Raw genomic sequence first — 122,406 nt, 5'->3', positions numbered from 1 at the left:
TGCTACTTCCTTCTCTCTTCACACCACTGTGAATGAGATTTGGCAAACTCAGAATAATATACATCTGATGAATTGGATTCCAAACTGCAAAATATTATGCCATAATGAATCAATCAGTCCTTAATAAAGGGCCACATAAACCTCCTTTTTGTTTCTGCTGACACAGAGTAACATTTTTACCCATTTGAAATACAAAAACACTTTGGCATCATTTGGGGCTTTAACAACTGTTTTAGCATTTGTACAACCTGATCAGATTAATTCCCCAATAGTTTGGAAATTATGTGACAATTTTTCCTATGAAGCTGTGACTGACCAGGTAATTTGTTGATTTTCCAGAGAAATTGAGCATCTCTGTCTTATTTGAATATGGCTGTTTCTGGATGAAACCACAGTTAAAATAGAATCAAACAGTGAAAATATACTAAAATTTTCCAGCCAAAACATGGGATTGGATTTGTTATGGTTCCTTTAAAATAAAAGTAAAAATATCAATACTATAATACAATATAATAAATAGCCACAATATTGTAGGCCATTTTATGGGATTCAATACCTTGGCAGATCACTACTACTACTACTACTAATAATAATAATAATAATAATAATAAACCCAAGTCAGCTTACTCTTTAAATGGGACCACATCTTCATGCAGTGTCCAAATATGGATTTATGTGTTTCATTGTGCCAGTCACCGATAGTGTATTTTTTGGTTATTACTGCTGTTCCGAATGGTATGTACTATACTGAAACTACAACCCAGTTCAGATGGTTTAGCTTTGGCAGTTTAGATCAGTGTGGTGGTCCATGTGGGCCAGTGCCAATTTATGAGCCATTGGCTGCAGGTTTCCAGGAATGATAGAAACAGTTATAGCCAATGCTCACAGATATGATACCAGTCTCTCTCTGTGTGTGTGTGTGTGTGTGTGTGTGTGTGTGTGTGTGTGTGTGTATGCTAGTTTCACATACCAGACAGGAATGAGGAACATTGGCCTAGGCTGTCCCTGGTGTCTGCAGCAGGAATCAGTTCAATGGAATAGGGATAGTAAGGGGGATTGTTACAAGATTCCCTGTGATGGGTGGAGTAGGTTTGCTTCCCTGTTTGGCTGCTCAATATCTTTCCAGTCCATCCCTTATGTTTAGCCCAATACCTGTCAAATGTTTGCACAACCTAGTTTCCCATATCAGATAGGAATGAGGAACATTGGCCTAGACTGTTCCTGGTGTCTCCAGCAGCAATCAGTTCAGTGGAATAGGGATAGTAAGGGGGATTGTTACAAGATTCCCTGTGATGGGAAGAGTAAGTTTGCTTCCCTCTTGGCTGCTCTATATCTTTTCAGTTCGTCCCTTATGTTTAGCCCGATACCTGTCAAATGTTAGCACAACCTCTCACTATCTTTTAAAATCTGAAACACAAATTTGCAAACAATGAGAGTGAACTGAAGAAAGAAATGTCTGGGAGCAACTAGGTCATGGAGCTGTCATGTGGCATTACTAGAGGCAATGCTGGAAAAATCCCAGGTTGCTCAGGAAAAAGGAGGGCAAAAAAGGGGGGAGGGGGGAGAAGCATCAGTAATAAGGAACAGGGCAGTATGCAATACCAGTTGATTTTATTTGCATATAGGCAAACCTTTCCCCTAAACACCACTTTTGATCCCCATGTGCTGATCTGTCCCATTTATGTACACAAACTCCGCTGTTTGGTTTGCATTTTTTTTAAGCAGTGACGACTCTCAGATATTGGGCCCATACAGACAGACCAAAATAAAGCTTTGGAGGTATGCTGTTTAAATGATGCATGTGTCCTAAGAGGCCAGAAGCCATGCCAAAGCCACGCTTCCAATCCTAAGTACTGGAGCGCAGCTTTCATACAGCTTCTGGCCTCTTAAGATGTGTGCGTCATTTAAACAGCATACCTTCAAAGTGACCCAAAGCAGCTTTATTTTGGCCTGTCTGTATGAGGCCTAAGTTTGCTCTAGGGAGTTAAGATGGTTCTTGTTCATTATGTACTGGAATGGGATATTTGCACACTGACATTGCTGTGAAGATAGGTAACCTCTTCCTGTTTGAAGTTCTTCCTATCTCCATCCCAAACTGGGGCATCATTGTGTGCTTGCTACCTGTGGCTCACTGCTAAGAGGAACAAGCAAAATGTCAGTCATGGTTTTCACTTAGGGCTGAAGGTGTGCAAGATATGCCAGGACTACCAGACCTGTCCCTCTGCTGACAAGGGAAACTTAAACCCGATGCCATCCAAACCACACAGAGAAATAGTGCAAATCCATTGTTTTCTGAAGATGGTCCGTTGCCAAGCACAAGAACCTGTGAAGAACAAAAAAGGGATGGCAAAATGCATACAAACTGATACATGTTGGTAACATTTACTGGGGAAGTGGGGAGAAATGGGAACCCCACCTTCAATTTGTTTAAATTAACAGAGGTCAGTGAAAGCCAAATATAAAATTGACATACTGGTATATGATCTGGAACTGCTTGTACAAGGACACCACAAGTGGATTAATTCAGCATAAGTTGGAATCATCTGACTATGATAAACTTGATGTCTAGAGCTGAATGTGAAGTGACACTAAAGTTTTCCATATGGTGTTAGATCTGTTGTAGAGCAGGGGTTAGGTGCAATGCGTGTATCCAGATGGGGCTTTTATCCTAACACCGCCCTGCTTCATTCACCAAATTTTATATACGTGCCATTGTCCTCCATTTATAACCTTCCTTTGTTTTTAACATCATTTCTACCATCTTTCTCTCTGGCACAGAAAATCTGTTAAAGAGAAAAATACAGAATAGTAACATAGTGCTTTACAGTTGCTAGTGGGAGGATTCCTTCATCTAGAGATACCCAGAATCAGACTAGGACCAGGGAGACCTAGATCCATATCTCCATGAAGACATGGATGATCTTGGGTCCATCACTCTCTTTCCACCCAATCAGCCTCACAGGAATGTTGTGAGGATAATGGGAAAGGGGGTGCTTTATGTGCTACTTTGAACACCTTGGATGAAAAGTGAGATAAAAATGTTAAGACAATTGCACTTATGAGGGGTTAAGTTTTGTTATATGAACTAAGCCCAATGGCATTGCCCACTGAAATCATGCAATGCTTCTGAGGATTTTATGCATGTTTGCATTTTTTTTTGTTTCTGCTTAAAGTCACTGCTTTGTAGAATGTGTCAGGAATAGATTTTAAAATATAATGGCTTAAATACATCATAAATAGGAGCAAGCATTATGAGTAGGTTGCTTAGAGACTCAAAATACAGGCTTTCTTGCTAATGGCAGCTCTGCAGGAAACTACATTGACAGCTTCCTTTTTCTTTAGTTCTTTCAGAGACAACAGTTGCTGTTCTCACATTTTCCCTAGATACAGCTTTGTAATGACATAAAAATCATTTGGCGTACGTATATCTGTTGAATGCTGTAACCAAAGACCTTGCCCACTATTAAACAATGAATTACAAATTGCAAAGAACCCCAAACCTTCCCACATTCATATCACCAATATTTCTTTACAAAACTTCATTCTGTTTCATGAAGAATGTGAACATGAACCTTTCCCACAAAAAAGCATAGAACCATACACAGGTGCCAATGGAATGAAGGCTTGCTGAACTGAAACGTAGTTGGATGTCTGAAGTAAAAAATAAAATAAAATAAAAATAAAATGGCACCTTTCCCCTTCTAAATATTGACTTGAGGCACAATTCAGTACTATGTTCTCTTGCACAAGTCACTGAGGGTATTGTACTGCATTGTGTGGTCAAAGGATCAGTTCTGTATTGTTATTGTTATTATGTGCCTTCAAACTCTGATTTATGCGGACCTTATCATAATATTTTCTTGGTAAGATTAATTTGGAGGTTTGCCATTGCTTTCATCTTAGGGTGAGACAGTATGACTTGCTGGCTGCATGGGCATTTAAACCCCAGCCTCCTAGTTCAATACTCAAACCACTACAACCCACTGGATCACCTATCAATTCTGCATGCACTTGTTAATGCTATCCAAAAGCTGACAACCAGGACATCCCCTCACCTTGTCAGATTATTTAATTTTGAGCAGAATGGTTGTTCATCTAAGGCCTGCCTTGTGGATGTGTGAATTGAATTATTAGCTGAATAACTGAGATCTTGCGGGAAGGGTGCACAGTCTTTTCAATCCTATGCAGCTATTTTTGCCACAAGAAAAATCACCTTCTTGTCATAGGCATTGTGCATACATGAAAGAGGGCTTTGGCAGAGGAAGAACAGAACTCTAGTATTCCTGAAATAAAATTTGTTACAGGAAAGCATAAGATGAGAACACTATCTGTTTCTTTGGAGCATAATTTTAATGAATTCTCTACTTAACCCTGTGATTGCCTGTGAAGGACTCTCTTTCATTAGCAGTAAATTAAACTGAACAAGTGGGAAACAGGGCTCTAAGATCTTTCTATGTGAAATCATACTGCTTCCAGCTCATCTGCATGAGCAACATAGTGGCAAATACTGAAAGGCAAAAGCTTGTAATGACAGCCCGCTGCAGCAATGCGCTCCGGGTGAGTCCAAAATTCAGGCAGCTGTGTTGATTCCATTTTATAGAATGCATATCTAATAGATCAACACAACTGCATAAATGTTGGACTGTCCTTGAAGGCATGCCTGGGAAGATTGTTGTGATACACCTCTTCTCTCAAAGAACATTACACAGGATTGTTGTTGTCGTCGTGTGCCTTCAAGTCATTTCTGACTTATGGCAACCCTAAGGCAACCCTTTCTTGGTAAGTTTCTTCAGAGGGAGTTTGCCATTGCCATCCTGTGAGACTGAGAGAGTGTGACGTGCCCAAGGTCACCCAGTGGGTTTACATGGCTGAGCCGGGATTTGAACCCTGGTCTCTAGAGTCATAGTCCAATACTCAAATCACTTTACCATGCTGGCTCTCAATACTGCTTTTATTGCAATTGCCTGGGAAGATTGCCAGAGCTCTATTCCCCAGTGTTTCTATTCTACCAACACCACCAACGTTTATTCCACTTACACTGAGGCCCAAACTAGACATAACATCACATGTACCTTTTGTAATCTCATATGTACATTTAAAAGATTGCAAATAGCATCAGAGGAGGGTTGAAGGCTATAATTAATAAGATCAGAATAGGCATGGAAAGGACATGTACCTCTTTCCTCCCTGGCTGCAAACAAAATGGATTTTGCAGGGTGGGGAAAGGGGAGAGGAAGGAATAAAGAAAAATCTCAATTGGTGGCAAATGCTTCTTTTCTCAAGGGCTACAAAATTTTCTGCTCCAGTGACTAGTTGGTTGGTTTCTCTGGTGTGCTGTTAATTCTTCTCAGATGACATTTCAATCTGGTTGTGTTTTTAATTGAATTTCGACTCAATGTTAAGTCATTTTCAAGCTTTTGGGAAAGCAGCCTCAAATGATTTAAATAAATGAAAATAATGACTTGTTACAAGGAGAGAAAATAATTGTGCTTTTTTTCCATTTTAAAGCATTTTTTAAAGCCACAAAATTTTGAACTGTTTTTCCGAAGACTGCATGCTTTCATTCTGAAAGAAAGATTGAGCAAGGGAAGGTTGTGAGTATATGCTTGAACATGTGAAAATGTCAGACAATACCTAGTGAAACCTCAGAAGACAGAGGAGCCGACCGGCAAAATTGCTCCTCATCTTGTGAAGGAATGTCATCAGGCCCCAGGGGTCTGTTAGACTATTAGAATAAATTGTACAAAATAGTATAATTTGCAATGTAAATCCATTTATACATTTTGCAAAAAACCAACTTCTCTTATTTCAGAATATGGGTTTGCTGTACATTTTAGTTTTGATAGTTACTTTTGGCCAGTGTTGATATTTCCATAATTCATAAGATTCAGTGAGAGTAGACTCAAAAGGGCACCGGTAAAAGTTACTAGGATGGAAGGGTAATAAAATTGTGATTTGCATAACGTGGCTCTGGTTTAGATGCTTTGCCTTCTAATGCTCTGCCTTCTTTTATTCAAAAGGAAAGGAAAGGATAGGAAAAGGAGAAAAGAACTCTCAGCCCATTTGTTTTAGGAAGCCAATTAAGGTTCCAGTGTCAGCATCATGGAGGAATTTATGTATGTAAATGTTATAAATATAACATGCATATTGTGACCTAACCCTCATAGAGGAGTGGAGAAAACTGTCTCATTGGAGAACACAGAGCCCTGGCTCTAACAGTAGTTCTGCCATCCTGAGCACTTTCATCCCTATTTCTAAATGACACAGAAGGAACTTGCATCATCATTGCTATCAAAATGCAACTCTCATGCTAAGTTCTTCTCTTCATTCCTACCAGTGTCTTCTCAGTGGCAGGTCTGGTTGGCCCTCTCCCAAGTGGTGTACCTAGGGCTGATGTCACCCGGTGTGGTTACTAATGGTGTCATGCACACCCCACTGATCTCCTCCCAAACCATGTTTTTTGTACTAATGTTACTCATTTCCTGGTTGAGGCAAAAATCAAGGTCTCTACCCAGATCCCTCCCGGGGGTGGTGGACCTATTAGAATGGTCCACCCTCGAAGGCTGATGGAACCCAAAAGGTTCCAGGAAGCCCTAGAGGGATACATGGTTGGAAGTGACGGTGACTCTGTTGATGCCCTGACTGGTATCTGGAATACCGGTCTCTCAAGGGCTATACACAGTATCGCTCCCAAGCGCCCTCTCAGACCCGCTTCCAAACGTAAGCCCTGGTATACGGAAGATCTCCGGGCAAGGAAGCGGGAACTGCGACGGCTAGAGTACCGTTGGCGGAAACACCTTCGCTTAGACGACAAGACTCTCCTAGACCAACTGTTAGTGGACTACGGAGAGGCGATACGAGCAGCTAAGAATTCGTTCTATGCTGCTCGTGTCGCGTCCGCGGAGTCGCGTCCAGCAGAGTTGTTCAGGGTAGTCAGGAAGCTAACTCAGCTCCCTCCTGCCCCGAACCAGATCCTTGAACCTTCTAAGGCCTGCTGTGACCAATTTAACAACTTCTTCGCGGATAAAACTTCTCGGATAAGCGAAGGTCTTGACGCCGACATTCAAGCAGAACCTAGGGTAGAGGCATCCAGAGCCTCCGTGGACTTTGTTAAACTGGATCGGTTTGAGTTGGTAAGTACCGATGATGTGGACAAGATCCTCGGAAGTGTTCGGAAAACGACCTGCTCTCTCGATCCCTGTCCCTCATGGCTAGCAGCCCAGGGGGGACCGGCAGTGACTTCACTGTTACGCCGGATCATTAATACATCCTTGAGGGAAGGGCAATTTCCATCTGATCTCAAATTGGCCACTGTAAAACCTTTATTAAAAAAGCCCTCCCTCGACCCCCTGGTACATAATAATTATCGGCCAGTCTCGCTGCTGCCATTTCTGGGGAAGGTGATCGAGAGGGCGGTTGCAATCCAGCTTCAGGCGGTCTTGGATGAAACGGATTATCTGGACCCATTTCAAACTGGCTTTCGGGCGGGTTACGGGGTTGAGACGGCCATGGTCACCTTGGTCGATGACCTCCGTCTGGGCATTGACAGGGGAAGCGTGTCCCTGTTGGTGCTCTTGGACATCTCAGCGGCTTTCGATACCATAGACCATGGTATCCTTCTGGGGCGCCTGGCAGAGGTGGGAATCGGGGGCACTGCGCTCCAGTGGTTCCGGTCCTACCTCTCCGGGAGGTCCCAGATGGTGCAGCTGGGAGACGTGTGCTCCGATGAGAGGGACCTTAAAACTGGGGTCCCTCAAGGAGCCATTCTGTCTCCCATGCTATTTAACATTTACATGAAACCGCTGGGAGAGATCATCTGGAGACATGGGGCGCGGGGTTATCAGTACGCTGATGACACCCAAATAATTTTCTCTATGTCTCCGACTGATGCAGTGACCGAGGATGGCGTCTCTCCTCTCGTGGCCTGTCTGGAGTCAGTAATGGGCTGGATGAGGGAAAACCGACTCAAGCTGAATCCAGAGAAAACGGAGGTACTTGTGATAGGTTCCCCTGGTCCAGGAATGGCGGTGGTTCCACCTGTCCTGAACGGGGTCACGCTCCCTGTGAAGGACTCCGTGCGCAGTCTGGGGGTGCTTCTTGACTCGTCCCTTCACCTGACTGCTCAGGTGAATGCGACGGTCAAGAGCACCTGTCATCAGCTTCGGCTTATTCGCCAGCTGCGCCCATACCTGGCCCAGAGGGACCTTGAAACTGTGGTACATGCTCTGGTAACCTCGAGACTGGATTTCTGCAATGCACTCTACATGGGGCAACCCTTATACCAAACCCGGAAGCTACAAATGGTACAAAACATGGCAGCCAGGCTGGTCACTGGTACTTCCAGGGCCAGCCACATTACACCGGTGCTAAAAGATCTGCATTGGCTGCCGATTCGCTTCCGGGCACAATATAAGGTGTTGGTGATGACCTATAAAGCCCTAAATGGCTTGGGCCCAGGATACCTGAAGGACCGCCTCTCCCCATACATTCCGTCCCGCACCCTCAGAACATCTGGGCAGCAACTACTTAGGGTTCCCGGGGCCAGGCTTGTCTCCACTACCAGGAAGACATTTTCCATCGCCGCCCCGGCCCTTTGGAACACGCTGCCCATAGAGCTCCGCTCAGCCACCTCCCTGGCCCAATTTAAAAAGGATCTGAAGACCTTCCTTTTTGGCAATGCATTCCCCGATTAAGATGTCCCACGGACCTCCTTCCTCTTCACTGGCAAGAGGACTGGCTAACTCGGGGCTTTTCTGTTTTTTATTGTAATGTTTTGATGGTTTAATGTAATGTTTTTAAAGTGTTGTAAACCGCCCTGATCTGAGGAAGGGCGGTATATAAATAAAAATTTTATTATTATTTATTATTATTATTAATCATAATTCCTGTATATCACTGAATGCAATGGTATTAGCTGTGACATAAACAACCAGCAAAATTAAAATTATACCTTGAAATTACCATATCATACACCCAGCCAAAACGCATTTCCATATACATTAGTACAAATACAGATGTTTGAGGAGCAGTGGTGTCACCTCTCTTAGGGTGTCACCTGGTGCAGTTTGCAACCCCGCAACCATCTAGTGATGTCACTGCCTCTCTCTGCTTTCGTTCCACCAGTAGACATTTTTATACAGGCAGGCTTTTGAATTTTAATTTTAACTATGGATCAATGTATGAAGTACCAGTGAGGTGTAACAGTTTGAGCACTGAGCTAGGACATACTGAGACACTAGGGTTCAAATCCCAGCTCAGCCATGGAAACCCACAGGGTGACCTTGTACAAGTCATACTCTTTTAGGAGTTTATCACACGGGAAGAATTTCTTTTAATTTCGAATGAAAAGAAAGTGAGGCCAGAAAGTATTCACGTGAATTCGCTAGTTCAGAGAATTTATGTGAATTCAAATTGCATTTGAACTGACTTCCCATTGCCCGAAAATAGCTTGCCATTGCCCGAAATTGCGTGTGATCACCTCTCACGCAATAACGTGAAACCCCATGATTGCATTTGCACTGATCATATTTTTAAAACAATATTGTTATTTAATTTCCTTTTAATTTTTGTAAACTAATTTTTAAACTTAATCTTTCCACCACAGGAATCTACCGGTTTATCCTTAGGGTGCTATGGGGTGCTTTTTGTTTGTTTGTTTGTTTTAAGTAGTGTAAAACATTAAAATGAAACATGAGATTTGGGACATATAGGAAAGGATAGAGGGCAGAGAATGGAAATAAGGAAATTATGAAGTATTGTATACACCCATTTTGATCATCATAATCCAAGTGACAACCAAATGTACAGATACCATGGACCATAAAAAGGCAAATAAATGGATCTAAGAACAAACCCAAATTCTCAAACCAAACTAACACTATTGTTCTTTGGACATATGATGAGACTGCATGACTCACTGGAAAAAATGAAAGAGCTGGGAAAAGATGAAGGCATGAAGAATTGTAGAATCATAGAGCTGGAAAAGACCACAAGGATCATCCAGTCCAACCTCCCCCCCCCCAAGGGAAGACAGGGGGGTAGGCTTAACCAAGAAAGTCACAGCTCTAAAGTGAGTTGGAAGACACCACAAGGGCCATCCAGTCCAACCCCCTGCCATGCAGGAACTCTCAATCAAAGCATCCCCAACAGATGGCCATCCAGCCTCTGTTTAAAGACCTCTAAGGAAGGAGACTCCACTACACTCTGAAGGAGTTTGTTCCACTGTCGGACAGCCCTTACTGTCAGGAAGTTCCTCCTAATGTTGAGGTGGAATCTTTTTTCCTGCAGTTTGCATTCATTGTTCCGGGTCCTATTCTCTGGAGCAGCAGAAAACAAGCTTGTTCCCTCCTCAATATGACATCCCTTCAAATATTTAAACAGGGCTATCATATCACTTCTTAACCTTCTCTTCTACAGACTAGACATCCCCAGTTCCCTAAGTCGTTTCTCATAGGGCATGGTTTCCAGACCCTTCCCTATTTTAGTCGCCCTCCTTTGGACATGCTCATGTCATGAGCAGTAACCATTATCCTGACTACAAAACACAGGAATGATTCCTTCCTCCTCTCCTTTCTACTGTTGCCTCTCCAACATGAATGCCATGAAAACTCCCATCACCTAACTTCAGTTAGGGAAAAGTAGTTCCCAGTAACATTAATGGAAGTGGGGTAATATTCAGCCAGTTGCCCTCTGTGTGATAGCAGACTTCTGGTGTGACATTGGATTGTGACACTTACAGGTGGTTTAGTTTATTATTACTTTTTTAAAAAAACCTTTGTAGCGAGGGAATTTTGTATTTTCTAAAATGTCAAATCAAGAAATAATCTGAGTGAACCGTGGAATGATAATTCAGATTGGTTCTTTAAAAACCTGGTCTGCATGTCTAGGAACTAATATGCAGAGCAATCGGGTCAGCTTTTCCTTGACGTCACTCCACATGTTACATTTTCCAACAGAATGATTAATCTCTGCATCAAAAAGGGCATCCGTTTTGTAATGTTTGAATGGCAGTATGATTGCATTTTCTGCCAAGTCGTTGCACTGCCTGCCAGTTACAAGGACTGAGGGTGCATGCCACTTCTCTTCTCTTCCTTAAGAGGCTTGAAGGCAGCACTGACCAGGGACAGGCAGGCAGAGGAGCTGGTACAAATTACCAGGACCCAGGGGCAAGGGGCCTGACCATGCTGCATGTGTTTTTGTCTTTCTAAGGAGTATAGTTATTTGGTATTAATGATATTTTTTAAAATGCGAAATCTCGTGTAAAGATTTTTTTTAAACTGTCTGCTAAGGATTCAGAACTGCTGTTGAGCAGGCCAAGAAAGGAAGTTGCAACTCCGTTGTTCTGGAAGCTACCAAGTGAACTAGCCTGTGGAAGCAGAAGAAGAAAAACCTTCCCCAGTCCAGTACCACTGGGAATGCTGTGAGCATGCCTATAGGAGGGGCCCCAGGTTGCAGGGGACTAGAAACTGTTCCCATCCTGCAGGAAATTAGGGAGGCAAGGGAGCGGGAGAAACTATTCTTCAGATTTCTCCCCTTTCAGCGCAACCAGGATGGTTCAAAGTTTACAGAGCGACCTGGATGTCTGACTAGCCCATAACCACCCATTGATATCTAGCAAAGACCTGGGAGCAAGGAACCCCAAAACCCAAACACCCTATTGGCAGCATATTGTCAAGGCCTTAGTTCAGGCTTAACTCTTGGGCTACCTGATCATGACATTCTTGGACTCATACCCCAATGACCTTCACAGCCTTTTTACTACATCTCTACAAAAGACAAGGAAGGTAACATTATTTTCCCTTTTCTGGCTGTTCCTCCATTGCACTCACAGACAAGCATGGATCATTAAAGGAATTAAGTTTCTTTGCTGTTTTCATTCTCAAGATTTATTTCATCAGTTGTTCAACTTAGGAGTGATGTAGGTGTATGTGCCTTCAAGTCACTTGTCAACTTACGGTGACCCCATTCATTTTATAGGGTTTTCTTAGGCAAGATACTCATTTGATAAAGTTTATATCTCTGCCATGAAAAACAATTACTACTGTACTTCCAAGCAACCTGTCTCTGAGCTTACAGGCTTCCATCTCCCCTGATCCAGGCCTCGGAGGTAGAGAAGAACTATTGGCCCTCATCCCCTTCCCCGTCTCCTTTTGTGTCATGTCTTTTTTAGATTGTAAGCCTTAGGGCAGGGAACCGTCCAATTAAAAAGATTGTATGTACAGCGCTGTGTAAATTTACAGCGCTTTATAAATAAAGGTTATTAATAATAATAATAATAATAATAATAATAATAATAATAATAATAACAGCCTAAGCTTCTATAGAAAGTACAAAATATTTTGAACAACAATAGAAATGTCATGGAACTAGATGGATTTTGAGTACATATTAATTCAGAGTACCTCAGGGGTGATTTTGAGTTTGACATAGAGCCAGCCCTAAACATTTTCTGTGCTTAAAATAGAAAATACAACAATCTCTCACCACTATATTTTTTAAATGTAAGAATAAACTAAACAGCACCTTCTTCAAAGTGCCACAGTGCTGTATCATATATGAAGAGTATGATCACAGTTTGTTATCCCACAGAGGGCAACTAGCTGAATAGTACCCCACTTCCGTTAATGCCAATGGGAACTTGTTTTCCATTGATGTTAGGTAATATTTCATGAGACTCATGAAGGGGAGGCCACAGTAAAAAGGGGTGGGAAAGGCATCTTTCCTGTGTTTTGTAGTTTGGATGATGGGTGGCTATTCGTGACATATTTACATCATGTGTATCTAGGCCTATACTTTCCCATTGGCATCTGCTGTGCTAATAATTGAACCAAAAGAGAATTCCTATGTTTAATCTCACAGTGTATCTGGTGGCAGTTACTATAAAAGTTCTGCATTTCAAGCATTTCAACACACTCTGCAATACCTATTAGCTAAATTGGCACAGACACACACACAGCATTTCATGGATTTAATCTCTAGAGTAGGGGTGTCCCTCCAGATATTTTGATACCCTACCACATGTATCATCCTTTACTACTGACTCTGCTAGCTAAGGCTGATGGGAGTGGCAGTCCAGTAACATATGGAAGACTGCACATTTCTCATCCCAGCAGTAAAGATTCAGTTAAAAGACTGAAACTTCAGGAAGGGTAGCCTTAAAAATTAAGAGGAATTCCCCCAAACCTCTCTCAAAGTTTCAAGAGTAGCAATTTAACAGGGATGGGGACTAGTACATAAGCATCATGAGCATATCTCTGATAAACAAGAAAATATGGAGCACATGAATTAACTGACCATTTATAGAAGGAATGGGAATCACAACCCCCTCAAGATGTTGGACTGCATCTCCCACCATTGCTTGCCACTGGTCATGTTGGCTAGGGATTCTGAGACTTGCAATCCAACACCTGGAGGGTCAATGATGTGCACGGCTGGCTTGCAGCAAGGGTAAGGAAAGTGCACCCCATAGACCACACGGTTTTGTGCATGGCCTCAAAAATCAAAACAAGAAGTACACCTCTGGTTACTTCCAGTTCTGAAAATGTATTGTACTTTTTAAGGACAATTTTTGCTTCTTTTTGGGCCTAGTGTGGCCAGGAGTGCGTCTTGAGGGCAGAAAATTGGACTCTGGACTCTGTAAAGTTATCCATCCCTGATTGGCAGCTTTTAATGATAGCTCATACTTCAGAATCTGAGAGGATGTAGGCTTAGCCCTGTTTCCACTCTATAAGTCTAAGTTTTCTCGTTTCAATATACAGCACGAGTCTTGCTGTTTGAAAGCAAACAGGTGGCAATAAAACAAAAAACTATCTGCATGCCTAGATAAATGTTTGTATCCTCTCCTCTCAAGCCATGTATTTCTACAGTTACAACCTTCCTGCTGCCCAGTTCTAACACAATCAATACCTGACCCACTGATAACTTTTTCTTTCTGTACTTTAGTAGTGATTCCAGCAGAACCTGTTGTTAACACCTCTGTTCCTAGAAGATCGCCAAGCCAGAGTCTTTTATAGATGTGCTGCAGTGTCTGACCTCCCCCTTCCCATTACTTAGCTTTTGGTATTTTGTTTCCCAAGAGTTAAAGTGCTCATACATATGGAAGAAAAATAAATGAACTTTAGCTAATTTGTTTTTCCATTGCCAGTAGGCATTGCTGGAAAAGCCTATCAAAGAGATTAAAGTGATAGGGTTTGGAAGGACAGTGTAAATGTTTGTACCCTGTAAAGAAACAAGCCACATTCCTCCAGCTTATGAGGAGATTAAGGTAACTGTAAATGGCTGCTTACCTAGGAGTAAGAATCATTGAATTCAGTAAGATTTATTTTGGGGAGAAATTCAAAGGTCTCCACTACACACACACACACACACACACACACACACACACACACAGAACTACACACAAACAAAATAAATGAAAGCAATTATTACAAAGAGCATTTAGAATTTTAATTGATTTTTTATTGTTTCTAATAGGTAAGATTGAAGCATGTGTTGAATTCCTGCACTGAGATCAGCTTCAGTGCTCTGTCTGTGTGAAGCTGGTTAAAACACCTTTGCATTTTCCAGCACAGGGAATGGATACTTTCTCTAGAAAGAAATATACAGGATCCCTGGCTACAGCAACTCTCACATAAACTTGCCATCCAGATTGTGCCAGGAGGTGGGCATCATGTGGCTCTCTTGGTGTTGTGAGATTGTATCTCCCACTATACCTTATCGTTGGCTATACTAGCTAGGGTTGCCTCAAGTCCAACAGTACCATGGAAGGCTCATAGTTCCCACTCTGTGGTTGTGAATGATGTGACTCATCACAGGATATTTCAGTTTTGTTTTGTGATGCTGCCTTATCCACATCTTTAACAGGGAGATCCAGCTACAAGGCCATAGTGAGTCACAAAACTCACTTGCTGGCCTTGGGCCAGTCATACTCTTCCAGCCTGACCCACAAAACAAGAGAAGATATTAATTTAGAGCTAACTATAGGAAAGGTGAGCTATAAATCTAACTAAGGATGGCTGGAATTTATTATTACAGTTCCGGTCCATAACCTGGAATTGTACATCCATTATATATTTTCTGTGCATTCACGATTGTGGCACTATTGCCACAATTATAAAAATCCCCAATCCTGTTTTACAAGGTGGCAGTGCCTGCAAGCAACACAGCCCTATTCTTCTGTTGATCAAGGCACAGCATATTGGCATTGCCATCCTTCCTTCTGCCAGCAATCTCAGGCATTTGGTGGCATTGTGGCAAGGCCCCTGCTTCTGACTGTCACACTGAAGATTGCTGGAGGGAGTGGGGTGGAAACATTCATATGGTGTGCCCAGATCTACAGGAGAACAGACCTTTACTGTTCACAGTGGCTGCTGCCAGGTAAAGCAATATTGGCAGCGTTGGGCTAGGAAATGCTATGTAGGTCTGGGATCTTGGTCATTGTCTCTATTATGCAGTTAAGAATATCATGGAAGGACAGCAAACAGAGTCTTTTTCTCTTGTGTATGTAATACTGGGAGACCAAACAACAAGTCCTTTTACCATATGATTGACTGCATGTTTTCTCATACATTTGTGCCTGTGGTGAAATTTACGCCACTCCCAGGAATATTTTATCACTTGTGTTGGCTTGCAAACTTGGCATCATTCAATCTGTGGCAGTTAGTGGCTCCCATGTTAGTAGGGCAGTGAATCCATTCCAGTTTTTGTCCAGGCTTTAAAGGTTCTCTTCAACCTGACCTAAATATTTTCAGCACCGTGGACAACTTCTTTAAATCTAGTCAATGCAACAGGGATTGAAAGCAGACAAAATAAACAGGACTGGACTGGAGCGCAGCTTTGGCACACATTCTAGCCTCTTAATATACATGCATCATATAAACAGCATACCTCCAAAATGACCCCAAGCAGCTTTATTTTGGCCTGTCTGTTCAGGCCCTATATTTCCCAAGTGGCTGTAGGACAATATTCTGACAAGCTATATAATACATAACAATATACAATATAATACACAACAATACGACAAAATCATAAACAACAATAGACTGAATAATTATATAAAAAAGATGAAAGGATGACCTATTCATTCAAGGAAGAACCCTTTGATGATGAAACTACAATTTTAGAAAGTGAAATGGAAGCTGCACTCAGAGCACTTGGGAAACATACATCACCAGGAACAGATAGCATATCAACAGAGCTGCTTCAAGCTAGAAAGATAGAATCTACTATAGTTCTAACTCTGTCAATCTTTCAACAATTATAGAAAACAAACAATGGTCCACAAATGAACAACAATATATATTCCAGTCCCTCCAAAAGGGAACACCAGGGATTGCAGTAAGCACAGAACCATTGCATTAATTTCCTATGCAAGCAAAGTGATGCTCAAAATTTTACATCAAAGACTTTTACCATATATAAAGTGAGAAATGACAGATATCCAAGCTGGGTTCAGGAAAGTAAAAGGCAGGAGAGATCCTTTTGCAAACATATATTGCATAATGGAGCGCAGCAAAGAATTTCAGAAGAAAATCAACTAGCATTTCATAAATTATAGCAAAACCTTTGATTGTGTAGATCATGAACAAAAATATGGATTACTCTTAAAGAAATTGGTGTGCTACTTGTACAAGAGGCTACTGGCAGCCCAGAATATAGAGAAATGAAATGGTTTCTAATTGGCAAGGGAATCAGGCAAGACTGCATTTTATCACTCTATTTGTTTAACTTGTACACTGAACATATCATACATAAAGGAGGATCAGGCTCTGAGGAAGGAGGTGCGAAAACTAGAGAAAGGAACATCAACAATTTTACTTTTACATATTACATCATACTACTAGCAGAAAATAGCAAAAACTTGGAATGATTATTGAAGAAAGTCAAGAAAGAAAGTGCAAAGACAGGTTTACAGCGGGACATTAAGAAAACAAAAATAATGACCACAGATGATTTATATAACTTTAGATTAGATTATGAAGACACTGACATAGTTCAAGGTTTTTCATACCTTGGCTCAGTCATTAATCAGAATGGAAACTGCAATAAAAAAAATCAGAAGACTCATGTTGCTGCCACACTGCAGAATTAATGCAGTTTGATACCACTTTAACTGTCATGACACCATCCTATGCAATCCTGGGGTTTGTAGTTTGCTGCGACATCACAGCTCTCTGACAGAGAAGGCTAAATATCTCACAAGACTACAAATCCCAGAATACCATAGCAGTTCCATTGGCATCAAACTGCATTAATTCTGCGGTGTAGATGCAGCCTAGCAGTTGGAATGGCAGCTATGAAAGAACTTGACGAGATCTTGAAGTGTAAAGATATAGAACTGAAGTTAGGATCATCCATGCCATCATATTTCCAGTTTCTACTTTGTATGTATGCTTGTGAAAGCTGTACAGTGAAGAAAGATGCTATGTAGAAAATTCATTTGAAAAGAGGTGCTGGAGAAGAGGTCTGAGGATCCTGTGGACTGCTAAAAAAACAAATAAATGGATCAAAGAGCAAATCAAGTCTGAACTCTCCCTAGAAGACAAGATAATTAAACTAGGGGGCGAAACAGACCGGCAGCTTCAGCCGGCTTCGAGGCAGAGTGGAGGCGTGCGGCATGGCCTTCAGATGATGCATGCCCTGATGACGCCCCCAAGCCGACATCACACCGCCCATCCGACCAGATGGCGGGCAGCATTGCAGTGCTCCGGTGATATGGTATTTACATGCTGCATGCCACAGGAGCACCAAAGAGCCATCTCCACAGCAGAAAAGGCACCCTTTTTCTGGTGCAAAAAGGAGCGGCATTTTGTTGCTTCTTTTTGCACCAGAAAAAAGCCAGATCAGGCCACCATGTGCAGTTGCCATGGCCCTAATCTGGCTCTCAAAAGAGCAGCATCAAGCCACTCCTATACAGCCATCTGTTTCAGCCCTAAGACTGTTGTACTTTGGCCATATCATGAGAAGACATGTCTCAATAGAAAAGACAACCATGCTTGATAAGAAAGAAGGCAGTAGGAAAAGAAGACTATATTACAGATGGACTCAATTAAGGATGCCATGGCCCTGAGTCTGCAAGATTTGGGAAATATGTTCTGCTTGGGCCATTTACCCTTAGCAAACTCCAGTACTTTAGATCTTTTAAAAAAAACAAACAGCTGAGGAGGACAGCAGCTATTGACACTTATGTCCTCCAAGTTCACTCAGGGACTCTACAGACCACCCTTTTTGTGCTGGATTGAGGCTGCAGCAACCACATGCCGGGCCCTGATCTGGCCTTTCCAGGGCGCAAAAAGAAGCCGCAAAAAGCGGCTCCTTTTCCCGCGTTGCCATGGCTTGGCGGGGTTCCTTCAGTGCTGTGTCATATGGATGCAGTGCCAGAGAAGCACCATGACACCAAGTGCCATGTCAAGCGGCATGCAGTATCATGGCACCCTAGGGGTGGAGTTGGGGTGTGCATCACCTGGACGTGATGCCCCAACTCCGTCTCCAGGCCAGCCTTAATGGCTGGTCTGAAGAGGGCCTCAGTCTTTAAAAAGTTATATTTCTGTGCTCTAGTTTGAGTTGTACAAAGCCTTGTGCAGATTACTGCTACCACCAGCGAAATTGCCTGTTTTACCTTTATCTTCTTCTTCTACTAGCTCCTGCCCAGAAATGTACTCTGCTGTAGACAAATGGATATACACTTTACCGACACATGTACCTTGTGATAACAGCAGAGTTCCATATGCTCAGCTGCAATAGTCAATATTTGCCAAGGCATTTGTTTTATTTTAGTATTTGTTGATCACCTCGCAGCTTGGGAGGGCTCCCAAGATGATTTACATGGAAAAGAGAGATAAAAACAACACGATTAAGAGGTATGTACAACCGCTACTGCCACCCACTTTGTAAAATGTTTAAAGTATATGTACTAGTAGCTCCATAAAATTTACCATCAATTTACAAAGAATAAAAAATAAAAATAGTCTGTCTGCTCAATCATGTCTGTTAACCATGAATGGCTAACTGAATGGCTAACTGGAACAAAATAAATAAGTCGATCAGACTGTGCCCAGTTTCTCTAGCTAGTTCCCTGGAGGAGAATCTGACTCACCACAGCTGACCAAGCAAGTGTTTTATTGTTACAAAGCTGTCTTAAAGGAGTTGCAACTGGCAATATGCAAGAATGGGAGACAGAGAGAAGGGCCTACTCATCAACTATGTTCACACTAGTCAGTGTTATTAACACTACCAGAATTTACATCATAATATAGAATAGTCTGACAGCTGCCAATGCTACAATATGTATGAATTATAACAGGATTACCATGTAGAACACGGAATAAAACCATAACATTGGTAGGAGACAGAGGAGGGTTCCATTGGGATCTCCCCATCTGAGCAATAGAATATTAGTGACTCTGGGACTAAAGACCATACCCTAAAGGCACCTCATCCATTTTCTTTGTTTCTTCTGAGCTTGCTTTGGTTTGAGGTATTGCAGCTGTTATATTTTCTGCCTTCTGACCTATATCAGCAGGGACAATAGTTTGATAGCAGCAGACATGTTTATAGGTTTGCTCTTTCTAATGTTCACTTCGTGTACTTGGCACAGAAGCGTGTTTTCACATTCTGTTTTATAGTACCATAGGCAACAGTAATGAACATGAAATATGAATTATGAGTCCAGTAAGTTCAGATAAAATATGGTGAACTGGAAGGAGAGAACCAAGGGACCATCAAAACTAGCCATGCACCCGGAGAGAGGGTCCTAGCACACCAGCACAGAGTGAACAGAAGTACTAGAAAGAATTAATGCCTTAAGATACACAGCAATGTGTGCCTGTAAACCTTCTATTTGACACATAGAGTAATGTCCACACATTAAGTTTGTGTTTTGATGAATCTCAGAAACTCAACTGGGAGAAGAAAGGGTGTCACAAATCTCTTTTCTGCTTCTTTCCAGGCATAGTTTCTTGACCAATTCATATCCCTTCTTGAACGTACAATGTCTTCTGAAACAACCCAGAGGTGATTTCTGTTGATGAATCATGCCTTTGCAATTCTTTGCAACTGGAAATCATGCGTTAGAATTTAATTATCTAACTCAGATTAATTTTAACAACCATTTAAAAAGTCGTTACTTTTTACTATGACATTCCACGTTATTCTGTTATTTTTGGAGACAATTGGCAAGTGTTTCTATTTCTGGACATTTTAAAATATTTTTAAAAATAAAAATACGATGTGGTAACATTTAATGCAATAAATTAATTTCACAGCTTTCATGTAATGCTAACTAATTAATTTTCAGTTTAACACTAATATGTTTGGACTAACGTTAATGCTTGCAGGTGGTGCATTTGACGCAGTTTCGGCAAACACTAAAATATTAGGATACCTATTACAACACAAGTCTGCAGTTCCAACTCTGGTCTGCAGAGAATTTCCAGAAAAGAAAGAAATAGTTGTAGCCAATGGACACAAATATGGTGCCAGTTCTTGGCACGCTTTCTGGTTCTCCACACCAGGTAATCTGAGAAGCGTTGGCCTGTTACAGACTGCCAAAATAAAGCTGCTTCGGGTCTCTTTGGAGGTATGCTATTTAAATGATGCATGGGTCCTAAGAGTCCGGAGGTCGCGCCAAAGCCACACTCCATTCCTAAGCACTGGAGGGCAGCTTTGGTGCAGCTTCCAGATTCTTAGGGTGCATGCATCATTTAAACAGCATACCTCCAAAGAGACCCGAAGCAGCTTTATTTTGGCAGTCTGTAACAGGCCATTGTTTTACAAGAAACTCTAAGGCTTCTTCAGTTCAGCAGCCAGTTCCTGTTCTTTAATAGATTAAAAACCATGGAGGTAGTTCCTAAGTAAGAAACCATCTAGGTTCCAGGACAATTATTTTTGTGTTCCAATACAAATGCCTTCTTTCCAGATAATTTTCCAAACTTCATAGTTGAACCACAACTTTATTAGGAACAATCAATGTGTCATAGAATTATGAGCAAGATTTTGGAAATTCTGGAAATCACAAGGCAGGGTTATATATTCCTATATTTAATTTATATCTCGCTTTCTCCCATATGGGACCTAAAGTGAGTAAAAACTAAAAAGGATAAGTGGCTTGAAGTTGTAGTCATAGGACTCTTTCTTAAGTTAGACACTGCCAAGTGCCTCAAGTCTGGCTATCCCTAAGATCTTGGGCAGTGGCTGTTTTTGGAAACACAAAAGTACAGCGGTTAGTCCTTTTCTAGCTTTAAGAGAAACACACAAATCCCTTGTTAGGCAGAAAACTGATTAATTCACGCCTTGCTTAATTTTTTGCTCTCCTCCCCAGACCTGTTTTTGCATAACATCCAGCCTAATAAAGAGTCCTGAATAACTTGAAAACTTTCCCACTATTTTATGACATTTTGCTTGATCTTAAAAGGTACTTTACTTAAATATTAAGACTCCCAGAACAGTATCCTACTACTGCTCCATTGTGGATGTTTTCAGCATGTTATTATACCTATTCTTTAACAGCAATGATTCAAGCTCAGCTTGGAAAATATATTGCTCAACTGTGAATTTTTATTCACCCCCCCCCCACACACACACACACAATAGGCAAACTCACAGATTTTTGCTGTCTAAAGGACAATCGCAAGTACAGGAAAGTACTCTCCACATGTACACTATATTATGCATAACCTCACCAACATTACTGGAAGACAGAAAGCTCCCTTGCAAGGGAGAAAGTTGCTAGTCTAACCACCTTATTCCTGATGTGCTTCTTTTCGGGGTGGGAAATTGCTTGTGGTTTTGTATAGTGTTGAATCTTACAGTTCTTCCAGTGACAAAATTAAGAGTAGAGCTCAAATACATGGAAGACCATAATGGGTCAGAAACCTACATTCTGAGGAATAGATGATGAAGGTGGACCTCTTTAGAATGGGGTGGATTATGGGGAGAAACAGTAGCTTTCAGTGTCTAAAAGGCTGTCAGAAATTGACAACACTGATCATAGACTTCCATTTCCTTCTAGGAGCTCAAGACAGTGGACATGCTACCCACCCCTACTCCAGTGTTAATCCCCATAACATCCCTGTATGGTAGGGTAGGCTGCAAATTCAACTGGTTAAAGGTCAGCTCAGTAAGCTTTATGACAGTGAAAGTATTTCAGTCCAAGTGTTCATAATCCATTTTCATGGTTCATCCATCATACGATCTTGCTTCTTGAACTGGATAATCAGATTATGCATATTACAAAGAAATAGACTACAGCCCACCACCAAAATAATTTTGCCCGTTTTCTTCTGTTACTGTAAGATAGTGGTACACACAACAATAACCATGAAATATAGGTGACACACCACAGTTGTTTTCACATGGAGCCCTTAGAAGTGTTTTGAAGGGAACAGGATGGGCATCAAGGCAATCAAGATATGATATTGCATATTTTAAACATCTGCTTATGTGATGCTGTAAATTATTACACTCCATGTGATTTTTAAATAGGCTAAGAACTAGTAATTAATAAAGGTAATATTTTCAGAACAAATATGAAATTGTCATTAGTATTTAAATGTATACACTACCATTCTATATTACACATTTGTTTCAAGGAGATATGCAAACAAAATTGCTCAGGGGTAGCAAATCAGGGACAGCCGATATCTTAAAAGCCAGAGAGCATCCTCCTCAGCCAGCTTGGTGCTCTTTAGATGTGTTACACCAGCAGTTCTCAACCTGTGGGTCACAACTCCTTTGGTGGTTGAACGATCCTTTCACAGGGATCGCCTAAGACCATCGGAAAACAAATATTTCTGATGGTCTTAGGAACCGAGACACTGCAATTTTATGGATGGGGGTCACCACAACATGAAGAACTGTATTAAAGGATCGCAGCATTAGGAAGGTTGAGAACCACTGTGTTACATTATAATAATAATAAATAATAATAAAATCTTTATTTATAGCCCGCCTTTCCACAGATCAAAGCGGGTTACAATATGCAAACTACATAGTTGCACAAGCACTACAATATCATAATAACATAATAAAACATCAGTAAACACATTAAAACACATTAAAAGTACAATTAATAACATCCAGTCTAGCTCAAGATGCAAAGCTGTAGAGGGAGAGGAGGAGTACAACTGGGACATTAGGGGAAAGCCTGCTGAAAAAGGAAGGTTTTTAACCCTTTCCTGAATAGGTCAAGGGAGGTGGCCGAGCGGAGCTCGCCTGGAAGTGAGTTCCAGAGCTGAGGGGCCGAGATGGAAAAGGCCCTCTGTGTTGTTATAGAATGTTTTGCATCTGGAACTCGCAACAGTTGCTTCCCGGCCGACCTAAGTGTGCGGGGCGGATTATATGGAGAGAAGCGGTCTGCCAAGTACCCTGGGCCCAAGCCATTTAGGGCTTTATAGGTAATAACCAACACCTTGTATTGCGCCCGGAAGCGAATAGGCAGCCAGTGTAGATCTTTAAGCACAGGTGTTATGTGACTGGCCCTGGAGGATCCAGTGACCAGTCTTGCTGCCATGTTCTGAACCAATTGTAGCTTCCGAGAGTGGTACAAGGGTTGCCCCATGTAGAGCGCATTACAGAAATCCAAGTGAGAGGTTACCAGAGCATGTACCACCGTTTCAAGGTCCCCCCCGGCCCAGGTAGGGTCGCAGCTGGCGTATCAGCTGAAGCTGATAACAGGTGCTCCTGACTGTCGCATCCACCTGAGATGTAAGGTGGAGCGACAAGTCCAGGAGCACCCCCAGACTGCGAACTGAGTCCTTCAAGGGGAGCATGACCCCGTTCAGGACAGGTGGACAAACATCCATCCCCGGGCCGGGGGAGCCTATCACGAGCACCTCCGTTTTCTCTGGATTCAGGCTGAATCTGTTTTCCCTCATCCAGCCCATTACCGACTCCAGACAGGCGTCTAGAGGAGAGATGCCATCCCTGGTCACTGCATCAGTCGGAGACACAGAGAAACATATTTGGGTGTCATCAGCGTACTGATAACACCGTGCCCCGTGTCTCCGGATGATCTCTCCCAGCGGTTTCATGTAAATGTTGAATAGCTGCTCTCATTTCTGGCAATGGACCATGCTGCTTCAAGCAGATGGAATTGTAGTCCAAAAGAGCTAGAGGGTAACATGCTGTGGAAAGCAGCCCCAGAATGTTCCAAAGATCTGGCATAGACAAATATATAATAAAGCTGGTACAGCAGAACAGTCAGAGCATCTCACTTACTGTACATATCTGCTTAAGGACTGCACTTCATACATATATGTACATCTATCCAATACATGAAAAAAGAGACGGAGAAGGGCAGAGGGAGATCATTAAAATGTGAGTTCTTTCTTTCTTGCAACTTAAAAAACAAGAGCATCAGGTGGATGCGACGGTCAGGAGCACCTGGCGATGCACAATACAGTGGGCCCTTGGTAGCCCCTGGGGTTTGGTTCCTAGACCCTATATGGATACCAAAATCCGTGGAAGTCTTATTATATACACTGTGGTAGTAAAATGGCATCCTGTATATAAAATGGCAAAATCAAGGTTTGCTTTTTGGATTTTATATATATGTATGTATGTATGTATGTATGTATATCTCTCTCTTTGAGCCATAGATGGTTGAATCCATGGATAAAAAAAAATCCATGGATATAATTATTAAACAATGGCTAATTCTCCAATGCAAGAGACCTGTGTCCATCTCACCATGCCTTTATTAGAGCTACTGAATCCCAGCAGCAAGAGGGCGTTTTGCTTTGGTAGAAGAAATCTGCCTAGATATCCTCCCAGGTTTTAAAATAGACAAGGATGCACCCCAGATTTACAATCTGGCTAATCACAGCAAATTTTGAATTAATCCTAAAAATATCTACATGGTGCACAGTTGTGGAGCAAAACATTTATAAAGCTAAAGTCCAGCCTCATGATTGAAGACATGTTTCATTAACGCTTACAAATAGCTGGGGAACTTGAGAAAGAATAGCGCAATGTTTATGGTCTGTATGATCACGGTAGTTGAGGGACAGTTTATGTCCTTATGTAGATGTGGCTACCAAAATCTCTACAAGTCCTAGCATACCAGAGACTTGGGTATTAAAGCCACTCAGGCAGAACATCAGTCTGGCACTTTAATATTTCTTTCAGTTAAAGAGGGCATCAGTTTCTTCATATCTCTTTTCCTGAAATTATGTTTTACTGCCATGACTGGAGCAGAAGGCAGCAGAGGTGACATGAGGTTATTTCCCACTTCTAGATATTACAGCTGTCACAATGCCAAGTTTGAAGAAATACACTTTGGATGATTTAAAATCCTAATACTGTAATAGTCCTACCTGTATATAATTAGGAGCAAGAGCTATTAAACCACCTTGACAGATGCACATCTATGCATGCATACACAGAGCCAGTTAGCAGGGCAGCCAACACTGATCAAGAACAGGGTCCTAATAGGCAAGGAGGAGACACTCAGGGAGGCTACAACCCAATTATCATGAGAAAAAATAATAGGCCACATTGTAGTTCTAAGCTGGTGACCCTTTGGACTACCATTCTCACAGTCCTTTACTCTTGATCATGCTGGGTGAAGCTGATGGGGACTGAAAGCTAAAAACTAATGATATTTCCTGACTCCTAATTTAAGCTATATGACAGCAGAAATAACACCACTTTCTGTTATCAACATCCACATATGCACACATCATTGTAATGGGAATATAACTCAAGGAGAAGGAAAAGGCATGCTCAAAACAGGCACTCAAAGAGATATAACAGGCAGCCTCCTCTGGAGATGGGTAATCCTGCTCATCCTGAGGAACAGGATTGACTGAATGATCCACTACCATCTCAGTGAAGACTAGTGGGAAAGTGGTAAGGGCAGTGGTTCATGCAGAGATGCAACAGGCAGCTTTCTCTGTGGGTGGATACTTTGGCTTCAGCCTAGTCTATTACAATTAGTGAATTCATGTAGTGTTTTAGAGCATCTGAGACCACAGTAGCTGGGAATTATTGACCCTACTGTATTTTCTGGCATATGACTACTTTTTAACCCAAGAAAATCTTCTCAAAAGTCAGGGGTCCTCTTATACGCCGGGGTCCAAGCTATCTTAGGGACCGCCTCCTCCTGTACAATCCTCCCCGCGCTCTCCGGTCCTCTGGGAGGAACTTACTACAGCCTCTAAAATCTAGGCTTGCGGCGACCTCCCAGAGGGCATTCTCTGCTGTCGCCCCCAAACTCTGGAACGACCTGCCAGATGAGATCCGTCAGATAACATCATTAGACAGCTTTAAAAAAGCGGTCAAGACGGATCTCTTCCGGCAGGCCTTTCCAGATTAACCATCCCAGCCCAGGTTCCCAGGTTCCCTGATTCCCTCATTCCTCCCGTGGCCCCATCTTAGTGATGGTTGAGGATCAACAGAGGGATATCAGGGTTTTTAGTTGTAATTGCTGTTTTTATGTTTGATATTGTGTTTTTAATATGTTATACTATTTAATACTGTCTTAAGGGGGGGAGGGATAAAGGGTTTTTAATTCTCATATTTTATATTTTACTGTTGTTAACCGCCCGGATTGGTTTGCCAGAGGGCGGTATACAAATAAATATTATTATTATTATTATTATTATTATTATTATTATTATTATTAGGGCAGGTGCTGAAACTTCCGAGCTGGACTGGGGAATCTGCAGTTGCCGCATATGGTGGAGGGAGCTCAAAAACGGCCACAGCCGCATCCCTGCCATATGTGGCAACCGTATGAAAGCAGCAAGGGCAACGCTGTACAAGTACAGTAGAAGAAAATCCACTCACTAGGATTCATGGAAAGAAGTGACTTAACGCGGTCCCGATGACGAAGTGAGGGGGCGCCTCACCGGGAAGATGTAAATGAAGGGTGGAGCAAGCTGCAGGCATCCGATTCCGGGATGCCCGGGGTATGGAAATAAGAGCTGTGTTTGCACTACTGCTCTGATAGTCTTGGAGACAGGGAGGGCTGGGCAGGCAGGGAGAGCTGACCAAGCCAAGCAGGCTTTGTATACAACAAGTTTTCCTGCTAAGTACCTGCATGTCATAAGCATTTCAATTAAAATTATCATATTGAAATCAAATCTGATGTTTTCTAATTTTTATTTGGTGTGTGTTGGAAGAGGGGTGGTCTTATACGGCGAGTATATCCCAAACTCTATATTTTAACTGGAAAAGTTGGGGTCGTCTTATATGGCCAGTCATCTTATGCGCCGGAAAATGCAGTATTTTGATATGTGTGAGATATTTATAGCAGGGATAGCAAACCCTTAGCCCATGTGGCTTCAATTCTGTCCCACAACCCTGAGAAGAGAGGAGGGATTTATAATCCCTTTTCCCATGTTGCAGTGGGCTTCTAAAAGAAAAAATAATTGGAACCTTTAATAGTTGAATTGGGGGGCTTTGCTGAGGAGGGAAAAGTTAACCCTTTCCTCCCTAGTGCTGTGACTGTCCATGTCTCCCCAGCCCCAAATGCCTATCATCTGCTGGAAACAGGCTTCCACTCTCACCATTATATGAATAAATGTGCACATGCATGAGTATATGAAAATGTGTATGAATGAAACAGGACAAGGCGATGACATCAGAGGCCACATACCAGCCATGAGGTGGCCTTGCCCACTGCAGACATGCAGTTCCCAAATCTTTACGCAGAACCAGTTCATTCCCCAGGCTAATAAAGTCTGCCAAGCCCCAATCTATAGGAATCAGCAGAGCTTTGAGGAATTAATTCCATTTCTAAAATAAATCTAACATTAGGCTTAGGGTTATATAACCTCAATGTAACCAACGAGAAACCACTCATGGAGAGGCTGTGAAACAAATCAGGTTTGTGTCATATGAGGTCTTCTTTCCCTTCATTCACCATTTCCCTTTGTCTGTGATTGCAGTGTTATTATTTATTTTGCAAACTGTTCCCTGCCTGCCTCATATTAATAAGCCTCCTGGTTTTGATGTGCCATATGCTCACTTCCGCGTTTAGAGAAACAAACCCATCGAATGTTCTCCTGAATATCTTTGACATGCAATAATAGACCTAGGAATGCTTAAACCATTGGTGTTTGCCTTTTCTATGAAATGTTATTAGCTTTGAATAGCACAAAGAAGCAGAAGCCAAGGACACCATCTGGTGCTTTTGAAAAAGTGACAAAGTAGGAAAATAATAAGAGAGACAGTGTGCAAAATGGTAGTTTGCTTTGGTTTAAACTCCTTGTTTGCCAAGAGTTGGAGCCACTATTACAGGGATCTTGGCTTCAAAGCTTGTATGCAACTGTTGCAGCTATTCATCCACATTGGTCAAGAGTTTATTGTAGCACAAGCTTCTGTGGCTCAGTTTTGTCAGAAGTATGTATGAAGTGTTATTTTCAATTGACGGGCTGGGCATGAGTGCACACCACGTGTATGGGCAGACATGGATCTGTCTCTCACATTCACACATACGGATTTATATGTACTTTGAGTGCCAACAGAAATGGAAACAGAGAGGCTAAAAGGTATTTTTTTTCTTTACACATATTCTCATTCACATATATCTCTGAACATCTGTGCATGCATTCAAGTAAGAATATTAATTTATAGATTGGCGCAAGTGGCATCAAGTCCCCAGAGCAAGTACTACAATAATCTATCATTCCTTATGCTGCCATGGTACTCTCTGTTATATGTTGCTGCAACAAATTAGTACAAGTGCATCTATGGAATTTACCTAAGGCTGCAATTCTAAAGACCCAGGCAGCTCCAACAAATGTTTGTCTGTTTAGGATCGGAACACAGAAGTTTCATTCCTATTTAATTGTCTGATAAATGTATATCCTGCTTTTCTTCCAATGAGCTACGGGTGAAATACACGGCTCTCCTCCTCCATTATATTTTCAAAATATCTCTGTGAGGTAAGTCAGGATAGAGAATATGAGCCCAATGTTACTCAGTGAGTGTAAAGTCGAAGGGTTTCGTTCTCTGAAGATGCCAGCCACAGATGCTGGCGAAACGTCAGAAAGAAACTCTGCTAGAACATGGCCACATAGCTTTAAAAATCCACCAAACAAATTACTCAGTGAGGTTTGTGGCTCATGCATCTTTGAAGTGCCAGCCCAACGTTCTGGGCTTATTTGGTTCTGTGTGCGGTGGCCATTCTGCCAGACCCAGAATGGACAGACAGACAGAAATCTGGCAGATGAAGCAAGTTTTAGCAAAGAAGTGAGGGAAAGCACTTTGCCTGCTTTCGAAGGGAAACCAGTTAAACTTGTAAAAAGAGAGAAGAGAAAAAGAATGTGGCAAGCCTATTGGAAACGGAGCATTAAGGTTAATATTAATACCTCTGCAGTTCCTGGCCTACCTTTCTGGTGCTTTTATCCATGAACCACAATGTGGGCTTAGTTTGCTAACTTCAACTTTGAACCACAAGAGCTTATTATTACATCAAACTCCCATCTTCTTGTCTTGCTTGCAGTTTGCTGCGGCAGCCTTCTTCCTGCTCTTTTGACCTTTCTTTTTAAATTGGCAGGAGATGGAAGCATGTTGTGAAGAGTATCTTTGTTCCTCTACCTATTTGTCTTTAGCAAAGTAGCGCTCTAGTTATTCTGCTTTGTGGGAAGGGTGAAAGTGTTCAGAGATCTGGAAAGAGCATGAGAACAATGGGGAATCTCTCATTCTCCTCTTGCCTTTTACTGCAGAAGGGCTCAGTTTCAGTCCTCAAGATCTCTCATTATATTATCTAACAGGGCTAGAAAAACCTTTGCCTGATGCTCTGGAAAGCTCCCGATAGTCAGAGAAACATGTGATCTGTTTAAATTAGCATTAGGGGTTCAGATGTGATTTTTGCCACTGAAAAGGACCGAGCAGCTCCTATCCTGAAGGCAAAAGTCAGTGCAATTTTGTATATTTAAAACAGTGTGCACAATTGTTTTGTTTATTCCCCAAAGAATCAAGTATGGCCCTAATATACCTGATAATACAAAAAGAATGGTATTTGAAACCAAATAAGAACAGCTTTATTTCTGCACCATTCTTTTTGAATCACCCTGTAATTTCAGACAGGGACCTGCTTGAAGAACACATTGTCTAGCTGCAGAATCTGCAGTGTTTAACCCAAGTGAAATCCAGCTTTAAGAACAATTTGATGTGCAACAGATTCATGCATTGAAAGCTTCATCCTAATAATTTCTCTCCAACAACAGCACAGAGGGGTTGTGGGGTTTCATAGAATCATAGAGCTGGAAGGGGCTACAAGAGGTATGTAGTCTAACCTCCCTGCCATGAAAATATATTCAACTAAAGCACTCCCAAAAGATGGTCATCTAACAAAACTTCAAGGAAAAAGAGCCCACCAGACACTCAGGCAGTGTATTCCACTGTTGAATGGCTCTTACAGTCAAATGTTTAGCTGGAATCTCTTTTCTTGTAATTTGAATCCATTGGTTTGTGTTCTGGTCTCTGGAGCAACAGAAAGCAGATTTGCTCCATCTTGTACTTAACATCACTTCAGGTATTTAAAGATAGCTATCCTATCACTTCTTAAATCTTCTCTTCTCCAAGCTAAAAATATCCAGCTCCCTAAGCCATTCCTCCCTGGGTTTTGTTTCCAAAACTTTTACCTCCAGGCTAAGGTTTCCAGACCATTTAACTCTTGTAAGACAAAAATAGTGTTTTGATGTTTTATTAGTATTACAAGACAGATATCTGTATATCTATATCTATACCTAGCAAACTTCCCAGAATTGTCTTGAGAATTCAAGATAGCTTGTATAATATTCTGTACTTGGATACAGAATATAAAACATGTATGTGGCATATCTATTGTGATGGGAATACATTTGTATTATTTTCTGCCTGTCCTTTACAAAACATGTTTCTTCACTTATTGAGACATACACACGCTTGATAACCATGATGCTTTGTAATATTTTTGCCAAGATCAAATTTACTTCCCTGTCCCCTGATCTGAAAATACTCAGCAGAAGATTTGTCTTCTTAATGAGGAAGGAGTGAAATTCCAAATACTGATACATTCAGAGTGTCTTGCTTCCTCAATGGAAAAAAAATGGCCAAAGTTACTCATTCAAACCTCAACTTTCAGAATCCCCTGCTGGTATGACTAATAATCATGTCAATGGATTCTGGAGTTATAACTATTCCATGTCTGGCCATTCTTTCACACATTTCCCACAGACTCGGATTAGATAGGTATACACATAAATATTCCCTCCTATACAACTGGCATGGGGTTTACTGAACTAAATAATTAATTTGGGATGTTCCCTTTGGCATATCATGATCACTCAGACCTATTTCAATTAAATTAATACACATTTGAACAGTAACATTTTCCATTAAAATACTCTGCATTTTAATTTCCTTCTCCTCTATGACCATCATATTGACTAAAGAGAATAAGGGATTTCATCAGTGCTCTTGTTGATGAGCAACTCAGAGTTTAACATATTCTTTGAGAAGCATCTCCAGTTTATGACTCAGCAGAACGTTGCCCTTCACCTTCACCTTGCCAACCAGGAAAGCCTTCTGTGGTTTCATCTTGCCCAGAGCGAGCTCCATGAAATCGTGGTCAGAGAGAATGAACACGGTGTTGGCAGGCTTGCGAGAAGCTCCTTGGTAGACCTCACCAGAACCTGTCTTCAGATCCAAAGTCCACTGTGCCACTATCGTCTCTCCACACATGATGTCCCACTGAAAGACCGCATTCACCTTTTTGACAAGTTGACTGCCAACCTCCTTGATGCGGCGACCAAGTTCTTCAAATATCAGGTCACTCTGGAGTCCAGTGGCTTTTGTGGAAGGGTTTTTAGAAGCTGACATGAGAGTCACATACAAATCTGAGACAGCAGTTTCCTCGGGTGTGTTGATCTTTGTCTGAAGACATGCTTTCTTTTTTTCTTTCCACACCTTCATCTGTAGACTTTTGAAGAATTACTTAATGTTATTAGACAGCAGAGGATGGTTGTACTTTCCAGATGTATCCCACTGTGGATGCAATAGCTCAGTATGTTACCACACCTCCTTGGATGTCTGGCTTAGTGTTTTGGGTTTGACAGAGTGGGTTTACATTACTAAAATCATTGTTGGGTGGACACATTGTGAAATCAGATGTGACAGCCAGTCAGCATCAAGTTTTAATTTGCATGCTGTGTGCTCATTGGTGAATATACTCTATTGTAGTGTTGAAGATTTCTTACATTTAGAAAGGATGCATCACACTTTACATTTACTTAAGAAATCAGAAAGACTATGCATGGATGATCCTGACTTTGGTATTCAGTGGTACATTTTTATGCTTGAGAATCGTATCCTGTTCCTTCATAGCTGCCCTTCCAAGTGTTTGACTACAGTCTTCATTTTGATTAACGACTGAGTCAAAGCACAGAAAATCTTTTAACAATTTCAATGTCTTTATCACCCACTTTAAAATTATATAAATTATATATGGCCATTATTTTTGTTTTCTTAGTATTTAGTGCTCACTGTACTTGGATGTGAAAGCTGGACAGTGAAGAAAGCTGACATGGAAAAAACTCATTTGAAATGCAACGCTGGACAACAATTCCATGGACTGCTAAAATGTTAAATATATGCTGGCTAAGTGCTGTAATAAATTAATTAATACATTCAAAATGACAAATAAATGGGTCGAAGAGCAAATCAAGCCTGAACTTTCATTAGAAGCCAAAATTACTAAACTGAGGCTGTTGTACTTTGGGCACATCATGAGATAACATGATTAACTGGAAAACGTTATTCTGTTTGGTAAAGTTGAAAGCAGTAGGAAAAATGGAGGAGCCCAAGATGGATAGACTCCATCTTGTCTACAGGATTAAAATACTGTTCATTCCAGCTGAATAGAATGTGATCTGGCTATGCACAATTCATAAGGGTTTAGGCTTTTTGCACTCCCCCCCCATTCCTTACACTCAGTAGGAAAAGACTTGCATTTTTTTACCAGAGTATCCACAGAAATCTGCCGAAATGCACGTTATCGTGTGTGAGGCTTCACATGGAGTCAGATGACTGCACATTTTCAGCAGAGGTAGCATGGATAGGTGTAAATAGATGAAAATTTGCACTGGAAAGTGAAGACAATTAACCATCAATGTGAATGTGCAAATATCTGCAGAAATTTGCATAGTACACTGACGTGGAGACTGGCCCTCAGTCAAGGAAACTATGGCACTGAGTTTCCAAGAACTAAGCAGAGATGGATTAACAGGGTCTCCTGAAGGTCTTTCATTCATAGGGTTGCCATAAGCTGAAGCCAGCATGATGGCACATGACTGCCAAATGGCTTTGCTAATTTCCAGTGAAATAGTTGTTGCCTTTCCATTATAAAACTATAGATGAGCAAATCCCTCCCATGGCTAAACCCCCTCCAGAAGTAATCTAGAGCAAATGGATGTTAGTTCCCAGATGTCTGGAAGTTTTATGCAGATTTGCTCTAGAGCGCCTGGTGTGTGATGCTGACAGCATTGCTATGTGCTGAACCCAACAGGGCTTGATTCCTACTGTGACATTCACACAGTGAAAGGGGGCCTCTGCATCTCTGTATAAAGTATATACTTCATGAAGGCATGGGCAGGAGAGCTGCATTTACACTGATGAATGTTGTAATAAGGCAGGAGTGGTATTCTGCAGCCCAGGGAGCATCCCATGTAGCCCTAGGGATTCCCCAAGTCTTGATCCCAATGATCAGCTCGAAAAAAAGGGGCAAAATTTGTAAATTTTGTGCAAAACAATTATTGTGGGGGGGGGAGACATGGCTTTACATATAAACATTGTTTCAAGTAAAATATCACCCCCAAAAGTAAACGAAGTCACTTCCAGTTTAGAAAAGGGCAGCAATGCAGCTCAGAGAGTAATGAAGACTCCCAAAAGGTCCCTTGATGCTCATGCCTGCAATTGCTGCATGGTGCTGGGCATTATGGTGATGATTTATGCCACTGAAATCTGGACCAACATTCGAGCCAGTCTGGAGTCCAGTCCTTCCACTGAGGTTAGGAATTTGCTGCCATTTCTAAATACTACCCTAGAAACTGCTGACAGTAATGTAAACAGCATGTTGGCAAATCTCAAAGCCTATTTAAAAGCGGCTTCAAAAGCAGCTTGCAGTAGTGTTGAGGGACTACATTTCTGGAAAAAAAAGTCTCATGACTCAACTGCTTTTATGAATTTTAGTCAGTACTTTATATTACTTGCAGACAACAGCAATAAAAAGAGGGAATGGACTCCAAGATTTTCTTAAAGTGATCACCCATTTAATGTGTATGTTGTAGGAATGGGCAATTGTTGATGGCCTCAATACTCTAAAGGCATCAGATTCCGTTTGATCTTGGAAGCTAAGCAGGGTCAGCTCTGGTTAATACTTGGATAGGAGAGCGCCAAGGAGTATCAGGTGCTGTAGGCTCTCTGGTCCCCTAAAATCTAAAGTGGAATGCATCTAATTTAAACAGAGTGGCTAAGATCCTGCACTGCAGCTGTGTACCTCCACAACCAACATTGCACTTTGATAATACTGTTGATTGCCTCGTGAACTGCAACATTATGCTACCAAGTGCACAACTGAATGTGTCACTGGATGCACAACCAATTTAATGCACCCACAGGATGTGCAGATGAATGAGCAAACAAGACATCTAATGGCACCATAGGCATATCTCTTCTACAAACTTGAACTGAAAGCAGATGTTCTTCAACAGACAAAAATGTCCAAATGCTTCTCAAATGAAAGTTATGCATGGATAAGACACCAACGGGATTCCTGTGTGGATTAAAAGAAACACAACATCTTAGAAGCCATGTCCCATGTCTCGTAGCTGATTAAATACTTACCATGCACAACAACCTATCTGGCTATAATGAAATCTTAAATGGTGTTTTTCCTAAAATACTGGAAATCACAAGATACAAACTGTGGTAGAAAAACAAAGGACAGACTTGCCCTTTGAGCAATGCCAAATTGCACATTTGGCAAAACCCACAACATACAAATGCATCTGTCAAGTTGTGGAAATTTGACTAGACAAGGCTGAAATTCTTTGGTTTTCCACAAGTTTTTTGCAGCCTGCTACTTCTGTTCTCTTTACACAACATCTGCTTGGTAGGACCAGATGGCCTTTGCTGGCTGTGGCAGAAATGTCACCAGCACAGAATGCAAGAGGAGTGTCTGTTACTAAATCTCAAGGCCAAACAACACTTTACCAGGAATGGGCAACTGTGGCCCTTCCGACATTATTGGTCTGGAATCCACACAACTGGCCATGCTGGCTAGGACTAGCAGAAGTTGCAGTCCAACATCTGGAGGGCCACAGTTGCCCACACAGAATGCTTCACACACTGAGTATGTGGCTCCAGTCCTTTTCAAAGAGAAAAATATGTTTGCAGAGGAAGTAGACTGGAAGCAGAGAAGTGACTGGTGGGAAAAGTGCTTGCTCTAAATCTATTCCTGCTGCAGCTTTCCTCCTGGAAGGAACTCTAATTCAGGACAGCTGAAGAGAAGGGTAGGCACTGTGAAACAGCTACACACTGAGTGTGTAGTCTGTACTTGGCCAGCAGCAACCAGCACAACATGACTGACTGTATATCCCTCATGAAAGAAATGTGGCCAAGATCATCCCTTGGAAGCCTAACAGGGACAGGTGACAGAGGTGCCTTCCTGACAGTTAATGTTAATGTGACCAGATATTTGTTCTGAGCAAGTCCAGTGAGTTTCTTGATAAAGAAATTGACAGTAGACACAAGAGAGATTCTGGTGGCAAACTTTATTAGTAAAGTTTCCCCCCTTTTTTTTTTGAAAAAGTTTAAAATACACATACAAACACACACTTTTCACAAAATAGGTACATGGCAGATCAGTGAAACCCACTATGTATGGATTCCTCCTCTCCCCAACCCAGGAATTGTTTTTCACAAACTGAACAGTCTGACACAAAAATACACGCACAGCACACAAGCAGTGCACACATATTTTGTAGTGTTATGAGAAAAAACAAAATCATACTGATGGGATCAAAATATAAGGTTACTCTTTAATGCTAAAGTGAAAATCTAAGGGGAAAATATTTATTAAAATGGATCAGATGATCCATTACAGTAGTGCTGCTTATAATCTCCATAGAAAAACCACCATTCTTCATTCAGCAATGGTGGTCCTCTTCTTACATTATACTAGTAGTGTGAGAACTGCTGCATCAGTTTCTTCCTGGATCACCAAGGTAACACAAGAACCCTGTGCCATATGGGAGAAGTCCACAACACCATTTATCCCCAAATCAGCGTTGTTTATTTTGAGAGTGGGCAGGGAACAGTACAAAAGGGGTACAACTTCCATGTGGCCCAGGTCTTCTTTTATTTCTTGGTGGTGTAGAAAACAGAAACACTGCAATTTCTATTTCGCTAGAATAATATCAGAAAAAGGACTGGCTGCATGAAACCAGGCAAAGAACTGATTCTACTGTAATGTCTACGGTGTGGATGGCCCTAAATACCACAGACACAAATACATAGTGCGGGTATTCCCTGTCACACCAGTAATATCTCTTTCTAGAAAATGGGGATTGACAAATTTTTGGTGGGGGGGTGGGGAGTATGTAGCTGCCAGAATGTATCCCATCCACTCCCAGTGGAAAGTGGGTCTTACTTTGACCTTCATGCTGAGTATGGAGACATCCCAATTGCCTCCAAAGCACAGCACAAGATTATGGTCAATCCTTTTCCCAAAACATGCAGTACAATTTAATGAGTCCATCTTCCCTCTGGAAAAATGACATGGGGAAGATAGCTGGGGTTCACACTTACAGTTACGCTGTGCTTTCATGGTGCAGGGCATTGTTCTAACCCATTCCCCAGCTTCCCTCCCTCACAATCTGCTAGCAGATTAATCATTCTTACTGGGGCGAGGGGAGAGGAGGGAGACGTTCCATGGTGAGAGCATTTGTAAACTCTGCAAAGAACATCCAGGCAGGGTAGATGATGGGATTCCACCCCACATATATGCGGCCTAACCACACATGTGGTAGCCACTGTTAATCACAAAATAAATTAACCAAATAAATAACAACAAAAAAGTAATCTACCATCTCCATTTTTAAGCATATTAGCAATGGAAAGAGATAACATTCCTTTGGTTGTTTTCAAATACAGCAAGATGCAGATCTTAACTTCTTATTTCTTTGTTCCAAGTCTCTTTTTGACTCATTTTTTTCATATAGGAATTGAGTGTCATCCACTAATGAGTAAAGAAGGTCGCCAGCAGCTTTTTATGCAGGATTTCTGTCAAAATAGTGAGCAAGGGAAGAACCATTATATGACACAGCTCACATCTCCCCAACATACCAAATCATTTGAAACTAGCATTGGTTTTAATGATTGCCTTAATCTACCTTAAAGGAACAACAGTAGAACTGCTTCATTTTTAAATGTGGGTTTAACCTCTGTAAACCTTTTGAAATTATCTTCCCATGTTCTTCTTCTACAATTAGCCTCACATGTACCTCTTCCACAATTAGCCAATTGACAGCTTGGAGCACAATTTTTCTGAAAACACGTTACATTCTGACACTCAGAAGGATACAGGTATTTCTTCCCCAAACAGCTTCCACAACAATGAGCATGCACTGTTCTTGAATATGTCTGATAGCTGCTCATGTGCCTTTCCCATGCACACCTGGGTCCCCGACTGCCTTTTGCTTAATCAGTCAGGGGTCAGAGATGGAACTGCATTCCCTGGCAATCAAAATTCTTTCCAGATTCCCTTATGACAATCAGCTTTACTGTTGGGCTGTAGGCAAGACACTTTTGCTGCTTTCCAGTCCCCTTCTCCAGGATACTGGTGCCTGATTGTTGGTAGAAGGAAAGACCCCTCCCATCCAAAAAGCATAGGGCATGGGATGCTTCCAAGTTTATGGCTTAATTTATCAAGGCATATTCCAGCCCACTCCTTGAAAACAAACTAGCATGTCCTCCCCAACATTTTGGGAACCAAAAATTTAGAGAACAAGTATGAACTGTGTACCATCTATATCAGCTGGTCTCAACCTCCCTAATGCCATGACTCACAGGTTGAGAACCACTGCACTAGAGCATTATAGATTATGGCGCCAACCCAGGGTCTTAGGCGACCCATGTGAAAGGGTTGTTCGACCCCCAAAAGGGTTGAGAACCACTGATCTATATTCTTTCACCCATGCCATTATTGGCACACAACCAAACTACCACTGATCTCCACTGGAAGCCACTGGACAATAATTTCCAAAAACAGATTCGCCTATTTGCATTTTCAACCATCATTTCTAATGTGTGTCAGTTAGTTGAGGAGACCTGGAGAGAGAGACAAAGGGTCTCATTAAAGATCAGATAAGGATTCTGACAGGAGAGGAAGTTCAGTGAAGCCAATCCAGAGCAGACTCTGATTCAGTGGGAATAAGCAAGTCTGATTGGTTAGTATAGTTAGATCACTCTCAGTAGAAATGAACAAAAGTGAGAGATTAGAGTACAGAGAATCAAAAGCCTGTATTGTTTTTGTGTAACCACATTAAACCTGAAATAACCTTTATAAGACACTTTATTTTTTTATGTTATTTAATAAAATTACTGTTTGCTTTTTTACGGTAGCTGTCTCTGTCTGAGTGATTTCTATTAACTATAAACCAAGACAAGCATGCAACCTAAGATACTGAACTGGTTTGTGGAAGACGCTTGGGACTCTAGCCCTTATACAATTCAGAATAGTATTAATGGGGGAAAAGCAGGGCAAATGCCAGTGACTGGGACCTTCTGTGGATAAGAGGCAAAGGTAACCGGCACTGTGAGTGGAATGTACCTGAATCCCTGCAGGAGCCATCAGGGAACTATGAACATAAGCCAATTCAATGCAAAGTCTCAACCATCAAGACAAGGCGGAAGACAATGCCCACTCCCCTTTAGAAGCCTCTTGAAAGGAAACAAAAAGGTAATCTGGCTTTCAAAAATCCCTAGTTCTTTCCAAAGAGAATTTAAAAGCCCTACACGCATCCAACCTGTGCCACTCTTTTTCCTATGCTGCTCAAGAATCTGGACAAAAGGGAAAACAATCTCCTGTGACTGAGGAAAGATTGAATTCACCTTAGAAATAAAAGAAGGATTCAACCAAAGAACTACTGAATCCTTATGAAAAATATACCATTTTTAATGCACTGATAGGACCCTCAATTCAGAGACCCTGTAGGCAGACATTATAGCAACTAAAAACAAAACTTTAAAACCACCAATCTCAAAGACTCAAAAGGAGCCTTCAACAAGGCCCATAACACTGATCTCTGAGATAATTTTTACAAGATGATGTATTGGAAGTATATGGCATAAGAGAAACTGTCTAGAATGTGTAAGGATGTTTCTAATGTATGCTGGAAATGTGAGGAGGATATAAAAGCTGGAAGTCATGAACATATGCAAAATAATGAAGATTGTTTGTCTTTATGTATTCACCTCAAGAAAGTGTATCAAAAAAGAATAGCAGAGGACCAAGATCAGAACCCCGAGGGACCCAACAAATAAAGTAAAGGAAATTATTTCCCCAGTGGAAATGAACAAAAAATCTGACAGGAAAGGGAGAAACAGTTAAGAAGAAGAATATAAATCTAAGGCACAAAGCAAGAGATGATGATCAAGGAAGGGAGGGATAGACAGAGAAAGAAAGAAAGAAAGAAAGAAAGAAAGAAAGAAAGGACGGACGGACGGACCGAGAGAGGTGGGGAGGGGTAGGGAGGGAGTTTGAGATTATGATAGATAACATGAATATCAGGCATTATGTACATAATAGAAGCTTGTCAAACACAAAAGAACTGAGTGGGAACTGCCACTGAAATGTTATTTTTTTCCCAGCTGCCAAATAATCGCTGCAGCCCTTTTTCTGCTCAATATATTTCTTTTCCAGCATTCACTTTTAAAAGTTGGGCCCAAGCCCACCCCCTGCTTATAAAAACCAGCCAGGAGAAACAGAGTTTTTGCTGGTTTCTTTTTATGCCTCAGACCTGTGGCTGCTCAGTTCCTGCACTGAAAAGAGAGAGAGAGAGAAAAAAAAACACCAAGCACCAACCTTGGATACAGAGTCCCCAAACAGCTACCACCTTAGTTTGAACTTTCCCTTTTTGGGGAAGGTTGCTGAGTGAGAAGTAGCCATTCTACTCCAGGCACACCTGGATCCTATCAGCTTTCTGGACCGCTGCCAGTTTGGCTTACAGCCCAGGCATGGCACAAAAAATTGCTTGTGGCTTTGGTTGACCATCTCCACCTAGAGACAGACTGGGATAAGTACAGCCCAAATGATGCTGTTAAAGCTTTCTATGTCCTCTGAAACCACAATACACAATGCCTTTGTAATTTGACTGTTCTGCTCTATCCTGATGCTCCTCCTTCGCCTCTTTCACAGTCAAGTGTACTCACTTCAGTCCTGAGTGACACATTCCTGTTATTCTAATCTCAAATAAAGAATGGCCAAAGGAGTAACAGAAGTTCTCTTCTGATAGAACTGCTGACATTTCAGCTTCTTCCCGTGCAACCAGGTCACACAAAGGAGGTCTATGGTGTGTTTCGCCACGATTGTTTCTAATTCAAAAAGTGTGAAAATTGGCATAAGAAGTAGCCACAGCATAGCTTTCACCTAGGCACTCCACAGATTATTACAGTGCTCTCCAAGCATGGGAAAAACTGTGCAACATTTGCTTGCAAACCATGATAATTACATGAAAGAGGCCTACATGATATTCAAAACTTATGCTGCATCAATGGCTCCATTAGCTATCTTTTATTCTTTGCTTACTTTTATTAACATAGGGTTGTCTTTGTTAAGAAAAATATCTCTCCATTGTCAAGCTAACAGACTGAATTTAAAAGTGGCTCTCTAGTGGCTCCTTTAACTTTATTAAAGTTTTCTGTGTTAAAGACTTCAAACAACCTACAGCAGTCCATTAATTCAGTCCATTAATTCTGCTTCTCAACAATAGGTATTCAGAACATGACGGATCTATGGATTTACTTAGCTATCAATGACAAAAGAGAGATACTTATAATACCACCACACGTTAGCCTGCTTCATTGCTTTTTAAAGTCATCTAAGCCGGTGAGTATCAGTATATCCTGTGGCTACAAAATTTATAAACCAATTATAACTTCTGTTAATTATTTTATTTTGTTTATCTTAAATCTTAGGCTGAAAGAATTACTGAACTGGCACTACAGTGAATGGCCCACCCAATCACAACTCCACTTTGAATCCATGACTATACAAGGAGAAGCTGGATTTATGTAGAGGTATTAGTGGTATTTATAAATGTCATCAAATTCACCTCTGTGCCTCTTAAAAACCACTTTAATTAACACTTTAAGAAGGGCATGTATGCATTCCAGCATGGTATTCTTTATTTTGGCCTCTGAATACTGAGCATTTTCCTTTCAATATTTTCAGCAACCTTCTTTTCTTTCCTACATTACTAAATGAGCACCTTCTTTCTCTCAGCCCCCTTTCTTTCAAAGTTTAGAGTCTCACTAATGATGACTTAAAATAAATTCTCTGGAGGCATTATATTACCACTGCCCAGCATGTTAGGTTTAAATGCCTCTCTGTCGGGAGGCAAGAAAGCCAAAGCAATTTTCAGAATGAAAGCATAGAAAGCAGCTTGACTGAATGGCTTCCCTACAGAATTTTATGAAACCATCACTGAACTCAGTCAGGGAAATGGTGCAAAATGTTCAGTGAATCATTTCAAGAGGGCAGCCTCACCCTGACACAATCAAAAATAGTCTCAGGCCATGCAGAAAATTCAGAATTTCTGAAGGGGCTGTCAAAGTGCTCCATCATGTGGCCAAATCAATGTTCTAGCCACAAAATTGTTCATTTCTTCCCAAGGTTAAAAAGAAATGGATTCAGCAATATAACAGGGCAATTAACTGACAGCTACAGTTCACAAACATTCTAACACATACACACACACACACAGGTCAAGAGCTATGTGGTCAATTTTGCAAATGTAAATAAGCCTTTGGACCTCATGCTATTTATACTCAAGGGGGAAAAGATGAACATTTTTATAATTACATTTAATATATTTCATATATGCTGTGGCTTAGTTCAGACAATCTCACCAAATAAGAAATGGGAAACTACCTTAAAGGTCATGTGTTGTATCTTTTCTTTCATATGTGGCTTCCCCATTACGTCACCAAGCGCTGTGATAGCTGACTAACAAATTATGGCAGGGATTGGGAAGTTATCACTACTTCCCATCCATCATTACATCTGCCTCTTTTCGCACTGGATTGGGGCCAGGGCAACCTCACCAGCAGCCCTGTGGCCGCAATCCGGCATTTTTCCAGACCAAAGAGAAGCAGCAAAATGGCCTGGAAAAGGGGTACCCTTGTGCCTTAGGCACCAACAGTGCCCCAGCGCTAAAGAGGACAAAGGGATGGCCGTCACGACCCCTTTCTCCTCTGCATCGTTGGCGTGGCCATTTGGTTGCCACACCAATGATGCATGGACCCAGAAGGAGCTCCGCCGTTTGGATGTGGCGCGTGCATGACGTCATCATTAAGTGCACCGTGAGGATGGTGCAACATAACAATGGTGCCCCCCAAACGTACTAGGGTTAGGGAGTGTGTGGTTGGTGTGTGCTCCCTAATTGTCGAGAGCATGCCGCTTTATGGCGGTGTGTACCGGCCCTGAGTAAATTGCTAGATTAGCAATTACAGGGTAAGAGCAAGACTATCACTCATCTCAGCAGTGGCCTAGCTCTAAGTGATTCACTAATACACTAAGGGGGCGTTCACACTCATTTGAGGATGTGGATCACTGCACTGATGCATAACTGGGTTTGTTGTTCCCAGTTTGTTTTGTGTCTGCAAATCTCTTTGAGTCATTTTAATCCTTGCGTATTCACACATGCCACCTTTTCGGGTTAAAATGGAGCTGCCTTCCTTCAAAGGGATGATACAGAGCAATCTGAATCGATTCAAAACCTTATTCACATTGCCAACAATGCAGATCCTTCAGGAAAAGTTGGGCAAAAATACAACAGTATCAAATATCCTGGACTAAGTGGTTTTTTGTTAGCCCCCTCCCCCCCCCCAAAAAAAAAAAGTGTAAAGAACGCATTCGGAACATGTGTGAAGAACAAGGATTCAACCTGGATTTATCCCGGATTATTTTCATAGTATGAATGGGGCCTAATTCACCTCTTGCCCTCCCTGGTTTAGACAAGAGTCAATCAGTGTGTGGATATGCATTTTAATGACAGGTAAAGCACACAAGGCACTACAAATCTCATTTCACCCTGTACTAAAGCATGACAAGATTGGGTCCTAATTGTGGGCTGGAAAGTAGAGTTCATACCTGAACTGGCTTTTCATTAGCTAAGGTTCCCTTTCTGAAGAGACATCTCCCTCAGCTCCACTACTTGCACTGGGGTCATTTTTACTTCTAGGAACATTCCTTTCTCTGCTGGATTCAGATGGCACCTTCATCCTGGTCTTCTCTTTCCTTTGTTGCTGTTTCTCAAGTTTTGCCAACTGTTGCAAAGAAGAAGAAAAACAAGGAGAGTTCCATAAATATACACAATAGACAGAGACAACATAGCAACACTGATGGTATTTCGGGCACTACATAAAACATCAAGCCATTATAAAGCTCACTGGCTATTATATTGATAATGTCTATGCTTCTTAGGAAGCTTGTGTACAAATTTTGTGCTAAGAATCATATGCAGCTACCAAATTTGGCATTGTATTACAGTAAATTACAGATAGTTTTATGCTCATTTTAAGGAAAATGTTTTAGGACTGCCTGCAGCATTAGGCAAAAAAACCAGTACTGTAATAATAATATGAAGGCATAGTAATATGAGCAAGAGGTTAAGCACTTTTAAGCCCTATTGGATGCACTGGAAATAATTTAAGCCTATGCTTAATGGTGCTATTGCAATAAGTGGGACTGAAGAATACAAAGCTTAGATGGACTGTGTTTAAACACTGCAGTAGGCAATAGTAAAGGAGATACAGGTTTGTATGACAGTCTAAATATTAACACTATCACATTCTTTAGGTCAGGGTTGTCTGGTTTAAAGAAGGTTAATTTAAACCAAATGACATTTTAACTGCAGTTCCCAGAATTCCCTAACATTGAGCCAGGGCAGTTAAAGTGGTCTCAAACTGGATTATTTCTGCAGTGAGTTTTGGACCTGGGAAATATTATTACTATTTTCCAACCCTCTTACTGGAACAACAATGGTTGTTTCAATGTACACATTTTAACTTGAACAGTTTATTGGTAGTTGTTCATTGTTACAACAGTATTCAGGGTCAGTTGCTTATTTTTAATCACTTTATCATAGTGCAAGAAATGCCATTCACAAACAAATCCTTCAGTTAACTTAAGTTCAACCATAACAACTCTGAGAATACTTTGTATGTTTTATTGTGCATAGTCTACATATATTTAGATTTAATAAGAATAACAAGCAGTAAAGATTAGTGTTTTAGTGAAAGATGTTACATCATATCAAAGCCTAACAACTCTGCATTGTCAATGCTAGAAAGCATTAAAACATGGTTGATCAAGCTTTGTAATAGGGATCATCACATAGGTACAATAATGTTTCACAGCATTGATATAATAAGCAGAATTTAATTTTTTAATTAAAACTATAAAGCAAAAAAGAAGTTTAAACTAAAACAACAACAAAAAGCCCAGTTTAAACAAATGAACAAACAAAACAACTAGGTTTTTCTTCCTACCCCTGCTTTAGTTCCAAAATATTGTTTAACAGTTCTGGACCCCCTAACAAAAACAGAAAATCACCCCATTGGATTGAATGGTGGTGTGCACCCCATTTTGTCCCCCTCCGTTTGTTGCCCGCAAACGGGTGAGGGACACGGATTTGAAGTCCGTGAAAATGGAGGGGCAATGGTATTTTATCTTCTTAGTCAAAGTATTAAGAGCAAAGGTTTTAAGTAAATTACATGAACAGATCAAGCGTGATCTCTCCCTGAAAGCTGGATGACTAAAATGAAGCTGTTGTACTTTGGCCACATCATGAGAAGGCATGAATCGTTGGAAAAGACAAAAATGCTAGGGAAAGTAGAGGGCAGCGTAAAGAAAGGAAGACTGCAGACCAGATGGATATAATCAGGGATGTCACAGGGACGTAGCCGGGGGGGGGGGGGGCTTCTTGGGGTCCGGACCCCCCCTTCCATTAGAAAAATGAATGGTGTGTGCTGCTGCGCCGCCGCACCCAAGCCCCATTATAATGGTGGCACTTAGTCTGGAACCCCCCTCCTAAAATCCTAGCTACGTCCCTGGATGTCACAAGCATAAATTTGCAGGACCTGAGGAGAGCAGTAGAAGACAGGGATCTTGGGGGGGGGGGGGGTCTCATCCACGTGGTCACCAGAGTCAAGAGTAGTTAACGACAACAAAAAACTTTATATTCAACCTTTTCAATGAGCGTTACATAGCATCCCCTCTTAATTTTTCAAATGACTTCCTTTTACCATCAAATGCTGCAACACCAGGTAAAAGTTACAGAAGAACAAATGGCATTTGCATTGAGAGCAATGTAAGGAAGCAGGAATGCTTTCCTTCTCTCCCCAGCTGCAAAACAGTGAATAAGGCCCAGGTGTAAATCACTGTGAAAAACTTTAGCAGAGGCAAAGCAAAAACTATGTTGTGTTTAAGGACCTAGGCTGATTTTAGTCACTAAACTACTTAACAGATGTTCAAGACAACAGGTTGGGTACTATACCATCTTAATTATACTGTGAACAAAAATATCACACAGAATTAAGAGGGAAACAAACACGTAAGCCCTAGAGGAAAGATCCACAACCTGAACCGCTTGACCACACATTGCGAGGCATGCTAAACTGGAAGTATCCTACCTAATTTCCCCTGAAATCCATCTGATAAGTTGGGCTGCAGGGCCAGGAGTGAGGAAAATGCCCTAGCATCTGAGATTTTTTTGCATCTGCTAGTGGCAGGAAAGCAGTAATCCGAGCGAAGATCACAGGGAAGGGGTGAGAGGGAACTTCAAATCCATGCAAACACACCTCAGTAATAATCCCTAGTTTCACTGTGCAGTGCAGTGTGAATGTGTCTATCTGTGTACATACGTTGCAAAGGTTGTACAGCTTTAATCAGAAGAACATGAAAAAAGCAAAAATGACCATCACACTCCAGGAGCCAGCATATATAGCAATATCAAAACTATGAATCATCAGAAGTAAGGATCTGAAGCCTGAAGGGAGTCTGAAAGGTGCCAGGTAACAAATACAGGGACCTAAGAAAATCAGAAACCTCTTTCTTTTCAGAGTCTACCTTGCACTTGGATGTTTGAAAATGCCCCCATATAAAGCCATCTCAATTTGTGTGATAGGCAGCTGACATTCCTAAATACTCCTGCCATGTCAAGAAAGGAAAAGTGATTGATGCTCACTTAAATGGTTTACTTTAATCAGCATCCTCCTGTAATCAGTAATGTAAATCCCACCTCAAAATACAAGCAATTAGCAATGCACACATAATTAAAACATTGCTTCTGCTACACATTTAGCTATGCAAAAATTTGCAGTGTTTCAAAAGCAACTGGTTTTTTAGCAGTTCTGCGATTCCCATTGCTTCTTCACATTAGAATGTCCATATCCAAAATATGGATCTAAAATAGCACAACTGATTTCCTTATGGACAATAAGAACAAATGGGACCCATATAAGACTAACATTACAGAATGGACATTAAAAATTAAAATTAATATTCTGTTTCTAGTAGGACTATTAACAGAGTATAGTACATTTATAGTACATGCAGTCCTTCTGGAACAGCTAACCCTCCTACCAATGTTAGCCCTGTAAATTCAGTCTTGATAACAATTTTGTGGTGGCTTCAGTTCACACTCCTTCAGTAAGAACCTAATATATTGACCCTTTCTTTTTGAACTGGTGTGTATTTCAGGAAAAAGCAAAATGCATGTTTCCAAGGCATGGGAAAAGTGACTATAAGAACCGCTTTGAAGTAAGACAGCACGGTGAGATTTGAAAAAGAATATTTAAAGAGACTTATTAAATTTTTAACAATGTCATAGGGAATGGCTCTGTCATTTATGTACATGATTCCCACACCAACAGTCACTAAGGTAGGTCCTGTCATAAAGAATATAAACTGGACAAGAATGTTCAGTGACAGCAAAATGCTTGTTAATAGTGATTTAAAGGTAGACTGCTGTTAGAATCCTGTTAGTATTCTACCAGATAGTGTTTGTAGTGTAGTATAGTAGTTGGGGGATGATGGGGCTTTAGCTGCAGTAGAGGAGTAGATAGTGATGGTAGTGCATAGCAGGGCCAGGTGTCTTATCTAGTGGCCTTGAAGGCCTGGCTCTTCGAGCGCTCAGAGCTAGGAATGTGCTTTCACTTCTGTGGGAACCAGGAGGGTTTCGCTTGGCGGGTTTCTGCTTGGGAGGGGGTTTGGCTTTTGGGAATTCTGTTCCTTTGTCTTTGGGAGGGTGTGGTCAGTCTCAGCTAAGAAGCTGAGTGAGGCACATGTCTGATTCTGGATCTATCAATAAAGTGCTGTTGATTGTATCAATCAAGCTGACTGGTTGATTGTCTGGGATTCTGGGTGCTAACTCTGACAACTGCCCCCCTCCCCCACTGCAAATCACTCCATCTAATTTCTTTGCTGCAAGACATGGAGTGCTTTTGCACCACTGTTGGGTACAGGAAGGAGAGAATGGTTATTATAGTCAAAATATCTATAGTCGTAGTTTTTATTCTGCATGTAAAGGCTTTGCACCTAATGCCTGGAGTGGCATAAAATGAAAACAGATAAGCAGCTTAGTCTCAAGCCATGACTTTAGTTCTAAGCTGTGGTTAGTACAAACCAAGGTTTGGCAAGATGTATGTATTTTGAAAACTATGATTTACTATAACTAGAAAGAGCCTCCAAACTAGAAATTAGTTTGGAGTGATAAATGTAGTATGCCTGACCTGAATGACACATCTCACCATGTGGAACATTAAACAAGAAGTGAAGCAAACAGCTGGCATCTAACAGAGGAAAAGGTAAAAGAGGGAGTGCATAAACCCGGGGAATATTCTTAATTTTCCAAAGCAAAGTTTAGAATAGTGGTGAAGAAGGTACAGCATGATATGGAACCTCCCAATTTCCCTTCCCATTTTGGGATAAAAATTTCAGCCTCCAAATGGCTAACAGCACCCCTGAGAGGCAATCTCTCAGGGTCTTGCTGGTCATTTTGCTACACTGAAGAACCTTTGTACACTCCTTCACCTTTTGAGATCTGGACAAGGCTTCTTCCAAACAGAAAATTACTTGCTTTTCTGTTTAGAAAAAAATCTTCATTTAGGCAGGGAGCCAGTGCTAAACATTCCCAGAATACAGCAAAACAACTAAGTGCAGACTTTGTAGATACCGTTTGCCACTGAGGGGCATCATTTGACATTTCCAAATTTTGAGTTAAGTAAAAATTGGGGTATTAGTACTCTTAAGGTCCCTTAAGGGAAAATATGATCCCCCAACCACTGGCAGTTGTCTCCCTCTAGTTTTGGTCCATGATATTTGCTACCAGAGGTGAACCAGCAGGTGGTATTTCTCCTGCATGTTACTAAGGGGTTTTCATCTGTTGCATTGTTCACTTAAACTGGGTTAAGCTTAATAAGCTGTGGTTGTTTGCTTCCAACTGTATTTTGGTAAGCAACCACCTCTGCTATACAAATAGCCTAGCCCCAACCCCTTTGCTGACCAAGATTGAAAACCATATTACATGTCCAATGTCACAGAATCATAGAATCGCAGAGTTGGAAGAGACCGCAAGGGCCATCCAGTCCAACCCCCTGCCATGCAGGAATTTTTTGTCTTGCTTGCATACATGCTGTCTATTTCCTCAGAGCTACTGCCTCAGCTTCATCACTTTCCTTAGTGATCTGTTTCTAGTATGCTCTTTTGGACAAGATGGTGTTGTAATGTTATTCGCCAAATTTAGAAGGGCAACTATCATATAACCTCCTTGCAGTTATTTTGACAGTAGATAATCAATTATTTTTGTTAAAGCCATATATTTAGTGTATTCCTAAATCTTTCCAGGAACACGACTCAAAGTTTTATCCTTAACATTTGTATGTACTCATGCATGTATATGATATGCTTGAATATAATGTTTATATGATATGCTGGAATATAAATGTTTCTAACTGGATGTAAGGTAATTTTTGTAACCATTTTATTATTTTATGCTGGCTGCATGCTGTAATAAATTCATTCATTGGTGTAACAGAATCTGAGCAGGTCTAGGAGGCTGCCACTTGCTCTACTCAGCTACTGTCTGAGCAAAGTGACTCCCTTTGACCCATGATAGAGCCAGCACAACAGGCATTTGATGCCATTTCCCCTGGCACAGTCCAGGGAGAAGGACGAACAGGCATGCCCATTCTTCCTCCTCCTCCTGCTATTTCCCAGCCTCCAGATGTCTTGAGATAGCTGGATGCCGGACAAAGGTGCTGTGGAGAAGGAGCCACAGACATGCATCTCTGGCTCCTCCTTCCAGCCTTTTCCCGGCCTTCAGCTGTCTCCGGAGGAAGAGAGCTGGGGGCAGAGAGAGGTCCAGGAAGAGGAGGACCGAGTGCATGCCCGCTCCTCCTCCTCCCCACTTACCTTTCCTTAATGGACCATACACCTTATATTTAAACACTTTTATCTTTTTTGACTGTATTTTATTCTTTTAATAAACAATCTATTTTAATATTGTAATAATTTAATTCTATTTTAATGTATCACTTCTATATGCTTTTAATTGTACTATTCTTTTATTACTGTGAGCCGCTTTTGGTCCCAGTTTTGGGGAAAGGGCGGGATACAAATAAATATAATAAATATAACCACCACCACCTACCTGCTTAGAATCAATGGGAGCTGCAGGAGACTCCAATTCTATAGTCACAGGTCCATCATTCTGGATATGTACCTGCATGTATTCACCAAATTTGCCATCTAAAAAGTTAAGAGTGGGAATGGGAAAAAGAAGACACTTACTCAAGAACAAGTTTGGGTCTACCTCCAGTTAAACTAACAATATTTTTTATTATTTTTTTGCAGTTCAAAGCCAAGGTAATCTGTACTGTATTTATTTTTGGCGTGCGGTTTTCTTTTAAAACCTTCTGTATGACTATGATATGAACATTTAAATTATGGTAACAGTGAAAATGCACATGACTTTGTATCACAGTAAATTAACTAAGGTCTCCTCCTTCACTTGCAGCTCCTCAGAACAACGTCTTGTTTCTATTGTTGTGCTTGTTGTGGGCCTTCAAGTCAACTCCAACTTGCAGCAACCTGATCTTTAAGAGTTTGTTTGGCATGATTTATTCAGAGGACATTTGCCATTGCCTACTCTCAGGCAGTGTGACTGTGATTTGCCCAAGGTCACCCAATGAAATTTATGGCTAAGCAGGAATTCAAATTGTGGTCCTAATCCACCACACAGACCACTATCTCATACTGGCTCTTAAATAATATGCACCAGCTTTTAAAAGAATGATACAGCTCAGAGAGAATAGGAAAGGTTTGGTTCAGCGCTACACCTCACATGTACACAGTATTATTTTGCCTTACAAAAAAAGTTTTGTGTTTAACATGTTTATGTAAAAAGGTTTCATTTCATCCATTCTGCAGCTATCGTTATCTCATGAATATGTACTACGCACCAAATTGGACGGAATGCAAAGCTGCTGATGTGAAGCTAGGGTTTCTGAAATGCATTTAAACCAAATCAAGCAGATCTTTCCAATGTCACTCATGAGTCTTCCACATTCCCCTGTCTACTGTTTTGTTTCTTTTCAAGCATGATAAGGAATGTTTTAGGTTAAATGTGACAGCATAATTCAAACATATTATTTCCAGTATACATTAGTGAATGGCGTGATACATGTCAGATACTAATAAAATAGGAGATCACTCACAAAAGTTGACATGATGCCCTTCTATTGGATCAACTATGGTTGTAAAGTTACAAACTTAGAACACACGTAAAACTAGATTTTTAGTTAGAGCCAAATTACATGCTTCATGTATTTCTATTATTCTTTCCTCTGACTTATCACTTAAAAAACAAAATAAACCAGCAATGGATGGCTTCAAGGTTGAGCAGTGAATTGGCAAACAGCATTGCTATTTAACCCTCTTCCTCCCAGCTATCTGTCTGCTCAATATCTTCTCCAGATGTTTTCCCCTGGAGAAAAAAGATGTGAGGATGCTTTCAACTTTGCTCCCATTCTTAAGTACCAAATTAATATGAACATTTACTTCTCTAAAGCAGGGCTGAATAAGCAGCCAATTGCCAGAGAATGTTGTAAACTTTTAATTCATTACAAAAGGGAAGTTAACTTATTATTTTCACTTGCAATAATCTACCCTCCTAGCCTATTCCACAATGGCCTCTTAACAAATACTTCAGGCTGTGAATCTGAAATGGGCACTACCCTACTATGATTCACAGAGAAGAATTAACGTCAGGTAACACATGGGCCCAGCCTGAAGGAAATAGAGCAAGCTTCCTTCCCTCCAATCTTACTTTCAGATGAGAGTTCATGTCCACATGCTGTTCCAAAGTAGCACGAGGACAGCACCATAGACAAGACTTGGCTCAGGGCAGAGAACTGACACGTCATTTCTGAAACCACTGCTGAGAGTGGTGAAGGTGAAAACATTTCCCATACCACCCACCCACCCACCCATCACTACTGAGATTGCACTAATAGTTGGCAACTAATATCAACAGGAAATAGTAAAGTAAAAAGTGTTCACCTCTTCTACCTCAAAGCAATTCTGATTAAGACTGCAGTCCCAACACTGCCAATAGCATTGCCAGAACTATGATCTTCCTCTACTGCTAGCAGTTGAGTTATAAAAATGGTGGAGCTCTCACTAACTCCATGGCTACACCAGGGAGATCCAAAGTGATGTACAGTACCTCTGCCTTAAACTAATTGGAGACAAGTTAAAAGCTCCAGTTCCCAAAGGCAAGGAGTTTGTATTGCACATCTAGATCATTTTTTTTCATTCATCAAACAATAATTTGTCTTACCTTTAATGAGCTCTGGTTTGTATGTTTTGCGAAGGTGTTCTAGAAAGCTGTTGTAGAATGACTCTGCTTGATCTGTAGGCATGGCCATGTGATAGTCTGGCTTGTTTCCTTTCAGAATACACTGAAGAGTAAACTGGCTCACACACAGCACTTCATACTGCTTGTCCATTACACTTTTAGACCAATGTTTCCCACTTTCGTCTTCAAACACACGCAAGTTTAAAATCTTTCGAACCCTAAGTGGAAAATCAGAAGGCATGAATATGTATGTTCTGGAAAGAAAATAAAAATTTGTATATGCTGTAATAGTTTGAGGATGGCATACCGGTAAAATGGTATGATATAAACCCAGGTTCATAGTTTCTGAAGATTTGGTATTTTGACAATTCAGTCACTGAATGTAAAAAATTAACATTTGTATAAGAAACAAGTAAGCAAAATACATCAAGTAAAGTTTAATGCTTTCTAATGACTTACATATGCTCAAGCTCTTTCTGAGTGTCTTCCACAGAGATACCCAACAGCACACAAATGCCTTGTCCAATGGAACTTATTTGCTCCCCACCAACTGTAAAAGACATTTTAAAGAGGTTAGATTTCCTGAATTTCTCTCTGTCAAATCATCTACATCTCAGCAAGCTTCAGTGGCAATGGAAATTTAAGGTGTTTTTATTCCTGAACTAGAAAGGCAACTTACTGCCCATAGTCTGTAGTCTCAGTGATCAATTATATTTCTAGAAATCTCCTCGCCACTCTCTCTCTAGGAATGCTGTAATAAAACATTTCCTCCAAAACCAATAGAATATGTCTGCAAATGAGATTGGGATCCAAAATGTTTCTTCCTTGATGTGATTAGCTGGTTTGGATCAAGATAAAGATGATGTGGGCCCTTTCTGTGTCAAATGGTACCCAATTCGTATAAGGGATGAGAGGGCTGCAGGCAGCACAGAGGAAGCTTTTAGTTGTGGTTGCGAAGATGTTGCTTTCTCTTCACTAAAGCTAATATAATTTTGACAAGGTTTCCTCTTTAATCTGGTTTCAGTGCTAGGGGCTCAATCCCGGAGAAGCAGCAAAGCAACAAGAGAAAATACATACACAGCGAACCAGCTATGGGCTTGATAAGTCACAGCCACACATCTATGAGCATCCATCCAGAGAACTCAATTATGCATGTGCAACTTGCAAGCAAACATGTATATGTATAGAAGTATAAGAGAAGGCTACTTATCCTCAAATATCCATTTCTGGTTGTTGTTGTGGCATGCTTTCGAGTCGTTTTCAATGTATGGTGACCGTAAGGCAGGGATGTAGCCAAGGGGGGGGGGCGGTTCTTGGGGTCTGGACCCCCCCCCCCTTTCCATTAGAAAAATGAATGGTGTGTGCTGCTGTGCAGGCGCACTCAAGCCCCATTATAATGGTGGCACTTAGTCTGGACCCCCCCACCCCTTCCTAAAATCCTAGCTAGGTCCCTGCATTAGGTGAACCTATCATGGGATTTCCTGGGGCTGGGAGTGTGTGACTTACCCAAGGTGGGTTTTCATGGTTGAGCAGGGAATCAAACCCTGACTTCCAGAGTCATAGTCCAAGGCAGTCCTCTGGAAAGCATCTTGCTAAATAGTAATCATGTGTCAAGCAATCAAGATCCCTTCCACACTGTTCCCCCCCCCCCCCCCCGCATTTAAGATAATCGTTAATATCACTGAGTAGGAATGTGAAAGAGCCAGCATAGTGTCGTGCAGCGGTCCCCAAACTGTGCCCTTTAAGAGATTTTGGACTTCATCTCCCAGGAGCCTCAGCCATGTTGGCCAATAGTCTGGGATTCTGGGAGGTAAAGTCCAAAAATCCCTTAAAGAGCACAGTTTGGAGACCACTGGCATAGTGGTTTGAGACCAGGGTTCGAATCCCTGCTCAGCCCTAGCAAACCCACTGAGTGACCTTGGGCGAGTCACGCTCTCTCAGCCTTGGCAATGGTAAACCTCTGAAGAAACTTGCCAAGAAAACCGCATGATAGGCTATTAGGGTCACCGTAAGTCGGAAACAACTTGATGGCACATGACAAGAGATGTGACAAATGGGTGTTTATAACATGAGGCCATTCCGGCATATTCACCAGACAGACAGGACTGGGACGTACTAAAACAAAGCACAGCCCATAGGGAAACCATACTTGCCCATAGAGAATCATGGGGAATACTTGCCCATAGGGCAAGCCATCCCCATGATCCTCTATGGGCAAGTGGTCCCATTATTCTCTATGGGCAAGTATTCCCATTATTCCCTATGGGCAAGTATTCCCATTATTCTCTATGGGCAAGTGTTCCCCAATGATCCTCTATGGGCAAGTATTCCCATTATTCCTTATGGGCAAGTATTCCCATTATTCCCTATGGGCAAGTATTCCCATTATTCCCTATGGGCAAGTGTTCCCATTATTCCTTATGGGCAAGTGTTCCCATTATTCCCTATGGGCAAGTGTTCCCATTATTCCCTATGGGCAAGTGTTCCCATTATTCCTTATGGGCAAGTGTTCCCATTATTCCCTATGGGCAAGTGTTCCCATTATTCCCTATGGGCAAGTGTTCCCATTATTCCCTATGGGCAAGTGTTCCCATTATTCCCTATGGGCAAGTGTTCCCATTATTCCCTATGGGCAAGTGTTCCCATTATTCCTTATGGGCAAGTGTTCCCATTATTCCCTATGGGCAAGTGTTCCCATTATTCCCTATGGGCAAGTGTTCCCATTATTCCCTATGGGCAAGTGTTCCCATTATTCCCTATGGGCAAGTGTTCCCATTATTCCCTATGGGCAAGTGTTCCCATTATTCCTTATGGGCAAGTGTTCCCATTATTCCCTATGGGCAAGTGTTCCCATTATTCCCTATGGGCAAGTGTTCCCATTATTCCCTATGGGCAAGTGTTCCCATTATTCCCTATGGGCAAGTGTTCCCATTATTCCCTATGGGCAAGTGTTCCCATTATTCCCTATGGGCAAGTGTTCCCATTATTCCCTATGGGCAAGTGTTCCCATTATTCCCTATGGGCAAGTGTTCCCATTATTCCTTATGGGCAAGTGTTCCCATTATTCCCTATGGGCAAGTGTTCCCATTATTCCCTATGGGCAAGTGTTCCCATTATTCCCTATGGGCAAGTGTTCCCATTATTCCCTATGGGCAAGTGTTCCCATTATTCCCTATGGGCAAGTGTTCCCATTATTCCCTATGGGCAAGTATTCCCATTATTCCCTATGGGCAAGTGTTCCCATTATTCCTTATGGGCAAGTGTTCCCATTATTCCCTATGGGCAAGTGTTCCCATTATTCCCTATGGGCAAGTGTTCCCATTATTCCTTATGGGCAAGTGTTCCCATTATTCCCTATGGGCAAGTGTTCCCATTATTCCCTATGGGCAAGTGTTCCCATTATTCCCTATGGGCAAGTGTTCCCATTATTCCCTATGGGCAAGTGTTCCCATTATTCCCTATGGGCAAGTGTTCCCATTATTCCTTATGGGCAAGTGTTCCCATTATTCCCTATGGGCAAGTGTTCCCATTATTCCCTATGGGCAAGTGTTCCCATTATTCCTTATGGGCAAGTGTTCCCATTATTCCCTATGGGCAAGTGTTCCCATTATTCCCTATGGGCAAGTGTTCCCATTATTCCCTATGGGCAAGTGTTCCCATTATTCCCTATGGGCAAGTGTTCCCATTATTCCCTATGGGCAAGTGTTCCCATTATTCCCTATGGGCAAGTGTTCCCATTATTCCCTATGGGCAAGTGTTCCCATTATTCCTTATGGGCAAGTGTTCCCATTATTCCCTATGGGCAAGTGTTCCCATTATTCCCTATGGGCAAGTGTTCCCATTATTCCTTATGGGCAAGTGTTCCCATTATTCCCTATGGGCAAGTGTTCCCATTATTCCCTATGGGCAAGTGTTCCCATTATTCCCTATGGGCAAGTGTTCCCATTATTCCCTATGGGCAAGTGTTCCCATTATTCCCTATGGGCAAGTGTTCCCATTATTCCCTATGGGCAAGTGTTCCCATTATTCCCTATGGGCAAGTGTTCCCATTATTCCCTATGGGCAAGTGTTCCCATTATTCCTTATGGGCAAGTGTTCCCATTATTCCCTATGGGCAAGTGTTCCCATTATTCCCTATGGGCAAGTGTTCCCATTATTCCCTATGGGCAAGTGTTCCCATTATTCCCTATGGGCAAGTGTTCCCATTATTCCCTATGGGCAAGTGTTCCCATTATTCCTTATGGGCAAGTGTTCCCATTATTCCCTATGGGCAAGTGTTCCCATTATTCCCTATGGGCAAGTGTTCCCATTATTCCTTATGGGCAAGTGTTCCCATTATTCCCTATGGGCAAGTGTTCCCATTATTCCCTATGGGCAAGTGTTCCCATTATTCCCTATGGGCAAGTGTTCCCATTATTCCCTATGGGCAAGTGTTCCCATTACTCCCTATGGGCAAGTGTTCCCATTACTCCCTATGGGCAAGTGTTCCCATTATTCCCTATGGGCAAGTGTTCCCATTATTCCCTATGCCCTGGCTCAGTGATAGGGAATCCTGGCAATTGTAGTTTATGTGGCCCCAGAGCTCTCTCTGACAGAGAAGGCTCAATGTCCCAAAAGACTACAGTTCCCAGCATTCCTTAGCCTTGAGCCAGGGAAGCTAAAGCACCCTCAGACTGGACTGTTTCTCCAGTGCTTTGGACCCCAGGAAAGAACCGGCGGCGGCACCTGTGACGCTGGCCCGAGTGACACGCTGGATGATGGCCTTCATGATGGCGGCCCCGCTTCCGAGCAGCGTCCAGGATCAGGAACTTCCGCCGCCGACCGGAAGTCGACGGACACCTCCCCTCCAGCTATAGACTTAGTAAAAATATAGACTCATGTCAGCACCCCAACTTCCGAGTTCCCTCACGCCATAACTTTAACTGCTTTGGCTCTTTGCTATGGAATTCTGGGAACTGTAGTTTGCTGTGGCACCAGGGCAGTGCTCTGTAAGGAAAATACTGTATTAGTTTGCATGGTCAAATTTATCTTTGACCAATGTAGATCAGAAACCTTGAGTGAAAAGGGACTTATTCAAAATGAAGATGGGTACAAATACTAAATATTAACATTAAATATTGAAAGAAAGTCATAACAGGGATTTTACTGCCCTGGCTCAATGCTAGGGAATCCTGGGAGCTGTAGTTTTGTGAGACATTTAGCCTTCTCTGACAGAGAGAGAGATATCTGGTGCCACCATAAACTACAATTCCCAGGATTCCCTAGCACTGAGCCAGGGCAGTTGAAGCAGCCTCAAGAAGATGGACTGTTTCTGCAGTGTGTTTTGGACCTATATTACTTTGTAAGGATAATCAATCACTGTAAGCTAGATCAGAAATCTGAGTGAAAAGAAGCTTACTCAAAATAATGACTGTGTATCAATATTTAGGGTATTATAATAAAGTCACAACAGGAATTGGTAGCATCAGCTTTCGTAGACTTCAGTCTATTTCCTCACATGCATTTTGGTGGTGTGGAAAGCCAGAGGCCAGGGTTTGAATCTCAGCTGGTCAATGTAAACTGGGATGACCTTGGGCCAGCCACACTCTCTCAGCCTCAGAGGATGGCAATGACAAACCCCTCTGGAGAAACTTGCCAAGAAAACTTCATGAAAGGTTATTAAGGTCGCCATAAGTCGGGAATGACTTCAAGGCACACCAGAACAGCAGCTTCTAAAGGCTAAAGGGCCTGGCATTCTAGAGACATAGCTGCTTGAGAACTGAAGGCCTGAGCAGACAGGCCAAAATAAAGCTGCTTCTGGTCACTTTGGAGATATGCTGTTTAAATGACACTCACATCTTAAGAGGCCAGAAGCCATGCTAAAGCCATGCTCCAGTCCTAAGGACTGGAGCACAGCTTTGACGCAGCTTCTGGCCTCTTAAGATGCGAGTGTCATTTAAACAGCATATCTCCAAAGTGACCAGAAGCAGCTTTATTTTGGCCTTCTGTTTGGGCCATAACTAAAAGAACCACTCCACTTTTCCATTCCACTGCTCACTTTTCTTCTTTTCCATTCTTCAGTTGCTCTCCAATCTTAGCTCTTCTGTTGCTTCACAGCCATTCTGCTGCCGCTAGCTAGCAACAAATCTAAGTATTGCATTTCCTCCAACTCTAATCCTCCCTCTCCTTAGATCTTTTACTGAATCTGCCAGAAGAAGAGCCATCCACGCAATCAAATTCTAACCTTCTAAAACATATGTTAATGCATTAGAACTAACTTCCTTGTTAATCAAGGCATTCAATGAAGCAGGGCATTGACAAATTAATGAACCAGTTATTTCAAATGAGCCGCACACCCAAGTTAGTGCAATGGGAGACTTGTAAAACAGTGGTGGGCAACCTGATACCCTCCATTTGCTTTGGACCACAATTACCAAAATCCTTGACCATTAGCCATGCTAGTTGCTACTTATGAGAGTTATCCAAAACATGTGGAGGGCACCAACCTTGAAGCAGAGAATAGGAAACAGAGGCAGGTGCAGTCATTCAGCTGTATCCCCCCCAAAAGATAGCTATTTGTACCACTGGACTGAGTGTGGGTTTCTTTGCAAGAGGTTAGAAATTTAGGTGGAATGGAAAGTTTGAGGGATTGAAAATCATAAGCTTCCAAAGATATTCTTAAAAAGCATATTTAATAATAATAATAATAATATGTTTTATTTATAGACCGCTATTCCGCGATGATCATAGCGGTGTACAGTAAAATCGTAATACAATGCAAAATACAGTTAAAGGAGGGAGAAGTCTTGTCCTTCAGGCAGTCCCCGATGTTGCTGGGACTGCCTGATGGCTCCCTCTGAGGCCGAGATGACAGTTGAAGAGGGAGGGGCCTCTTCCTTCAGGCAGTCCAAGATGTTGCTGGTCAGACTGATGGCTCCCTCTGAGGCCGAGATGACAGTTGAGGAGGGAGGGGCCTCTTCCTTCAGCCAGTCCAAGATGTTGCTGGGTCTGCCTGATCTCTCCCTCTGAGGCCGAGATGACAGTTGAAGAGGGAGGGGCCTCTTCCTTCAGGCAGTCCAAGATGTTGCTGGTCAGACTGATGGCTCCCTCTGAGGCCGAGATGACAGTTGAGGAGGGAGGGGCCTCTTCCTTCAGCCAGTCCAAGATGTTGCTGGGTCTGCCTGATGGCTCCCTCTGAGGCCGAGATGACAGTTGAGGAGGGAGGGGCCTCTTCCTTCAGGCAGTCCAAGATGTTGCTGGGTCTGCCTGATCTCTCCCTCTGAGGCCGAGATGACAGTTGAGGAGGGAGGGGCCTCTTCCTTCAGGCAGTCCAAGATGTTGCTGGGTCTGCCTGATGGCTCCCTCTGAGGCCGAGATGACAGTTGAGGAGGGAGGGGCCTCTTCCTTCAGGCAGTCCAAGATGTTGCTGGGTCTGCCTGATGGCTCCCTCTGAGGCCGAGATGACAGTTGAGGAGGGAGGGGCCTCTTCCTTCAGGCAGTCCCTGATGTTGCTGGGTCTGCCTGATGGCTCCCTCTGAGGCCGAGATGACAGTTGAGGAGGGAGGGGCCTCTTCCTTCAGGCAGTCCAAGATGTTGCTGGGTCTGCCTGATGGCTCCCTCTGAGGCCGAGATGACAGTTGAGGAGGGAGGGGCCTCTTCCTTCAGGCAGTCCCTGATGTTGCTGGGTCTGCCTGATGGCTCCCTCTGAGGCCGAGATGACAGTTGAGGAGGGAGGGGCCTCTTCCTTCAGGCAGTCCAAGATGTTGCTGGTCTGCCTGATGGCTCCCTCTGAGGCCGAGATGACAGTTGAGGAGGGAGGGGCCTCTTCCTTCAGGCAGTCCAAGATGTTGCTGGGTCTGCCTGATGGCTCCCTCTGAGGCCGAGATGACAGTTGAGGAGGGAGGGGCCTCTTCCTTCAGGCAGTCCCCGATGTTGCTGGGACTGCCTGATGGCTCCCTCTGAGGCCGAGATGACAGTTGAAGAGGGAGGGGCCTCTTCCTTCAGGCAGTCCAAGATGTTGCTGGGTCTGCCTGATGGCTCCCTCTGAGGCCGAGATGACAGTTGAGGAGGGAGGGGCCTCTTCCTTCAGGCAGTCCAAGATGTTGTAGGGCAGATTACTACCACCTCAAGAGCACCTTGGTGAGATGGGATACCAGACTTTCCAACATGGAATCCGGAAATGCTGTACTCATGATATCAAATGCGACAGAAGGGAGACTCTGTGACACTGTGGTACTTTTTCCTGCCGTGTCTCTATGTCAATTGCTTGGCTATTCAGCAGACACAGAAAAGCACGTGGGAACTAGTCGGATACACCCTGGAGCAGGCAATGCTATGATTCCCAGAGAGACGAGACCTGCGCCTTGCCAGATGGAGACCATCCCTGCCGTCCACGTGAGTCCCTATGGCAGTTGAGGAGGGAGGGGCCTCTTCCTTCAGGCAGTCCCTGATGTTGCTGGTCTGCCTGATGGCTCCCTCTGAGGCCGAGATGACAGTTGAGGAGGGAGGGGCCTCTTCCTTCAGGCAGTCCCTGATGTTGCTGGTCTGCCTGATGGCTCCCTCTGAGGCCGAGATGACAGTTGAGGAGGGAGGGGCCTCTTCCTTCAGGCAGTCCAAGATGTTGTGTTTTTGTGTTTGTAACAAAAGAATATACACTCATTCTCTTCATTTAGGTTTGCACAGCAGTTTAATTATTCCGGTCTTTCTTCTACATACTTATTTAATTCCAAAATGCTGGTGTGTTTCAACATACCATGATAGCTACTGTCCAAACAAATCACACTTACATCATGATCCTGTGATGGTATGGTCCTTTTTCACCACTGCAGCTATTTTACTTAGAGCAAGGTACTGACACTTACACTTATACATACCATGGTGAACAGAAATACTCTAACGCTATTTTGTAGTTTTCCTCTTTTATATTTTGATAATTGTCTTTGGCAATGATGAATTCACATGTATTTCCAGAATTTTGTTTATGGGAGTAGATGCTCAAGGTCCAAACCTTGCTGTTTGGGGAAAACAGTAAGTTGTGTCAATGACTGTTATTCTTAGCTACAACTTCTTTTAGGAGTTATGTACTTAGCTACCATCATTCTTGCTATTGCAGTTTCTAGGAAGCTGGGATGAGCTTTCCAGAGGGGTTCTACTTGAAGATGCTTTACCTGCTGAAAAGGGAGGTGTCGCGGCAAGGAGACGCAGAGACGAGAGTGGGGTTCACAAGCCTCCTCACAAGCTTCCTTCCTGCCAGGTTTCTGGCTGGGCTTTTTATTGTCATTTTGCTTACATTAGTCCGTTGTTTGCCTTACAATCATTTCCTAGGTTACGTGCCCTTTTTGCAGTGGAAGCAGGATGTGAAGACCAGCTAAGTCAGCATGGACTTATCTATCTGATTATGGATAAAGCATTGTCATCTCAAGAGAGAGTCACAGTTCTATGGTTTGCCAGCAGAATTGCCACATCTCAGTCTTGATGAGCATTGCTATCCTGAGAGAGGGTCGCGACCCCACGGTTTTGCCCATGGTGTTGCCACAGGGAGGGGACGATATTTCCAAGCAGTTATATTGGCTACCTCCTTCTCACTCCACAGTGTGAAGCTGTAAAGCTTTTCATGAACTGGGACTTGAATAATTCACATGCATGGCTTCTCATGTTTTAGGAGTTGAAGAACAGTATTAGCTACCTCTAAGGAGGTTACACTTGTGGCAGGAAAATCAGTCTTTTGAGAATTTATGTTGTGTTGTTCATTCTTCCTGTCCTGCTTTAACACCTTTTAGCAACCTGTTGATTGAACTGCAATCTGTTGATTAAATTTAGATGATTTTTTTTTAAATTAAAAAAAACTGCCCAGTTTAGACTCATGTTCTAAATGTTTGAACATATGAAGCAGATGGGAAGGAATAGTAAAAGTGTTACAACAATTTATGTTTTTGGCTCCTGGATGGTGGACAGCTGAAAACCATCCAAGCTGGGGGGAAACCTGGACTTATCATCCTTGGTTTCAGCACTGCAGCTAATTCATATTGCAAGTTAGTGAGCTCATTCACATGGTTTGCATTTAGGAGGGATAACAGAAATCCTGTCAAACTGAGAATTTAAGGAGATGAGGTTTCTCTTACCTCCAGGGCATCTGTTACAGATGATTGTTTTGGTTAACAGACCCATTTTAAGAGCAAGACTTTGACCAAAGCAAGGATTGGGGCCCATGGAACTTCCTTTGCAGTCTCTGAAGCCCTCCAAATTAAAACAAAATCATGAGCCCAGATCTCAAAACACCACAAAAATGTTGTGGTTAAGGCCCCCTCACCTTCCACTACCACTATCAACCTATCCGGTGCAAACATCAGCTGTACTTAGAATCACAGAATTGGAAGAGACCCCAACGGCCATCCAGTCCAACCCCCTTCTGCTATGCAAGAACTCTCAATCAAAGCATCCCTGACAGATGGCCATTCAGCTTCTGCTTAGACCTCCAACAAAGGAGACTCCATTACACTCCGAGGAAGTGTGTTCCACTCTCGAACAGCCCTTACTTCAGCCAATTCCAAAACCAGAAGTGATGCAACAGCACTTCCAGTCATGACCGGACTTACATTGCAGCTTATGTGGTGTGTAGAGGGAAAATAAACTAAAATGGGCAATGGATGCATACTCCTAATCTAAAACAAAAAATCCTCAAGCTGGTAGCCACCAAGGTTATGGTAATGTACTGGCTAACGCCAGCTCAGGAACACAAGCCTTCAGTAAACTCAGAAAAGCTTTATCCAGCAAGCAGAGTAAATCACAGTTCATGATTGTTGTCAGGACCGAGGCATTTTCCCCAATTATTCTTTTCAAACAATTCACCCATCACAAAAGCCTTTACCCCATTTTTCAGAATTCAAAATATATTATTTTCTCAATTCTGGCCCCTCTATATTTCCACTCTGTACCAAGCTACGGATTCCCATAATAACGCCCTTGGTAAGTGACAACTCATACATCTTCCCCAAGAATCTGCTCATTATCCCAGGCTGCACATGATACACAATCTGTACTTCTCTCAGATTCACCAATAAGGTATCATAACCCATATCCCATATTTACACACTTATGTTCAAACACAGCAATAAGTATGGCATCAGTTAAGCAAGGCAAGACCATGACCCTGATAGTTACTTATCCTGGCTGTTTAAATTTTGTTCTTTTCAAACACACAAGAAACAAAGAAATGTATTGAAATAGCAATCCAGTTTTAATAGGTGAAAACAAATTCAAATCTATGGCAATCCTCTGTGAGGCAACTGAAGAAACCCACTGAGGTTTTAAGAGCAACTGCTGACAGTTAACATACCTTTCAAATTAGTTTAACTTTGGATGTTAATATAGGGAATTCGATTCTTCACCATAAAATATCTTGACACAGGTATATATTCTTCAATATAGGATAACATTTGAAATGTGATGGAGTCTACGTACTCAGACTCATTTACTTTTCTTTTTTAGCGCTGTCATCAAAAAAGGATTGTACATAATTATATATACGAGTTGTATAAGGCACAAAGTTTGCTTTATATTTCACTACTGTTGTGACGCTAAAATTTGAGCCTGGTGTTCCATACACAGTCGTTTCTGTTATAGTGTCTTCTGAAGCAGTCGTGCCAAATTCGAGTTTCTTATCTAAAGGGAAAAAAGAAGGTAAGAGTTCCCGTTTGTATAACATGCTGAGAAAGTTTTTCTCAAACACAGTGACATAAATATTACTTAAAAGACTAACATTCAGATGCTAAAATGACAGTTCAAACATAGATTTAAAAATATTTGAGCAAGTGATCATTACAACAGTTAGCATGTGTGAAACTCGTCTAGAGCAGCGGTTCTCAACCTTCCTAATGCTGCAACCCTTTAATACAGTCCCTCACGTTGTGGTGACCCCCCCAACCATAACATTATTTTCACTGCTATTTCATAAATATATGTTTTCCGGTGGTCTTAGATGACCCCTGTGAAAACGTCATTCGACCCTCAAAGGGGTCACGACCCACAGGTTGAGAACCGCTGCTCTAGAGTCTAGACCAGTGGTCCCCCAAACTGTGCCCTTTAAGAGATTTTGGATTTCAGCTCCCAGAAGCCTCAGCTATGTTGGCCAATAGGAGCTGAAGTCCAAAATCCCTTAATGAGCAGAGTTTGGGGACCACTAGTTTAGGTTCCCAAACTTTGGTCCTCCAGTTGGTTTGGACTTCAGCTCCCAGAATTTCTAACTACCTGGAGGACCAAAGTTTGGGAATCACTGTGACAGATGCACCTCTCAAACCCAAATTACTTGAGCTATATCATGTTTTGCCAAAAGACAAAGAAACAAACAACAACTTGTTACTATGCTGATCTCCATAAATTCTTCACCTTAGTAGCATACTCAACAGGAAAATTGATTTGTGCTGAACTTGTACATAACCTGAAAGGTTACAAACTAGTATAACATCAAATATTGGTAAAAATATAGTATGATAACTGCCCTTTGCTTCATCACTCAGGTGTGCTTGGCAGAAAAAATGTCAACAGGTAAGGATTTCCTAACACTGTATCTTCACTCTTTGCAAATGTTTTCTGTAGTTTTCTGGAATTACCATAAACTCCACACCTACTGAATTTTTTTGCCAAACCCTTAACTTGGAAAGTAGCTCTTGTCAGCATTAGGAAACTTCACAAGGGCATCAAGTCCAAGTACACCTTGAGTAGCCAGTACTCAGATATTTCATCCAGACTTTTGCCAGGCTGGCTACAGATCTCATCCTTTGCAACAGTAGTAATGCAAGGGTGGGCTGTGGGTGAAAGCTTGTTGTAATTTCTCTGTTTTCTGTAAAATAAATATATTTGTACCCCTTTCTGCAACATGAAATAAAACTGCCATTGTGCGCACAGTGCCTTTTTTTTTTTTTTGCATGAAGCATTTTTTAAAAGATACTACGTGTGCCAGTTCCACCACCAAAATAAGCTCTTTCACTGAACCCCAGGAGAAATAGAAAAATGTGAGCTTGCAGCTACAGAATCAATTTCAATCTCTCTGTGTTATCAGGGATGATGAAGAAGAGCAGCATGGACAGACTTCAGGGACAGAGCAGGGGAGCCTGAGAGTACCACCAAAGGGAACAGAGGAACTGGATGATGCCTTTCTAGAACAGATGACCACACATTCAGAAAGGAGAGATGTAGTAGTGATGGGTGACTTCAACTATCCTGATATTTGGTGGAAGTCAAACTCAGCCAAATCCTCAAGGTCTAACAAATTCCTCCCTTGCCTGGAAGACAATTTCATTTTCCAAAAGGTGGAAGAGGCAACAAGGGGGTCAGCTATTTTAGATATGATCCTAACCAACAAGGATGACTTGGTTAATGGGTGCAAGTGGTGGGATCATTAGGTGGGAGTGACCATGTTCTCCTGGAGTTTGTTATATAATGGAAAGGAGAAGCCAGGCAGAGTCAGACACACATTATAGACTTTAGGAAAGCTGATTTCAGTAAACTTAGAGAAATACTGGGGGTGATCCCATGGTCAGGAATACTAAAAGAGAAGAGAATTCAGGATGGATGGGAGTTTCTCAAAAGGGAGATACTGAAGGCACAATTTAAAACAGTCCCAGTGAGGAACAAAAATGGGAAGTGTCTCAAGAAACCAGGATGGATGACTAAGGAACTTTCAACTGAGCTAAATTTTAAACGGAACATGTATAACAAATGGAAAAATGGGGAAATCACCAAAGAGGAATTCAAACAAATAGCAAGCACATGTAGGGGTAAAGTCAGAAAAGCTAAAGCGCAGAATGAACTCAGGCTTGCTAGAGAGGTTAAGAACAACAAAAAGGGCTGTTTTGGATATGTCCGCATCAAAAGGAAGAAGGAGGAAACGGTAGGGCCACTGCATGTAGAAGATGGCAAAATGCTAACAGAAGACAGAGAAAAGGCAGAATTGCTCAACATCTTTTTTTGCTACAGTCTTCTCAGAAAAGGCAAAGGGTGCTCAACCTGAGGATAATGGAGCAGAGAACAGAAAAGAGGAATTTCAGCACATAATAAGTAAATAGATAGTACAGGAATACCTGCTTAACTTAAACAAATATAAGTCTCCAGGACCAGATGAACTACATCCAAGAGTATTAAAAGAGCTGGCAAAAGTAATATCGGAGCCATTGGCAATAATCTTTGAAAACTCCTGGAGAACAGGAGAGATCCCAGCAGACTGGAGGAGGGCAAACGTTGTCCCCATCTTCAAAAAGGGGAAAAAAGAGGATCCAAACAATTATCGTCCAGTTAGTCTGACATCAATACCAGGAAAAATTCTGGAGCAGAACATTAAACAGAGAGTCTATGAATATCTAGAAGGCAATTCCATAATCACAAAAAGTCAAGACGGGTTTCAGAGAAACAAGTCATGCCAGACAAACCTGATCTCTTTCTTTGATAAAATTACCAGCTTGGTAGATGAAAGGAATGCTGTGGATATAGTACAGTGCACCCGCATCATATGCGGGCACATTATATGCTTGAAAACAGTGCTGGAATAAGTCGTGCCATGTGCCGGAAGAAACAATGGTGTGTGCGCCCATGGCGCATATGTACTGCTGCCGCCCCACCACAACCACAAGCCCCATTACTTGTAATGGGGCTCAAGCATACGCACTATTTCTTTTACGCAGGGGGGTCCGGAACAGATCGCCCGCGTAATAAGAGGGGCACACAGTATATTTTGATTTCAGTAAGCCTTTTGATAAGGTTCCCCATGAAATTCTTGCAAACAAGCTTGTCAATTGCGGGCTAGACAAGGTAACTGTTATAAGATTTGTAATTGGTTGAACAGCCGAACCCAAAGGTGCTCAACAATGGCGTGGGGTCCTACAGGGCTCTGTCCTGGGCCCAGTGCTACACAATATCTTTATGGATGACCTGGATGACATTAGGAGAAATTTCCTGACAGTAAGGGCTATGTGACAGTGGAACACACTCCCTTGGAGAGTGGTGGAGTCTCCTTCTCTGGAGGCCTTTAAACAGAGGCTGGATGGCCATCTGTCAGGGATGCTTTGACTGACAGTTCCTGCATGGCAGAGGGTTGGACTGGATGGCCCCTGCGGTCTCTTCCAACTCTATGATTCTAAATATTATATCTAGTGCAACTTTATGAACTAGGTGCACAAAACAATGTTCCCTTTGCAACAAATACTGGAATACTATGTCCACTTCTGGGTACCACAATTCAAAAAGGATGTTGACAAGCTGGTGCATGTCCAGAGTAGGTGGATCAAAATGCTGAAAGGTCTGGAAACCTATGAGCAACGGCTTAGGGAGTTCAATATGTTTAGCCTGGGAAAGAGAAGGATAAGAGGTGATGTGATAGCCATGTTTAACTATTTGGAAAGATGTCATATTGAGGGTGATGTGTGTGTGTTACATGCTGTCAAGTTGCTTCTGACTTAAGGTGAACATACCCTGGTGGTGCAGTGGTTAAATGCCTGTACTGCAGCCACTCAGTCATAAACCAAAGATTATGAATTCAATACCAGCCAGGGGCTCAGGGTTGACAGCCTGGCATCCTTCTGACGTTGCTAAAATGAGTACCCAGCTTGCTGGGGACAATTAGCTTATACTTTGTAAATCGCTTAGTGCATTGGTAAGCAGTATAGAAATGTACTTGCTATTGCTATTATATCGTTGGGTTTACTTGGCAAGATTTGTTCAGAAGAGGTTTGCCACTGCCTTCTCCTGAGGCTGAGAGAGTGTGGCTTGCCCAACGTCACCCAGTGGGTTTACATGGCTGAGCTGGGAACCGAACCTTGGTCTTCAGATTTGTAGTCTAAAACTCAAGCCACTACACCATACTGGCTCTCAAGCTTGTTTTCTGTTTCTCCAGAGACTAGGACTTGAAGCAGTCGATTTAAACTACAGGAAAACAAGTTCTATCTTAATATTGCCCTATGACAAGCAGCTTAGGGAGTTGGGTATGTTTAGCCTGGGGAAGAGAAGGTTAAGAGGTGATATGATAGCCCTGTTTAAATATTTGAAGGGATGTCATACTGAGGAGGGTGCAAGCTTGTTTTCTGCTGCTCCAGAGACTAGGACCCAGAGCAATGGATGCAAGCTGCAGGAAAAGAGATTCCACCTCAACATTGAATAATAGTATCATTTAAGAGATACAGTGGTCCCCCGGGTTACGAAATTAATTCGTTCCGCTGCCCTTTTCGTAACCCGGAAACTTTCGCTAGCCGAAATGCCCATAGGCGCTAATAGCGAAAGCCGCTTTTTGGTGCGAAATCGCGCCGAAAAGCACCAAAAGTTTTTTCGTAACCCGAAAAAACTTTCGTAACGCGGAACAGTTTTTTTTAAATAAATTTATTTCGTAACCCGGAAATTTCGTATCCTGGCGCATTCGTATCCCGGGGTACCACTGTACTTTAATCATGTAATGTTGTTGTTTTACATTGTGCGGCGCTTGTCAGGTTTTTATTCTCTCCCCCCCCCCCCCCCCATTTTATTCGACCTTTACTATGTAAAGCACTGTGCAACCTTTACAAATGTTAATAACAATAATAACAACATTAGGAGGAACTTGCTGACAGTAAGAGCTGTTCAACAGTGGAATATGCTGCCTTGGAATGAGATGGAGTCTCCTTCCCTGGAGGTCTTTAAACAGAGGCTGCATGGCCATCTGTCACAGGGGGGGGGGGGGGTTGGATTGTGAGTTCCTGCATGGCAGAATGGGGTTGGATTGGATAGTCCTTGGGGTTTCAGCTGTCTGTCTGTCTGTCGGAGATTATTTGATTGAGAGTTCCTGCATGGCAGAAGGGGGTAGGAGTGGATGGCCCTTGGGGTCTCAGCTATCTATCTGTCTGTCTGTCAGGGGTGCTTTGATTGGGAGTTCCTGCATGGCAGGAGACTGGACTGGATAGTCCTTGGGGTCTCAGCTATCTATCTGTCTGTCTGTCAGGGGTGCTTTGATTGGGAGTTCCTGCATGGCAGGAGACTGGACTGGATAGTCCTTGGGGTCTCAGCTATCTATCTGTCTGTCTGTCAGGGGTGCTTTGATTGGGAGTTCCTGCATGGCAGGAGACTGGACTGGATAGTCCTTGGGGTCTCAGCTATCTATCTGTCTGTCTGTCAGGGGTGCTTTGATTGGGAGTTCCTGCATGGCAGGAGACTGGACTGGATAGTCCTTGGGGTCTCAGCTATCTATCTGTCTGTCTGTCAGGGGTGCTTTGATTGGGAGTTCCTGCATGGCAGGAGACTGGACTGGATAGTCCTTGGGGTCTCAGCTATCTATCTGTCTGTCTGTCAGGGGTGCTTTGATTGGGAGTTCCTGCATGGCAGGAGACTGGACTGGATAGTCCTTGGGGTCTCAGCTATCTATCTGTCTGTCTGTCAGGGGTGCTTTGATTGGGAGTTCCTGCATGGCAGGAGACTGGACTGGATAGTCCTTGGGGTCTCAGCTATCTATCTGTCTGTCTGTCGGGGTGCTTTGATTGGGAGTTCCTGCATGGCAGGAGACTGGACTGGATAGTCCTTGGGGTCTCAGCTATCTATCTGTCTGTCTGTCGGGGTGCTTTGATTGGGAGTTCCTGCATGGCAGGAGACTGGACTGGATAGTCCTTGGGGTCTCAGCTATCTATCTGTCTGTCTGTCAGGGGTGCTTTGATTGGGAGTTCCTGCATGGCAGGAGACTGGACTGGATAGTCCTTGGGGTCTCAGCTATCTATCTGTCTGTCTGTCAGGGGTGCTTTGATTGGGAGTTCCTGCATGGCAGGAGACTGGACTGGATAGTCCTTGGGGTCTCAGCTATCTATCTGTCTGTCTGTCAGGGGTGCTTTGATTGGGAGTTCCTGCATGGCAGGAGACTGGACTGGATAGTCCTTGGGGTCTCAGCTATCTATCTGTCTGTCTGTCAGGGGTGCTTTGATTGGGAGTTCCTGCATGGCAGGAGACTGGACTGGATAGTCCTTGGGGTCTCAGCTATCTATCTGTCTGTCTGTCGGGGTGCTTTGATTGGGAGTTCCTGCATGGCAGGAGACTGGACTGGATAGTCCTTGGGGTCTCAGCTATCTATCTGTCTGTCTGTCAGGGGTGCTTTGATTGGGAGTTCCTGCATGGCAGGAGACTGGACTGGATAGTCCTTGGGGTCTCAGCTATCTATCTGTCTGTCTGTCAGGGGTGCTTTGATTGGGAGTTCCTGCATGGCAGGAGACTGGACTGGATAGTCCTTGGGGTCTCAGCTATCTATCTGTCTGTCTGTCAGGGGTGCTTTGATTGGGAGTTCCTGCATGGCAGGAGACTGGACTGGATAGTCCTTGGGGTCTCAGCTATCTATCTGTCTGTCTGTCGGGGTGCTTTGATTGGGAGTTCCTGCATGGCAGGAGACTGGACTGGATAGTCCTTGGGGTCTCAGCTATCTATCTGTCTGTCTGTCGGGGTGCTTTGATTGGGAGTTCCTGCATGGCAGGAGACTGGACTGGATAGTCCTTGGGGTCTCAGCTATCTATCTGTCTGTCTGTCGGGGTGCTTTGATTGGGAGTTCCTGCATGGCAGGAGACTGGACTGGATAGTCCTTGGGGTCTCAGCTATCTATCTGTCTGTCTGTCAGGGGTGCTTTGATTGGGAGTTCCTGCATGGCAGGAGACTGGACTGGATAGTCCTTGGGGTCTCAGCTATCTATCTGTCTGTCTGTCAGGGGTGCTTTGATTGGGAGTTCCTGCATGGCAGGAGACTGGACTGGATAGTCCTTGGGGTCTCAGCTATCTATCTGTCTGTCTGTCAGGGGTGCTTTGATTGGGAGTTCCTGCATGGCAGGAGACTGGACTGGATAGTCCTTGGGGTCTCAGCTATCTATCTGTCTGTCTGTCAGGGGTGCTTTGATTGGGAGTTCCTGCATGGCAGGAGACTGGACTGGATAGTCCTTGGGGTCTCAGCTATCTATCTGTCTGTCTGTCAGGGGTGCTTTGATTGGGAGTTCCTGCATGGCAGGAGACTGGACTGGATGGCCCTTGGGGTCTCAGCTATCTATCTGTCTGTCTGTCAGGGGTGCTTTGATTGGGAGTTCCTGCATGGCAGGAGACTGGACTGGATAGTCCTTGGGGTCTCAGCTATCTATCTGTCTGTCTGTCGGGGTGCTTTGATTGGGAGTTCCTGCATGGCAGGAGACTGGACTGGATAGTCCTTGGGGTCTCAGCTATCTATCTGTCTGTCTGTCAGGGGTGCTTTGATTGGGAGTTCCTGCATGGCAGGAGACTGGACTGGATAGTCCTTGGGGTCTCAGCTATCTATCTGTCTGTCTGTCAGGGGTGCTTTGATTGGGAGTTCCTGCATGGCAGGAGACTGGACTGGATAGTCCTTGGGGTCTCAGCTATCTATCTGTCTGTCTGTCAGGGGTGCTTTGATTGGGAGTTCCTGCATGGCAGGAGACTGGACTGGATAGTCCTTGGGGTCTCAGCTATCTATCTGTCTGTCTGTCAGGGGTGCTTTGATTGGGAGTTCCTGCATGGCAGGAGACTGGACTGGATAGTCCTTGGGGTCTCAGCTATCTATCTGTCTGTCTGTCAGGGGTGCTTTGATTGGGAGTTCCTGCATGGCAGGAGACTGGACTGGATAGTCCTTGGGGTCTCAGCTATCTATCTGTCTGTCTGTCGGGGTGCTTTGATTGGGAGTTCCTGCATGGCAGGAGACTGGACTGGATAGTCCTTGGGGTCTCAGCTATCTATCTGTCTGTCTGTCGGGGTGCTTTGATTGGGAGTTCCTGCATGGCAGGAGACTGGACTGGATAGTCCTTGGGGTCTCAGCTATCTATCTGTCTGTCTGTCAGGGGTGCTTTGATTGGGAGTTCCTGCATGGCAGGAGACTGGACTGGATAGTCCTTGGGGTCTCAGCTATCTATCTGTCTGTCTGTCAGGGGTGCTTTGATTGGGAGTTCCTGCATGGCAGGAGACTGGACTGGATAGTCCTTGGGGTCTCAGCTATCTATCTGTCTGTCTGTCGGGGTGCTTTGATTGGGAGTTCCTGCATGGCAGGAGACTGGACTGGATAGTCCTTGGGGTCTCAGCTATCTATCTGTCTGTCTGTCAGGGGTGCTTTGATTGGGAGTTCCTGCATGGCAGGAGACTGGACTGGATAGTCCTTGGGGTCTCAGCTATCTATCTGTCTGTCTGTCAGGGGTGCTTTGATTGGGAGTTCCTGCATGGCAGGAGACTGGACTGGATAGTCCTTGGGGTCTCAGCTATCTATCTGTCTGTCTGTCGGGGTGCTTTGATTGGGAGTTCCTGCATGGCAGGAGACTGGACTGGATAGTCCTTGGGGTCTCAGCTATCTATCTGTCTGTCTGTCAGGGGTGCTTTGATTGGGAGTTCCTGCATGGCAGGAGACTGGACTGGATAGTCCTTGGGGTCTCAGCTATCTATCTACGTGTCTTGTCCTCCATTTTGAGGTCCCATATTACCTGGCTGCTGCTGCTGTCCCTCCTCGTCCTCCTTTTCCTGGTACTTGTCCTCCCTCCTCAGGAACCGGAAGGCGAGGTAGCCGAAGACGGTCCACGTCCCAACACCGTACATGAGCGCTGCACGTCTCTTCCACACAACGGCACTGGCCATCTCTCATGCTTTGCTAGAGTTGCTCAGGGTCAGACGCGCATGCGCACCCTTCCCAAATGCCTCCTGCTTCCCTATTGGCTAACCCCGCGCGCCAGCAGCGACGGCCTCTTCCATTGGCCAACTCGCAAACCAATCCCGTCTTCGGACACAAACTAAACCAATACGTTCTATTTCCAAGAGAGGGTGGTTCTCATTGGGCCATTGCATACTTTTTCCCCTCCCCCCCTTCGGAGATATAGCCGTTAGAGCAGTTATTCCTCAACTCTGAGCCTTTGGACTTCATTTCCCAGAAGCCTCAGCCATCTTGGCCAATGGTCTAGGATTCTGGGAGCTGAAGTCACAAATAGGTTTCTTCTAGTCCTTTAGTCCTTGCTGGTCTAAAGAGCAAGGACAGCAACATGGTGGGACTCTGAACTGCTTGAGAAGAAGGTGGGAACGCAGGCAGGCTGCTGACAGGGGATGATGGGTGCTGCTGTGGCTTCCCTCCTCCACAAGCAGCCTGACATTTCATGTTCCCACTGGTTCCCTTTGGACTGGCTTTAATTTCTATAGACAATTGCATTTCGACAGTAGAGTCAGCCCTTCTTATACACTGGTTTTTTAATACATGGATTCAAGCATCCATGGTTTGAAAATGTTCAAAAGAAGTATAAATTTCAAATATCAAACCTTGATTTTCCATTTTTTAATAAGGGACACCATTTTGCTATGTCATTATATTTAATGGGACTTGAGCATCCATGGATTTTGTTATCCATGGTGGATCTTGGAACCAGACTCCAAGGGTCCGCTGTATCTTTCTGCCTGTTTTTATTTGCGTTTTGTGTTTAAAACTGTATGTGTTTTCACTTTTTGTACACCGTCTTGACTCTCTCAGTATTGGGGGGAAATGGATGAGGAGGAGGATTGATGACGATGATGATGTACAGGCCCATCTTTCTCATGACTCCAAAGAAGCCTTTTCTGGGTTTTAGAAGTCCCCTCTAACATTCAAAAGGTCTCTCAGAAGCTCTTAAAGGCAGCTGTTAAACCCAAGGACCACCATCTTGTGCACCAAGGGAGGGCAAACTGGGAAGGAGGGTGGTCAAAGGAAATAACTGGAGGAGGTTCCTGTTCCTTGCAAGGTTTGGGGTAGAAGAGGTTAATGTCCTCAGAAGAGGCTTCTCAGGCAACTGGGTCACACAAGCCACATCTACACAAGAGATTCCTTCTTCTATGCAACCCTTGCTGGGTTGTGCTGACCACACAATAATGCCTCCCTGAGCTTCATCATCATCTCCCACTTCACAATGTCCTCTTGGGTCTCTCTGCTTTCCCTGGCCAGCCTCCTCCACAGTGCTTTGCAGATCTGACAAACAGGAAAGAGTTGTAACTACTTCTTCTGCACAGTCTTGCTTTCCTTGCTTCGTTTTGCTTCTTCTCCCTCCTGGACCTTCTCCACCTTCCTCAAAGTTTCTTCTTCTTTTTTTGCAGGTTAAGCTTCCGCCACAGCAGGGCCCTTGTTCTCCAGTCACCGCACGGCAAGTGAGGCGGTTACTTCAATACTTAGCAGCATCGCCACAACTTACCGCAGAGGAGGAATGGGAACCCTTGCTAAGTATCTCCAAAGCCAGACAGTGGGAATGGAAACCTACCCAGATCCATCACCATCATATGCAGCTGCCACCCTCATCATGCCTTCCAGATGAGGTCGGACTCAGCCTGGCCCAGCAAAGAAAAGCAAGTATCGTTCAGGATTCCCCTCTGAAGCCTCTCTTGGATTCCCCAAGGAGGAAATCTTGGGCAAAGGCCACCTCCTCCTACCAGGGTGAAAGAGATGCTCAGCCCCATCCAGTCTACAAAAGCCAGTCTCCTGGAGTTATCAAGGGAACCATCCTGGATGCTGAGGGAAAAAAGGAAGAAGAAAGAATGACCCAGGCATTCTCCTTAGCAGCGGACGAAGGAGAATATATTTCGCTAGGAACAGCAAGACCCCTCATCTCCAGGCAGAGAGGGAAGATCTTTGCTCCCTCCACCTAAGAGATGGTCGTTGTCCTCCCACTGCATGGTGGGTGAATGTAATGGTCCTGGGGTTACGGCAATTCCTGGCGTTGACAGAGATATAGGGCTTCCAGAAGACTTTATGATCTAGAATGTTTACAGAACAGAATTTTAAAGACTGTCCTGGCAGTTCCAAGATCTACTCCAATACAGTTTCTGAAGCTGGAGACGGGTTCTCAACCTTGGTCCTCAACCATTTGCACATCTGTTTTTAACTTTTGGACAAGATTGAAGACTCTCCTTGAAAATCTACTTCTTAAATTTTGTTGTAATGAACATATGTGTTACTCAGACTCAATAAGGTTTTGATATTTAATCTTGTTTAAAAGTCATTATCTGCTGTGATAGTTTAATTTCTTCTATTTATTAATTTTTAGCATACCTATACATTTTTGTGATGATCTGTCGTCATGTACAATAAATTTGATTGATTGATATTGGGTGATTCTCTAAACTGTGGGCAATTGTTTTGTTTTCCATATTTGTTGACAGATTTTAATTAGAACTAGAGAAGCTTGTGTAGTTTGAAGCAGCTCTATTGGTATGCCATCTGTTCCTGGTGATTTATTTCACTAGAGGAAGGAAAGGGCAAATCCCACTCTGAACAAATTCTGCAAAGACGGTTGCCTTAGGCCATAACTCAAAAATTACTTAAAGGCACACAAGAAAAAGGAAGAAGAGTCCACCACCTTCTGTGGCATACCATCCAAACAGCTGTTATGGTCCAGGAGCTTTTCCTAATGTTTAGGTAGAATCTCTTTTTGAGTAATCTGAATCCATTGCTTCTTGACTAGAACCCTCTGAAGTTTCCAGACAATTTCCAAAGGCAGGCCCACATAGAATACATTACAGCAGTCTAAACAGGATGTCATCAAGACATGTGTCACCATAGCTGATCTGACATCTCAAGGGGACAGATGCAGCTGGCATACTAGTTTTAGTTGTGCAAATGCACTTGTGGCATCCAGGCTTGGAGCCAGGAAAACACACAAGCTGTGGACCTATGATTTCATGGAGAGGTAACCTTATGCAGCACAAAGTCCCTATTCCCTGATTTGCCTTATGATTGACAAAGAGCACCTCCATCTTGTCTGTACTGTATATACTAAAAAACTGATCCCAGAGTCCTGGGTCAACTTATATACGAATCAATACAGTAGGACTGCTCAGAAAGAAGTGCCACCTTTACCTCAACAGCTCCTGCTCAGCCAAGAAGAGTCTGTGGGTGTCCCTGGCTTCCCAGGGAGCAAGGAAAGAGACAGTGGGCTTTGCAAGGCAGGCAGGGGTCATTTACATCCTTTGTGACATACCCCTGAGTTGTACCCTCGACTTATCCACGGATCATATCAAAATCCAAAAATTTGGCCCCAAAACCTTCCATTGATTAATACGTGTGGTTGATTTGTACATGAGTATATACGATCCATGGCCAGGGCATCAAACATAGATCCCCCAACACCACCTTCTGAATTAGCCCCTCCAAGTAAGACAGGAACCACTCCCAATTCCCATCCTAGAGAAGGACACCATTATTGATGGCATCAAAAGCCACTGAGAGGTCCAGCAAAACCAATAAGGTCACAGTCCCAATCCATTTCCCTGAGGTCATCAATCAAGGTGACCAAAGCTGAAATCGAAGGCTATGTGGCCATGTTCTAGAAGACTTTATTCCTGATGTCTTGCCAGCATCTGAAGATGCCAGATACAGATGCTGACGAAATGTCAGGAATACTCTTCTAGAACATGGCCACATAACCTGAAAAATCCACAAAAAAATAGGGGACTAAAGCTGTCTCTTTTCTCACAGCCAAGCCTGAAGCCAGACTGAAATGGATCTAGAAACCCCTGGAACCAGGAGGCTAGCACACACACTACAGAAAATATTAGAGACTGGCTGTTAATTATTCAAAATGGTGGGATCCAGGAAGACCTTTTTTCTAATAACGGCCTCACCACAGATTCCTTTAGGCAGGATGGTAACCTCCCTTGCTGCAATGAGGAAATCGCTACTCTCTTTATCCACTCAACCAGTCCCCTTCTAGCTGCTTTCAGAAGCTAGGAAGGCCAAAGATCCAGTATACATGTGGTGGCTCTCACTTCTTCAAGGTAAGGATCTTGCCTAGGGGCATCACTTGAGTGATGCGGGAAGTGCAGGCTTCACCAGGTAACCCCCTGAGTGGAGGGGATGGGTGATATCACTGCTCTCCAAACATCTGCCATTGGGCAGAAACAGGCTGTGGCATTCACCTGCATCCCTTTAAAATGCTGCAGCTCATTGGAAGAGATGGTGTGAGTGGGAGAAGGCTCAGTGGGAGGATAAAGGAGGTCTCAGACTTTTAAATATATACAGTATATTATTTTGTTTAAAATTTTCTATAAAAACACATCTTGCCAAATTTTCACTTTAACTATATACATATAAAGTATACACTATTTGCTAGTTGCTTATGTCACAGCTATTGCCATTACATTCAATGATATGTAATTACAATTTGTGAGTATCATTACTACAAAAAAAATTATGAAAGATATATGTGGTGTGGAGATCAATGACACCATGAGTTATCCCCCCAGGTGACACCAACTCTAGTTGATCATGTCCTCATCCTCAGGCTGCACAAATAGAAACCTATCCAATAATACAGGACAAGCAGGCACCAAGATTACTTCCACCAGACCTATCACTACAGAATCCAAGTATGAGTGAATCTGGGTGACTTTGGCCTGTTACAGACTGCCAAAATAAAGCTGCTTTGGGTCTCTTTGGAGGTATGCTATTTAAATGATGCATGCATCCCAAGAATCCGGAAGCTGCACCAAAGCTGCACTCCAGTGCTTAGGAATGGAGTGTGGCTTTGGCACGACCTCCGGACTCTTAGGACCCATGCATCATTTAAATAGCATACCTCCAAAGAAGCTTTATTTTGGCAGTCTGTAACAGGCCTTAGTCTGCAAAGTAGTCTATGTTCTCTTATTTTAAGGCAGAATGTAAACGGTTTCTGACCACTTCAGACAGCATCTTTGGATGACACTGCGCAGACACAATGGTGATAGAGAAGCTGATATTATTTGGCACAACCCCATGGTTATCATGGCACATATGACAGAACAGTTTCCCCATGGATGTTGACCTCTCCTGCCAAATGGACACCAATGCTACTACCAAGACTAACTCAGCCAGCTCAGGAGTGGGGTGGGTGGTACATCAACAGTTACTAATCTCAGCCACCCACCTTCAAAAACACACACTTAAACCCAGCAGACTGTGGGACAGGGCACCTGGTAAGGGAGATGGAAACCTGATAGACCGCTGTAACTCAGCCCCTCAGGCTTGCCTGCTGCTGTGCAGAGAACCCAGATGGATAAGGCTGGGAGAGGTTGACTTGACCACCCCACCCTTTTTCATCCAGACAGTAGATTAGGAGAGAGAAACTCATTTGGGGTGCCAGGGTAGTTCCCCACTCCTCTGAGCCAGCATGAGCTGGATAATGTCAGGAGGCATAACCACTGAAGTTGTGGTCTTCCTGGCTACTCCGCCAGCTGGTTTCCAACTAGTGCTGCAGCTGGAGGCCAAGCTTTTCTCCCTCTTCGCTTTCTCTATGTAGGTCAGGCATTAGTAACTAAGATCCTGGGGCCAATGCTCTTTCTTTTGAGGTTTTCTGAGGGAGGAACAAATAAAATTTGTTTTTCATGTTTTTTTAAAAACAGTTATCGTTTTATGTTGAGTAGTACTAGAGGATTTCAAAAAAAGGCAATTCATCCTTTTTTTGCTGAAAGAAGGTGGTCTAGGAGAGTCTTTAGGGACCATATGCAGCCCCGGGGCCATAATTTGCCCACCCCAATGTAGCGTAAGGTGAGGGAGGCAAAATGTTCTCTCCCACATAGAAGCACACACACACCGGCCAGCTGGAGTTCACTCATTAGCCTAACACCCACCTCAATTTTTATTTTACTTAAGTAGAAGTGCAGAAAAATTAATTACATTGGACAGTATAGGTGAAGTAATTCATATTGGAATAATTACATGAATAAAAAGCTGAACTGGCAGAACACAGACAGAAGGAACATCAATAAGTTAAACCTAAAAATACAAAACTTCCCTAGCACACTTGTTACGAGGAATAACTAAAATTTTGATTCAGAAGAGATGAAGGAATGTTATTAGTTTTGGCAGACTGATTCGTCAGTAGCATGATTTTAGTTCATTGATTTTTGTGGTTTCCTTATCAGGAAAAAAAATTATGAAGCGCTTGAAACTGCAAGCTTCTTCAGATGGTCCATGAATACCTGTAGGCTAACATCATCTGTTAGAATTGGGGCACCAGACTCCTGGAATAAAAAAATACAGTTTAAATAAAAAAACCTGAACTTACACAACAGGGAAAATTGAACAGATGAAGTACAGTCAAGTGTGAAACATGAACCTAGGAACCCTAGCTCTTTTCATCCACATTTCAACATTTATTCTTATTTCTTATCCAGCTGTTTCCAGGCCTCATACTTATGCAGGCATACATCCGTTAACAAACAAGTTACTTTTACAAAGTTTTTAATGCCTCCCAGCCCTGATTTTTCCTCCTTGTCTTCTGTCTAGGTGGAATATTTTTAGCAGTATTGGCATTGGGAGGATGGTGATGAAATGGCAAAGAAACATAAGACTCTCTATACCAGGATGTGGCAGCAAGTCTACACTAAAATAAATCAGTAAAGATTGAGCTGAGAAAGAATTGGATTCTCCTCTAGCTGATCCTATTGTAAATATGTGTAGAACAAGGTAAACAGCAGCTGCCTCCAAAATCCCTTACTGAGTATGAGTGAATGGGAAAACAGACAAAGGAGAAAAGTAAATTATCCTGCCAGCTATTCACCAGCTATCCCCAGTAAGTGTAGATTTATATGTCTCGCACCAAAATAGCAATAATAAGTGGAGACTGGTGAAAGAAAAAAAATCATCCCCGGATGCATTTTGGAAGAATCTTTCAAGCAATTTCAAGAAAGTTCAAAATATTATTGATTACTAATACAAGGCTTATCTGACCTGATTGTTTCCTCTGATAATGTGCATATTGTTAATGTTGAACAAAAAGTTTGCTGAAGCATGTTGAACTGCTCTCCTTTTTTGTAGGGTAGGAACCTAACCCTATTATTTCCATATTATTCTGCTTCTGATACCAGTATTTTCTGTTCAAAAAATCATGCTCAGGATTACCATATATACTCTATGAATTTTGATATGACCCATATATAAGTATAGGGTAAAACTTAGCAACATGCAACAAAGGATGTAAAGAATGAAAGGAAGGCAAATTATGCCAAAGAATGCTGCTGTTTTCCTTTGCAGACATTCAAAAAGGCCAGAAGCAGCACAATGGAAAGAATAAAGAGAGTTGGTGCTTCTTTTAGATTCTCTCAGGATAGACAAAGCTCTTAACTTTTGCCATTCTGCTCAGAGAGGGAGATGGTTTCTAGTTTGAGATAAGGTACAACACTTGCATTGAGCCGTGGATAAGCTGACCCAGGTTTTTGGTGTCAATTTTTTAACTCAAATTTCTAGACTTATACATGTATATACTCATGTATTAAGTCGAGAAATTTTGGTCAAAAATTGATCCCAAAAACATGGGTCAACTTATCCATGGGTCAATGTAAGTCCTGTACGTAACTCATATATATAGTCACCTCCTTTCTCTGAGTAGAGAGGCTAAAGACAAGCACTTTGTCCATCCTGGGAGCACCTAAAAGAAGCACCAACCCTCTCTGCACTCTCATCCAACACAAACAGTTATGCCTGCCAGAACTTTGTAAGTTCTTTGGCATCATTTTCCTCAGCTCCAACTTTTACATTCTTTGTTAAATGTCCCTAAGTTTTACCCTTGACTTATCCATGGACCATATCAAAATCCATAATTTTGGCCACAAAACCTGTCCTCGACTTATACATGTGGTTGACTTATAGTTGAGTATACTATATACGGTATATACTAGTTTATCTACCTAGGTATATCTGTACACAACAAAACCCAAATCTCTTAAATGTACCAAAGCAAATGCATTCCTTGCTTTTTAAAATGTTTATTATAATAAATTTATTGTGAATATAGGCACACAGAGGAAATATGAACTTCAGAAACTTTTATTTTATCCATTACTTACTTGTCCCCATGCATAGAGATTATTATGAGTCTGAGAAGGGTTCACTTTAGACAAAAGAAACCGTGCCTGTAAAAGACAGAGTAAAAAAGTAGCTTAGAAGTAATACAACAAGAAATGTCCAAGATGTATACGTGAATCTTCAAATGACCTCATGCCTTCCTTAAAACTGTTCACAATTAACTGGGAATGTCTGCAGATATTTTTGGAAAGATGGAAATTTGGATGGAAAGATGGAAGACAAATTGTTAAAACTCATCCTGAAAGCATAGGGTTCTTGAACGTTAACCTTTGCTTCTTCTAGAATCAACCGTACTGTTGGCATTTAATATTTCAAAATGTATTTTAAATAAGCAGACTTCAAGCCACACATCTCTTGGTAAGCTCCAAACTGGATGTGTGTAATGAGCTCTGCATTTCTGGAATGTTCAGTTAGTTTAAATACAGCTGGCCTACATGACACCTGTTCTAACAGGTTCTCTTTGACATCCATTTGTTTCAAAGCATAACTGCAAATACTGTGGTGAACCAAAAAATTTAAAGGCCCATGACACCCTTAGTTTGGGGAACATCAGATGAAACACTTCAGACACTGAGATCTTTTTAGTGGGTACTGCTCAGACTTTCTTCATTAGACTAATGACAATGAACAGGACCTTTTCTTTAGAATTTCCTTCCCAAAGAACTCAGCCCCTGGTTTATTTTTAGACAGATTTCCAGTTTCAGCAGGCATAAGACGTTAACAAGGGTAGCATGACGCTTTATTGCTCACTTGTCTTCTAGTTTTGTATTTGCAAGAAGAAATTTTATGTGGTTCTTCTTCTAATTTTCTGCTTGCCTGTGACATTTCATATTAATATTGCTGGGGTTTTGTGTGTTTTTCTATGATACTACACTCAGGCTCTGCAGAGCCACATTTGGCTAAAAATGCTCAGTGATTAAGCATATCTGGTAGTCCTAGCCAAGTCTTCATTTCACAGACAAAGCTACCCAAGAGGGCTACAAATAAGAACACTATCCCAAGGTCCCTGGACAAATGGTAGGATATGAAGGAATGTCAAAACAATCTTGAAAAGGTTAAAATCAAGAAGCACAAAATACAGTGAAATAGGCAGGTCTCTTCACTCCCAGTGACTGGCATTGTTCACTGGCATCAGGATGGTGCCCCTAAACAGTGGCAAGTGAATAATACTTTAACCCAAATTAGAAAGGTACTCTGCATTTTCTACAGGAACATGATGAAGAAATAAATACCCTTACAGAGGTATTATTAAATAGCCTAACAGAATATGGTGAAAACAGAACAATGTTTTTTTCCAGAATCCAAATAAGAACTAGGCATCTGGCCTTGAGACACATTCAAAATCTACTTGTAGTTATATGTTTGGTGAATGTCTTATACACCTTTCTGTGTAAAGCCATGTCTTACCTGACTGCCTCCATGTTCTGTGTTAATATAACGAGGCATTGGGAATCTTGTCTGCAGGATTTCTTGAGCATCATCCAGTGGAGCCTGCAGCAAGTGCTTGAAGTTTTCATATTCAGGCATATCTTGATAGCCGGCTTTACGCCACTGAGCAATAGTCTAATTGGGAAAGAGAGAGGGGTAGGTAGAAATTAATCAAACTATTTCCATAGAACTTAATGTTTTATGATTCTCAGGCTACCCTTAGTTTCCAAATGAGTCCATTTTATTATTAGGCATTGACAGACATAGCTATGTTTTTACTAACTGAACTCTTTCAAATTTATATTCAGTCCAAAAATATCCCAAAAAATTAGTGGCGCCAAGTGGAAAATTCCATCCGACAGTCAATTTAAAAAAACACATGTCTGGAAGCAGCAGCAGGAATAGTTTAGTTTATCTTAAACAGCAGATGCTTTTATTTTATCAAGCACTATACTAAGCCAAACCTGTTTAATTACATACAAAAGGGAAAACAAAGGCTCTACAATGCAGACAAGTCCTTTCCAGCCCCAAGCTCAGGCGTTATTGGACAACAGTCCTCCCCAGCCACCTCAGCAGCAAGTCTGAAGAAACCTGGTAAAACTGGGAAGTTTAATCACTTTCATTAGGCTGCTTCAATTAACCGTACAGGTGGAGAGAAATTTTAATCAATTCCACCTCTGTTATTGGTGCAGTTGTAGCAACACTGGGGACAGGATTATGTATAAATATGCATACAAATATGAGCCTTTCTGAAGCCTGATAGAAACAGAGCAGCCTCTGACATATCATACGTATACACATCATAATGTAAATAAATCATATCAGAAACACCAATGACCAAGACTAGAAGATGAACTGTTTTTGGCTGCTCACTTTTATTAAGTATTAGTTTTACCCTATCCCTTCAGATGAGAGTTTAAGAGGAAAGGTCTTTCCACCTGTCTTTTCTTGAAAATCTCACATGCTATCAAGCCCTGCACAACAATACCCATGCTATCACTATCTAGTTCTAACAAATAGGCTTTGAGAACCAACGTAGATGTAAGCCAGAACAAAAAGTTACTTGCACATTACCTCACCAAGGTAGATAACAATTTGGAAAAAGGTATCCATCAGTAGTATCCTGTCAGGAAGAATGCTGCTGCTATCCAACAGTACAGGCTAGAAGAGGGAATGAATAAATGAATTAATCAGTATCCAAAAAGAGTGTTTTACCAAAAAGAAGGACAGAAACATACCACAACACAGCTTGCATTAATCTGGCATCCCATCGTATTTGGAAACAACTAAAGAACTACATTTCAAAAACAGACTTGCACACGTCCCTCCCACCAAGAATAACAAGTAGTACCCTATTTTTGAAACATCCTAAAGGCATCAGGTGCTGTAGGAGTAAGAAACTGGCAAAACCACTTCTGAGTGTTCCTTGCTTAAAAAAAACCCTATGAAATTCATGGGGTTGCCATGAGTTGACAGGCAACATGAAGGCACATACATGCGTTTTTAAAAGCACTATCTTTACTGCTAGCATATATTAATAGGTTCTTTTTAATAATGTTGGTGTCTTCCATTTAGTCAAAGAATGTAAAAGGAGCTAGTTTCCTGGCAGATATTTCTTGTTGGGGGGAGGGCTTTCTTCTTTAGCAACTGTAAATGTGAAGATTTTCTTCTAACAAGCATGAATGTGATATATTCTCTCTTCTTGGGGGAATTGCTTAGCAAATTTCACCAAGATATGGAATAGTAAGAATCTAACAGCAGAATTTCAGCATTCCATCTTTGGCATAATTACAGCCTAAAGTCTTTTCAGAAAGGATAACTGACCCATCTACAAAAACATTTACTAAAACCTAGCTGTGAAAGAAAAGAAATCACCTCCGGTGGTCCATAGAATGAATAAGAATATAGGATAGGCTGGATCATGATGAGGGACTGGGTCAGGTCCTGCCTGGCAAAGTTATGCCGATAATATGAAGATTCATCTGGACTGTTATTGAATACTTGAAGGAATGGAGATCGACGCAAATGGAACATGAACTGCATAGAAAACAGAAAACAGAAACTATAACACAGGCCAGAACTACCATTCCTCTCTTCATTTATATGGCACTTCCCTTATGTGATTCAAGAAGCTGAATACAAAGACTGGCATACCAGATAAAAAAAACACAGAAAGTTTCAGTATTGCAGTCATTTTTATTATAGAAGTGTCTTGGAGTGCCACTGCTATTTTATTAATTGTTTTAAATTTTTCATTTTTTTTGAGAAATATCATTTTACCTGGGGATACAGAGAGAATGAGTCAGACAGTCTAAATGAATTTGGATCATCCTTGTTGTATTGTCCAAACTTCTGACACTGTTGGAGAAATATATAGATCTCAGTAATCACTTAAATACTTTAGCATCTTACAATGTAATAAAGGAAGAAAATAAGTTGATTATTTGTATCAGTGTTACCAAGAAGGGTTGAAGTTGGGGGGTGTTTTGTTTTTTTTAAAGAAAGGAATATTTATTAGACAATGGGAGAGAATTACATTTGTTACATAAATGGATCTATGTAATAAAGGAGTTTCTTTCAAAATTACTAGGTAGAAATTGCCTCCAAGATTATTGTACAAAGTGTTTATCATACCAGTTGCATTGTTCCATAACTAGAGTGCTGAGCATATGAAACACAAAATGGGCAACCAGTTTAAAAAACAGTGGTTTGATCCTTGTATGATTGAAACTCAAGTTTTCATTTAAATAAATACTCTATATAATATAGAACAACTCAAAGATAACATCAAACTATGTTTTGGTTTAGGGGAGACCAAAGTAGACATCTTCTTAGAGTGTTCCCCCTGCCATGGCTCCCTGCCATTTACTCATTGGTTCTTTCCTCCCTCTTTTTTTTTTAACCACAGTTGATAGTTTGCAGCACTGTCTGTATTACGGGCAAATATGCTTCAAATCGGAACTTGAAATTATGGTCCTGAAGCAAGGAACTAACCAATTTGATGACCTCAGAGTAGTTATTGTTGCCAATTATGAAGATGGCTTAAGACAGGCCTTTGGCCTGCCCAAGAGATTCATTTTGCATGTTGCTGTGTCTTTTCATGTTGATTTTAACTGACCATTGTTTATATGATGTAATAGTTTGAATGTGTATTTTGCACTAATTTTGCTGTCAGGTACCTGGGATATAATCCCACTTAATGTGGTGTAGTGGTTTCAGTGTTGGACTACGGCTCTGGACACCAGGGTTCAATTCCCAGCTCGAGCATGAAACCCACTGAGTGACCTTAGACAATTCACATGCTCTCAGCTTCAGGGGAAAGCAATGGCAAACCTCCTTTGCAGTCTTGCCAAGAAAACCCCGTGATAAGCCTGCCCTAAATCAGAAATGATTTGGAAGGCACACAACAACAACAATATACAATAGTAGTAAATAAAACAGATATGCCATTGCAAACTATGGTTGGCAAAATTCTGGAACTGGAAGAGGAAAAATTTAGAAGGGGACAGGGAAAGGCAGGAACATGAAAGTCTATGTGTGTAGAGGGTTTGTTTGTTTTTTAACTATCAAGCTATGTACAGATTGGTGTTCTATTTGAACTTAGTAATGTTATACAGCAGGGGTTAGTAAAGTGCAGCCCATGGCTGACCCCTAAGCCCCACTCTTGCAGCCCCTGACACCTCTCCAGAGCTCCCCAAGTGTCCTGAACCTCCTGCCAAATATTTTTTCTGGGCAATTTTTTGGTGATTTTCACCCTCAAGGGGCCAAAAGCACTCCAAATTACTTGTAAATGAAGCAGTTCCACACATTAATCTCCCAGAGACCCTCGACATTCCTATTTTTTATAAAAAGGCCCAAAAAAGTAAAAATGGTAGGTGGAAGTGACATTGTGTCACTTTCAGTGCACTTGAGATGTACAGGTGTGGTCCACAAGAGCTGCAAAGCCGAACTTTGACCCCTTGTGCAGTTGCCCACATGTGTTAGACAGGACATTAATTTGAAGAAAAACTATTACATTTAAAATAACACTGTCAAGTCTAACACCATTAACATTGAACATTAAGCATCTGATTCTGGAATTTGAGCTCTCACACACATAGACTTTCATGTTCTTCCTTTTCCCTGTCCCCGCATTCTTCAGATTTAGCCCATATGTACAAATTGGATTGTTCAAATGTGTTTTCAAACTATTTGTGGCGGGGAGGAGGGACACAAAAGTTAACAATATCAATAGTCAAGACAGAATTCAAAACTCAGTGGTTCTCAAATGGTGGGGTGGGAAACCTGAAGTATGTGTGAGAGTCGCTCAAGGGTAGGCACCAAAGTTGGAGACCCTGATCCCTCTGCTTCCTCCTCTTCTTCCCAAACTTTTTTGTGTGTAAAATTTAGACATATATTGACATAATAATTGCATTTACTTAAATAAAACTGTTCTAATTTGAACACTGCTATTTCATTATAAACATTAAAATATGAATGTATGTGAATATGCCAATGAAAATATGCACACTAAACAAACAAAATACTTTTATTCATATACTATATTGGAGGGCAAGATTTCTGCATGCAGATATAAAGGGGATCAAAAAGTAAAAAGTTTGAGAACCACCGTGTTTAACTGATAACCAGGTTATAAGATTACCCTGGTTTACAAGTGATCACCCTGGCTTACAAGTGATCATACTCACAAGTCTGATTAGCTGCCTGTCGAGCCACCGCAAAACATCAGGGCCTTCCTCTGATTCAGCTCTGTAGACGCCCAGTCGGGCCATCAGGACAGCAGCTGCTTCTTGATCAAAGGCAGCTTCTATATGCTGCAGCTGACTTTGTGCATCTGCCCAGCTAATAAGAACGGCAAGAATTAGTACATTTTTGAAGATTACAAGCCACACTCAACTCTCCCACCCCTGCAACTCCATGCAGAAGCAACTCATTCAATAGACCAACAGTACGATTTTTAGTCCTTGACTTTTCTAGAATCCCTGTACCACTTTCTTTTGTCCAAAAAAAGGCAGGGATTGCCCCTTTTGGGATCTACCAGAAGCAACAAATCACTTTTTACATAGGTTGCAGGCTCCCCCTGTACTGTTTAGTATTTTGGCCATGTTGGGGCTGCTGTTTGTTTGCTGGTTCCTGGATAGTCCTAGAAAATTGGCCCCTGGACCCACAATGGCTGTACAAAAGCACTAACGCAACAAAACACAGGATACTTATCCCACACAGTTCTCACTTTCTAGCCACTGTAGTCACACGAATACGCCTCTGTGTACTGGAATGCTGATAATGGGTAACAAACTGGACAGCCCCTCTGCCACCCTGAGGTATTGGTGCATTGTGCTGGAAAACAGACAGAGAGAAGTTGCCCTCAGAAAATCAGTTATTTTGAAAGGCAGGTTCAAAATACCACACAGAGTTACAGAATACAAACAAAATAAAAGCAGCTTATTATATCGGAGATCAGCAATACGCTTCATCGGTTATATAAAAAATCCATAATTTTGGCCCCAAAACCTACCCTCGACCTATATATTTTCAAAAGTAAAATAAATGTATAAATCGAGGGCAGGATTTGGGGCAAAATTGTGGATTTTTGATACATAAAGTCAACTTATAGTCGGGTATATATGGTAATTTGCTCCATTTAAGTACACATTTAGACATAACTTTAAAATACATGCAAAAGATTACAGTCAGAGGGGTGGGGAGACAGGCTTACCTGATTTACTACTTCAAAATAAATGGCAAGAGTCATGGTGGGGTCAAGACTGCAAATTTTCCACTGGCATGTGCCACCAATCCCAAGTTCCTATGAGAAAATCCAAAAAGCAAGAGGGGGTGTTCTGTTTATATTATGGCTACAGGACATAGTCACGGCACATTTTGTTCTTGCAGATTCATATACTGTCTGAAGAACAAGCACAAAAACTAAAGCCTAAAACCTTGCAACAAGTACCCTATAGATATCTGGGAGATAAAAGAGAGAGTGGAAAACAATTTGGCCTTGTTCCCTTGCCACCACCTTAATTTGTCACTATGAAAACATACAATCCTGTTCCAGATGGAATATGCCACTTGTTAAGCTAGCACACATTAATCCTACAATATTCTGCATATTACACCACTGACGGTGAAGTTCCTTTTTACAAAGTCCTTTTGTGCCCCCAGCTCCCTCTTCCTTATCTTCTGTCTGTCATTTATTTATTTATTTATTTATTTATTTAATATGCCATCTTTTTCCTAAATTGGATCTAAGGGGGCTCACAAAAGATATAGCTGGAAGGTTTAAAAAAAATAACATCTGTATTAAGATGATGAAGGAGGCTGGAAAAACACAGATTTTCTGTGTCAGGTTGCAGAAGCAGCAGTATATCTACATTATACAATGCAAAAAAGCTTGCGCTTGGAAAAAAAATAAGATTCTATTCTAGCTAGTTTTATTATAGCTATGTATGCCTGCCTACAAGGTGAAAAGCAGCTGCCTCCAGAATCCCTTACTTCAGCATGCATAAACAGCAAAACAGAGGGAAAAGGGAGAAAGCAGATAAGCCTTACCAGCTACCCCCCAACAGGTTACAAAATCATATCTCTAAATGTAACCATCAAAATGAGACTCATAAGAGAGGTAGAGGCTGGTAAAAGAAAAAAAGTCATCCCTGGATACAGTTTGGAAGAAGCCTTCAAGTGGTCTCCAGGAGGTTGAAAATATTTTTGCTTACTCATGCAAAGCCTACTTAGTTGTTTCATTTCACGTATGCATATTATTAGTTTTCATTAAAAGGTTTGTCTAACTACTCTTCTTTTTTGTGGTGTAGGAATATATCCCTATTGTCTCCATGTTATTCCTACCACAGGGACCAAATTTTCCGTTAAAGAAGTAATACTGAAGAGTACACCTACACCATTAACTGAGGTATAACTGTACTCCCTTTTATTGATGAATACCATATCCTTATAGTACAGGGATTTTATGCAGCCCTTGAAAATTGTTCTTATTACTGTTGTCTTCAGTTAAGACTGCAATTGATTTATTATGGCGCAGAGCAGGATAGATGAGAAATAATCCCACCTCCAGAAGTGGCAGTAGAGAACTAGATCAGGAGCTGATTGTCCTATTGCCCTTCAAGGTGAATGTATTTCACCCAGGGTGAAATCAATTCCCATGGCCATCCTGGACTCTACTGTGCTGTCTAGTCACAGCAGAAGCAAAAGAAAGGAAGGACTGGGAAAACACAGATGCTATGCATCTCTCCTCAGCTCCCTACACTGGCTCTAGTTTATATATAACTACCATCTAGCAATTAAATTACACAAGATGTTGAATAATCTTTGGCTGACAGCATTTCATGTTGTCATACCATCTAAATTGCCCAACACAACACACATTACTGTACTTCCCACCTGACCCCACCCCAAAATGTGTTGTCCATCTCACCTCCAGTCATAAAACTTACATTTTCAGAAACGCATGGGCCTTTGGCATTTAGGGATACACATGGTCCAATAGCTCCAGCAATCTTCAGCTCTCTAGAAGTCTAAAATTCAAAGTATTGAAACATCAGCCCCAACAAATATCTACAGAATATTGAGTAATGTATCACCTTGTCATAAATGTCCAATCAGAATAATGTGTTGTTGAGACGGCAATAATCTGCTATCACACCCAAGTGATTTACACCACCCCTCTATGAGGGAGAACCTAAGGTCTTGATCAAAGTAAGGCCTTGATGAATAGGATATTATCTTTGAAGCTGACAACTACAAACACTGGTATATAATATATACATCCCTTCAATATTAAAATAGCATAATACTAGTACTCAGCTACTGACCCCCAGGTCTGAGATTCAGCTAGAAGCAGTGATTTCCAAACTTTGGTCCTCCAGGTGTTTTGGGCTTCAACTTCTAGAAACACCAGCCAGCTTGGCCAAGTGTCAGGAAATCTGGGGGATGAAGTCCAAATACATCTGGAGGGCCAAAGTTTGGGAACCACTGAGCTAGAGCTTGTCACACTTACCTTCACTTCCAAAGTAGCACCAAAAGCCATTCGGAATTCTCCATTCAGATCTTTGCTGAACACTCTCTGGAAGGTCTGTGTGAAGAGAGAAGTGTTGAAGGAGTCCCCCATCACCATGTGACCCCTGAGAGGGAAAAGGAAATGTAGGCAGTGAGATATTGAGCAATGATAGATCACTTTTCTCACTCTACCTTCACTGCTGAAAGCCAAGGGAATCTAGATTGAAAATGCTTCTGTTCAGTGAACGAAGCAAAGCTATTCCATGGAAGAGAGGAAGAGCACCAAGTAAATTTGAAAAAAACCTGACTATCTGCATTGATACCAAGGAGAGGAATGCAATTCTACAACAAGTCTGCCACTACAACTGGGATAGGGTGCAAAAGACAGAGCCCACATACTGCATCAAGGGTACAACAAAGTTTCACACTGTCTGCCCCCACTAGCCCTTAGAGGAGTTCCCATCAGTAAACACCAGCCAACTCCATGTCATGAAAATAAAGGTTGTTTTACATTTATCAGCTTCATCTTACCACCACCACCACCAAGAAAGCACATATACACAAAAACAAAGTGACATCATGTGTATAAGTGAAGATGAGGTTTAAACTTCACCAAGCTTCTCAAAGAAGTTGACTTTTTCATCTTTTAGCAGTTTCACAAATTTGTCCTGAAGAAATGGATGGACTGCCACTGAAATTAAACAACCTCCATCTATATAGCCCTGTCTTTGGTTCCATTTTTAACAAATGCATCTTATGTATGTTTCCTTGGATTTAGTTTGATTTAATTCATTAGAACTTATTCATAAATATACATATTTGTGGCCATAGTTATACTAGTATATGATATTATAGTATAAGGAAAAAAGAACTCAGAAACTGATTTTTTATGTATAAGACTATTTTATCAGTTAAATATTGCAATTGATTTTTGTACTATTCTGCCCAAATACACATACAGGCTGGCACCCCATTGGTTAATCCCAACTAGAGTACACTCGTTCAATCAAATGAATGATAAATTAACATGTAGATAAATCTAACAGTTTCAACAGGTCCACTCTAGTAAGGACTAAAAGAATTTAGGCCATAAACTCCCACTGAAAAGAAGTCCCTCCTGGTCCCAGATGAAAAAATGGCAGGTTCTTGATACATTTTTGCATGAATCAAAGAGGGACATACCCAGTTAGATTTGCACAACATTTCATCTCCAGAAGACCAGTCTGATCAAGAGCACAGGCATAAATATCAATGCAGTGTCCATTAGCAGCTGTACGACTAGCTAGTGTTTCATAGTGCTGTAGGAACAAGAAAAGAAAGAATCTGCAGACAACTTTAGCTACCATTGCAACAAAAGGATTATTACAGTCTTGGAACAGATGTGATATGCAAGCCACACGTGGTCCCCAACTCTTCTTTTGCCAGCCCCCCCCCCAACCTTTACCAACCCACACCCGAACTGAACCTCCAAAATAATAATAATAATAATAATAATAATAATAATAATAAACGCTAAACCGGCCTGAAAATCAGCCACACATTTTTTAAAAACCCTCTAGAAGTTAAAACTGGAAGTAAACTTCTGGCCATTTCAGAGAGCTACTTTTCGTTGGAAATGGAGCGGCACAGCCCATTGTGTGAGCTGCGTGTAAGAAAATAGTGCTGGGCAAACAGACAAAGGCTTATGAAGCTAAGTAGGCAGAGAGCCTAGGAGATAAGTAAAGTTGGGAACAAGAAGCTCAGTAGCTAGGAAATACATAAGCAGAGGAAAGAGCTCATCCAAATTTAATTTTTTGTTGCACAGAATTGTGAGTTATTTTGTATCTAGTTTTGACAGGTTTTGAACTTATTTTTGCATTCGCCTCCAAACACACCTCAGGTGCTTCTTTTATGCAGTGGTTTTGGGAGGACAGGGTGGAATCCATCTTTTACCAACCTACCTTCCTAATCTCCTCTCCTTTGTTGGCCTCTCCTCCTTTTTTTGCTTTAAATTTCCCTATTTAGAAGCAGAATTTTTATATAGAATTTTTCTATAGGTGGGAAGAACACTGTGAATCTGATGCTTTCTTCTGTGTATAATATATTTAAATAAAAATATAGATAATTTTTTGTAATTTAGGCATTCTAGAACAATATTCTTGACTAAAAAAGGTAAAGGTAGTCTATTTACATGAATGTCTAGTCGTAACCGACTCTAGGAGGCAGTGCTCATCTCTTTATTAAGCCAAACAGCCAGTGTTGTCCGAAGATTAGCAATATGGAAAAATTAAAGTTAAGTAAAAGGGGGGTGGGATTGGATTTAGCAAATAAGCAAATGTTATTTTTTAATAAAATAAAACTCAAACACTCTAATGCAATATATTTTTTATATTTCATACAATAATGCTATAACACAAGACTTAATAGTAGAGAAAGAGATATAAAACAGAAATAAGAAAAAAGGGAAATAGGTTTCAGCAGGTAGGAAACTGGAAATTCTTAAAGGGCGGATTAAAACATGAGCAGTGAATACCCACAGCCTATGTCAATATATAAAGAAGACACTGACCAAAACAAAGTGAAATGAACCCCAATAATAGCAGCACACATATATCTCAATTCAAAATGTACTGCTAAGAAGTAAAAAGTTGCATTAATTGCTGGGAACTCCTGGGAAATATCCCAAAACAAGAAAAACTTTATTTAGATCTTGGTGAGCACAATATTGAAAACCACCATGTCCCAAAGCAATTAGCCCGTCTCAGTAAGCCCAAATATTAAAGGAAAGAGGACAGGAAGTTTAGGCAAATGAGGAAAAAGAGTCACACATGATTTATGAAGCTGTATCATTTGGGGAGATAGAAATGTCTCATAGGTGTGCACAGTTGGCCAAAGAGTGGGAAACTCAGTAACAACACCACAGCCATGTGATTAGGTATGTGATTATTAAACAGCTCAAAAGGGCTTTAGAGAATAGGAATGTGAGCCTAGTAGTAGATTATTTCAATATTATCTGTGCATTGAGGCAATACTCACATCAGGGAACAGGGTTTGTGAAAAGGCCTCTGAGGGTGAAAACTACACAGACATAAGCAAAAATTAGTAAGGGGAGAAGAATGCGCAACCACTGTGATTGTTTCAGCAACTTGTTCACCATACATATGCAAAGAGTTCAGCCAGAGTGTCCACTAGATGACTTTAATCACTTTATCTTGCATCAAAAGAATATTTAACGAGATTATATAGGGAAAAGGAAGCATTTGACCTAAATAGTCAGAAATCAAGATGAACGTTTCTGATCCTTCATCAGCTTACACAGACCTCCTTTAACTCTATTTATTCAGGTAAATCAGTATCCATCAGAACCTGAAAAAAAAATTATTTATCCTTACGTAGAGAGATTTTAAAACAAAGACCTACCTTCATGGCTTTCTTCATGAATCGTGCATTATCCTTTTCTATGTCATGCCAGGAACGGATTGGTGTTTTTAACTCATCTCCTACCACCATGCCTGGCCCTTGAGTTGGAGGACCTCCTGTAAACAACATTATTCTGGCTCCAGTATTTGGAAATGTTCCCTTGGAGATGGAGAAAGAAGGTAGAATACACACACATAATGATCAATTTTTTTGTATTACTGGGCAGATTCATACCAATGCAGTCCCTCCACATTCACTGGGGTTAGGGGGTGAAGGACCCGTGAATGTGGCAAAACATTCATGGCTTTGATATTCGCAAATTTGATTATTTGTGAGTGTCATGCCACATGCGTGTGCACCCTCCCCCAGGCTTTTCCCCTTAGGGCAAGCAGGAACCAAGGAGGGAGGGAGCAGCTGGAAAGGGTGCATGCACTGCTCTTCCATTCCTCCATACCTCAGAGACCTCTGGCAAGCTCTCTAAGGCATTAAAGGTGGGGTGAGAGAACCACATGTGATTCTTCTGCCTCCCTTCCAGCGCCCCAGAGAGCTCAGGCAAGCTGTCTGAGGCATCGGCAGGGAGACAGGAGAGTCATGCACATGTGCACTTCTCTCTCTCTTCCACCAATGCCTCAGAGAGCTTGCCTGTGCTGTCTGAAGCATTGGAGAATAGCGGGAGCAGTGTGCGCAAGTCCCCTGGCTTCCTTCCAGTGCCTCAGGAAGCTCAGTTCCTCCCTGCCACCCTGTAACTGGCGGGGCCTTCACCCCTAACCTCTGTGAATTGGAGGGATGACTGTATTCTTTTTACCTAAGAGAACACCTCTCTAGGAATCTCCAGGCCCACCAGTGCAACTCTATCGCCAACATCTGCCAGAGGTTGACCATAGAATCATACTGGAGGACCTACAAATGCCTAGAGAAGTGTCTTCTTTAGGAACTTCTATGTTCTCCAGGACAACTGGACAATTTCCAGCAGAATTGCATTGGAAGACTTAGAGATTCCTAGAGAGAACATATTAACCAAAACTGCAAATAATCAAATCTGCAAAAGTCAAATCCTCAAATGTGGAGGGCAAACTGTATATCCATCCCACTGAGGAAAAAAAGAGGCCTATTTAGTTCTATAAACACAGAGCATATCCTTAATTGTCAGAAAAGGAAGAACTATTCATGCTGGATTAACACCATTTGTCCAGCCTTAATTTTTAATGGTGGAGAAATCTATCAAGCATACAAAATTGTTTCCTATACATCACAAGAAGTAGTGCTGAAACATCTCCTTTCCTGAATTATATTTAGAGACCACTGCATAAAAATATCAAGCATCAAGCCACAGAAACACAAGACTGACCAGCATATATGCTTTGCATGCAATAAATGCCCCAAATGATTTTGGTTTATTTCTATCACCATTTTAAATTGTTATCAAAAGCAAATATACCTCGAGTAACCCCACAGCAATGGACAAAGCTACTCCAGTGGATCGCAATGGTCTTTTTCCTTGTGTGACTGGCCATGGGTCCCTTTGAAGTTCCCCTAAGAGATCTGTCAGGTTCATGTCAATTTTGTGAACCGGCTGAAGAAATCTGTAAAAGTTCAAACAAAATTTAAACAACGTTTTTTACTTTATCGAATCAACTTGATATGCAAAATGTCTCAGGTTGATTGAATTCCTAACATTACTCAAAGATCAGTTAATACAAAACGAAGCTATGTTCGCCAAGGTAGGCACTGTTAAAAGCAAACTGTATGTATCAATCATATAAAGACAGAAATTAAGCTTTGCAAGTCTATGCAAAGCTCATTCTACAATAAATCTATTAGTCACTGAAAAACTACAGGAGATTAGCTGCTTACATATGTGCAATGGAAGCACAACACAAAATACCATATTGGAAATTAGATGGTTTATGTATCAGTTTGAAATGAACTGACATGTTCTAATTGTTCAGTTATTTATTGTATCTTGCTAGGGTTTCAAATCCTAATGTTGCATCTTTTGAAATCAAAGGTGGACCCTGAATGACATTATAGACATCACTCCACACCTATATATAAAATATATGAAACAAAACAGTTTCAAACAGCCAGAAAAGAATTCATTCTATTTCCCAAGTCCAATTTGGGAAATTTGTTACAGAGGCTTTTAACATTTTACACATTTCATGAAAGCCAAACGATCACATTTGATTGAAATATAGCTTCTTTTAAGGAGGGAAGTACCTGCTTGAAATCAGAGGCTGTTCCTGAGGCAGATGAGGCCTTCCTTGCTGAACAGGTGCAGTAGGCTTTGAAAGACCCAACATATCCTAACAGTCAAAACACATACCAGCATTAGAAAACCCCACTTTTAAATAATTTTGGAAGTAGAGACAGGCAATTGGAAAGCTGGATTAGCTTTAATTAAAAACCAAGGTAAAAACATACCTGTATTTGTTTTGCTGTTAGGTCCTTGGTGCCTCTGAAAACATAACTTTTGGAGATTCCTTCACAGCTGAGTTCATGAACTTGGACCATTCGGCCAAAGGTGATCAAGCCAACAAGAGCATCAGGGGGCAGCAAACTCAGAGACATCTGCAGAGACTCCTTCAAAGCTTGCAAGTCTTCCTCTTCCAGACAAGTGTCCACCACATAAAGAAAAATCAGGGGGGTCTGAGGACCACGCTGGTGTGGGAGAAAAATATTTGTGTGTGTATTTACATCATAAAATTATGTACAACAGAAGATTCCCCCAGAAAAACTATATTTAAAATTCTTTTAAGACTATGATCACAAAGGTGCTCAATACAGTATTGTGAATTTCAAACATGAAACACAAAAGCTTACCTGGACTATATATTCAATTGTGGAAAACTGTGGCATAAGTTCAGCTGGCTGATTGACTTCAGATATGCCTGCATATGCTGGTGGAAACTGGAGAAACATCAAGGATTAGAACACATACGGAAAGATGTAAAAGTTTCTTTGTAATACAACATAGGCAAACATTTTGAATTTCAACAAAACAGGGGAAATTTACTTTCACTTTGCATTAAACAGGGTACTGTTGGCATTTTAGGATACAGTTTATGAGTAAACAGGATATCAGGTTACAGAATCTATGAACTAGCTCAAGTGTTATGTCTAGATCATATACAAAGTCAATTCAGAGTCACATTAAACCACGATTTTAAATAACTGAAGTATGGTTTGGTATAATATATAGCCAGCAAAAAAAAAATTGATGGTAGAACCCACAATCTTTCACACCCACCTGGTTTCGCTGAAAGCAGAAGTTGCAGGCCCAAAGCTTGGCTCGGTAATCAACTTGACTATAAGAAAGGAATATATAAAAGCTACTGAATCACATTTCGAAAGATCAAGCAAATAAAAATCACATTGTCCATTTCTCTTTCAAAGAATTGGCATTAAGGATATAATAAATATCTTCAAAGTGAACACATGACACAAAAAGTACTCTTATAATATTAGGAGAAAATTACTACCAGTCGTATTACCTGATAAAAGCCAACTTCAATTTCCCCATTTAATGTCTCTAATAGTAGTAGATTCAACCATTCTCAATTAGTCTAGGCTACATTTCTTAATTGAAGAGACCTATTTTTAACTGAGTTTCAGTAAATACTGTACTTCTACTTTACCTCAGGTCAGGTAGTTTTTTTCAGTTGTGTTCACTGCCATTTAATTAATCTGTTAGCTCCACAGACAAGAATAAGTACTGAAAAAAATGGGTTTCTTTGCATTTGTATTGTATTAAGAGACAAACAGTATTTTATGACACAAAAGCAAGGTATATACACAGATGCTATAACATTGCTTAGGGATTCGGAAACAGGGCTGTGTTTTCTTCTCCTTCCCCTCTCATGCATAAATTACCTTCCAAATCTGTTTAGCCAAAGTCTATGTAACCTGTGTCCTAAGTTCTCAAAATGTATTTCAAGGAAGTATCTAGGTCCATTCACACATATTGCAAATCAGTACCGGATTTGTGCTGAAGGAGAATATTTTGTCAAGAAAGAAGAATGAGAGAACACAGTATTTCTCCTGACAGCTGGTGTTTAATGCACAGTAAACTGTTTATGAAGCCAGTGACAAAGAAGGAATATAACATAGGCCCAAAACAGAAGGTGGGGTGGGGCTTGTGGCCGCTCCAGGGACAGGGCGTTTAGACAACGCACGCTCCTGGAACACCCTGGACACCTAAGATGACCCAAAACCAATCCCAAAAGAAGTGGATCTTTTCCTCTCCTTGCTGGTCCATTTGGGACCACGGCAGGAGGCACCCAACATATGCCCATATGTTTCAACCCATAGTTCAAGTGCTGGCTTGTGCTTCTCCACATGCCATGGTGTGGACATTGAGGTGAAGATGAGATATTCAAGGGAAAAGACCACATTGGCCTAAATACCCTAAACGAATCACACCCTGTCTGATCTTAGAAGCTAACTAGGTTCAGCCCTGGTTAAAACTTGAATGGGAGACCCAGTTTGCTTTGTAAAGTGCTGCGTAAAGCCTATGGCGCTCTATAAAATAAATGTAATAATAATAATAATAAGACCCCCAACCAATACCAGGTGCTGAAGATTATATGTGAGAGGAAAGAACAGGCAAGCCAAACAGCGTATTTCTTGCCTAAGAAAACACTAGGAAATCTATGGTGTTGCCATATGTTGATGGACAAATTGAAGGTGCATAAATACACACAAAGACTACATCAAAAGTTTTAGAAATATACCCCTCTCCAAACCAAGGAAACACAAACATTTCAGCTACAAAATAAAAGACACTGAACAAATTCATACCAAAGTGGGTTGAGTACAGTTTTGCAAGTTGGTCTACTGCATAGCACTGGCTCATACTGGACAGGTGGAAGATCTAAGCGCTCTTTCAAAGGAGTGAGCAGGCAGGCCAGGGGGACCACCATCCTTGTGGCCTCCAATCTGCTGGATGGCCATACATTCCAGCTGAAACGCACTCCGTCGCGCTCTTCATTTTGCTGGATAAACTCCAGGTAAGTCGCCATAGAATCGTAACGTTTCTGCAAAGACAGAGGACAGGTTTGTTCATGAACATTTGGACCCAAAGACCCACAAAATCACCACAGATTTCTTTCAGCTGATTGCGCTGAAAGCCAGTTAAAACATAATGTGCAGGGGATTGGGTGTGAAGTGACAAGACTCTCATTCAGAAAAAAACGTTGCAGTTCTTTCCTATCTGACATTCAGCTGCTTTTCTCGCTGATGAATTCAGAGCTCATACTTGGGAACAAGATTCTCCAACCTTCTTTCGGCTTTGCAGTGGTTCCCAAATTTTGGTCCTTCGGGTATTTTGGACTCTCAGAAGCCCCAGCCAACTTAGCCATCTGTTAGGAAGTCTGAGAGCTGAAGTCCAAAACATCTGGAGGACCAAAGCTTGGGAACCATTGGCTTAGAGAGGAAAGACGTGCCTTATTTTGACAGCCACTTGGCAAGAACATAAGACTGTAAACTTAACTGCTGTATAATACTCATGTATAAGTCTAGAAATTTAGGTCAAAAAATTGATCCGAAAATATGAACTGACTTATCCATGGGTCAATGTGAGTACTGTACTTTACTCTTATTGGCATTGTTTTCCTTTGCTTCGTCCTTTACATCATTTGTTAGATGCCCCTAAGTTTTACCCTCGACTTTATCCATGGATCATATCGAAATCCATGATTTTGGTCCCAAAACTTGCCCTTGAAGTCGAGTAAATGCAGTAAGCTTCCTTGGAAGATATCTCCTTGGAAAATAGTGGGGCTTCCTTTTAAACAAATAGGGACAGGGTCAGAAATAAAGCTGTTAACTTCATTCATAATAGTTCATTTACCATTGCAGAGGGTCATGGCACAGTGAGACAGTTTATCTTCAGGACTCTTTTAATGATCCAAAGGCAGACATCTATCTGTTCTACTTCCAGCAATATTCAGATGCATCTTTTATAAGCTGAGCCTAAAGGTCTAGATCAATGGTCCCCAAACTGTGCTCTTTAAAGGGGATTTTGGACTCCAGCTCCCAGAATCCCAAGCTATTGGCCAACATGGCTGAGGCTTCTGGGAGATGAAGTCCAAAATCCCTTAAAAGCAGTGGTCCCCCAAATTGTGCTCTTTAAGGGGTTTTGGACTCCAGCTCCCAGAATCCCAAGCTATTGGTGAACATGGCTGAGGCTTCTGGGAGATGACGTCCAAAAAATCTCTTATAGGGCACAGTTTGGGGACCACTGGACTAGATCCTTCCCTGGTTGTCTATGGTATTTGAAATACACTCTTTTTCTGGCTCAAGGCTATGGAATTCTGGGAGTTTGGCCCCACAACAAACTCCAACTCCCAGAATTCCATAGCCTTGAACCAGAAAAAGAGTTAAAGCGGTGCCAAACCGGGTTATTTCCCCAGTATGGACGCAGCCCAAGCCAGAAGGGACCCCATAACACTGACCCCCAAAGCAAGAGCTCTTCCCCTCACCTCTGTGCTTCTCTCTGCTCCCTTCCTACAGCGAAGCCACACCCGCAACCAGAAGGACAGCTCAGCGCCAGAACTGCCCTTCCTCAAAATGGCGGCAGAGGGAACCCAACCTCCAACCCATAGACTCAGAAAGTGTAGACTCACGCGCGTCTGTGGAAAACTGCTAATGGCAACTCTGTCATGGGGCCAGTTGTGTCACAGGGATGTTTTTTGAACCAGTGCGACTTGGCTCTAAGGCCACCCAGTGGGTTTTACACGAGTCTCCAGAGTCGTAACTTATATCACTAGACCACGCTAGCTCTCGGGTAATTTGTACCATTTGTCTATAATTTTTTCTATCTCTACGTTTTAAGTAGCGCTATGCCTATTGGTCGAGGCGTCGTTCTACGTCATTGCACCGAGAGGACGAAGTGAAGCCAGGCTTATCCTTTCTCCGCCTTGAGGATTGCCCTTTTCCAAAATGGAGGGTGGCTTTGCCGGCCGGCGTCCACGTTCACAGGACTGATTCATAGAGCGTGAAGTAGTAGAGTGAACGTTTCTTAGGAGGAGATGATACTTCCTGGAAAGCTTCGGCCTCCATTTTCTTTCCTCTCCTTTCTTGTTATTATAGTGGAGTTGTTGGTTGCAGCTCACAGGATTCAATACTGAAAAGAGGGAAACAAAACCTAACTCTTGTATGCTTTTTATAACTCAGGTCCCTGTATCTGTCAATTCCTTGAAACCCTGGCTTAATAATAATGATAATAGTAACAATATTAATTTATTTATACCCCGCTCTTCAGCCAAAAGGCTATCAGAGCGGCTTACAGATTGTTAAAACCTGGAGTGGATCCTCCGCCCCACCGACTCAGGAGCCACCGTCTTATCCAGATTATTGCTTTTAAAGTGTGGATTTTGAACACATCTGACCTGTCCTTTTCAAGTGAGGTCTCTTTTTAACTGATGAGTTTTAACTGGCAAACCTCCTCTGAACAAACCATAACAAGAAAACCTTGTAAAAGGGTTGCCTTAGCTATAAGTCATAAATAAAAGGCACACATCAACAGCCCTAAACTACCAAAGCTTGGAGCAGCATATACTTGTATTATTTATATTTGTATTATTTTTATATCTTTGTTTATTTTCTAGAACATCCCCCTGAACAATAGAGAGATATGACTGGAAACCTATACTGTGTCTTCATAGCTATTTCTGCACCCAGATAACAGATACTTTCTTTCTGTTTGGATGGACATATGCATCCAGAACTTATCATAACTTGCTTAACAGTCCCATCTTAAGGAATATTCTGCAGCATTTTGGTTTCAAGCAGGAGTATTTCTTTGTACTTTATATGTATTAGCCTACTAGCCCCACCACCTTTCCCTTCTCCTTTTGTGTCGTGTCTTTTTAGATTGTAAGCCTGAGGGCAGGGAACCGTCTAATTAAAAAGATTGTATGTACAGCGCTGTGTAAATTTACAGCGCTTTATAAATAAAGGTTAATAATAATAACAATTTGTGTATCATTTGTAGATTCAGCCATCCACGTTAGCACACTAAAATGATACTATAGGGCACTATATGTAGCTGGTGTCATTTTTTAAACGTGTGTGTCATTTTTATAGGGCTGAAAATGCAAGAAGATTCTATCTATCTATCTATCTATCTATCTATCTATTTATCTATCTATCAGATTTTCACGACCCAGAGCACTGGAGTAAAAAAGCAAAGTCTGCCCGACATGGACAGATGTACCCCATTGTGACAATGGCATTGTTACAGGAGTTATTTTGAAACCGAACATGGCAAAGGCTGAGTGAGGAAAAGAGTAGCAGCTCAGATGGATGGCTGCCTTCATAGAGGCTCATTCATCCCTGTCCTTCCTTTACTAAAGCACTCTAATTTGTTGAAAGTAATTGTATGCATCGGGCTCTTCTACTCCCTTCTCCCAAAACTCTGGAGATTTGCCTGATCTTGAGGCGAGGGGAAGGCGCATGGAGAAGAAATAATTTGTATAAGAACACGAATACACATTTTTCTCTGTCAGCCACCAGTTCTCCAGATAATAAGGTTTCCACTTTCCAGATTTCTCTAATGAGTCTGTTTATGAGATGAGTAAGGCAATGGGACCAAACCAGGCTATGAATTTCTTCAGAACACACTCTCTTCAGACAGAGTTATGTTAGTCTGTTGCAGCAAAAACAACAGAAAGCCTTGTGGCATTTTAAAGATGAACAAGATTATTCTTTTGTCATAAACTTTCATGCACTCCAAACCATTTCCGCTTATGCCAAATAACACTTGTCATTCTAGAAGGTGCCACAAGGTTCTCTTTTCTTTTAAGAATGAAGTTATTCTTAAATGAGAAGGAAATTACGTATCTGAAGTATCTTAAAAACAGGATTTAAAAATATTTACCAATATTATGAAGAAGCTATTATATTTAAAACAGTTGACTCTTAGCTGTTCTGTATAAATGAGCATTTCCAGTTTCCTACTTTTATTCCATTATCAGACATTTAACTTTCTGCTCTCGACCTGTCAAATACTCTTTTATCTTCCTTGAGGAGGAAACGGTAGTTTTAAAGACTCTCAAAGGCCCGGTACAGATGGGCCAAAAGGCGCATAGCGGCACCGATACTAGGGTTCGAGAGCAGGCATTAAGGGCACACTCCTGAACCCTATGATGTATTGGCGCAGCATCATGGCGGTGTCCTGTCCGCACGGGCGCCACCATTTTGACATAAGGGACATGCAGCGTATACACGTTGCTGCACATCCCTTACATCACAAGTGCACCAATGGCGCACTCATGACATGCCAGCACCGTCACAAAAAGAAGCCCCTATGCAGCCAAACAGGCCACCGCCACCCCTCCCTTTCCTGGAGGTATGTACCACGCCAAAGACACCCCAGTGAAAGTTCTGATTTTCAGTGGCAATTGTAGATATTCTGCTGCCTACATGAACTGCCTTCCTATTACTAGCATACCACTCTTTCATCGTTATAAAACCATGCTGTAAAAAGTTACACCAGCTCCATTCCTTTGTCTGCAGAGCATCTACAACTGCACTGCACTTGAGGTGATGAAACCTCTAATAGCTATTCACTAATCTGCTGTGATGGCAAAAGATGCCCATTATCATTCCATCTGTCTAGGGGGGGGGGGGGGGGGACCCTTATGCGACAGAATAATGTAATGGGCTCTCTCACCCAGTCTCCTGCTTTTGAGTAAGAGAGGGGACTCATGAAGACTATCTTGCTGTTGCTACCCACAAATTTACAGTGACTCAGTAACTTGGGACTTTATCACATGGGGGAAATTGGAGAAAAGTGGGGGTTTAAATGGACATTGTCCATGAAAATCGCATGATTGTGGATAATGTCAGTTTAAATCACTGCTTTCTCCCCTATTTTTTCACGTGTGATAAAGTCCTTAGTAGGAGGTTTTTGAGCATTTATCTTGCAGTTTTCCACTTCTGACTCTAAAGAGACTTTGCCTCCCCTATACACATACTTGTGTACACACACACAGGCACATGTAGAGAGCATGTAAACAAGAACGTCTTTAAAGGAAAACTTTTATTATAAGGAGTCTTTAACTGGCAAAAGGATATTGTAACCCCAGGCTTTGGCCACCCACCCACCCCTCATATTTTATATCAGACCTATATTAAAATGGACACTGTTTGGGTGACCTGCATTTGATCCCATGGAAGTTGACCCTCTGCACTGGAAACTTGCAAAACTACTTCGTAGTAAAGTTGCAGGATTGAAGAGCTAGCAGGGGGAGGCAAGCACCCATTTGATGAAATCACTGGAAATTCCAGCACATCTCTTTTGTGCTTGGAGAAGGGTCAGGGGATTATGGCCAGGAAGGTATGGCTGCACTGAAGAAGACAAAGAGCTTGAGAACCAATGAGCTGATCCCTTTTGTCCAAGCTATGTGCACCCATCACCCACTGCATTCACCCCAGTTTCAACCCTTTCTTTCCACACGTGGGAAACCGATCTCCCATCCAACAAGTTTAACACACAGGAGGCAAAGCGCCCAAATTCCATAGATAAGTGGGGTTTAATCCTGGGAATTTCCTGCAAGAGTGGGATTGTTTTCAGACATGTTATGTGATCTTGACATTAACCCATGCAGAAAGCCACAAAATCGCCCCGCTTTTTAACTTTGGGAAAATCCATGTTAATATTGTGTTAATGCCCAAGTTGCACAATCTGGTCTGAAAATAATCCCTCTCTTGTGGGATATTCCCGGATTTAAACCACATTTAACCATGGGATTTGGACACTTCCCTCCCGTGTGATAAACTCTTAAGGTGACTTAATCCATTCTACTTTGGGTTCCCCCCCCCCCAAGATATTTTCAGGGTATGAATATTGGGTGGAAACCCCATCTTTGGACTAGTTGGCAAGCAAGCAGCCATTCTGTCAGTTTGCTCAAACTAGCCCCTGGTGTGTCTGCTACCTCCCCTTCTGCAGCAGCAACCAAACCTTCTCATTCCGAACTTCCCTTCAACTGGACTCAAGAACCAAGGCTGGTAATGTATTATCCTCTCAACAAAGCTTCATATTTATCCACCTCTCTCCACCTTTGATTCCCTTGTGCATGTGCGTGTGCGTGTGTGTTGTTTATTTCACCTTGATAAAGTTTTATTTTTTATTTGAAGCCCTGCCTCTGGAACTTTATGTGATTACGCAACCTGTAAAAGCTGGGTTGGATCCCTAAGGCTAAGACTCTCTTTGAGCTAATTAGAAATTCCCCCTAAATAAAACACATTGGTTTTGGGGTGCCCTCCCTAGACCCCCAGGGTAACAATACCTTATACACGAAAGCACCTTCCTTCAGGTGTTACTTAGGAGTAGTTACAAAGTTGCAAAACAGACCAAACTCAGCTGAAGTTAAAAGAAACATAATGATAATAATAATAATAATAATAATAATAATAATAATAATAATTTATAGCCCGCCCAATCATGAGGAATTTGGGCAGGTTACAACAGTAAAAGTACATTAAAAATACAATAAAATTCAACATTAATACCTTCCCAACCCCCCCATCCCAATTGTAAAACTACAACATTAAATAATCACAATTTAAAAACAGTAAAATAGAATAGGGTAAAAATTGCAAGATGATGATGATGATGATGATGATAACACTGATGACTTCTTACCAGCCTCTTCATGTAGATCGAAGCAGGGAACAATAATAAATAGCACATCACATCACATCAGTTAAAAGAGGATATAAAACCAATACATATTATAATATATCAATAAATACTTTAATAACATAATTTAAAAATAGTCTGGATAGGCCTATCAGAAAAGGCTGGTCTTTATTGCAGATTTAAAAATCAGATAGTTTCTTGAGCTGACAAATCTTTTCTGGCAGATCATTCCACAATCTGGGGGTGGCCAAAGAAAATGTCCTCTGGGCTACAGTCACTCTAGAGTTGGCTAAATGAAGTAAATGTTTCTCCGTAGGACTTTAGTGTTTAAGGTGGATTATATGGGAGAAGGTGATGCGGTAGGTAACCTGGATGCAAACAATGTAAGGCTTTAAAGGTAATAACCAATACTTTGTACTTTGGCCGGAAACGAATTACTAGATAAGGATCTAAAGCTAACTGCAAAGATGGTCCAGAAAGTTGGAGAGCAAAGGGAGAGCAACCACAAAGGCAGAGCAGTTGAAATAAAGAAGGGGTGAAACAACTGTCAGGGATTGGGGTGACATTGGCCAAATCTTGGCGACTACACATTCCTGTTGCACTCCCTGAAAATGTCACTGAATGTCATCAGTGCCCACAGGGATCATGGGAGGCCATTTCACCCCATTTTGATCCTCTGTGGGGCATTTTAGATTTAGGAAAAGCTCTTTTTTCCCACAGATGTGACCCAGAAGCTGCTCAGTAAAAGAAAGACCAACTGGAGTGAAGGTCAGATCAGAAAGACAGCTGAGATAGGGGGATTAAGATAATGTTCCAATGTGTTAGTGTTGCACCAAGGGGAGAATTCTGCTAGCTTCCACCATCATGGCAACATTTCATTTAACCGCCTGAAAGGGGCAATGGGGGCAAAGAATTAATGTGGTGGGGCACTGAATTTCACACCGATTGAACTAGCCAGCAAGCAAATTCTATGGTCCCATGCTTCTTCTCTATTATTGTTGCCTGTTATTGATAATTCCCTCCTGTCTGTATCAGCACCCACTTCTCCTTCAGCACCTCCAGCATCTCTTTCTCCATTAGCTTAAGAGTGAAAGGGCAAGCAGTCGAAGCATGAAATAGGCTTTGAGATTATAAGCAATGATACCTTTCCTGATGTTCCATTGTCAGACCCGTTAAATGGAGCTGGTTGATGCTATGTAATAGCAAAGGGGTCTGTGAAAGGAAGTTTATAGTAATGGCACAAAATTGCATATATCGTAATGGGTTAGCTGCAGCAAAGATGTGTTTAAATATTAACAAGCTTTTCTCGCTCGCATTCAGATATCTACAGGAAACTTACAAGTGGTTTCAAGAACAATGGTAAGGGGTTTATATTATTACAGACTAGGATCATCAGCTGGTTTGTCATGACCCAAACCTAGTTTAAGGTAGTGACAACCATTTTAATTTATCTTCACCATCACTCCAGAGCGGGGAGTTAAATTCAAAAGCTAACATGTTAGTACTTTTAAGAAGTAATGTGTTAGCTGTTGCTTTACTTTTAAAGTAAACACATAACTTTAAAATTTTATCAAAAGGTTTGGAAAGATAGCCAAAAATCCACCCTCTTGAATTATTCCCACTAACATTCTGGAAATAACAAGTAAATATTATTCACACACACATACAATATTGAATAATTATGTTCAATTATGCTATTCTGTGGAAGGAATGTTTTGTCCTCATTATTCACAAAAGTAACATGATGTGTGGTCCTCCACAGTCCACTGGGTGGCAAATGTGGTCCCTAACCCTGGTTGTTCAACCCTACTTTATTTCATTTCTTGTACTGCATAATTTCTTATCTTATCTCGGCTGTCTTCCTCATTTAAAAAAAAAAGGCTGGAAATAAAAGAGTGTGGAGAAAGAGAAGAAAGCGTAACCTTGCTAATTCACATTAACCTCTCAGAAGCTGTTGAGATCTTCAGACACAATATCTTTCTGGATAGGCTTGATTGACCAAAGTGGTTCCATCCCTATTTGGATTATTCTAGAGGATGGTGAAAAGAGACTACTATTCTGTTATGCTGTTCTCCAGGATTCCATATGGTTTCTCATACTGTTTAACATCTACATGAAATACTGAGTGAAGACAGTCTGCGGTTTGATGGGAAACACCATATGACAGCACCCCAGATGCTCTATTTCATTCTATTTACCAGATTCTGTGGCACTAGTAAGGAGGTTGAGTCAGTATTTAAGAAACAAGAATAGTCTGGATGAGGACCAATAAAGTGAAGCTCTGTCTAAGCTGGAGATGAGTGGCTTGTCTGACAAATGAGGTATATGTCAAGCTATGCATGGGGTTGCATTGCAACCTCATAGACCAAAGGCGCATTCATGCTACACAATTACAGTGATATATTCTACCATAACTGCCATTGCAGCATCCCATGAAATCATGGTATTGGTATTCAGAATTCTTAGCCAAAGAGCTGTAGTCTGTCACTACAAACCACAGGATCCTACAGAACGTTGCCATGATTGTTAAAGTGGAATACAGTCCCATAACTGCATACTCTCCAACTGTTCCAATTTAGCAGGGACAGTTCTTATTAATTATTTTTCATCTCAATTTTCAGCTGCTTTAAAAATGTCTCACTTTCCGCTCTCCCCATTTTACCCCTTTATCCTCAGCTTATTTCCATTGCTGCAAAATGGGTTCAAAGTCCAAAAGTAGTGGGAACACGAGTCTTGCCCTTCTCAATAGACTCAGACAAAAGCAAACTGCTGCAACCTCTCCTAGGACTTTATCACACAGTGATATCATCTTACCTTTGTAATGCAATAAAGTGTGCCTTTTGTCTTCCACATTCATAACTTTTGCCATATTGACCACACCCTGATGTTGCTTGGTCATAGATGTCCCAATTTTTATTGATGAAATGTTGGAGAGTATATAATTCTATAGTGTGAATGGGCTCCAAGGTATAATCTGAGTATGTAACACCTCAAGCATTGTCACTGGAGGCCAAGGTGGCATTTACAACATTGAGTACAGTGCGTCCTCGCCTTACGCGGGGGATCCATTCCGGATCCCTCCGCGTAAGGCGAATTCCGCCTATGCTCGAGCCCCATTGGAAACAATGGGGCTCGTGCGCAGCAGTGCGGCGGCGCGGGCGCGCACAGGGCGCAACAGGGGCGCGCGCCCATTCAATTGAATGGGACGCGTTGCCCCTTCCGCCCCGCGTGCGCGCCGCGGCTTGAGCGCGTATGCTCAAGGCCGCGTATGGCGCGGGCACACTGTACCTTCAAAATACAACAAAACCCCAAACACATGCTGTGATTATACCTTTATTAGACCTACCAAAAAGGGCAAATTACATTGGACTAGCTTTCAGAGTACTTGGCTTCTTCATTAGGCAAAGATGTTTAAAATCATACGGGAGGAGAAAAGCGAAAATGTCAGACTCAGTTTTTTGTGGGTTTTCTGGGCTATGTGGCCATGCTTTGGAAGAATTCATTCCTGACGTTTCACCTGCATCTATGGCTGTCATCTTCAGACTCTCAGGCTCCATTCCCACTGGGCATATAAGGCGACGTATATCGCTGCGAGTCTGGATCAGATCAAGTTTCCGAGTCGTATTCGAATCAGGTCCATCGTTCCCATTACAAAAGGGAGCAAACAGACTCGGTTTTTCTTGACCCATGTTCTCATTCCCATTGATATTTCCCCGATGTATTTTGACGTGGGTTTTTTTGTTTCCTGTTCCCATTGCCTTTCTGGAACTGTTTTTTTTTAAGCTGTCAATCAAGTGCTTAGGCGATTAGACATCACAGTGACGTCTAATCCCCACTTCTTCTAATCCCTCTCTTCTTCTTCAAATCACCCCAATATGCAGCAGCCAGCCACCCCTTTTCTGTCTCAAAAAAGGAAAGAAGGCTGGATGCAGGAGCCACATTCAGGGTTTTGGTTTCTCTCTCTCTCTCTCTCTCTCTTTTTCCTTTCCGCTCAGAAAAAGTTTTTGCCAGCCTCCCTTTCTCCATATCCCTTCTCTTCTTTCCTTTCTTTTTCCCTCCCTCTCCAAAAAACCCAGTTTAACTTTCTTCTTTTTTTAAAAAAAAAGTTTTACACACCACTGGGGAAAGGCTACGCGAATGGGGGGAAATGGCGCTGGGAATGCCAGGAAAGAACAAAGCTGGTGACACCCCCGGGACAGCCCCTTGAACATTGCTCCTCCCCCGATTCAGACTCCCTTGTCATTCACATTAGTTTGCCACAGATCCGACACGGCAGCTGCAAAAAAAACCCTCTGGAAAAGTGGTGTCAGGATAACTCGGGTTATCCACCGCTGATTCGTGTTTTAGCTAGAGAAATCGATCAAAACTGGATCAAACGCGGATTCAAATGGGAACGATTTTCCTTAAACATGGATCGAACGCGAGTTCAAATGAGAACGATGTTCCTATAATCCGATTCTTGATTCGATTTATAGCCCAGTGGGAATGGGGCCTCAGTCTTGCACCATTTGAGACGCTGATTTAAGATGATATACGGTGGTCTTGAAGGAGGATTGCTCCAGGTAATGGAGATCCCACCCCTTCTTGGCCATGTGGGAACAAGTAACAAAATACTAGCGTCAATTGGCAGAAACAGAGTACATCCCTTTTGAGAACTAGGCTGTGTGTGTCATGTCTGACACTGCAAACCCTGTCATCTACCAGCTGCAGCCTCTCCTGGACAGAAATAACCTAGCCATAGATATCCATGCTCTAAATAACAACTGGATGTAACCAGTCCTTGAATTTTAGGAAAATAGGTTGTCACAGTGACAACATAGCACTGCCAAAATCTTGTAAAACCTTTTCCTCTTTTCCTCTGTGTACCACCACTGCCACCAATTTGTCACAATGAGACTCACCCACAGAACTGTTTCCTCAGATGGCAGCCCAATGGGTTTTTTTGATCCCACCGCTGCCACCAGTTATGTGAAGGTGATGGCCACTATCCCACCAATTCTTCACTGCAAGACTTGAACTTGGGACTGTCTTAAGTGTCTCTTGCACTATAACTCTCTTTAGATGCCAACCCTCTGGGTTTCAAACTTCACCCCAGCCTGGCACCAACTATTCTTTGACAGCCACACACCCACTATCTAATGTGCCCCAAACCTAAAAGACTCTTCTCAGTGTTGGTAGTGTTTTTAATGTGTTTCTGAAATCACTTCAGACAACTGCTTGTTGAAACTAGGGCCTGTTACAGACAGCCAAAATAAAGCTGCTTCGAGTCACAGTGGAGGTTTGGTGTTTCAATGATGCATGCGTCCTAAGAGTCCAGAAGCCACACCAAAGCTGCACTCCAGTCCTTAGGGCTGGAGCGTGGCTTTGGTGCAACTTCTGGACTCTTAGGACGCATGCATCATTGAAACACCAAACCTCCACTGTGACTCAAAGCAGCTTTATTTTGGCTGTCTGTAACAGGCCAAAGAAATAAATTTGTTTACAAGTCAGACTGAGTGCAGTATTCTTTTAGTGGATGGTGTTCACATTGGGTACTGTGTATAAATATTTTATTAGTTACACAGTTTAACAGTTTCATTACCTTGTCTTTGCATTTGTTTCTTTATATATGTTTCCCTACACACAGAGAGCCTGAACAGACCAGTGATAAACGCCGGCCTCAGGGCAGAGTGAGGGCATGGCATGCACATGACACAAACCCCGATGCTACCCTGACGCTGTTGTCACGGTACTCCTTTGGTGCTACATCCAGATGATGCAGTGTCAAAAGGAGCGCCAGAAGGTGCTGCGGTGGTGGCAAAGGTGCCCTTTCTGCAGCGCAAAAAGGAGCCACCACAGAAGTGCCAGATTGGGACCGCAGGATGTAGTTGCAACGGCTCTGATCCAGTGCTGAAAGGGGTGGCTGCAGGCCATCCCTTAGGGGCAGTCTGTTCAGGCCCCAAGTTCTCGAAGAACCTTTATTAATCTTTTGCATATTATAACCCTTCACTACTCAGCAAGCACTATGTCTCCCACAAAACACTACAACAATTTAATTAAAGACACTCTTTGTCCCTTTCTTCGGTACCTAAAACCCTTTCTAACTGTTCCTCACAGCAGCCTAACCTAGCCTCAATGACTCTTCAGCCCTCAGGGTACAATAAACATCAACCCCTTTCAAACCTGTTCCTCTCTCTTATATACTCACTCCTGGGAGCAGCGCCCACCTTTTCCTGGCTTTGCTCCCATTGACTAGTGTCAAGGCTATAATCTCAACACAGGTTGATAGTGGTACTTAAACATGTTTTGCAGCCAAACAGCATAATTCAGTCCAGTATATGATTGTGCATTCCTACATGGGAGGGGGTTGGACTGGATGGTCTTGGTGGTCTCTTCCAATTCTATGCTTCTATGGACCCTATGGTAAGCTTCTAAGTCAAGAATGAGGAAGGTTTAGTGTTGCAGATGCTTTGGACTTTGACTCTCAGTAGTGAATTAACTGGGGGGTGCAGGGGGTGCAGACTGTATCAGGTGCCACCCAAAGGTGGGGTGATACCACTGCTCTTCAAACACCTACCTTTTGGTAGAAATGGGTTGTGCCATTCATCTATTTCTCTTTAAAATGCTTTAAGAGATGATGGAAGGGGAGTGCAGTTCAGTGGGAGGAGAAAAGAGAGGCCCCAGAATTTTTTTTAAATTGAAATTTAAAATGTCCAATTTTTAAAATTTCAAAAAAAATTAAATTAAAAAATATGTTTACATTTTCTTTAAAAACATCACATTTTAACCAAATCATCACTGTGTTTATGTACATACATTTAGGTTGTGCGTATGATACTGTAATTTGAAGGTATGATTTTAATTTTGCTAGTTGTTTATATCACAACTATTAGCATTACATTTAATGGTATATGGGAATTACGATTTATGAGTGACACTAGTGCAAAAAAGCATTACCAAAGATTCTGTGTGCTATGGAATAGGAGGAGGTCAGTGTGGGTTGACATCATGAGTTACTGCACCGGTTGACACCAACCCTAGTGACGCCACTGACTCCCAGCAGCCTCAACTGAAATGGCCACTGCTAGGGCATTATGGGAACTATTGTCCCAAACATATGAAGGGCCCCCAGTCCCTCACTTTTTAAAAAGGGATGTCCACATAGCTCTTGGTATAGTGAATACATTCATAGTCTCTTGGAGGGTGGCAGTGGGACGGTGGCAGCAATGAATAATATGCACATACATCAGCTTGGAGACCTGTCCCTAAAAACCTGCAATAAAAGATAATTGCCTGGTACTTGTTGCGGTGTGCTGTCAGGGATCCTTTGAAGCAGTAGCTGTGATTAATGAGAAGTCCATGATGCACAGAACATTGTGGCAGCTGCCAAGAATTCAGAATACCAGAACACATTCCCCATCTCTCCTCAGCAACAGAATGCTTTCAAGTAGGTCTGCAGCAAGTCAGCGCACCCTGCTTGCAGTTTGTTGTTCTCCAAATTTAAATAGCACAAGAAGTGTGGGTGCTTTCAAGTGGATCCTGTTTGATCAATCGTGTGGATTTATGTAACAGAACAAGGTCATCGGCTGAAAATAAATCTTGCAGCTCTGCAGGCAGAAAGTTGCCTTTCCCCGCCACACTCAGATTCTTTCCTTCATCTTCTTTCTGTTTAGAAGGGGAACAAATGATTTATATGGCAAGGCCTTACAGCTGTCAGAACATAGAAAGCATGAGAGATAGTTTCTTTTTTGCAGCTCCTACACAATACTTGACTATTTAAGCATGCCGAGTTTGCTGGGTGCTACTTATGACCTATACAGACCTGAAGACCCATATTCACCCATGCAAGCCTGCTTGTGCCTTGAGGTCTTCAAGACAAGCTTTTTCTCAGTCTCACTACCTTCACAGTAATTTTTGGTTGGCCTCCTAGGTTCTGGAAGGAAATCTTTCCCTCCAGAGGCTAGAATGGATCCCTCCTTGCTGTCCTTCTCTCAGCAGGCAAAGGCTTTTTATTTCCTCATGTTTTGACTGTTTTTAAATATATTGCTTTAACAAGGAATTGTACTGGTTTTTTAAAATTGCTTTTCTGTGTTAATGGAGTTCCAAAATTGTTTGTAGCATTATTGATAGTTTAATTAACTTTTAATTATCATATTTTGCATGATATCTCTATGGTATCTGGTTTTACTTGTAAGCTATATTGAATCCTGATTCTGGGGAAAAGGCACGGTTTAAATAAATAGAAGAATAATGGAAAGAACTTGCTCCAAGTCCTGTTCTTATCTGGAAGCTAGAGGTTTGTACCTAAATAAGGTCAAATCAATGTAGAGTTGCTTATGCAAACCCACTACTATTTGGGTTTCGCAATCTCTGTAGACTTGCCTTCTTTCAGCCAAAACTAGACAAGGGAGTGGACAAGAACATATTGAAATTTTCTGCCACATCACCTAAATAATAATAATAATAATAATTATTATTATTATTATTATTATTATTTATTTATTTAAATCAGTGATTCCCAAACTCTGGTCCTCCAGGTGTTGTGGACTTCAGCTCCCAGAAGCCTCAGCCATCTTGGCCAACACTTTGGGATTCTGGAAGCTGAAGTCCCAAACACCTGGAAAGTCAGTTTGGGAATCATTGACCTGAAGGAACAATTTGGGGTAGGGGTGACACAGAGTGTAATCCTCTGGCTTCTGGTAAAGAGTGTTGTGGCCCTGGATCCCAGGTAGTTCCCCACCCCTGCCTTAAGGGATCTTTGAGTAAAGGCCTCCAGAGAAACACTTGCCATTTGGGGCTCGTGGGCTTGCTTCACTCCCAAGTAGCAGGGGGAAAGCATAGCAATAATATTTCCATTTCTGTGCCACTTATCAGTGACCTCAGCACTCTCTAAGTGGTTTACGGTCTGTAAGCCAATTGCCCCCAACAAGCTGGATACTCATTTTACTGACCTATGAAAGGCTGAGTGGACCTTGGAGCCCTGGGATCGAACTCACAACTTTGTGGCTGCAGTACTGGCACTTAACCACTGTGCCACAAGGGCTCCATACTGTGACTTGTGCCCCTGCGGGATCCTACAACCTGTAATCCCATGGTTTCTCCCAACAGGCAAGCTAGAAGAGTGCACTGCTGAGGCTTCTTAGCTGTGACCATCTTTTACTCCAATAAGGTAAAACTTTGTGTATTTTTTTTTTTTTTTTTTGGTTGTCTTCCATTCACCTTGCATCTTGCATCTCCTTTGGCCCCAGAGGGCTTTGTTGCCTGATTGGCTCAAAATATTGTGAACATTCAGTGCCATCATATCCAGGGCCAAACTTCAGCAGAGGCTTCAGCCCTCCAAACCGCAGTACAATATGAATAGTGAAGGAAATTGCACAGTTGAAATGCTACCCCAGTAGCTGCTCTGAAATAATTATTCTCAATGTCCTTTATAAACCTCAGTGTTCATAGCATGTAACTGGTTTAGGGAACATTTACTAGCCATTAAGACATTCTGGATATACTCAGACAATCTGAAGGCAAGACTAGCCTATGGCACTCCAACTTAATACCACCACTTCTCAATTCTCTCCAATCACTAAATGAAATAATTCCAGGCTGCGAGTTCATTTGCCAGATGGACCAGTCATCAGCCCTGTTTTACTGTGCAATAAAGCAAGTAACTCATTCTACGTCTCTCATCTCTTTGTCCTACTTTAGTGCTCCTTTAATTTCCTTGTTATCATAACTACAGTTTGCTTCAAGATTTGTTTTTAATTTTTGGTCTTATTGCTTTTAGCAAGATGCTCTCCAAAACCCTTTTTGCACCCCTTATTATCTGCTTGGATTTATTTTGAGTTCCTTTTCATTATTTTCATTTCAGCAAAATTGTCTGAAGGAAGACTTTTTAAAATGCTAATTTGTGTAGTCTGTGATGAGATTTCCTAACTCTTGAAATTTCGTCAAATGGCAGCTGTCCCATACTACTGCCAATACCATTCCATTTTGGATCATGGGATTAGGTGAGAGGGGATTTAATTCCCCTTTCCTTTCAAACATTCCCTGCTTTGAAAAGGGAAAAAAACACATAGCAGATGACAAACAATAGAATATGTGTAGGATGAAGGACATCATGGTCTGTATGAAATGCTCCCACCTTAGCAGGGGTACTAGTATTCATTTAAAGAAAAGAGAAACTTGAGTGATGGTAGGTTTGCTGGGTTCCTTGAAATCAATCAAGGAAAGTGGAAATAGAGTGCTTGTTGCTTCTCTCATCCATTCTTTATCTTGACTTCTTGTTTATTCCTGTCCTCCACTTCATCCTTGGCATACTGTGTACAGCAGGCAGGCGAGAGAGGTAAGAGGTTATCACATGGAGAAAATCAGGGGATTAAAAAGGCATTTTCTTGAGAATGTCGTGCGATCACAGTGAAGATTTTCAGATGACATCGCAATCTAAGATGACTTATCCTGGGAAGAACCAGGAATGCTCCAGCAACAAACCATTAATGGAATTAATGAATGGTTTGTTGCTGGAGCATTCCTGGTTTTAGCCAGGATAAGTCCTCTCAGATCATGACGTGTGTGAAAATCTTTGCTGCAGTCTCATGACTTTCCCAGGAAAATGCCTTTTTAATCCTCTGATTGCAAGCAGCCCCTAAGGGATGGCATGCAGTACTGGCCCTGATCCAGCCTACGGAGGGTGGGAAAAGGAGCCACAAAATGCAGCACCTTTTTGCACCCTCTAAAAGGCATCACAACTGGGGTGGCATGACTTTGAAATACCCTTTTGGCACTGCATCTTCTAGATGCAGCACCAGAGTCGGGCCATGATGCTGCTCGCCGTCTAGAATGGTGCGCGGAGTCATGGCGCGAGGGGGGTGGAGTCACGGTGTCCATCATGTGGATGCTCTGCCATGACTCCTCCCACAGGCTGGTACTTCATGCCAGTCTGTACCAAGCCTTACTTTCCAAGTTCTAGAAATGATCAATGACAGGAGACAGAAGAGATGTTCCAGTGCATTTGCTGGTCGTGATCTTGGCTATATTGTTCCTAAGAACTGGCAAAATGTTGACAGATTACTGTGAACAGACTTTGGACACACACAGGCAATGTAAAATTGCTTTCTTTCATAGCCCTTGTATATTTCAGCAGAGTCTACATAGGAAAACTTTCCTTTGGAATGTAGCTTTGGACAATGATTTCTAATTTATTATAGAATTGAGAATAGTTCTGGAAAACTACATTTGTTCCAAACTAATAGCCAAAATTCAGGTAATGGATTTCCAGATTAACTGAAAGGGGAGCTATTTTTACCTATCCTTGACTTCAGGGGCTCGCTCATTTATCCTTCCTTCCTTCCTTCCTTCCTTCTTTCTTTCTTTCCTTCCTTCTTTCCTTCCTTCCTGTTTTTTTAAATTTTAAATTAATGAATGGTTTGTTGCTGGAGCATTCCTGGTAAAGGACAGTGTATTGTGGATGAAGCTACCCTGATGCTTGCACCACTTCAGTTGGTAATTTTTAATATTTTTCCTGTTTGTGTTGTACATTATTGCTAATTTTAATAATATCCCTAGTGCAGAGCGAGATAGAACTCAACATGCATTGATTTCTAAATATTATTTTTTGTCATTTACCTCTGCTTTCAATTAGTGACTTCATATTTTAAGAAAATTAGATGGGTACAATTATATTTTCACTGATTTGATGGAACATAATTGCCCAAGCCTGAAAAACTAGAAATTTCCCCCCTACAAAATGTGTAGTGGTGCTTGTTATTACCAGCTTTTGCTGGTATTCCTGTACCTCTAACAGCAGCCTGACACACAACCTGACACTCCCAACATTTAGGGACAGATTATTGGCAACATAACAGATATGTATAAAAGTCATTGCAAACCTTTCCAAAGTAGGCATGTTAGTCTCTTGCAGCATAAAAAGGAAGAAGGATGTCAGGGGCAGAAGAGGAAGAAAAAAAGAAAAAAGAATTGTGGCAGCATCTTTAAGACTAGCTGGTTTTTGTTTTGACATGGACTTTTGTGGATATAAACCCAGTCCTTCCATTACAGACACTGCAACAGGATGATGTTGTTTTCAAATTGAGGCGCAGCTGCAGGAATGGCAGTGCAGGTACTCCTTTATCCTTTCTGCTCCAGGCATTTGTTCAAAAGTATATGCTGCTTTTCCAACACTACCAGAAAAGCTGGAATCATAGAGCTGGAAGAGAACACAGGAACCATCCAGTCCAACCCCGACATGCAGGAATATACAATGAAAGCACCCCTGAGAAATGGCCATCCAGCCTCTGTCTAAAACTCCCCAACGAAAGAGAATCCACATATGGCTATCTGTACCCCACCCTGATCTTACAGGTGGAAAGCATCTTAGTATGTGGGCCCTTTCACCCTATATGAATAGCATGTACTTTTCTATACTGGTTGCCTATGTACTAAGTGGCTTACAAAGTGTAAGCTAATTGCCTCCAACAAGCTGGGTATTCATTTTAGTGACTCTACACAGTTATACTCCTACAATTACATTTTAACTACCATGACAACATTCTATGGAATCATGGGACTTGCAGTTTAGGGAAGAGTATTTAGATTTCTCAGACAGAGAATTCTAGGGCCTCAAACCCCACTGTTTCATAGGATGTACCCATGGCAATTAAAATGGAATCATAGCACTATAACTGAATAGTGTGAAAGAGGCCTGTGAGCTAAACAGGAAAAAAATGTGGTAGAGGGAAAGGGTTGAGCATCCCCATCATTATTGTTGCTCTGACTTAGTGCCTCTCCAGGTGGTTACATAGGTGCAGTACAGACCGGCAGGGAAACGCTGGCCCTTTTGGCTGCGCAGCATTGCTGTGGCAACCAAACCACGTGGCACAGTTCCACAGCAAAAAAGAAGCTGCCTAGAGCGACTGTTTTTTTGTGGCGTCATAAGGGTTGTGATGCAGCCCTATGACGCTGCTTCTGCTAAAAGATGTGTGGGTGCTCAGACACCCACAAGTCATCCATACACCCCCCGTGTAGGTGGTGCTGCGCAATTATGTCACCACCTGCATGTAGTAGGGCTTGGGAGCATGTGGTTGGTGCATGCTCCTGAGCCCTACTATCGCCGTCAGGACACCGCTTCCTGGCAGTGTGTACCGAACCATACATAGTTTCTCAGTCTCAGAGGATGGCATTATATATAAAGAGCGGGGAGAGAACGAGATTGACAGAGATTTGCACTATCATGAGATTTTTACACGTATTTCCCACATGTTGCCATATTTCCATGTTTGGGAAATTTCCTCCGGCTGCTGCATTTTTCTGTGTTAAGTGATAGTGGCAACCCTATGCTGCAGGTCAAGACTGTTAACATTTCACTTTAATTCTTCATTTAAGTTAATGTGCTAGCAGTCCCAAATGACATGAGATTTAAATGCCAGACTATGAACATAGTCAGAATCTTTGTCGTTTCATGAGTCAAAGTAATTGTACTTCAAAAATAGCATTAGATAATACATCACTTTTGATCTTTCTGTAGAGAATGCTCTTTATGTAGAACACATTCTCATTATTAAATTGTCTTGTAGTATCATTTCAAGTTATTTGTTACTATGATATTTAAGCTGTGAAGAATAATTTTTGCTATGTTGGTGCTGCAATGAATGGCCCTTTAGATAGTATTTAACTACAACTCCCTAATGTCCTCGCCATTGGCTATTCTGGCCAGGGCTGAGGGGAGATGTAGTTCAACATTTGGAGGGCCACAAATTGCCCACTCCTTTTCCATATGACTGCACAGTTCTGATTGAAATACTTTAAAATGTTCATTAATTTTTTTAAAGCCATTTTTATCAGCTCATACCTGAACATTTGCCGCTCAGTACTGAACCGCCTACTGACGCATTGATTTTGTGTGTGCAAAATTTGCTGGCTGAGCAACCAGCTGGCCCCAGAGCTCCTACTCTGAAAACGCTGTGCACTGCTATTGTTGAATGTCAAAATAAAAAAGGTAGGAGGCAAGTGCTAGGATATTGGCATCTGGGAGGTCAAGGACTCTGGGAGGCAGTTTTGCTTGTCTACAGAAGTTTTGTATTTGGCTCAGAATCAATAATCTAGTTTCTGTTTTCATCTGCAAAGGCATACTTCTGTTGCTTTGCAGGCTTCCCAAGGCTACCATCTGTCTTATGAGGAAATAGACTAGAGTCTGTGCTGCCACCAAGTCATCCCATGGGCCAGATGGCAAGATTTCCCCCCTGCCTTTTAAAGATGTGTCTGGAAAGCCCTGCACTAATTATGGGATTTGTAATTTTTAAATGTATATTATTAATTATCACTGTCATCTACTGTTTAAAAGTATAGTGGTATCCATTTTGCCTGTAGAATTACTAACAGCTGAACTTTTGCAGGCCATGACAGAATTTAACCACTTAGTAAGTTGCCAGAACAAGAGAAAATGATGTGAAGACCAAATCTGCCCCCCCGTCCCCTTCTTCCTCCTCCTCTTCCTCCGGCAGGGATTTCAATCAAGCTCAAAGAAACGATGCTTAAGCACTTAAACTAGATGCTCTGCTGTAGGGCATGTATGAAAACAATTACTTGTGGTTGGTTATGACACTTTTTAAAATTTTCAAATGTAAAATATGTCTCACTCACCTGCCTCCTTCAGAATATTTTGCAAGGTTCCTCCATAAGAAATTAACTATAGCAAAAGGTAACGGTAAATGTTTCCCTTTGACAAGGTTGTCAAGTCGTGTCCAACTGTAGGGGATGATGCTCATCTCCATTACTAAACCGAAGAGTCAGTGTTGTCAAATATGACTCTGTGATCATGTGGCCAGCATTACTGAACAGAACACTGTTACCTACCTGCCACAGTGATACCTATTTATCTACTTGCACTTTTACATGCTTACAAACTGCTAGGTTGACAGAAGCTGGGACTAGTGATGAGTGTTCACTCCCTTATGTGGCACTTGGGCCTTGAACTGCTGACCTGCCAAGCTTGCAATTGTCAGAGTCAGTGGCACTTATCACACGATGATTTTTGGAATTCCAATCCGAAGCCATTCCGGATCCAATCATGCAAATTCACATTATTACATGATTGATTATCACATGTGATTGCTGTCTATGCAGGGTCATTCCGAGCCCGTTCCTAAGTCAATCTAAAGTCACTCCAGAAGTAGGTGAATTTGGTGAACTAGCAAATTCACAAATCTTTTCCCGAGGTCAATCCAAATCCAATTCGAATTGGTCTTGGTGTGGAATGCAACTAAATTGTAATTATAAGGAAAATCTTAAGACTTTATCACATCAGGCTAAAAAGCAGAATTTTAACAAAATAAAAGTGTTTTTGGCCGATACTTATCACACAATGTTGTGTCCGTCGTACTGCTGTCTTGCATTCTGTTCATTACTGTTGTGCACCTTTTAATTGACAGGCAAAACCCATCAATAAACTTCGAGTCCACATCAATGAACTCTCAATCTCACTGCTATTCCGTTTCTGCCTTAGTGCGGTAGGTCCCTTCCACTGCAGTTCTGTTTCTCAGGCAGTCACATGGTGTGAGTGGGCATGATTCTATTCCTCTCCTCTTCTCCACACTCCACCTTGCAGTGATCATGGCTGCCAGTACCTTCCCAAAGGTGGCTGCTGTGTGCACATTCACACAACAGCCAGCTTCAGGAGGTGGTTGGCATCTGCAACTGCTTGTTACCCCACCGGCACCTTTCCTTCTTCTGAGAAGGCAGCCTTTGGAAGTGCAGAAAACACATAATATGACCACAGATCTACAAAGCACTACAGCCCCATTCCCACTGGGCATATAACACGACATATATCGCTGCGATTCTGACTCTGATTTTTTCCCCGAGTCATAATCGAATCTGACTCATCATTCCCATTAAAAATGGGTGCAAATAGACCCGGTTTATTTCACCCCTGTTTTCGTTCCCATTGGTATTCTCCCTGTGGTAGTTTGAAGTGGGTTATTTTGCTCCCTGTTCCCACTGCCCTTCCGGAACCTCTTTTTTTAAAGAAGCTGTCAATCAAGCGCCTATGTGCTTGACATCATGGCCAATCAGTCGCTTAGGTGCTTTTCCCCTCCGGGAAAGGGAGCCTCTATTCGCCCCAAATCCCTTTGGGTCCCAGGCTCTTCTGTGTCTTCCCATAGTTCCTCTGGGAAAGAGAGGAGCCTCTATTCACTCCAAATCCCTTTGGGGCCCAGGCTCTTCTATGTCTTCCCATAGTTCCTCTGGGAAAGAGAGGAGCCTTTACTCACCCCAAATCCCTTTGCGTCCCAGGCTCTTCTGTGTCTTCCCATAGTTCCTCTGGGAAAGAGAGGAGCCTTTACTCACCCCAAATCCCTTTGCGTCCCAGGCTCTTCTGTGTCTTCCCATAGTTCCTCTGGGAAAGAGAGGAGCCTCTACTCGCCCCAAATCCCTTTGCCTCCCCCATTGCTCCCTGGGTTGTCTGGGGGGTGATCAAGCAGGCATGTAATGCAAAGCCGATCTGCTGCTCAGGCGCTCAGGCCGAGGCAAAAAAAAGAAAAAGGAAAAAATAATAGTTAAAAATGGTGTTCAGTGGGTCTCCTCACATGTTGGTCTATGAATATGGAGCAGGGGAGAGGTTGCAGGGGGTGTGATGTGTTTACTGCGTTTGGAGGTCAATGTAGCGCAATCGCCTTACCCTGCTTCCCACTCCACTGGGGAAAGGCTATGTGAACGGGAGAAATGGCACCAGTAATGCAAGAAAGAGAACAAAGTGGGTGATACCCCCAGGACAGCCCCTTGAGCACTGCTCCTCCCATCCCCAAGTTACCGAATCAGACACCCTTGTCGTTCCCATTCATATGCCGCAAATCAGACTCGGGAGACACCGGAAAACTAGTTGAAAATGTGCTGTTAAATTAAACCAGTTTATCTACCACTGATTCAGGTTTTTTCAGGATAATTCAATCACATGGGAGTCAGATTCGAATTCCAATGGGAACGATATCGGAGCAATGCGGATCGAATGCACACTCAAATGGGAACGATGCACCCACG

General features: G+C 42.0%; 3 protein-coding genes across 7 annotated transcripts; all 3 read right to left on the bottom strand.

Moving 5' to 3' along the window:
• Nucleotides 1-31,395: 31,395 nt before the first annotated feature.
• On the bottom strand, nucleotides 31,396-32,016 carry SCP2D1 (SCP2 sterol binding domain containing 1). The gene has a single exon (XM_089518764.1). The coding sequence runs from the start codon at nucleotides 31,900-31,902 to the stop codon at nucleotides 31,423-31,425; it is 480 nt and encodes a 159-aa protein (XP_089374890.1). The 5' UTR covers nucleotides 31,903-32,016; the 3' UTR covers nucleotides 31,396-31,422.
• A 3,721-nt stretch (nucleotides 32,017-35,737) lies between these two features.
• On the bottom strand, nucleotides 35,738-72,766 carry LOC149316818 (D-aminoacyl-tRNA deacylase 1). Of its 3 annotated transcripts, none has more exons than XM_089516339.1 (6): nucleotides 72,559-72,766; nucleotides 52,590-52,680; nucleotides 52,113-52,348; nucleotides 49,923-50,020; nucleotides 43,361-43,536; nucleotides 35,738-37,269 (listed from the first exon to the last, which is right to left on the bottom strand). In XM_089516339.1, the coding sequence occupies exons 1-5, from the start codon at nucleotides 72,707-72,709 to the stop codon at nucleotides 43,381-43,383; spliced, it is 732 nt and encodes a 243-aa protein (XP_089372465.1). In that variant the 5' UTR covers nucleotides 72,710-72,766; the 3' UTR covers nucleotides 35,738-37,269; nucleotides 43,361-43,380. The 3 variants fall into 3 exon arrangements, with proteins under 3 accessions (XP_089372465.1, XP_089372463.1, XP_089372464.1); XM_089516337.1 differs by lacking the exon at nucleotides 72,559-72,766 and adding an exon at nucleotides 56,856-56,940; XM_089516338.1 differs by lacking the exons at nucleotides 35,738-37,269; nucleotides 72,559-72,766 and adding exons at nucleotides 39,965-40,029; nucleotides 56,856-56,940.
• A 5,895-nt stretch (nucleotides 72,767-78,661) lies between these two features.
• LOC149316817 (protein transport protein Sec23A) lies at nucleotides 78,662-100,433 on the bottom strand. 3 transcript variants are annotated; one of them, XM_089516336.1, is made up of 20 exons: nucleotides 100,385-100,433; nucleotides 98,562-98,797; nucleotides 97,012-97,069; nucleotides 96,585-96,671; nucleotides 96,186-96,422; nucleotides 95,982-96,067; nucleotides 95,200-95,344; nucleotides 93,762-93,920; nucleotides 91,545-91,660; nucleotides 90,364-90,487; nucleotides 89,801-89,881; nucleotides 88,066-88,155; nucleotides 87,580-87,686; nucleotides 87,038-87,191; nucleotides 84,630-84,707; nucleotides 84,225-84,386; nucleotides 83,424-83,510; nucleotides 82,329-82,484; nucleotides 80,903-80,968; nucleotides 78,662-79,078 (listed from the first exon to the last, which is right to left on the bottom strand). In XM_089516336.1, exons 2-20 carry the CDS (start codon nucleotides 98,780-98,782, stop codon nucleotides 78,989-78,991), a joined length of 2,304 nt encoding a protein of 767 aa, XP_089372462.1. In that variant the 5' UTR covers nucleotides 98,783-98,797; nucleotides 100,385-100,433; the 3' UTR covers nucleotides 78,662-78,988. The 3 variants fall into 3 exon arrangements, with proteins under 3 accessions (XP_089372462.1, XP_089372461.1, XP_089372460.1); XM_089516335.1 differs by lacking the exon at nucleotides 100,385-100,433 and adding an exon at nucleotides 100,241-100,312; XM_089516334.1 differs by lacking the exon at nucleotides 100,385-100,433 and adding an exon at nucleotides 99,610-99,971.
• Between the last annotated feature and the right edge of the window lie 21,973 nt (nucleotides 100,434-122,406).

The sequence above is a fragment of the Sceloporus occidentalis genome, unplaced genomic scaffold (genome assembly GCF_023333645.1).
Source record: "Sceloporus occidentalis isolate IW3139 unplaced genomic scaffold, rSceOcc1.0.p SCAF_3, whole genome shotgun sequence".
Classification (NCBI taxonomy): Eukaryota; Metazoa; Chordata; class Lepidosauria; order Squamata; family Phrynosomatidae; genus Sceloporus; species Sceloporus occidentalis.
The sequence above is the reverse complement of the archived record's forward strand: the minus strand, read 5'-3'. Positions and strand labels throughout refer to the sequence as shown.

Coding starts and splice junctions, on each gene's coding strand:
- SCP2D1 (XM_089518764.1), bottom strand. CDS start 31,902: ATGAAGGTGTGGAAAGAAAAAAAGAAAGCATGTCTTCAGACAAAGATC.
- LOC149316818 (XM_089516339.1), bottom strand. CDS start 72,709: ATGGCCAGTGCCGTTGTGTGGAAGAGACGTGCAGCGCTCATGTACGGT. Junction 50,021..52,112: donor CAAACCAGAGCTCATTAAAG/GTAAGACAAATT, acceptor TTAACTTTTTAG/ATGGCAAATTTGGTGAATAC. Junction 43,537..49,922: donor CTCCCATTGATTCTAAGCAG/GTAGGTGGTGGT, acceptor TCTTTGCAACAG/TTGGCAAAACTTGAGAAACA.
- LOC149316817 (XM_089516334.1), bottom strand. Junction 93,921..95,199: donor TTGCTGTGGGGTTACTCGAG/GTATATTTGCTT, acceptor TCCATCTCCAAG/GGAACATTTCCAAATACTGG. Junction 84,387..84,629: donor CATTCTCTCTGTATCCCCAG/GTAAAATGATAT, acceptor TTTTCTATGCAG/TTCATGTTCCATTTGCGTCG.